This window comes from Callospermophilus lateralis, chromosome 15, assembly GCF_048772815.1.
Source record: "Callospermophilus lateralis isolate mCalLat2 chromosome 15, mCalLat2.hap1, whole genome shotgun sequence".
NCBI classification, from domain to species: domain Eukaryota; kingdom Metazoa; phylum Chordata; class Mammalia; order Rodentia; family Sciuridae; genus Callospermophilus; species Callospermophilus lateralis.
Window position 1 is genome coordinate 33,019,101 of NC_135319.1, and position 144,179 is coordinate 33,163,279.

The 144,179-nt window shown below is 39.0% G+C and overlaps 2 protein-coding genes across 3 annotated transcripts; both read right to left on the reverse strand.

Moving 5' to 3' along the window:
* Positions 1–17,805: 17,805 nt before the first annotated feature.
* Positions 17,806–77,399, reverse strand: Slc16a9 (solute carrier family 16 member 9). Of its 2 annotated transcripts, XM_076834422.1 has the most exons (6): positions 77,287–77,399; positions 55,801–56,027; positions 40,263–40,406; positions 24,795–24,890; positions 20,795–21,712; positions 17,806–20,463 (listed from the first exon to the last, which is right to left on the reverse strand). In XM_076834422.1, exons 2-6 carry the CDS (start codon positions 55,994–55,996, stop codon positions 20,285–20,287), a joined length of 1,533 nt encoding a protein of 510 aa, XP_076690537.1. In that variant the 5' UTR covers positions 55,997–56,027; positions 77,287–77,399; the 3' UTR covers positions 17,806–20,284. The 2 variants fall into 2 exon arrangements, with proteins under 2 accessions (XP_076690537.1, XP_076690538.1); XM_076834423.1 differs by lacking the exon at positions 55,801–56,027.
* A 21,679-nt stretch (positions 77,400–99,078) lies between these two features.
* Positions 99,079–109,127, reverse strand: LOC143381479 (myoregulin). Its single transcript, XM_076835151.1, has 3 exons — positions 109,017–109,127; positions 99,973–100,091; positions 99,079–99,299 (listed from the first exon to the last, which is right to left on the reverse strand). Exon 3 carries the CDS (start codon positions 99,278–99,280, stop codon positions 99,140–99,142), a length of 141 nt encoding a protein of 46 aa, XP_076691266.1. The 5' UTR covers positions 99,281–99,299; positions 99,973–100,091; positions 109,017–109,127; the 3' UTR covers positions 99,079–99,139.
* Between the last annotated feature and the right edge of the window lie 35,052 nt (positions 109,128–144,179).

The following is a 144,179-nucleotide window of genomic DNA, read 5'->3' on the forward strand; positions in this document are numbered from 1 at the left end:
CACTGCTGTGCGACCAGCACGCTAGCTTCATACTAGAGGTTCCAAACATAGAAGTTAACTAGTGAGATCAAAATAAAGACACAGAAAACTCAATTCACCTTTTTCTTGCCCAGCTAAGAGATGGCCCTTCTCGGCTCCTGCCTCGAGCCACCTAATGTGGTAGCGAGGTTTACACAAGAGACCAGCAGGAGAGAAGGGAGCGCGCCAGAGAGTGGGCTTTTATTGGGGAACAAAAAAATTCCGGGGAAAATTCCATCCAATGAAGGTCAAGGGGGACAGCATTCCAAGGTCAGGGTCAGTGATTGGTTTCAGGGTCAATGGTCGTCACACCCCCACAAGGAAAGGCCCTCGCACCTGGACAGGGTGGGGATAAAGCTCTGACACAGCTGGCCTAAGCGCCTCACACCCAGTCAGGGAGGTAGACCAATCACGTGCGAGAACGGCTTCCCACACATCGCAAATGTCCCCAATCCCATAGTGAATTTCCAGGGCATCATGTTAATGGTCCCTTTAATATTCTGTCTAATAAGAGCACATATGAACATATGGGCTTCCACATTTGCCTTGCTCAGCATGGAGGTAGTTAACTGTGATCACATCTTCAGAAACTATCACCCCATGCCTGTCTGTTCTAAAATGGCACTCCCCTCTCATGACCCAACAACATACAAGCGTTGGGGCAACAGACTCCTGAAATGCTTGCCCCGTGGATGCTGGAAATGAAAGAATATAGTTTTATTGAGTCTATCTTGTATATTGGACATTCTGTTAGGAACATAATTCTGGAACATGCATTTATGAATATAGAAACTGTAGAAAGAGATATCGAGGCTCTTGCCCTGTGTTTCATACTCTGAGCTATCTTTCTGGCCATGTTACCTCACTACTTCCCGCTGGCAGAGGGCACCTTCATTCCAGAAGCTGAAAACATCACATGAGCATGTGCACCATCCAGACCAGTGGTATTCATGGAGCAGTCTTCAGACTTCTGAGATAGGCTTCCTTCTCTCCTAGAAAGGAATGCCTGAGAATTGACCCTTTCTCATTTTCTTTGTCTTTGCTGTGATTATGTGAGAATGTGAGACCTGGAGCTATGGCAGTCATCTTATACCATGAGACAATTTTTTTGAGGATAAAAGACAGAATTCTGATGAATGATGACAGAGCAGAAAGACAAGACTTTATAACATCAAGTGAGATAGGACTGGTGGCTCTGATGGCATAAGTGACTATCCTTGGAACTGCCCTGAGGTCCAACCTGCTCTTACATGATAGAATAAAGTTCATCCACACATCCTAACTGAAAAACTAGGTGTCAGTTCCTCGCTTAGCATCTGGATGGCCATCTTAGGTGACAGCCACCATTTTAAGAAAAATTTTGCTTTCCCACCCCAGGGTGTTTCTGAGAAAGGCTCACCACTCCCTCATACCAGCCCCACCCTTAACCACCCGCAGTAGGACCTGCCAGGCTCTAATCCCTGACCGTGCCCAAACCCCAAGCCTGCTTTGCCTCTCTCCATCTATGGTGAGATGGCCTTTATTTGTCAGCTCTGACAAACGTGTGTGTGTATCTCTGCCTGGTCTCCGTCTCACATTTCTCGCTCACCCGTCTCCCGGTTCCTCGCTTTCTTTTCACTAGGAAAGCCAAGGGTAAAGGTTTAAACTCTATTCTGTCTCCTTGAAAACAGAAGTTTCAATTGTCTGCTTCTCTTGGACTATAAAATACTCAAAGGAAGCTCAGAGAATCTACTCCCCCCTGCCAGGTTCTACCTTGCTGTCTTCATACCTGTGCTTCATATTCGGCTCCTCACCTATGTTGGCTTCCCTCCTGAACTAGGCCCACTGTCCAATAGTTTGGTTTATGACTTATCAACTGATGTTGGCCCTAAATCTGCCTCTCCTTCAAAGCTGTAACATGCCAGTAGGTTCCAGTTCCAGCAGGACCGCCCAAGCATAAACTCCTCCTACTACAAGGACCAACTGACGTGTCCAGGTGCTATCCAGAAGCCCAAGGCAAATGAGAAATAAATGCTAGGTAAATACTCTGGTCTCATGTAGCATAACTTTCTGCTCATAGACTCCAGACATTTCTCCATCAGGTATATATACATATATATATATATATATATATATATATATATATATATATAGAGAGAGAGAGAGAGAGAGAGAGAGAGAGAGAGAACGTGCAGAGAAAGCCGATGAGCAGCAATGTTCCTAATGGTCCTACCTCTTGCAGTATTGCATGCTGACATTTTCTTTCAGGGAAATTCCCAAATTTCATGCCACTAACTTCCATTAACACTCATCCTCCACAGAACCCATATAAAATGTCCTTTTATGCTAAGGTTAAAGTGTCACATAAAAGCTTAAATTGCTCCCTTAGCAAAATTGTACTTTTAAGGCCTCCCAATGCTTTAAAGGAAAGGAGAAACTCAGTCAGGAACTATGGGTGCTGAGGCCACCTGGTGGGAAGGAATTTTTATTTCTGAGGTTCTTTTCCCCTGGTCACTTACATCCCTCACATATTGTAACCAGGTGTGACTAGTACAGCAGCTCATGAGCCTCGGCAAAAATTTGAAGAATGAGACCAAGAGCAGACAGGTCTTGATCTTGTGTGGCCTTTGATCTGGGAGCCTGAAAAGTCAGGGGCTGGGTCTGATTTTATTTGGAATCTGAAAGTACAGATGCCTTCAGACTCTAAGGAAAAGGGGAGCTACAACACCCAGGGAGCCATTAATCTCGGGGATTCAGGGAGAGGTATTAGTAGATTGGCCCAGTCGAGTACCATCATTGTTTCCAGCCATCGTTGAAGTACTTAGTTCAAATCCTGCAGGTTACATGTGCATTTCTTTGTGTCTGAGCTCATGGCTCTGGACCAGGGCTACCAGCTCACTTGATAGCAAGGAAGGGTCAGAGAGACTGGGTTCCGCCTTATGAGGTCATTTCCAGGCCATTTTTTTTTTTTCTTTTTGAAAATGCATTCACCTGAGATAATGGACCAGGAGTTAATTCCTAATTTGGAGCAACTGACAGCATTAACTCACCATTTTACAGTAACAGCAGATAGAGATGCCAAGTTCTCCAGCTAAGCGGAGTCATCTGTGAAATGTGGACACGGTTGAATTTAAATAATAGAGCAGAGGCAGCCAGGATTTATGTTCCTGCATGATGTCTGCTTAGGTCAAATGGGAGCCTCTACATTGCCTGATTTCTCAAAACGCAGCTCAGTCTGTGGGAGACATTCCATAATCAGTAACAAATGTCTTTTCCTCTCAGAGTTAAGGAAACAACAAAAGCCAGATGGCCCTTCAAGGCTGTTTGTTTATTATGCGCAATCATTCCAAAATGGATGTTACCCATCTCTGTGTTTTTTTTTCCTCCTGCCACAAGATGGTGGTAAAGCACAGGAAATGTTTCGTAAACTTGCCACTGTCACCTGCCTAGAGGAGGGAAAACTGGAAACAGATCCATCATCTTAGGCCTCAGTGCACAACAGAGTCCCCCTTAAACTCACCAGAGCCTGATTTCAGGAGCTCAAGGTTGCAGGCACATTAGGTCTGAAAATTCAAAGGCACCTAAGAGAGCAATTAAGTCTTTAATTTAGTAATGAAGGCAGTGCTAAGCAATAGGCTGGACAATTAATATAATTGAGCTCAGAGCTGAGAAAGCCACCATGAGGCTACCACTCTCTGTTATAAATTCTGCAACTGTTAAGGGCTGTGCATTTTTAGACATGGGCTAGCAGTGAAGGAAACCACAGGCAGATCCTCCGGAAGTCCCAGACACCATCTCCAAAATCCAGAGAGCGAGGAAAAAGAAACAGCCTTGCCCACACCCCTTCCTTAGAGCCTTGTGCCAGTCACTACCGAAACCACACGTGACTTTTGAGCTCTCTGAGTTCAGATGGGCGCTAAATTCACACTGAATTTCCAAAACAAACACAAAAAAAACCCACATAAACTAGCTCATGTTGCATATTAATTGCATGCCAAAATAACATTTCTCATCTATTCAGTGAATAAAATTAAAAAAATTAATTTTCTCTGTTTCTTTTTACTGTTTTAATTTGGATGCTTAAAAATTGTTTAATCACATATGTGGCTCACATTACCCTTCTGCTGAATAATGATGCTCTAGCAGCATGGCATTCGTACAGCCATATCATTCGAAAAATTCTGAAATACTTCTGTACCACCAGGATAACAGCAGCACCTCAGTCTGTCCCCTCTCTCCCCCCACCCCTCACGTTCCTAATGCCTTGGCCACTCAGTCCCTCAGAACCCTGCGGTACCTGTCACCCAGTCAGTCTAAGTTAAGCCCTTCAGCCCTTGTGTTCATTCTATCACCTCCAGAATGGACCCAAAGGAGGGTTGGCATTGGGGGTGGTAGTGCTGGCCTCCTCCAGAAAACTACCCTGTGCCTTAGTCACCCTACCATGGCTGTTGCAGTGACTCTATTGGTTGTCAGAGATTTTGAAGAGGAGAGAGATATTTTGAAGAGTAGAGATGAGTTTATGCTTATGTTTACTATCATGACATTTATCAACTTGCAACCAGTTAGGATCCCTTACCGAGGCTTCTGGCTGGGTATATTTTATTTTTTAGTGTGTAACCAAGGCCATGAATCAGCTGTACTATGTGAATAGCCAAGGTGATAAACACTCTGATTCAGCATATTGTGCTCAAGGTCGTAAACATTTACTTGTGAGCATGTGCCCTCTGATGTGACCTGTGGGCAGTATGCCTTCATTGTTTGACCTGCGTACAAAAAGGGCGTATGGAAAAGATGGTTGCTAAATGATACTGATGGGGGCTAAAGGAACTGACTGTGGACTAGTTCCACTGAAATGGACCTAGCCTCCACTGATGGAGGCTAAAGCTACAGCTGGAGGCTGGAAGCTCGAGGCTGTTGCCACTTCTGAATAAAGCACATCTCCTACCATAACTGCCTCTTGCATCTGCCAGAATTCTGAGTCTGTTTCCTAGGTCTGAGCCCCGCATGACCCAACCTAATTGTACTTGGTTTCTTAATAGGTGACAGGAAAAATCTTAACCAGCCTGCCCCCAGAACTGTGAGCACATGCTCATGTTTTTTGTGCATACATTCTTGGTGTAGATGTTGAAGGTGAGTAAGGGAAAGACCCCAAGCCAGTATCAGGAGGCTACCTGGTGCCCCTGGACTCCTGAGGCCCTGTTGACCAAGCTGCCTTTCATATCCAGAAAGGAGGCTGTTTTCCCCACAGAGGTACTGACTCAGCGTCCCCCTTCATGTTAGTCTAGGGAAAAACACAAAGCACGAAACCTTTGAAGAGTTTACATGGGGGAGAAAGCTGGAATGTAGAACTGAACTGTTCTATTGGGAATCTCATAGCCTGAAATGACCAAGTCACGTTCATTGTGGGCTTCGGTTCCATCTGAGCTAGTTCTTTAAACCCCCTTTCATTCCAATTTCCCGCTTACTGAGGTCTGTTTCTCTCCAAGCTCTTACTTGAGTCAAAAAACTCCAGGACACAGAATTAGTTTTCTCCTCTCTGATGGCAGGTCTAACATAATCCTTGCCACAACAGGCCTTGGAAATGAAGTCATTGCCACCGAGATCAATTGAAGAAGAGCTGCCACCTGAGGTCCCTAGGGAGGAATCCCTTGTCGGATAGAAAGGACAGACAGTGGATTGATTCATTCACGCCCTGAGGGAGACTTAAACTTGTCAGCAGACCTACGGAGTTCATGGCCCCCATTCCTGAACAATCCCAGGAAGGACTGCATTGATATGGAGAATAGAAATTCTGCTCCAGGGTGTGTTCCCCCCCCCCCCTTAGCTCTCTAATCCTAAGTGTGGAGGGAAAGGGCTTGCTATCTCTATGTAGAGATGATTGGTGAGATTTTTCAGACTCCCTGGGTGGGGAGGCAGCAGCAGCAGATATCGGCACATAATGATAAATGCAGGTGGCTTCCATTAAGAAGGAACAGCTCCTTCCCCAGAGCAGAGTCCCCAGTGGTGGCCAGCCTCCCTGCTACACTGTAATGAGGATTCCTGAGGTCCCAAGCTCTGTTCCAAGGGGGTTCCAAACCTTACCCAACGACCTAAACAGAAAGATAAGTGCTATTCTCGATCCTCATTTTTTACGCTTGGGGAAACTGACAGGTTAAGTGACTTATCACAGAGCAAATCGATTTTAAGAATTTCTCTGCTCTGTCTGAAGTCAAAGTCCAGCGCTTACTCACGACAAAACGCTGCTTCTCATACATGAGGGCTGTTAATTATTCAAGAAGAGACTGTGCAAAACATTGGCCTGACAGAAGATAAGTCTCATCAACCCCTGTCTCTACATGCGGGGAGTGGGGCTTGGCCTGGAGGGAGGACATTCAGGTAACACGGTCACAGCTGACACCTTGTAGCTGTTCTCCAACTCAAGTGGCTGATCCAGGAGATGATTGATAAGCATACCTGTCAATCAATTGTATGTGAGGATTCACTGCTACTTAATTAGAGGTACAAAAGAGAGTGTGTGGAAGTACATGTGCATACCACTTACCCTCGCATCCTTTAGAGGAGGGGACGGAGGCTCAAGAGAGGTTAAGTGATTTGACAGTTGTCACATGACTAGTGAGGACTTATCAGCTTCTATGATCACAGGCTGCTTCTTCCCAGCATGGATGAGATACCCTTTCAAGGTCATTCTGAACCTTATGATTGTGTGACCACAGGAGAAATTCAGGTGCCAAGAAAAGAATTTGAAATTACAGTGCCTGCCAAAGGTAATCCTTATTAATTAAATGCCATCTTTTCTCTGTATTGTCATAGCCCGTTGAATACAGTACTTATATTTGTACTAATTAAAAATATTGATGGAAATATAATCATCTGAGGGATTTAGAAGGGATTTTTTTTTCTCCTTAGAGTCACAGAAAGTAGGAGTTAGGAAATGAATGTTGATTTGTAGCCTACTGTGATTAAACATTGAACTGAATACAGTTTAGTGACACACAGCCGACTTCTTCCCTACCAGTCCTGGTAATGTTCTGGCAGGACACAGACACTCAAACATTTCATTCTCTCTTAACCTCTCACGAACAGCTCATCAAGAAGTCTCACTGAGCTGGGTGCAGTGGCACATGCCTATAATCCCAGTGACGTGGGAGGCTGAGGCAGGAGGATCAGAGCCACCTGGACAACTTAGCAAGTTGTCTCAAAAAATAAAAAGGGCTGAGATGCAGCTCAATGTTAAAGCGCCCCTGGGTTCAATCCCAAGTACCATTAAAATAAAAATTAAAGAAATAAAAGTCACTGAGTCAGCCTCCTACATATCGCTCCATCACAAATACCCATTGCTTTCATCTAGACCCTAAAAGGGCCATTCCAGCCTCCCTGCCTCCACTCTTTCCCAGGTAATCTGCCATCCCCTCAAGACTGCTGCTAGAGGGAGAGTTCTGAAATGCAAACTTGACCCTGTTACTTCCTTGCTCAAAATTCTTCTATGGAGGGAAGAAAACAAACAACAACAAAATGTATATCTACTTCTCCCAGGAGAGATAAAAACATATTCACAAAACTATTTGGACAATAATATCCACTGCAGCTTTATTTATAACAACCAAGCCCCCACAAACCTAAATATCCATTAATAGGAGAATAAGTTATTAGATTTTGGTCTATTCGTACTATAGAGTACCACTCAGCATTAAAAAAGAATAAAACAACTATTTAACACAACGATACAGATTAGGGTGATCAGCTTTAGCAAATAAAGACAGAGAAGTACATGGAACATTTTTATTAAAAATGAATTTTTGTTGATTTGAAATTCAAACTTTAACTGGGCATCCTAAATTATATCTGGCAAACAACATGGAAAAAAAATCTCAAAACCATGATACTGAACAAACTCAGATACAAAAGAGTATCTCCTGAGAGATTCTGTTGTGTGAAGTTCATGAGCAGGCAAGATACATATAGACACTTAAATACACACCCAATAAAACTCCTCAGTTGGCATACTTACCTCGAAAAACAAACACTATCCCCCACGAATTTTCAATATTGAATATGTTGAATACAGCACATCGGGTCCTTCCTTATCCTTAGGCCTCCTCCTCTTGTTACCCTCTGTGAGTCCAATTGTGGTAGAACTCTGACTCAACATGTCAGCGTCTGCCCTGACTCCATCTCCTGTGAGCTGAGGACTTGTTAGACTCACTTTCATCTCTGGTTCCCAGCTGCCGCAGTCTGGCTGGGCACAAAATCATGAGCCACTCAAGCAGGAACAAACTTTATTTCCAAAACTCCCTGGAACGCCATGCATGCGGCCTTCTGGACACGCCACACCAACCGGAAATCCCTCCTCCGGAAATGGAAATCCTTCCTGCCGCACTTCCCCAACCAATGGGAACTCTCTGGAATCCCCTGGAGAGCTCCAAAGTAGCAGGACAAGGTGGACAGCAGGGGTCTAATATCCAATTGAATGCACATCTTAACATAATCATTATCATCTCAATGGCTCGCTGGCGTCACCTTTCAACCAAAAATACCATGCGTCATTCCTACTCGGCTATGGCTCTCAACACCCAGCGTCTTGCAGTCCACTTCTGTTATAAGCACTGACCTACTGCACTATTTTTGTCACTCTTTGCTCTCCCCGAAATTGTAAATTCTTCATTAAAGTAGTGACCTTTCCTCTTTGTAGTCACATCATACAATGCAAGACACCTAGCATCCATCCATAAATGAAAGGGCCAATCATTCACTGCAACTGCTCTCCTCCGTTTCCTACTGAGAAGCTCAATACTTTCATTTAAAATATTCTCCAGTATAATATTAAATACAAATACTCTATATAAAAATATTCAAGTGGCCAGGCACAAGCTTGTAATCTCAGTGACTCTGGAGGCTGAGACAGGAGCATTGCAAATTCACAGCCAGCCTCAGCAACTTAGCAAGGCACTGTCTCAAAAAAAAAAAAAAAGCTGATGGGGCTCAGTAGTTAATCCCTGGGTTCAATCCCTGGGACCAAAAAATAAAAACGAAAGAGATTTTTTTTTTTTTAATTTAAATGATCAGAAGAGAATGAAGGATGAATTTTCTACCTACTCTAGTTGTAAAATTGCCCTTGCCCAAAGCAATCCCTATTTCTATTTTCTTCTGTATCAATTCAGAAATTTTTTCCTAACCATGCGTATTTTGTGCATTTGTGTACGTGTCTATGCCTCTTGTTTGTGTAAATGGGAGATACTGTGCTATTTATTCTTCATCGGCTACTCTCCATTCTCCACCAAGTTTATGTCTTATTCTTTACCTCCAGAAATGGCCCCTGTATACTTCACGACCTGGGATCCTGTGCTGTCGTGTTTCCAGTTGGGATTTTCCAATGAGAGCTCATGGAAGAGGATTGTAAAGCAAAAGATGAGAAAATGCAGGATACCCACTCCTTCTCTGCTTTGGCAACTCCATCCCTGCACAATTCCAGTCCCTGCATGGAGTCCCCACTCCAGGCTCCAACACCTTCAGCCCCTTTAGCTCCGGCACCTTGAACTCTAGATTAGATTTCCTAAAAACAAATTGAGACGGAGTCGTACATGTAAGTGGCTTATGGAGCAGCGCTCTGGGAGACACACCTATAAGAGAAGGAAGAAAAAAGGATTGGTCAAAGGAAACCTAACCTGAAATACAATTCAATGAGGCCTTGGCTGATGCTGAAATGGTTGGGGTTTCTCTACAGAATTATACAAATTTGCCACAGATGATTCAGATGTTGAGATTTTAATGAATGAACTGTGAGCACAAATGTGGGCAGGGCACATTAAAATGCTCAGACATGAGCACCACTGGGACACTGTTACCACTCTGTAATGGAAACGGTGGTGCTCCACTCAGGTCTCCTTTTCAAGGGTGGTGCAGCCGTCTGCAGGGCTGGGAATACCAGTGGTTATTGGATTACACTGGGAATTGCCCTTAGCCACCACATGGACAGCCCATTAAGATGACACCTCCTCCTGGGGGTGGCTATGGCCAATGACTGCCTGATTCAGGGATACAATAGCCCAATATCCTTAAAGCCCAACACTCTTACTTCAGTTGTATGATATGTGTGTCAGTCAAATTCTGTTTCATGATAGGATCCTGACTGACACACATACCACACAAACACAGCACACACACACACACACACACACACACACACCTTCACTTAATATATCTTGAAGCACATTCCATATCAGCTCATCTCAGTCTGATTTTCTTTATTGGCTACATGACAGTTCCCTGTAATCAATATAATGTATTTATCAAACCCCTTATTTTAGACATCAAAGTTGTTTCCAGATTTGCCCTTACAAACAATGCTGCTCTGAGAATTTGTGCAAAGATTTGCGTATATTCTCATTAGTGAAACTACTGAATCAAAGGATATGTATATTTAAATTTTGATAAATATTGTCAGATTGTCCATTGCAAGTTTACTCTGATATCTGGCATCATGGTATATGTGAGTAGCTGTGTCACCACATAGTCACCAAAACTGTGTCTACCCTTAAGGGGGACTTCTCTTCTGCCCCCTGCATGTGCCTCCTGTGGATCAGACTTCTTACTGAATTAGAGAAAGATAACTCTTGGCCTACATATACCTTCACTTCTGTTTTGCCCACACTCTTATTACCTTCCCATCTTGTAGACTATCTTGTGTTTCTCAGGGCTACCATGTTAGTTGTGATTAGTGGAGGAGTTTCCATTTTCTGTTCTTCCCCTCTGAGTTCGAGATGTCTTTAGTGATTCTATTGAAGTGTCTAGGGATAGAAAACTGGAAGTTAACCTGGATTCATGAGACTGTCATAGGTAAAACCACCTTCCTGTTTGGCCAGGAATTGGAACAGTGCCCACATTTCTCACTCTTACTCACTGTGTGTTTGCTTCCTGGGAGTAGCAGCACCTCTCCTATGTGTCTTTCTGAACCCGTTATCACATATCAATGGAGGAATGATCTTTTTCAAAAAGAAATTCAGATTCATTAATTCTGCCTCCTGAGTTTCAAATGTCCCCTTAATGCCCTCCCATTTACACATAACATATAAACGTTTTGTTTTCTTTGTCTAGGAATATTAAAATGAGAACTATAGCCTCTCAAAGTAGTTCTGGAACATTCTTGGAAATGGGAGCGTAGTTATATAATCTCAGCAACACAAAATGAAATGCTCCCTGTTGTGCTTGTGTGCAATTTCATTTAGTGCTTTAATCTCTTGAGCTTAAAAGGAGCTATGCTTGATTTTAATGGAGGTAGATGGGACCCAGAGCAATCTGATAGGCTTCTCGCCTCTTGTCCAAATTTCAGACACAATCTGTGACAAACAGACAACCTGGAGAGGTCAGAGAGAAGAAAGAACTCAGCTGGCGTCCACCTCCAGAAACCGAGGCAGGGCGAGGCTGCCCCAGGCTGTGAATGTACCAGGCTGTGAGAGCTAAGAGCCATCCTTCTCTCCCTTCCTGTTACCAGGAAGACATGGCACAGGAGAACAGATTCAGGCTGCTGCTCACTGTAGCTCCGTGCAGCAGGGCTGAGCCAGCTTCTAGAATCTGACCAAAGGAGAACCACAGCAGACAGGTCATCAGCAGTCCTGGGTACTCACCCTAGCCCTGTGCCTTGAGGAAATTCCCAAGCCACTGGAATCTTCCGTTTCCTTCTAAGTTCCCCCCCTCAGTGAAATAATCAGCAGCATCACCCTGGCCTACATCTGTGATTGGTATGCGGATCAGATGGGAAAATGAAGAACAGAGTACTTTGCAAGCCAGGCTGTACTGCAGAATCAAAGGAGGCTGTTTTTGTTTTTACACCCCCATCCATGCGACTGCCACCCAAAAGGTCCAACCAGAATGCCTTGTTCCAGTTTATTCCATTCAATGGAGATACCTTTCAGGGAAAGGGATCAACAGTTGGCCAGACATTTCAAGTTGTTTATCCAGGACTGTGAATTGAGTTTGCAAAGATTTGTCCACACTCTCCCAGGTCATCCCGGCAGTGAGTATCATGAATGATCAAAGTCAGGAATTCATTTTCAACCATGAGTCAAAGCAAAACAAACTGGCCCTGAATTTAAATCTCACTTAGGGATATAAGCAGAAATTTGGGGCTAATTGATACCATGCCCAAGTCAGGCAGCAGAGTTAATAATACTTTCATCATAAAGCTCCCTGAGAGTTGATATTGAAGGTTCCTAAACACTTTTCCCCATTCTCCCTTGAACCCACTCTCATCAGACACTTGTGTGCTGACTGCTCCTCCAAACTACTTTTCAAGGTCACCAAAGGGTCTCCATTCACACTGATGAAGTCAACCATGTGTGTACAGTCCTCACCTTACTTGACCCATCTGCGTCACTTAGCACAAATGGTCACTTCCTTCTAGAGTCACTTTCTTCACTTGGCTTCACAGACACTCTTCTCTCTTTTTCTTCCTATTTTACTAACTGGGTCATTTTCAGCCTCATTTGTTTGTTCCATCTTATCTTCCAATATTCTAAACAATGAAATGCCAAGGCCCAGTCCTTTCCCTGGTCTCTTGTCTCTCTCTTCCAGACTCGTGTCTTTACATATTAATATAGGACTGATAACTTGCACATCCACAGACAACATCCCTGAACTCCATGACTGACATCCATCTACCTACTCATCTGCACTTGAATGTATTCTTAACACATCCACAGCAGAATTCTTATTTGTATAACCTGCAGAACTTTTTCCATCTCAGCAAATGGCACCTCCAGGCTTTCAAGTGCTGAAGCCCCAAACCTGAAAGTATGCTTTCCTCTCTCCTTTACTCCCCACATTGAACCCATCAACAAATCTTATTGGTTTTACCTTCAACGGCCAGAGTCTGATTACCTCTCACCACCTATAATCTGTTCCCATTTATCCTGGTCTCCCAACTGAATAACTTTAATTTCTTCCTACCTTGTCTTTCTGCTTCTCCCCTTGTCTCCATACAATTGTCCTCAACAAAACAACCAGGACACTAAACAGATCGGCCAGTTTTCTCTTGTTCTTTCCTCCCTCATTTCCTGTCCATTCTCTCCCTCCCTCTCTCTTTCCCTGGTCTCACCCTCATTCAGTGTAAAAGCCAACATCCTTGCAGTGGATTCTGAGACCCTGTATGAAACCCATATGTATTTCTTTCTCTAATATCAACTCATCTTCATGTACTCTGCCTCCAGAGTTAATGCTCCTGCCTATACCCTTGGTACTTCATTCCTCTACATAGGTTGATATCTGCCTAGATGGTCTAAACTTGCTCTCTCCTTATCATGTCCTTATTCAAATACTTCCTCTCAGTGAAGTATTTCCTGCCAGTCATATTAAAAAACACAACATCAGAGCTGGGGTTGTGGCTCATCAGTAGAGTGCTCTTCTAGCACATGTGAGGCACTGGGTTCGATCCTCAGCACCAGCTAAAAATAAATAAATAAATGTCCAGCTACAACTAAAAACAAAACAAAAACACCATCATACCCCTGTCTGCCCACACTCACCCAATATCTATTTGGTTTTTTCCCTCTCTTTTTCACATGAAATCTAAGCTTTCTAGGGCCAGTATGTGAATCCTACATGGTAGGCAACCAGGGTTTGTGTGTGTGTGTATTTATGTGTGTACACATATATTTATATATACATATATATATATATATATATATATATATATATATATATATATATATTTATATTTATATATATACATATACACACACATACATATACATATAAGCAAGTACACTGAAGGCCCCAGTTTTCAGAATAAAAATAGCTGTCACGTAAAAATATGTGATTTCTCAGCATAGGGTACATGGATTTTAAGTTACATCCTATACTATTTGTTTGTAGAGGCTTTAGATGCACAGAAGGTATGACTTTGTGAGTTCGTACACTGTGGGTTGTGATCTAAGCATGTGAGTTGAAGGAGCTGTCTGTCTCACTGTGGCTTTATATGATTGCGAAAGAGAATTGGCCAGAAGTTCCTGCAGTATCAGCAGGTTTTCCTAAATTTCTTAGGAAAACTATAACAAAGCTGATTTAAAAGAAAAAATATTTAATAAATAGGATATTTAGCAACTTTGGGGGGGAAATAAATTTGATCCCTAACTCATTGTTTACCCCAACATCAATTTATGGTGGAGCAAAGGTTTATGTGTAAGAAATGAATCTGCGAAACTGCCCATTGCTGATTTCTTTCTTCTTCCTTGCTCTCAATACCTAGATTATGTTCAGATATTCTTCAGGGCCCTCCCAAATCCCAGTGTTAAATCTCCATGGGTCTTTTTGAGTTTTCTCTCTAATGCCATTGACTGCATTGGAAATGGGCCCGGGACATGATTCAGATCTGAGACTTGCGGTGGCCTTCTGAGATGATTTTCTACTTTGTCGGAACCTGCAGTCTGAGGAGGAACCTCCATTTTCTACCTCTGTAGCTGTCTACATGTGATATTTCAAAGGTGGACATATAGCCTTCTCAGGCAAGGAAGAGAGTTAACTCTGAAGCTTGTGACTGCAAAACAGAAAGACATAAGGAGCCTTGGTCCCGGATGACATCACTGAGCCACAAAATGAACTAGCTCCAGATTTTTTTGCTATGCAAAATAATAAATGCTCTCAATATACTTTAAGTTTTTAATTTGATATCCTGTAATTTATGGTGAAACAATCCTGACATGCATTTGTAAAAATAATCTTGGGGAGTGAGATTGGCTAAGATGTATTGTTATACTGTGTGCATATACACATATGTAACAACAAACCCCATCATTATGAATCCCTGTAATACACCAATAAAAAGTATGGGACAAAACCTGACATAATAAACTAAAAATATTATTTGAATGAAAAAAATAACAAGAAAAATTAATCTTGGGGTGGAGAAGTCCTTTCTAATTAAGACAAAAAACTCATAATGCAACAATAAGGGTTGGCAAGGATGGGGAGAAAGAGGCACACTCATACATTGCTGGTGCGACTACAAATTGGAGTAGCCAACATGGAAAGCAGTATGGAGATTCCTTGGAAAACTGGGAATGGAACCACCATTTGACCCAGCTATCCCACTCCTCGGTTTATACCCAAATGACTTAAAAACAGCATGCTACAGGGACACAGCCATATCAGTGTTTATTGCAGAACAATTCACAATAGCTAAACTGTGGAACCAACCTAGATGCCCTTCAAAAGATGAACAGATAACGAAAATGTGGTATATGTACATAATGGAATATTACTCAGCAATAAAAGAGAATAAAATCATGGCATTTGCAGGTAAATGGATGGAGTTGGAGAATATAATGCTAAGTGAAGTTAGCCAATCCCAAGAAACCAAATGCCAAATGTTTTCTCTGATATAAGGAGGTTGATTCATAGTGTAGTTGGGGGGGCATGGGAGGATTAGATGAGCTCTAGATGGGGCAGAGGGGTGGGAGGGGAAGGGAGGGGGCATAAGGGTAAAAAAGATGGTGGAATGAGATGGATATCATTACCCTAAGTACATGTATGAAGACACAAATGCTGTGAATATACTTTGTATACAACCAGAGATATGAAAATTTGTGCTCTGTGTAATATGAATTGTAATGCATTCTGCTGTCATATATAACAAATTAGAATGATAAAAAATACCACTTAGAAAAAATATATTTTCTCCTTTTTGCCAGGAGAAAGCATTAAAAGTAAATGACTCTATAGGACAAAAATACATGCAGTAAAAAGCAAGTAATGTCACTGTAATCTGCTGAGAATAGAATCCCAGAAGACTTGGCAAGACATTACATTCCCCCAAGAGTAAGTCTCAGAGGTGTCCTGGAAAGGCAGTGGGGTAAGGTGGCCCCTGAGCTCAAGCCCAATTAGCACTCAGTAAACAAATCAGATTAATTTCCTTTCTACCTAATTTCAAGCCCACTTTCTGAGCTGCTCACCTTAAACTTTTAAGGCAAAAAAATAAAAGTTCAAATTTCCATAGCAATTCAACTTGAAAGGTGGACTCTGTTTGACTAGTGGAGGAACAGCTTGTGTTTTGTTTTGTTTGCTGGGTGTCAGAGCTTCTGAATGGCAATTCCAGAAAAATCTGCTGAGTCATGAATCCCTGAGGATAAAAGATTTTGACAGAAACATTCTCCCGGGAGAGCAAGAGCTGTGACAGTTGGACAAGTTAAGGATAACAAAAGGCTCATTATTCTCCTAAATGAAGCCTGTTACTGCAATCATTCACCCCTCACCTGTGCCAGGAACACTGGCCGCCTCCTGCAGGTACTGAGAAGCCATAATCTTAGAATGGCCAAGAAGAACAAAGGCTAATGTTTCCTGGCTGTCTATCACATGCCAAGGATCTCTGTACTATTTAATTCTCAAAATAGCTCAATGGTGTGTTTTATAAATAAAGAAATGAGGCTTTGAGAGCTAACCATTTTCTCACTGTCACCCAGCTACAGGCACTGGACTAGGTAGGATTCGAACCCAGGCAATCTGCTTGTGGAATCACAACCTTCCCCAGTGTGTTTACTGCATCCCCAAATAGCACCCATGTGTTTGTTCATAGGTCTCTGATCATTTCACCTGGCTGGGCTAACTCCAAACTCAAAGAGGGATCTTACTAACTGCACTTCTGACAAAATTAATCAGACAGCAAAAGGTCCCAAGATTTTGATCAGAGAGAAAAAATGGTGTAGCACAGCTAATGTAAATTGTGTTTTTTTGTGTGTTTAATGTACTACTCCTTTTCAGTAAAAGTAAGAATTATTTCCTTCAAAATAGAGCTCTCGTTCATTTCCTGGAACATCCTGATGGTGTTGAGGTTACCTGAGGTCATGGAACTTCTAGATCAGCACTTGCCATCCAGTCATGAACTCCCCATGCTGAATGGCAGTACTTGGGAATTGTTCCTCATGGGGCCTTACAAGTTAGTGGCTGAAACTGTCTCCTGAAAACAAGATTGCCCTAGAGACAATGAGATCAGCACCTGGATCCTTAAGGCTCATCCTGAGAGGGAGGAGGCAGAAAGGAGTGAGGAACTGCTAAAAAAAAGTCAGGGTGGAGGGCGACTGACAAACTCTACACCACACTCCCTGAACTCAGCTGCAGGCACTTCCAGGGTCCAAAAGTATCTTTCAAGTCAAAAAAGAAATATTTTATTCCAATCAATATGATTTTGTTAAGTATTTTTTTTGAATGCTGAATCTTAGGAAAAAGGGCAAGTCCTGAATAATTATTTATATAACTAGCAGAAGGGTCGCAAGTTTGAGGACTGCCTGGGAAATTTAGTGGGAGACCCTGTCTCTAAAGAAAATGGAAAGGGAATGTAGCTCAGTGGTGGAGAGCTTGTGTAATGTATGTGTAGGTCCTGGGCTCAATTCCCAGTAGTGTAAAAAAGAAAAAGAATTCCAAAAATGATTAGGCTTTCATGGTGGCATGCACTTGTTTTCCCACTGTAGTACTAGCTACTTGGGAGACTGAGGCAGGAGTTTGGGGCCAGCCTAGACAACATACCAAGACCTCATCTTAAAAAAAAAAAAAAAGCCTTAAATGATTGGTGGGATCATTATTAAGAATCTAAAAATAATGTGTCTTTTCCTCAAGAGGATTCTGCAGGTCTGATATATTAACTTTGGGGCAGGCAATGATCAAATTAGTTAAGCAATTTGACTTTTGAATATACTGTTACCTGGTCATCAAATTCTGGAAGTCTGAATTACATTATGAAATGTATATTTGCATTCAAGTGAAGTGGCGCTATAATTGGGAAGAAAACTAATAAGACAGAAAGCAACCAAACTGATACAAAACAAACTGATGTAAAAATATTTATTGTGACTTAAAATTCATTCCCTAGACAATGGATAATGCCCACATTGAATGGTATTAGTAGACACGGTGGATACATTTGGATAATTATTAACATTGATGAATGCAGAGACATCACAAAAGTCAAACTTTTTCAGATTACTTTCTAGAACATAACATTGGCAAAAAAGGAACTTTCAATACAAAAACATGTAGCTGTTTTTTTTTCTTTTAAATGTCACTCGTTCATTTATTTTGCTAACCTTGAAACTGACTAAAGAATGAGGTACAGAAAACTTTCCAGAAGTCTGAGTATGGAGCAGAAGTCCAAGAGGACTTGGAGCCCCTTTATTGCATACTGAGTAGGATTAACTCAATTATGAATTCTCCATACTCCAGGTTTACTACACAGGAAAGTACTATTTACCTACCTCACAGAGGTGTTGCGAGGGCTCAGATTAATAAAGTGCCTCAGATGCCTTTGAAGAAAGGCAAAACAGAAGTACAAAAATAATCATGTATTTCAAAAGAAATGAAAAGACAATTTTGGCACAATGGGAAGGATTCTGTTTAAAGAATACTTGGCTATTTATAAAAACCTCAGACCTTGTGGTTTTGTTTTTGTTTTTTTAAGAGAATAAATGTGTACTTATTGTCTATCTTTTTAACAGTCATTTGCAACCCAGGCCTTATTATTAGAATCATTTGTAGAGTTTGTTAGAAATAGAGATGCTTGGCCACAGCCAAATAGACTTACAGAATTAAAACATTCAGAATTAAAATTTCTAAGCATATCCATGTCCCTATAATTTTTGAAGGATCTATAGGAGATTCAGATACATGCCAAAGTTTAAAACCCCATTTCTTTAGAGGGAAAAACTATCAATTTATTAAACATTATTTTCTTTCTAGAACATTGTTCTTAAGATTAAGTGAGATTGGAAAGGGTATCAACCTATCAGGATGTTTTTACCTTCCCATGTTCCACACAGACTCAAAGCGCGCACGCGCACACACACACACACACACACACACACACACACATGCACGCATGCACACATGCTCATACACACACCACACACTTTTCAGTTCTGCCCTTGAATTAAAAAATGATAGTGGTAAGATCTGATAATAGCAAATAAATGCTTTATCAGGAAGTTATGCAAAGGTTTGCAACCCATCACCACTGTGCCCAAAGCAAATGGATATTTGCTACTTGCTAGGAGGAATGGTTAAAAAATACATTTCCAATTTGGAAATGGGTAAAATCAGCACTTCTTGTGAAATTTCAGCTGAATGGATGATGACAAACACAAGTGAGTGAGGTTCTAGCGGACAGCCATGAAGAAGGGCTCTGGTGGCTGCTGCTGGAGTTTGCCTGCATCTCAGCAAACACCTTAGGAATCAAAACAGTTGATGCACCATGGGCCCCAAACACCTTGTGAGTAGTTCAAGGTAAATAAAATAGAATAATGGAAACTGATGACTATAATTTAAAATATCTTTTTTTAAGTGATCAGTTTGTTCTACTGTTTAATGCTATTTTCTGCCCGTTTGTTTGTTTGACAGTACTGGAGATTAAACCCAGGGGTGTTCAAACCCAGAGCTATATCCTCAGTCTTTTATATTTTATTTTGAGACTGGCTTTCATTAAATTGCTGTGGCTGGCCTAGAATTTGCAATTCTCCTGCCTCAGCTTCTTGAGTCACAAGGATCACATGCATGCACCACCATGCCTGGTCTAATGTAGTTTTTATAACCACTTTTATTTCTGGAAATGAAATGGCTTTGATGTCTTCTACTGACTAGCAGCAGGTGTAACAGAGAAGGAAGTAATTTACTCCCTAGTGACCTTCACACATATCCCATCATGAGGCTTGTATCAGTTTTATTTTTTTTTTATTTTTAATTTTGGGGGATACTGGAGATTGAACCTAGGGATACTTTAACAATGGGCTACATTCCAGGCCTTTTTATCTTTTATTCTAAGAGGAGGTCTCACTAAGTTGTCCAGGTAGGCCTGAAACACAAGATGCTCTTGCCTCAGCTTCCTGGGTTCCAGAAAGTATAACTGGTGTGTGCCACCACACCCAGCAGGCATCAATTTTAAAATTGAAGAGAGCCCTCTGGGTGTTTTGTAGTGGAACTAAGGGGGGTTGGCAAAGAATTTATACTTCTTTACGCAGAGAAAATCTTCAGAGGCTGGTCAAATGTTTTACAATATGAAAAACTAATGAATAATAGTAGAACAGAATAGTCTACTTTGGGGGAGGGAGGGAGGGGAAACATATAGGAGACAGAGGCTACACATACAGTACATAAAGAATAAAATCTGTTTTTAAAAAATCCACATTCAGAGTCAGCCACAGTGAAATTTTGTTGTGAGAAAACAGTCTTTAGCTGAAGAGAATTTGCTTGAGAATTTTTTAAAAATATGTTTTGCTCTATGGTATCAAATGGCAAAAGAATGGCTTCCAATGTTCCTCTAAACATTAGAAGCAACTTTGTACAAAAACGTAGTTGGAGTTGGCTTAGGGAGTTTGTTGTTGCAGGTATCCCAGGACGGCAAGGCTGCCAGCAGCAGAATAAAACCTCCCAGCAGAACACAGAAGCCACTAAAATAAAATGCAATGTCATAGGTCTGGGTCCAGTCATAAAACCAACCTGAAATGACAGTAAGAAAAAAGTGAGTTTCATAAAAATAGTACGAATACCAACCCCATATCCAAGTTTCATCAATTTTATATGCAGTTAGGATTAGGAAAGTTTTCTATATGTTATCCAATCTACTTCTAACATGGGTGGGCAGACATTTCTCCCAAATAAAGAATGGGAGCCACTCTGGAGAAAGTATGTTTGGTTCCTCAACTATATCAAAGTGATCTTGAATAATGTTGTGCAAATCTGCACTATTATTACAATCTGTATTTCTTTATCTGGAGATGTCACAATGAAGAATAGTAAAAGTGAATTGACTTGAACAGAAATATCTTACCAACAATTGGTGGTCCAAGGCTATTTCCAAGTCCAGCAAAAAACATCAATATTCCATAGGCATGAGCTAGTTTTTCAATTCCCACAGTATTCGTGGTCACATATGGAAAGATGGACCAGTTACCAGTAAGGAACCCCAGGATCGCAGAAAGTATTGCTAATGTGACATAACTTTTGGCAAATGGAATTGCACACAAGGTCAGGCCCATGATTATTAAGGTAGCTACATAAAGATATAAGGTGTTAATCCACTTGAAGTCAGCCAGTATTCCTAAAAGGAGCTTGCCAACTGCCGTCATAATGCCTATAATGGAAATAAGAGGCATAAAAAACTCCTCTTCTTTCACATTCGAACTTCTTGCTACATCTTCCATAAGTAATGAAGGTGGAAACCCTCCAATGTCAAAAAGGAAGATGGCGATGAAAAGGGCTGAAAATACTTTGTTTTTAAAGAGAGACACCGTCTCGCCACAGTAGTTTTTATATAATTGCCACTTCCTCTTGGCAAGCTGTTTGCAAAAATATGTCTGTTCAGCAACTTTCTTTTTGTACGTTTCAGGCTCTTTTGTGTGAGTCATTGATGTGGAGTTTTTATGAAGTAGATTGTCCTGTTTCCAGTCACCATTGGCCAAAGTGCCCTTGCGCTTTTCCTCGCTACTATAGCTCTTTTCAAGAATGTGAATGTTTTCTTCCAGGTTCTTTTCTTTTTCACTGTAAATGGAGTATGTCTCTGCCACATTTTCCAGAGCCGTTTTTTCAGGTAAAGGGCAATCAGAAGCCTGGAGGGGTCTCATCAGACTGCCACAGGCTAATATATTTAAAGCTAGAGCACCCACAATTAGCAAGCACCCATCTAGTCCATAGAACTCAATCAACATCCTCTGCAGGGCTGCATAAATGAAAAGGCCAACACTTGAACCTGAAAGGGAAATGGGGGCTGTTTAGTCTTAGGTTCCTATAATTTGGGGCTCTCAGCACAAACATTAGTATTTATCACAATTCAATTTATATTTACTCTGATATTCATAGGTACCTCCATGTTAAAATCACAAGAATAATAAAGATAACAATTGCAACAACAGTAATACTTATATACAATGTTTATATAATTCTGCTAATAGTTTTTTCTATTTAATCCTTTAAATAATCCTGTTGAGTAGTTCCTGTTATTATCTCTAAATTACAGATGAAGTAACTGAGGACTAGAAAGCTTGAGAAATTTGCCAGAGATCACAAAGCTATAAATAATGAGTAGGATTCATCCTCAATTGGTCTGATTCCAGGAGCCCATATTCTTAATAAATATCATTATGTAACTACTTTTTGCATTTATTATGTGCCAAACCCCATGAAACATGTATTTATTGCCACTGAAAAAGCAAACTTTCATATTTTATTTTTGAGACGAATAATACAGCTTAGTTTTAGCTTAGTTTTAGGATATTTATAGTGGTTTGTTAGTTAAAATCCATTACTAAATCACTAGAATGACTGATTCATATTTTAACACATACAAAATTTGGAGAAGAGTAAAGTAGAATTTGATACAGTATTTTAATTACAAAGTGTGCAGTTTTGTATATCATGTAATAGGACATATATGCCTCCTTTTCAGCATTAATCATACTCAACACACCAGAATGCCAAGTTATATTGACTCAATTAATTTGCACTGTTCTCATCTGGTTCTAATTTTGTTTTTAATTAAATATCAAGTATTTTAAAATTTAAGTATCATTGGAAAATGTCATATGAAAAAGCAAGAGAAATATAAACTGATCAGTTTTTTAAAAGTCTACACAGTTTGACCATATATTTAAAATGGATCTCTATCAAATTATATCATAAGCCCAACAGGACACCAGTGGAAACATGCTCTGACACATGAATGATGACATGGACATGCTTGTTGTAAAAACCCATGTTATTAAAAAATGGATTTTATAAATAACTGAATAGCTCAGTGTCATGGAGTTGTAAGAAAATTGTTTTCTTAGAGACCTCAGTTGTCCCTTTCTACTTCACTCCTTAATTCCCAAGGGAGGAAAAAATTCTTTTCATGCAGACATTAATTGATGACTCAGGTTAATGTAAAGGCAGCTAAAATAGTACCGTTGGTGGGAGAGTAAGTACCCTTGCATTTTTCCTCTTACTGTAGAACTTTACTGACTGTTGAGAGTAATAGAAGAAAAATTTAACTCTATCTTTGTAAAAGTGGCACATGACAAACTAAAATGATTGAATGTAGCAGAGCAACTACATAGACCATTGTTCTACATTAGCATCCATTAACTGTCAATTTGTGATTTTTTTTTCCTACCACTAATTTTGTATAGATGCTAACAAAATGTGATACCCATTATATATGTATTGACCTAAACCCAAGAAAATAAATAACTTTCTCATTGTTTGTCAACCAGTTAATCTACAAACATCTTAAAATATAAGAAAACATATCAAATAGATATTGTTAGACACCTGTGATATGCTAATTGTACGACAGGTAAGGGAAAATCAAACTATACACCGCAGGCTGCATCCCACAAGAACATGGTTATGGCTTTAAAAGATGCAGGAATTCTTTCAGTGTAAGGGACAGAAATCTAAGAATTTCCTTGTGCAATTTTATAAACTATAAGACTCTAATTTTAAATCTTCAAAAAGAACACCCTAATTGGAAAAATGGTCATGTAAAGAACAAAGTAAAATAAAACACTGATTTTGCTTTCATTCTTGTCTAGGTTATACATTATTTAAAAGAGGGAAAATATTAATTGGTGCTCAGGGAAACTGAAATAGCATGACTGAAAAACATGAGTTAATCAAACTCATGTGTTGATTAATTCATTGACAACCTTTCTGTAAAGGGCCAGAGAGTAAATATTTGAGGCATTATGGTTTCTATAAAACCTGTCCAAATACTCAGCTCTGCCGGTAAAGCATGAAAATAGCCAGACACGATCCATTAAGGAAGGAGCATAATTGAATTTCAATAAAACTTTATTTATGGACACTGAATTTCATATAATTGTCATATGCCATGAAATATTCTTCTTTTGATTTTTAAAAATGTCAAAACCATTCTTAGCTCCGGAGGTATATAAAAAACAGTGCACCAGAATTGATCTTTGGGCATCCATTTACCAACCCCTGTCCCACCCACCACAAAGAAAGATGGTGTACCTAAAATTTTGTTTTCTGCCTACATTTTTCTTCGTTTCAACTAAATCAAAATATTTTTTATATTTAAAATATTTTGATTTGAGGTTTCTTTTTAATTAAAAAAAATTCTACAGTGACTTTTCTTTTGCTTGCCTGAAGGTAGATTACTTTCACTGAAGGTAGATTCGTGCCTCTTCCTAATCTCACCTCACCTAGCTCTCATGAGCTGAAATTAAAAATGCCTCCAAATCTGAATGTTCATAATTGTTCCATTTTGATAAGCATTCTATACAGCATTCTCTGCTTCTCTTAGCAAAGCCCTCCCAGCATGGGGCTCTGAATATACTGGACCCATAAGCTTCCTTTTTATATATTATGTTGTACATACAATGCCCCAGAATTTTCATATATGCATCTTAGTCGGGTTTTTGTTTGCTTGCTTGGTTTTAGTACTATGGATTTAACCCAGGGGTGCTTTACCATTAAGCTATATCCTAAGCCCCTTTACCTAAATTTTGAAACAGAGTCTCACTAAGTTGCTGAGGGCCTAGCTAAATTGTTGAGGCTGGCCTCAAACTTGCCATTCTCCTTTTCTCAGATTCTCGAGTTTCCCGGATTACAGGTGTGTGCCACAATACCCAGAGATTTTAGTGCTTCTTTGAAAGCTACTCCTCTATTTACAGTGGAAAATTAAATCTCCTTCTAGGAGTAGAGTAAAAAAAAAAAAATTTGCTACATGATTGTTAGCTGGATAGTGATTGGTTCAACATATCTGTTCTTGGTAACTTTTGTCTAGAGGGATGACTAGTGGTAATACTGTACTTATTTTGAAAGTGTACCTGTTGAAATCAAGCCAAGTGCAAGGCCTCGTCGGCTGTCAAAATACTGGCACGTAATGGTCACTGTTGCAGTGTATAATAAGCCACATCCGAGACCTAAGCATAAGAACATATTACACATATTAAGACAGATTGAAATACTTCAATTAAAAAAAAGGAAAGGAGAGGATCAGATAAAAGAAAGAGGGAAGAAAGAAGAAAGGAATAACCAAGTATTTCCAATGGGACATTACTACTGCTGGATAAAACCTCAGAGTTCAGGTTCTTGGATCCCTCCATCTGTGTTACTTTTGATGCCCCCGTGGAAAAATTGGGCAGTTTTCACCCTACACCTACCTTGAGGTCAGGGTCAAATTTTTAAAAATCTAATTTCTAAAGCATAAATCAATCATGCAAATGTCATTTAAGACATCATGAGGAGACAGAGAAAACGGTTCAAATATACACCAACTAGTAAAATTTAACCAAACTTCCCACTGAGTATCTGTTTCTCTTTCAAGTCAATACCCCTAACTCAGTGTTCCTCCTCTAGGTACCCTAAACAGTTTCTAGATAACTCCTTTCCAAAAGCTACTTTGTTGGAGCTTGGCTTATCACCCAGTCTGCAAAGCAAAGGTCTCAGGCAGTTCTTCTGGGGTGCTCAATCATCCCATAACAGAACAATTAATATTTGTAAGTCTTCATCTTTTAGGGATGCACACTTTATAATTTAGAAGAAGCATGTGGTGATGATGCATTTAATTTAGTCTAAAGCAACTTTGGGGTAAAAAAGCAAATATGATAAAATACTAAAAATTGTTAAATTTAAGTAGTGGTTATTTAAGTATGATTATTTGCTACACTATTCTGTAATGTCCTGTAAATTTAAAATTTTTCATCATTAAAAAATTTTACAACTAAATTTCCCTTCTTGAGTCTTAAAGGTAATATTTGTCTCCAAATTATATCCAAGTCTCTTGTTTGTTAGCACAATCCTTTTCTATCTATGAAGTATCTGATAACCCCAATGTATTTTTCACAAAATTCTCCTTTTTCTCTAATGCATTTACGTTTTGCCTGTCTTTTTCAACATTATGACTTTGAGGCTCACTCTAAGCCAAGAGGAAAACTGAATTTTAACCATGACCCATTAAGTGAATTAAGATCTTTTCCAGGTTGGGCAGTGGTGCATGGCTATAATCCCAGTGATGCAGGAATCTGAAGCAGGTGGGTTAAAGCATGACCCTGCTCAAAGTAATTAATAACAACAACAACAACAACAATTTTACAAAATAACTCGGGATATAGCTCAGTAGTAGAGTGCTCCTGGGTTCAATCCTCAGTACCATAATACTTTATTTTGTATGTTTGAGGGGGAAAAAAATCTCACTAATTTAAACATTAATTGGATTAATTTATACAGCTGTCATTACAACATATAGAACACTTCATGATGTAAAGTAATACTAGTTCTAAAAAGTCAATTTTGTGAAACCAGAAAGTGTCAACCTTAACTGAGACTCTTTTTGAATGCTTTTGGAGGAGAAATGGATTTAATTTTCTGTGATTTGATTGTCAGGGTTCTATTAAATATGTGGCATTGGAGACATGAAAAAAGACATTTCAGATTTCTAAATGCCAATGCCAACAATGTTGAGACAACAACTTTTAAATTTTTAACCTTAGATTACACAGAATTTTTGAAAAATAATTTCAAGTTCATGGATGTCAAATAAGATTATTTCACTTTTTTCATTTGTTTTTTTAACTTATTCTTGAATTTTACCGATTTCTAGAAGTTGCAATGCACTCAAGGAGAAATCATCTCAACTGCATTATTAATGGAAACTATTGTCAGTATTTAACAGTGCATGAAAATCTCAAAATATGACTAATTTAGAATTGTTAGCATTTTGTAATACTATGTACTCTGCATTTCCAGTTATTTTCTTTGTGCTTTTAATAGCATTTTCCTAATGCTTATGCTATTTATTTTTTTTAACCTAGCAGAAATTTAAAATGTATTTTATTCAAAGTTTTCAGAAATGCAGAAAGTAGCACATTACTCTCACACCTCTATTAGGAAGATCTTAAGTCAACAGTTATTAAAGAGAGGTTGTGAAGAACTACAGTCTCTGAGATGCACTCATGGAGTCTATGAAGCCAAAAATATTGTTACAAGAATGCCAAGATGTTGTTTACTTTTTTCACTGTGTTCATATTTATGCTGATGGTACAGAAAAAAAGATGGCAAAAAATTGCAAGACTTAGCAGAAATCAAGGTATTTGTACCAAACTTCATATCTCATAGGCTTTACCACCACACACTCACAGTGAAATCAAACAAAATTGCTTTAAATGCTTCGTCTGTTTTATAAAAATTGCTCTAAAGACAAGCATTTAAGCAATTATTTCAGTAGCCAGCTAAAATAGCCACTGTTTTTTTTTTATATAACCCTGTGTTTTTTATTTGTACAATGTCTAATAAATAAACTGTGATTATTCACTCTGAGTATTTGGTAGATATTTCCTTAAAAATGGATTAACAAGGGAAGCAAGTGACAGTAATTGCCACCAGTGATAAAAGCCAAATTTTCCAGTTAAAAAAAATAGAATTTTAGAAAACTTAGTATCTTGCACCATGAATTTTATAGCTTTCCAACACATAAAGATTTTCTAATGAGCTTGTTGGTAATATTAATGAAAGTGATTTTTGAAATATCTTAATATTTTTAAAGTTCTTGAATTACTGAGAAAACTAATGTTTTTCAAATAAATAATAATAATTGTTATAAAGTCAAGTTTGAAAAAAATAATCAAGTTACAAAATAAATGAGTTTAATATAACAAAGTACAAAAATGTATACTGATGTGGTATCAGGTGCACATTGCAATTAATCTTTTAGGAAACTATCTCCTACAGAATTTTCATATAGTATCAAAGAATATGTCTACTTGACTGAAAAAGCTATTAAAAACACTTCCCTTTTCTACCTTGGTCTTTCTGTAAGACCAAATTTTCTTCATAAAACTCAAAGCATAAAACATGAGTTAAAAAAAAAAACATATTGCAACAGAGTCAGTACAGGTATACATATGAGAACCTATGTCTTCTTTGAAACTAAGTACTAAGAGATTTTCAAAAGTTTGAAAACAATATCACTCTTCTCAGGCTGGGGGTGTAGCCCAGTGAAAGAGCACCTGCCTAGCAAACCCAGGATCTGGATTTGACCCCTAGCACTACAAAACAAAATAAAACAAAACAAACAAACAAAAAAAGCAACAATAACAAAAACATTCTTCTTACTAGATTCTCACTGAATTTTGTTTTGTTTTAGAAAACAGAGTTATTTCATATAATAAATGTGTTATTTATGTTAACATGTACTGGGTTTGCTTTCTTTAAATGAATTACTAAGCAAATATTTTTAAAATTTCTTATCTTGTATGCAGTAAGTTTTTATAGAATAAAGAAAAATATAATCCACATAATCAAAAGATCCTTGGGGTCCTAAAGAAGAAAGTAAGATGAAAACATCTGGTAACTACTGCTTTAAAGCATTCCCTGGTCCTAATCAATTTTGATCAGACTCAAAAAATTGATGAGCATTGATCTCCAGTAGAAGCATAATTTTAAAATAAAATATCCACACTGCTGACAATTCAAAGCATAAAACATGAGTTAAATACAATTGTTTCCCTTTGCTTAAATAATTAAAACTAAATATAGTTAGATGTTCTAACATTTATTTTCCACATTCTTTGTTTGATTTCACACATCTTTGGGTAAGACCACAATTCCAGAGGCCTCTTTTCCCCATCTCCTCATATCTACAAAAGTTGTCAGATCAAAGCAGAGTCACTTTTGTCCATCCATAACCAGAAACTAAATAAAGGTGGGAAGTTATAAAAGAGAGGATCTCATGTATGAATGCAAGAACTATTCACAAAAGATACTGCCAGATCTACAACTCTGCAAAAAGGCCATGAGAACCAGAAAGAAAGAAAGAGAGAGAGAGGGAGGGAGGGAGAAGAGAAGTAGAGAGGGAGGGAAGGACAGAGAGCAGGGGAGGGAAGAAGGGAGAGAAGGAAAGGAAGGAAGGAGGAAAATCTTCTGCAAGGACATCCACCCAACAACTGGGCAGATGCCACCCTTGTTATTGATTCTTGTAGCCAAGGATCTTTGTTCCAAAAAATCCTATATAATCCTCCTCATTTCACCTTTAAAAACTTCCTCTTCCTTCAACCTCCTTAAATTATGCTCATCATTTTCTATGGCATGAATATTCCCATTTCAATGATAGTATACTCTCAAATAAGCTTGATTGATCTTTAGAGAATCTCTCTCTGATTGTTATTTAGGTTAGCACATCCAGCTGTTTATCACACCCACTCTCTGCATTATCAACCACCATCATCTCTCTCTGCACTGCTACTGCCTCATTTGACTTCCTCCAGCTTTTCTGATCTGACTATGGCCTCCTAATTAGTAGTTGTCTCAACCTACAGTGCTTTCCCCACCAATCTAAGCTGCTTCCCAACGGTACTCATTACATCATGCTCCTGCAATAAAGACTACATAAAACTTTTTCTCCTCAGGCCTCTATTGCGCACCATGCTTTGCTATATTTACAGCTCCCCATGTGACTCGTGGAGAGAGAGAGAGAGAGAGAGAGAGAGAGAGAGAGAGAGAGAGACAGAGAGAGAGAGACAGAGAGAGAGAGACAGAGAGAGAGACTGCTGTTATCCATTCTATCTCATGCTTCTAAGCATCTGGGCTCTGAAATGTCTTCCTCAAACTACCCTTCCAATGGATATGCAGCTGTCTTTTAAGACTCCTTTAAATTTCCACACCCGCTTCCTGCACATACATAGTACACCAGTGCTGAATGCTGGTTTCACTTCACTATTGTACTTACTGTGTTACATTTATAATTCTATCGTTTTATGGTATTGCATAGATTTAACCTCAGATTGTATTAGAAAATCTTAGTTCTTTATTACAACTGCATATCCATGATGATCAAAAGACTATCTTTAATGATATAACCATTTAAAAGGAGTGGAGGAGAGGCTTGTAAAATTCTACTTTTGCCACAATTAGAGTAAGAAAGTTAGATGAAAATGAATTTTTCTCCTTCTATATGAGTGGATTATACAGATATCAAGAAAATTAAGGAAGATCAAACTCAACAATTTGACAAAGTCCTTAGCAACTTAGTGAGACTCTGTCTTAAAATAAAAAATATAAAGCACTGGGAATGTGGCTTAGTGGTTAAGTGTTGAGAGCCATCCATGGCCTATGTGTGAACTACACCAGCACTGCAGCCTTTGAATAGGAACATCTGGTATTTGGTAACTTCCCGTGGCAATCGCACAAGGTAAGATAGCCCAAGTACATGTGAATTTCTATTCAGCTCTGCCTGGTCCCACTCAGCACTGGAGATGGGGTAACCTGGTACAGCCACACAGCCTCTCAGAGATAGGTGTGACCGGCCAAGATGCCAATCAACCTGCTGACTGCAGGGCTTAGAGAAGCAAGACTCCACCCCTGAAACCTTATCCCTGCCTTTGATGTACTCCCTTAAATAAATCACAGGAGCCAAATTTTAATTGTCTAGCTCCAGCTCCTGTGTAGACTGGATCTATCAGGCACTCTGCTTCAAAACTATAATTCTGACTCTGTTTCTTATTTTTTCACTAATTATTTCTGACTTATTTTCTCTAGTGGCTTATATCCTCCTGAGCAAGAAAAAGGACCCCCTGGTGAGGAAATGGTGACCTCCCCATAGTTAAGTGCTTCTGGGTTTAATCCCTGGTACCAAAAAGAAAGGAAGGAAAGAAGGGAGGGAGGAAGAGAGTGAGGAAGGGAGAAGGAAAGATAGAAAATGAAGGAAGATGAAGGAAAAGAAATTGGATTTTTCCAAAAATCAAGAAGGGGGTATTAAGAAAATCATAAACAAGCAGCCAAGAGACAATATATTCCATAGAAAAGAGAATTCTGCAGAAACAAATTAGTTTGGAATTATGCTTTTCAGAAAAAAAAATTATTAGAAAGAGAATTCAGCAATTCACTAATGGTACATTTTCTACATTACCATCCCCTGTCCCATCTAATCTCCAATCTCACACCACACTGTCTTCTTCTAATTTAGTAAAGTTATTGAGAAAATAGGAGTCTAAATTACCAGGATTGACTGTAAGGCTTACAGTTATTTGAAAACTAGACACAATTTTATTTGAGCTGAAAAAGAAAAAACCTAAATAGGATAACATACTTTTAAGACGATATTTTTTAAAAGATCTACTATTAAAGAGAATTATGCCAGTTAACATACTTTAATAATTATTTTGGCCTTTTAGGTTGAAATTAGATATCCAATATAGGTTTGATTCCTTTTTTAATATTCTTTAATCGATTACACAAGTACTTTTGATTCAGTACAGCTTCTTGGACAGCCAAAACTGCTGCCATAGTCTTGAAGTCAGAAAGGAATTTAAGAATAAAGGAACAACTGGGTGCAGTGGCACCTGCCTGCAATCCCAGTGAACCTGGAGGTTTAGACAGGAGCATTGCAAGTTCAAGGTCAGTCTCAGCACCTTAGGGAGACCCTATCTTGCAATAAAAAATAAAAAGAGCTGGGGATATATCTCATTGGTAAAGTATCCAGGTTCAATCCACAGTACCCCAAAACAAATAAGAAAATAGAAGAAATAGAAGTCATGAAACATGTTTACAGACTGACAGTTGGGAATTGGCTATGGCAGCCCATGGTCTGACCCCAGAGCCTGCCTGTTAGCATTAGCTCTTTGCCTAGGCCATACCCTCTACCTTATGAGCCATTTAGTTCTTTCCAGACACATGAGAGTTCTTAGAGTATGATTCTTCGCAACACTTGGGTTCAGTAAATGCTACGTTTAGACTGAACTTTCCTTGTTTTTTTGTTTTTTTGTTTTTCCTAAGGAGCTCATGATACAGAAAGGAGATGAGTTTTGACTGTATAGTAATTTCCTAACATTTCTTTTTCAACTGGATACTTTACTTCAAATGGTAACAGAATGGAAGTGGTGTTGTACATCATTATTCCATTTCTCTGTCCCACAAATATTCTATGAGCCCTGTATCATGAACATATAAAAAAGTAAAATCACAAAGAAGCCAATTATGGGAGTAAGTATTAATAATATACTAGCAAGGAATAGCTCGCAGGACCCCAACAATTACCAGAGTGAATGATTTCTTTTTTTTTCATTATTTTTTTTATTATTAGTTGTTCAAAACATTACAAAGTTCTTGACATATCATATTTCATACATTTGATTCAAGCGGATTATGAACTCCCATTTTTACCCTATATACATATTGCAGATTCACTTCAGTTACACATCCACTTTTTTACCTACTGCCATACTAGTGTATGCTGTATTATGCTGCCTTTCCTATCCTCTACTATCTCCCCTCCCCTCCCCTCCCTTCTCCTCCCATCTTCTCTCTCTACCCCATCTACTGTAATTCATTTCTCTCTCTTGTTTTCTTCCCCTTTACCCTTACTTCCTCTTATATGTAATTTTGTATAACAATGAGGGTCTCCTTTCTTTACCATGAAATTTCCCTTCTCTCTCTCTTTACCTCCCGCCTCTCATCCCTATTTAGTGGTGATCTTCTTCTCATGCTCTTCCTCTCTATTCTGTTTTTAGTTGCTCTCCTTATATCAAAGATGACATTTGGCATTTGTTTTTTAGGGATTGGCTAGCTTCGCTTAGCATAATCTGCTCTAGTGCCATCCATTTCCCTGCAAATTCCATGATTTTGTCATTTTTTAGTGCATAGTAATACTCCATTGTGTATAAATGCTACATTTTTTTTTTATCCATTCATCTATTGAAGAGCATATAGGTTGGTTCCACAGTCTAGCTATTGTGAATTGTGCTGCTATAAACATTGTTGTAGCAGTGTCCCTATAGTATGCTCTTTTAAAGTCTTTAGGGAATAGTCCAAGAAGGGGAAAAGCTGGGTCAAATGGTGGTTCCATTCCCAGCTTTCCAAGGAATCTCCATACTGCTTTCCAAATTGGCTGCACCAATTTGCAGTCCCACCAGCAATGTACAAGTGTACCCTTTTCCCCACATCCTCGCCAGCACTTGTTGTTGTTTGGCTGCCAATCTTACTGGAGTGAGATGGAATCTTAGGGTGGTTTTGATTTGCATTTCTCTGACTGCTAGAGATGGTGAGCATTTTTTCATGTACTTGTTGATTGATTGTATGTCCTCCTCTGAGAAGTGTCTGTTCAGGTCCTTGGCCCATTTGTTGAGTGGGTTATTTGTTTTCTTATTGTTTAATTTTTTGAATTCTTTGTATACTCTCGATATTAGGGCTCTATCTGAAGTGTGAGGAGTAAATATTTGTTCCCAGGATGTAGGTTCCCTATTTACCTCTCTTATTGTTTCTCTTGCTGAGAAAAAACTTTTTAGTTTAAGTAAGTCCCATTTTTTGATTCTTGTTATTAACTCTTGTGCTATGGGTGTCCTATTAAGAAATTTGGAGCCTGACCCCACAATATGTAGATTGGAGCCAACTTTTTCTTCTATCAGACGTAGAGTCTCTGATTTGATATCAAGCTCTTTGATCCATTTTGAGTTAACTTTTGTGCATGGCGAGAGAAGGGGATTCAGTTTCATTTTGTTGCATATGGATTTCCAGTTTTCCCAGCACCATTTGTTGAAGATGCTATCCTTCCTCCATTGCATGCTTTTAGCCCCTTTATCAAATATAAGATAGTTGTAACTTTGTGGATTAGTCACTGTGTCTGTACCATTGGTCCACCCGCCTGTTTTGGTACTAGTACCATGCTATTTTTGTTACTATTGCTCTGTAGTATAGTTTGAAATCGGGTTGGCCTCATAGAATGAATTTGGAAGGGTTCCCTCTTTTTCTATTTCCTGAAATAACTTGAAAAGTATTGGTTTTAATTCTTCTTTAAAGGTTTTTTAAAACTCGGCTGTATACCCATCTGGTCCTGGGCTTTTCTTGGTTGGTAGTCCTTTGATTGCTTCTTCTATTTCATCCATTGATATTGGTCTGTTCAAATTGTGTGTATCCTCCTGATTCAGTCTGGGCAAATCATACGACTTAAGAAATTTATTGATGTCTTCACTATCTTCTATTTTATTGGAATATAGGGTTTCAAAATAATTTCTAATTGTCTTCTGTATTTCTGTAGCGTCTGTTGTGATCTTGCCTTTTTCATCCCGTATGCTAGTAATTTGAGTTCTCTCTCTTCTTCTCTTTGTTAGCATGGCTAAGGGTCTGTCGATCTTATTTATTTTTTCAAAGAACCAACTTTTAGTTTTGTCAATTTTTTCAATAGTTTCTTTTGTTTCAATTTCGTTGATTTCCGCTCTGATTTTAATTATTTCTTGCCTTCTGCTATATTTGCTGTTGTTTTGTTCTTCCTTTTCTAGGGCTTTGAGATGAAGTGTGAGCTCATTTATTTGTTGGTTTTTTCTTTTTTTGAGAAATGACCTCCAGGCAATGAATTTCCCTCTTAAAACTGCTTTCATTGTTTCCCATAGATTCTGATATGTTGTGTCTGTATTTTCATTTGTCTCTAAGAATTTTTTGATTTCCTCCTTTATGTCTTCTGTAACCCCTTGATCATTCAGTAACATATTGTTCATTTTCCATGAGATGTATGATTTTTCCTTTCTTCTTTTATCATTGATTTCCAGTTTCATTCCATTATGATCAGATAAATTGCATGGTATTATCTCCACCCCTTTATATTTACTGAGGGTTGCCCTACGGTATAATATATGGTCTATTTTTGAGAAGGGTCTGTGTGCTACTGAGAAAAAAGTATATCCACCACTTGATAATGGTTAATATATTCTATATATGTCTGTTAAGTCTAGGTTATTGATTGTGATATTGAGTTCTATAGTTTCTTTATTCAACTTTTGTTTGGAGGATCTGTCCAATGGTGAGAGAGGAGTGTTGAAGTCACCCATAATTATTGTGTTGTGGTCTATTTGATTATTGAACTTGAGGAGAGTTTGTTTTATGAATGTCACAGCACCATTATTTGGTGCATAAATATTGACAATTGTTATGTCTTGTTGGTGAATGGTTCCTTTTAACAGTATATAATGTCCTTCCTTATCCCTTTTGATTAACTTAATCTTGAAGTCGATTTTATTCGATATGAGGATGGCCACCCCTGCTTGCTTACGAGGACCATGTGCGTGGTATGTTTTTTCCCAACCTTTCACCTTCAGCCTCTGTATGTCTTTTCCAACCAAATGTGTCTCTTGGAGGCAGCATATTGTTGGATTTGTTTTTTTAATCCATGTTACCAGCCTATTTTGCTTTATTGGTTATTTTAAGCCATTTACATTTAGAGTTACTATTGATATATGATTTGTACTTCCAGCCATGTTTGATTATTTATCTTTTTTAAAAAAATTTGGTTTGTTTCTCCATGACTAGCTTTCCCCCCGCTCTCTGGCTTACTGAGGTACTTCCCACTGTTGGTTTTGGTTATTGTTTTTCATTTCTTCCTCGTGTAGTGTTTTGCTCAAGATGCTTTGCAATGCTGGTTTTCTGGCTGCAAATTCTTTTAATTTTGTTTATCATGAAATATTTTTATTTCATTGTCATACCTGAAGTTTAATTTTGCTGGGTACAAAGTTCTTGGTTGGCATCCATTGTCTTTCAGAGTTTGAAATATGTTGTTCCAGGATCTTCTCGCTTTCAGCGTCTGTGATGAAAAATCCATTGTTAACCTAATTGGTTTACCCCTGAATGTAATTTGCTTCCTTTCTCTTGTAGCTTTTAATATTTTCTCTTTGTTCTGTATATTGGATATCTTCATAACAATGTGTCTTGGCATTGGTCTACTGTGATTTTGTCCTGTATGCATCTACAATTTGTACATCCATTTCCTTTTTTTATGTCTGGAAAGTTTCCTATAATTATTTCATTCAACAGGTTGTTCATTCCCTTGGTTTGAACCTCTATGCCTTCCTCTATCCCGATGACTCTTAAGTTTGGTTTTTTTATGTTATCCCATATCTCTTGGATGTTTTTCTCGTGATTTTTTACCAGCCTTTCTGAGTTGGCTAGACTCTTTTCAAGATGATATATTTTGTCTTCATTATCTGACGTTCTGGCTTCTACTTGCTCCACTCTGTTGGTGATACTCTCATTTGAGTTTTTAATTTGGGTTATAGTTTCCTTCATTTCTAAAATTATTGTTTGATTTTTTATAATCTCTATCTCCTGATAAAGATGCTTATTTGCTTCTTTTATTATTTGTGTGTTTCATTTTCAATGAGTTCTTTCTTGTTTGAATTTGCTGTCTCATATCCTCTTTAAGATTCCATTCCATCTGTCCAAGGTATTCTTTGAGTTCTTTATTTGGCCATTTTTCTGATGCCTCTAGGTCCTCCTGTATATTTAGGCTGTCCTGCATTGTTTGTACTCCTTTTCTTCCTTGCTTTTTCATGCTGCTTATGTTACTTTTTGCTCTGTTTGACTGCTGAGTTACTGTTTACTCCTATGAAATTATTTGGTTTTGTGTGTCTCTGGGGTCTCTCTTTTGTGATGGGAGACTATGACTAGAGATGATGAGTTTTGTTGCACTTTAGTGTAGATTCATTCATTTCCTAAACTGTGTATGGATTCTGATGGCATATAGTGGTCTGTGGTTTGGTCTTGGGACTTATATTTAGGTCGAATGATGTGATGGTCTTGAGGTTTGTATCACTTGGCAACTTTGGAAGGTTGCTCTACTGACGAGGGATATTAACAGAAGAATGGTCTGGAGTATTTGGGGGAAGCTAGGGTCTTGGTAGCACTATATAACGTCTCAGAACACTGACCTATACATATTGAGTAAATTTCACATAAACAGCATCGTGTTGCTTGGGAGGAAAGGTATTAGAAGGGAAGGGAAGAAGTCACTAAAGAGAATGGGGTAAACAGAAAGAATTCAAGGAAAGGGGAATAAGGAAATTGAAAAGAAATGAAAAGACAAAAGAAAAAAATAGAAAATAAAAGAAGAAAAACTAAAAAATAATAAAAAAAATAAAAATAAAAAATACAAAAATACAAAAAATATTTTAAAAAATTAAAAAAGAAAAAATAAATAAAAATTTTTAAAAAATTTACAAATGCAGTCTTAGAGTTCGATTAACTTCTCTTCCAGTAGGTGGAGCTGTGCCCACCAGGCCAAGCTTCTCCTCTCAATGCGCGGAAACCAATCACTGTGCAGCAGCTCCTCCTCCCCGACTGGGCGGGTCTCCACTCCTGAGTGCCTTGGGCCGTTTCTTGTGTCTAGTCACCTTGCCACTGGCCCTGTTCACAGGTGACGCTCACCACAATACTGGTTATGCGCCAGGTCTGCTGCTCCCAGGAGCCCTATTTTCTTGAACAACTGGGCACACTCTCCCTGCTTGCCAGTCCCTCAGCCCCTAAGGTTGTGGAGCTTGGGGCTGAGAACCCTCAGCGTATTTTGCTTGCCCTCCGGTAGCCACGCCTCCAGGAGCTGGTGCAAGAGACCTCAGTTGTCTGTGCTGGGGGGAGCGGTAGCCGGGGGTCCCGCGCCACTCCTGAATCCCTCGGTCTGACTATCGCACTCACAGGAGAGCTGGGAGGGGCCCTTGAGGTTTCCCCGCTGTGTGGAGAGGGAAATCTAGGGGGTTACACACCTGCCACCGCTGGTTTCAATGAAGTTATCTCCTCCGCCGCATTCTGGTGACGTCAGTTCTCTGCCATGGTGGTATCCCTTGCGAATGGCAGAAGTTCGTTCCTTTTGCAGGGTGACTGAAGCAACGGGTGGGTCCTGACCGGCCCTCCCCAGCCCCGTGTCAATCCTGTGGCCACTGCTTATGAAGGCTCGGTTGGTATTAACTTCCCCAGGATCCGGCAGGACCGGGACCGACAAGCTGTTTCCACGGGATCCTTTAGCACTGAGCCAGAGCGGTTTGTCTGTGAGATGCAGGCAAACGGGAGCCTGAATTCGGCCGCTCTGGGCTCGGTGTGTGTTCTGAGAGGAGCAGGCTATTCGCCCCAGATCCACGTTAGCTCAGCAATGCCTAGTGATCCTGAGCAAACAGCATTTAGACGGTTTAAGACTCCCTATGCCCGCGCAGCTGAAGAGGTCAGAGACTTGATCTCTCCGCGGCCGCCGCCATGTTGGATCTCTGATTTCTTTTTTCATTCATTGAAATCCAACTCAATTCTTTTACTTTTGTATTGTTATTAACATTGCTTGACTTCCTTTAGACCTCACAAGACCCATATGAGGTAGGATTCATAGCCTGTCTTCACAGATGAAGGGAAGGTCGTTCATGTAAAAAGGCTTTCTCAAGGTCATAGGACCTACATCTCTTGTCCTGAAGTCCACTGTTTGCTTCATAAACTGATAGCTTCCTCCTAATCTCTGGGATTCACCACCTATCAGACATAGGCCTGTTTTCTGACTCAGAACCCTTAACTTAAAAAGAGACCAGGATTTGGAAGGAAGGAGATTGCAATAAGCACTATGACAGGTTTGTAAGTAATGACAATCTGAATTCTCCCCTGAAGATAGCTATGGCATCTTATTCATTTACATACTGGGGAGAGTGAAAATTCTTTTGTGCATTGATGGATACATAATGAATGGGTTGACATTGCTAACTAAGGACCTGAGGAGTTTACAAGGCCTCCCCTTGGAGTGGGCTCCTCTGAGTGCCAGATAAAACATGGGATCTGACTCAGGTCTTATTAATAATAGGTCCACTGGGCCAAGGGGCCCATCCAACTTTCATTTCTCTAGACCCTGATATTTAGTTTAAACACCATAACATGATAGTTGGTATAATTCCTGTATTGTTCCTTGGTTCTTTGGCCAAATAAAAGAGGTGGTGGTGGTGCTGGGCTGTAGCTCAGTGGTAGAGGGCTTGCCTAGCTTGCATGAGGTCTTGGGTTTGATGCCCCAGCACCACACCCACAAAGTGTAAATGATATTAGCTGCTATAATTTCCAGTACTCATTTCCAAGTTAAAAAGAATATTGGTAGTAAACAAAATTAGGTTCTTTCAGATACTTAGATGAAACTTTTGGAAGTTATAGGTCATCTTTTTCAAAATTCAGGAGCACCACACCCACAAAGTGTAAATGATATTAGCTGTTATAATTTCCAGTACTCATTTCCAAGTTAAAAAGAATATTGGTAGTAAACAAAATTAGGTTCTTTCAGATACTTAGATGAAACTTTTGGAAGTTATAGGTCATCTTTTTCAAAATTCAAGAGCTGTTAGGAATAGAGTCCAGTGATTTTGGTTTTTATTTTTTTCATTTTTAGTTCTGAGGATTAAAACCAGGACCTTGCACATGCTAGGCAAGTACTCTACCACTACACCATGCCCTAGCTCTTCTTATTTTATTTTGATGCAAGGTCTTGCAACGTTGCCCAAGATCTCCTGCCTTAGCTGGGATTACCGGCATGTACCACCTCACAGAGTCTGGTGATTCTTAACATTGAATACAATTAATGCAACACATGGCAAGTGTAGCCCCCCACCTCCATTGTCAGTGTCCTTAGGTCATGAGCTCTCTACTCTTGGCTCTTCTGTAACCAAGATCATTCATCAATGAATTATCCCTACCACACAGTTTTCTTCACTCTCATGCTTTATTTATGTTTTTTTGTTGTTTGTTTTTTATTGGAAGGAGGGTATACTAGGGATTGAATTCAGGGCAACTCAACCACTAAGCTACACCCTACTTCTTTTTATTTTTTGTTTCAAGATAGGGTCTAAGTTGCCCAGGCTGGCCTGGAACTTCTGATCCCCCTGCCTCAGCCTTCAGAGTCACTGGAATTACAATCACCCTCCACTGCACCTGGTTCATGCCTTATCTTTAAAAATAATGTGTTATAAAATCTACCTTATACTTCCACTGTAACTTTTGATTTAGGCCCTGGCAATAGGTATTGTGGGACACAAACAGTTCAACAGAGCCCTGCTTGACTGCCTAATATGAAAGGGACCACTTCTAGGTCTGAGAAGCACCAGATGCCATGACATCTAAGTTGTATGTTTCTCCTCTCTTGCTTTTCCTTTTTTGTGCTTATAGCAAGATAAGTGCTAGCATGAAAACGTTCTTGTGCCTTACAAGCAGACATAAAGTGGATTGTTCAAATGCTCATCCTCTCACACATTTGTGTGTGTGTGTGTGTGGTCAAGGATCAAACCCAGGACCTCGGGTGTGCTAGGCAACAGCTCTACCACTGAGTTACAACCCCAGCCAGCCTTCCCTTTCACACACTTTGATTCACTGAGAAGACACGTTGTTAAAGCAACAAATTTTTGGAGAATTTTCACTGAGTGTAAATTATTACTGAACATTTTCACTCCTTATTTTAATTGAATATTAATCTTGACTCTGGTGAAATGATGTGTGATTTGTGAAGTTAGAAAAGTCATAGTGACCAAGCTCCTTACCTACAACAATGCCATAGGAAAAAAGCAGAAAGTAGATATTGGGAGCAAAACTGCTCAACATCAGGCCTCCAGCCACCATGAAGCCACTGAAGATTGTGACAGATCTTGCTCCAAAAGATGAGACACAGAGACTGCAGACAGGACCTTAAAAAAAAAAAAAAAGAAAAAGAAAAGAAATCATCACTTACTTAATAGTAATCCCTTTCCCACAATTATATGATCCAACTATCATAAGTTCAAGATGACCTTTTTTCTATCATAAAACACACAACAACAAAAATAACCCCCATGACAGGTGTGGTGGTGCATGCCTGTGATCTCATCTACTCGTGAAGCCGAGGCAAGAAGATCCCAAGTTTGAGGTCAGGCTCTGCAACTTAGTAAGGCCCTGTCCCTAAACTTAAAAAAAAAGAAAGAAAAGAAAGGAAGGAAGGAAGGAAGGAAGGAAGGAAGGAAGGAAGGAAGGAAGGAAAATTAAAAGCAGGGTGGGGATGTTGAGCAGGGATAGAATACTCCTGGAAAGAAAGGAAAGGAAAGCAAGAGAGGAAGGTAGAATGGGTTGCTTTGGAGTCACTTAATTCAAATTCTAACATAACTACCTGCTAGTCATTTGATCTTGGACAACTTATTTTATCTCATTTGATTTAGTTTCCTCTTCTGAGAACTAAAATAATGAAAGTGCCCTCCTTATAGTGTTACTCTGCACTGTTAGCAAAACCGATCACTACCTGGATTTATTGTTCTATGTATGAGAAGGTAAGTGCTCATGTAATGGGATTTAAATAATAGTGAAATTCCACTAACACTGTAACAGAATTACAGAGCTATGAAAGGATATTAGGGTCTCATTTTATGTGGAGGGAAAATGAAGTTCTGGTAAGTTATCCAAGTCCATAGTAGAAAAAAGATCCAAGATTTGAAGCAAAGAGAAGTATACCTTAACTGAGTTAACAACACTGCAAGGTACAGATTATAATCTTCAATTTTCAAAAAACACAACTACCCACATGGCTAAAGGCAGTCAATACTGTTAATAAATATATAGAGCAAGCAGGATCCTCATAGTCTACCAGAGATGAACATGACACACTGTGAAACCCAGAAGTTCTAATTCTGTGGATATCCCCAAAAGAAATACTATTATACTCAAAGTCATCTACTAAAATGTTCATAGCAAAGCTATTAATAAAATCAGGAAACTGACTTTAAAATCAGCTCAAATCAGGTAACTCAGGCATTCGTCAGCAATAGAGTATATGAGTTAATTCTAATTTATATTTATAATGGACTACTTATGGTAATAAGAATGATCTACAACTACACTAATGATAAGAATGTAATTTCTCAAACATCTTGAAAGACACACAATGCAAAGGCATGAACCATGTAATTATAACCATAAAAGTACAAAAACAGGCAAAATGATCATTAGATCAGACATGGTGGTGCACACTTATAACCCCACCAACTCTGGAGGCTGAGGCTGAGGCAGGAGGATCACAAGTTTGAGGCCAACCTCAGCAACATTTGAGAGCCTAAAGCAACTTAGTGAGACCCTGTCTCAACCCTATGTTCATATATGAATATACTACCCGTGTAACTCCACATCATATACAACCACAAGAATGGGAAGATATTCTCCGTGTATGTATAATATGTCAAAATACACTCTACTATCATGTATATCTAAAAAGAATTTTTTAAAAGATCACTGAGATATGGCTCAGTTCCACCTCCTGGGTTCCACCCCCAACACTAGAATAACAAACAAACAGAAAAAAATAAAATAAAAAGTACTGGGATGAAACTCAGTGGTAGAGTGCCCTTGGGTTCAATCCTCAGTACTGGAAAAAAAATCTTTGGTAAAAGTCAAGGATAGTGTTTTCCTTGTAGTGGGGAAGAGTACTAACCAGAAGAGTACACAGTTGAACTGTGTTCCAAGTACAGCTCATGTTCTGGGTTTGCATGAGAATGATTACATGGCTATGTCATTTATGAAAATTGATTAAGCTTTACTCATATGTTATGTGCAAACTTCTGTATGTACTGTTGGCTTTTTTTTTCTCAGTATTGAAGACTGAACCCAGGGGTACTTTACCACTGAGCTATATCTCCAGCCCTTTTCATTTCTTTCTTTCTTTTTTTTTTTTTTTTTTTTTTTTTTTTTACTTTTTGAGACAGGGTCTCACTAAGTTGCTGAGGGCCTCACTAAATTTCTTAGGTCCTCCATAAGTTGCTAAGGCTGACTTTGAATTTGCCATCCTCCTGCCTCAGGCTTCCAAGCCACTGGGATCATAGATGTGTGCCACTGCACCCAGCCTTTTCCTTCTTTTTTAAGTAACCCTAAACTGAGAAATAATGGAAGCCTTCCCAATTCACACTATTAGTTAGTGGCAGAGCCAGGATCCCATGTCCCAAAGCCCAACATTCTTCCCAATATCATGATTTACACACATTTAAAACTGAATTATGATCATTGAGATTAAAACCACATAACTTTCAATACCTAAGGATCACCCACATTCCTCTCTGGCCATGAAGTGGCTTCTGCCATTTTCAGGCCCTCTTCTGTGAGCAAATGCAGAATAGCAGACATATTTATATGACAAACGGAGAGGAATATTCTGAGGCTTGGGTGGTACCAGGGATTGAACTCAGGGGCACTCAACCACGAGCCACATCCCTAGCCCTATTTTGTATTTTATTAGAGTCAGAGTCTCACTGAGTTGCTTAGCACCTCACTAAATTGCTGAGGCTGGCTTTGAACTCACGATCCTCCTGCCTCTACCTCTCCAGCTGTTAGGATTACAGGCATGCACCACCGCATCTGGCTGAGGAATATTCCACACCTGTGTTGAAAACTGAAAATCCACTTGAAAGATGAAACTTAACATCCAAGAGTTGAGCTGTTTGTATACCCAATGAGAAATACTTAGATGTTTCAAAAATAGACATGGTTTTAAGAATCAAATTTCATAAATGGATGTCTGACAACATAAAGGCATGACCCTTCTCTGTTGTTTACCAAACTGCATTGACACTGAGAGTCACTGTTTACAAATTTAACAGCCACAATGGAAATGAAGCACAGAGAGATTATTACTGACACGCTCGAAAGATTTCAAGGTGAATCTTCAAAATAAGACTTTAAATGTATACTCCTTAATGTTTATTAATGCCACAAAAAACACAGTTGGGGTGTCTGGAGTTAGTGATAAAAGTTAATCATTTTATAAAATATATGACATCTTGGGACATGATGGCATATGTGGTGACTTAGAAGACTGAGGCAGAAGGATCACAAATTAGAGGTTTTTAGCAATACCCTGTTCCAAAATAAAAAAATAATAATAATAAAAATGGCTGAGAACAGAGCTCAGTAGTAGAGTACCCCTAGGTTCAATCTCTGGTACCAAAAAAGTAAAATAAAAATATAATATCATAATTAATTATGTGATAAAATATTAAATCATGATTCTTTCCAAAAAACTTTGAGCTCTAGGAAGAAATGAACAAAACTTCTTTGACAGAGGAAAACAACAAATTGAAAGCTTTTTTTAAAAAAAATTATTTTCACACTGCCATCTGCTGCTTACTTAGAGAAAAATATTATTGATGTCAGAGATTAAAGACAAAAAATTGTAAGGCTGGAGGTGTAGCTCGGTGGTAGAGTACTTGTCTAGTACACATAAGGTCCTGGATTCAATCCCCAGTACTACCGAAAGTTAGGGGAAAAAGGAAAAGAAGACAAAAGAGGCATTGAAATAGCTCAAACACTTCATTTTTAAATGATGAGACTAGAGCTCAGAAAGATAAGTAATTTGCATAAGACCAATACATAGCCAGTTAAGGCCCTAGCTAGGGCCAGAGTCAGACCAGCATTCTTCTCACTGAGACGTAATTCAAATCAGGATCTTAATTTTTTCCCTAAAAATCAAAATATGTGTAAAAAAAATCACGTTTGTTAATATCTGACAGAGTAAGTACTTTTTATAAATTTATATCCAATTAATACAAAATATTTATGATCACTTGGTATTTAAAAATTTAGAGCAAATTGTTAGAATCCTCATCCTAAGAACGAAGGTATTTATAGATTCTCTCTGCAAAGATTCAAATCATAATAGCTTCATATGTCAACAAAAACAATTAGAAAAAAGTACCACTAGTAACTATCAAGTCACATCTGTAAAACTGTGTTTAGTTGTTTTAGTTGTTGTCATAACACACAAGTTCTCCAAGATAATAACCATGCATTGCTCCTCAACACTGGATAAGTTTCAAGAGACAAGTAAAATCAAAGGGCTTTTCTGAAGGGAGATTTCTTATGAGGTTTCAAGTCTTTCACATTGCACAAGAGACCTTTTGAATACAAGTTAATTAACCCATAATATGAATCAGTAACCTGAAAATTTTAGGGGAAAAAAAAAAGGCAGTTTCCTTATTTTGTCATTGACATTTTAAAATGCAACAAACAACCACGAGGTACAGTGGTACACACTTGTAATCCCACCCAGCTGAAGCAGGAGGATCACAAGTTTGAGGAGAGCCTCAGCAATTTAGTGAGACCCTAAGCAACTTACTGAGACCCCCCTCAAAATTTAAAAAAAAAAAAAAGGATGGGGGGGAAGGGGACACTGGGGATGTTGCTCAGTGGTTAAGTGCCTTGGGTTAAATTCCTGGTATCAAAAATTAATTAACTAATTAACTAATTCGATGACCATCCATTATCACCACCACTTTCCTAGAAAAGGAGAAATCTTTTAATAAGGAAACATAAGAAGAATGTCATATCAGAATGAAATGCAAGACAATAGAAAAATAAAATCTTACACATATACACACACAGCCTATGACTACATTCTTTTGCCTTTTCTCTTTTTTTCCAGAAAATTTTTCTGGAATTTAAGGTGCGTGTCAGTGTAAGAGCCATTATTAGTCGTGTTGGAATTGGTCTTTGGAAGCCACTACTATTATTATTACCTGGGTTTTGGAGATCCCTCTTGTCTGGTTGGCTGAACTGTTAGCTGACAGAGCTGGCAGCACAGAGGAATGATCTAAGGAAGGCAGATGGAAGCACGGGGCAGTGGGGGGTGAATGGCTCCATCCTTTCTAGTCCATATGAGACAGTATCTTGTAAAATATATTCTACCTTCCTTCATGGTACCTGGGCACCACTTTTTTGGCACAATGCTGATACATGCCCTCAAAAAGGTAAAAATGTGTGCATTGGGGAGAACAAATAACCCAATCGAAGTGAGGAGCAAAGAAATAAAAGAGAGATGAGATTTTGAGCATTGTGACTTCTTAAATATAGAACAAAATAAAATATAGAAAATGCTTCTTTACTAATCATCTGCAAGTCAGATGCATTGATATAATTGTCAGCCAATGAAGGAAAGGAAAAAGAAAAGTCTAACTGAAGCGGTACTTTGTTATGATCATAGGTGAACCAGGAAAATGAAAAGAATAAATTGTTTCTAAACAAGTAAGAAAGTAAGAGAGAGCTTTTCTTCCTTTAGCCCTTCAGAGAACTTGGGAAGATGCAACAGAGTTTGACTTTTGCTGTCAGAGTTTATGTGGAGGTGGAATACTTGCCTAGCAAGTTCAAAGGTCTCTGGGTTCAATACCCAGCGCAGCAAAAAAAGAAAGAAAAAGAAAGTTAGTGGGAAGGAAGAATTACTTAACTTTTTAAAACAGGTAATAGCATTATATTTAGGTCTATGAGTTAATCAAAGAGAAAACGAATAACAGACCATTGTCATTCCTTCATTATTTACCAAGCATCCACTAGAGCAGTGCTGTATAACAGAAATACAAAGAGTCACACACGTGAGCCACATTTGGGATTTTAAACTTTCTAACAGCAATTTTTAAAAATGAAAAGAGTTAAATTTATTTTGAATAATACATTTTATCTAACCTAATATACCCAAAATATCATTTGAATATCATTAATTAGGCAGGTAGAAGGATCTCAAGTTCAAAGACAACCTGGGCAACTTAGTGAGACCCTATCTCAAAATAAAAATAAAAAAAGAATCATTAATGAGATATGTAACCCCCTTCCCCCAGTACTGGGGATTGAACCCAGTACTGCTCTACCACTGAGCTACATCAAAGTCACTTTTATTTTTTGCTTTGAGACAGGATATCTCCAAGATGCCAAGGCTGGCTTTGATTTTTCAATCTCCTGCCTCAGCCTCCAGAGTAGCTATGGTATTATAGGCATGTGCCACCACACCCAGTTTATACTAAGTGTTTGAAAGTCATTGTGTATTTTTATGCCTACAGCCATCAAATAAACCAAATTTCAAATGCCCAGCAGCCCAACCACAAGTGTCCACTGCATTGGACAGAACACTAGAATCTCATACAATGTTAGAAGACAACACAGAAAAACCACACACAATCCAGGATCCAGACTAGAAAGCAAAGCACACACACATCAAGAGTTAAATCAAAGCCCAAGGCCACAGGCAGAAAGCACCAAAACAAAGCTTCAAACCATACATTTTGAGATTTCATAAGAGAGAGATAATCCTGGACTTAGTAATTGTAATGTAAACCGGGCCATGAAATATGGTTATATCATAAAAAGGATGAAAACGCATTCTATATGAAAGAAACAGAAACAGTTTGTAATTATTATAAGGTAGCTTTGAGAAAGAAATTATTTCCTTTGGGAAATAAACTCAACCTCCTTACACTTTGCCCCTACTCTCAAAAGTTTCAGAGAGACTTCAGAATAGAAGGATGGCCAGGTCTGCTATTTTGAAGCTGTTAACTAGCCTCTGGTACAGTAAGAAATACAATACAAACTGGTAGTCAACCTGCCTCACAGCAAGGATTTCCTGTCAGAGGGGATCAGTTAGGCTCATCAGATCCCTCCCCTCCACCTAAATTGCAGGGAGCTCACAGCACTGGCTGCCCTGAACTGACAGTTCCTCACTCCTGGCTCAGCTGAGATTGTAAATCTCAAATGCATCTCCCGAGAAAGGAAAAAAAAAAAAAAAAAAAAAAAAGCACAAAAGAGCTGAATCCCTCTGAAACCCTTGATCTCATTTGTACTGACTACCTCGTGGGTTGGCTGGTTTGATGATGTTCATATAGAATGGTGGAAAGGGTACCAAAACCCAGTCACTCCAATTCTGGAACTGCAGATTACACTGGAAATTGGCCAAGGCAACAGAATCCTGTGGGTGGCAGGAATTCAGTCCTCCTTGAAGGAATTATCAGTGTAGGGGGCTAATGCTAAAACCTGGCTCTGCTGGCAGTCAGAACTCTTTCAGCAAATGGGATTTTCTGTGTTGGTTCACTCTATGTACCTGGGGATAAATTTACTGACTCATATTAGGAGCTGGAAAGCTGGAAGGACAAAAAAATAGGGGAGGAAACTGTGAAATCTGCTTTGAGTACAAAACTACAGAACAGAAGATTTCCCTGCTGTTTCAGCAACTAGGTTGACTAAGAAGTGGCTCCACCCTTCTGGGATTTGAAGATGACAAGTAGCCAAAAGATGCTTTAATGCATCATTAAAAAAAAAAAACAAAAAACTGCAAGGTCATGACAGTCCTCCAGTTTGGCTACTTCTATTCCTTCCGTATTTCAGGTTTCACCCAGAGGAGCAAAATCAGTAGGGAATAAATATGAAGAGATTTATGACAAGTAATTGGTTTAGGTGAATGGTCAGGTGGCCCTTGCCAGGACAGGAAAGTACAGAATCCACAGGGCAGGTCACAGGAAGGGCAAGTTGGAACTCTCAGGCAAAGTCTGAAGCGGCAGCCCTCAGGTAGAATTTCTGGGAAAGTTCATTCCTGCTCCTAATGCCTTCGATGGACTGAATCAAGTCCACCAGGATTAGCTAGGAAAATCTCCCTTTTTAAACTGCACCATTTATAGACATTATTCATATCTGCAAAATTCCTTCACAATGATACTTAGATTAATACTTAAATAACCAGAGAATGTGGCCTAACCAAGGTGACACAGAAGACTGATCATCATTTCTCCTCCCCACATCCCCACACAATCCTTCTTCTACAGCCAAATTTCCTCTACCAAGAGCTGTCACCTGTGTGTAAACTCCAGACCTTTGCATACAAAAACCTGCACAGAGAGCCCTCTCCATACCTGTCCACCTGTAAAACAGTGCATCCTCCTCTCTGGCTCACTTCAAAGACTGAGATGGTTAAATTGGACAGGTTAAACTGTGACTAATGTGGGAATGAGTGTGGCTTCAAAAAGGATGTAGAAAAACTGTAGCAGAGTGGCTCTTTTGGAAACTTGTTCTTAATAGTCACTTTCATTTCCCCCTCTCTTCACCTGACTTCTCTCTATTCCTTTTGGGGTCCCTCCTTTCTCTTTGGTAGTCTAAATTTTAAAGAGAAGCTCCACCTAAATAGTTAGGATACTACCTGCTAAATCTTTCTTTAGATTTACAGAACCCAAAACATCTGATGACTTTTGCAATGCCCCTCCTTAGTCTTTACTTCTGACTAAAAAGAATTACATGAGCTAGCCCTAGCTGGCTGACGTCCATAGGGTTCTATTCCAGGAGAAGAGAAAGGAGAAATGCCCAGATGATTCTGCTCAGCACACAACCTTCCTGCCTGTCTCCTTCCCTCCTTCCCTATAAAACACTTTGTTACCCTGAAACTCCCAACATGCACCTTTATACCCCTCCACCTTTCAGTCCTTGAATAGACCTCATTCCTTCCTACCAACTCATCTTTGGAACATTGGCCTTCTAGTGGTGGGCAGCCCAGACTTATCCCAGTAACAAAATCAAAAAGGAGTTTCAGGGATTTAGAGCACTTTAGAGTTAGGAGGCCATAGTTCAGCAGACCTCAGACACATCCAGAGCTGAACCTTTGAACTGGGCTGCAGACACACCCACTCCTGGATGCAAGTTGACCAAGTTTGTCGCATGTGTACAAGGAACCCCTTTCCCCACACTACCTAGATACTGAGACCATGCCCAATCCCTTTCTCATGAAACAGTTTAACTTCCAACAGCACCAATCCTAATTCCAGATTAATAAATGATGTCATTCCCAAACCTCTTGTAGTTTAAAGCTATCATTTTGTTGTCAGAACACATTTTCAAGATGCTTGAATCTGTTTTCCTGAGTTGTGATCCTAATTAGCCCCAAATAAATGTAATTTTTTTGGTCTTGACTAGGTTGATTTCATTCTCAGTCAACAAATCCTAGAGATTTTCTCAACCTTGCTATTTCCTTAGTATTCGTGAAGTTTCAAATTATTCGTTATTTTTTTTATGTCTCTTCCCTGAGATTACTCCTTATAAGCATGATTGGTGTCTGATATCTTGGCACCACTAGCACAGATGAGACCTTATGAATGTGTGCCATGATGAAGAGCTCATTTGCAATGTACAAGCCAGGAAATGAAGACCCTCTATGCCCATATTTACTCACCCTAGGGTAGGACAGAAGAAATTTTTAAAAGATAGGTAAAAAGAAGACAAAAGTTCTGAAAGTCTTGTGCTAAAGTTCCTCCTATCTTTCCTTCCTGAGCCAGTTATCTCCCAGATCTGTCTCTCTCAAGTTTCAGGAAAATCTACAAATCTTTACCCACAACCTTAAAGTTACTAGAAATCCATTGATTTATAAAAATTGACCTGTAAACTGTTAATTAGTGCACTAACATATGTGTTTGTTGGATAGCTTTTTGTTTGTTTGTTTGTTTGTTTTAACCAGAGTCCTTGGCTAGAGATTTGACTCTGGAGATCCAATAAGTCAGGTCTGGGTATTCACCCCCCAAAAATACAAACAGAAAAGGTATCAGTGACAAGCATGAAAGAAACATTAGTCAGAACATCTACTCTGGGAAGACAAGGATAATCATGCTCTCAATTCTGTCTTCAAGGAGTTGAAAATGACTTTGAGGTTCTATAGAAAGAGGAATGAGGGCAAGGGTTGTGGGGGCTCTTCTGTAGAAGCAGCTGGTCTTGATCTGGTGTTGTCTGTCCCCAACTGTCTCAGGATTGGTGAGGCCGGGCCTTGTGCCAGATAAAATCATAAAAGTTGCTAGTGCCTGGGAGTCAGCTTCGACTCGTCGCCAGATTTTTATTGGATCAGCACTATTCCTGGAAGCCAAGGTAACTAGAAGTAATGCAGTGGAGGCAGAGATGCCAAGTCTTTGATTCTGTTTTTAGCCACCCATCAAACATTTGCAGGTAAAAGTGAAGCATCTAAGTCCTTGTTACAGTTCCTTTCTTAACATTCTCCATTGATGAGATAATGGAAAATACATCAATACAAGGATCCTGAGAATTGCCAGACCACCATAAAACATCTTGTGATCACCAGACTGATGTCAGCCCCACATACCTCCCCATGCCCCACCCTTTACTCTAGAGATGGCCCATATTCTCCCTTGACTGTATACTGCTTGTTTTCCTAAATAAATCCCTGTGCCTCAACATCTGACAAGTGCTGAAATTCTTTTCTGTCTTGTATGTCAAGGACCCCATTGTCCTGAATTGAAGTTCCCTTCTCCAGGACCTACTCATACCACCTCCAGTGACAATCCCAAGGATCATCTGGATAAACAAATAATTCAGGTCACATGCTGGGTACAGTGGTTCAAACCTGTAATCCCAGGTACTTGAGACCCTGAAGCAGGAGGATCACAAGATCAAGATCAGCCCGTCTCAAAATAATTAGAGAAACCCTGTCTGAAAAAGGGCAGGGGACAGGTAGCTCAACAGTAGAGCACCTCTGGGTTAGATCCCCAGTACCAGAATTAATAATAGTAATTCAGGCAAAAAAGTATTTTCTCCTCAATTCAAGTTTCAAAGAAGAGCTATTAGGAATTAAGGTTATGGATCCTCAGCACCACATAAAAATAAAATAAAGGTATTGTGTCCATCTATAACTAAAAAAAAAAATTTTTAAATTAAGGTTATGGAGAGAGGAAAGTTTAGAATTGCATGCCTGTCTCTTCCTAGTTCTAATATGAAGAGTGAGCGACTGTCCAAATCTGGCTTTGTCAGCTTTGTCAGAGATAAGGGATGGGTTTTTAAATTCCAGATGTTTAACTGCAACCCCAGGAAAGTTCTGGCACTCTTTGCTAACCCTTTCTTCCAAGAAGTGTCTTTGTCTTTCATTCTGAAGGATCCCTTTCTTTTTCAGGTTCTACAGTTTTGTTGGAACTACTTGGGTGAGTAATTTTACTTGTGAGCGATTTCTTCTCTAACACCTAACATTATCAAGCACTTACCATAGGTCAAGCATTATCTCAGTTATTCTACACAATAATCCTATATGGTTGGTAGTTTTATTATCTTCAATTTAAATGTGAACAGTTCTGCCAGGTTAGAAAAGCCTGATCTCAGGTACTACTCTTCCCATTAGAGAATGTACATCTTGAGCATTGTCCCTAAAGCCTTGAGGACAACACCACCCACTTCACTGCACTGTGATGAAGATCGACAGAGATAAAACAAGTAAAAGTGAATGGTAGAAACCAAGCACTCAATGAATAGTTGGAGAATTTAATGGAAAATTAAGTACACGAAAAGCAGAATTTGTATGTTTCTTGGCAAATGCCCTTTTTCTGCTATCATAAAGTTCTAGAGGTCAGATCACAGAATTGATCAAGCATCACGTCTTCTAGGCCTTCTCTGGACAAAACTGAATAAAGAAAATAACCAATGTGTCTCAGAGATTGCATAGCCTACCTGCATCAGAATCAATGGAGGGGTTAGTTAAAATGAAGATTCCCAGGACCATACCCTATTCCCATCCCCACTTCCCCTCCATCCACTGATGGGTAGGAACTATGCTTTTTAGACAAACTCAATACATAACGCTGAATTTATGTATTTTTTTCATACATATCCCTGAATCTATGCATTTTTTTCACTATAATACTACCAGAACCAGGGTCACTGGAAATATAATTTATTTTTCATAACTTACATGGCATGAACAATGTCACACCCACAAAGAAACTTGAGAGTTATCAAAAAAGTACAAAACCAAAATATAAATAGAAAAGATTTCAGCCAGTATAGTTCCCAAATAAAAACCACTTTTGAAACTTCAGGGAAAAAAATCATGGGACTGGGCTTGTAGTTTAGCGGTGGAAGGTCTGCTTAGCTCATGTGAGGTTCTGATCTGATCCCCTGCGTGCCTGCACATGCACATGCTCACACACATAAGCGCACGTGAGCAGACACACACACACACACACACACACACACACACACACAGGAACGCACATTAATATACCTGGGCCCATCACAGCTGAATTAGAATGACTAAAGGGCAAAATATAAGCAATCATATGCTGAAATTTTTCTATAAATGATTCTAATTATCTCTCTGGTTAATAACCACTAGTAACCATTTGGATTGCCAAGATAAAACATGCCTATCCCACCTCCAAAGTAATATTGATCTTATTTATCTAGAACAAAGTTGTCAAAAAAGCAGGTTTTCAGTGTGGCTTACATACTGCTAGACACTGCTGGCTTATACAGTACAACCTCAGCTTTCAAGATTTGTCTCTTAATTTATGCTACAAAGAAGCACGGGAAAAACATCACATATTTTCAGTGGCTTGAACTATGCTCATAGCTGGACACAATGTCGGAAGGACACACACGCAGTCCCATAAGTGTTAGCTTTTTAGCTGTCTTGTTTTTCATTGCTTCCTCATCTTGAACTCTCTGCTCTCCTTTTTCTATGCTCATCTTCAAAAGCTTTGATTGGCAGATCCAAGTGCCTCTTCATCAAACTGATGACATCAGGTCTAGAGAAATAAAGGGCTTTGCACAAGATTCCTCAGCTATATAGTAGCAGAGCCAGGACTTGAGTTAGCCTCTGACTAAGCTTCTCCAAGTACTTGTTCTCTCCCTAAATCTTGGTTAGGTTCTTCATCACTCCAGCCCCTACAAGCCAGGTTGGCCTCTTGGACTTGTAATCTAATTAGCTGCACAAGGCTCAGCTCTTAGAAGGTCCCCACATTTTATTTAATGCTCTGCAGTAATTGTCTTTAAATTATTAATAAGTTTTTAAACAAGGATCCTCTATTTTCATTTTGTATCAGGGTCTACAAATTATGTACTCTCTTGCTTAAAAGTAAAGATGGCTGCCCCTGGCCCTGGAGAAAACTGAAGATCCACTAGGAATGTGGAGTAAGTATATAGCTTCACTTCAATTTTCAAGGGAAAATTGGCCTCACCTCAAAGAGACCTCAGCCTTCTCTTACCTGGACAGACTTCATGAAAAGAAGTCTCATTCTCCAAATAGGTACTAAGGAAGATGCCATTTTAAAATTATCCTTGGACCCTTGCTGGAAGGTGGATAGTTACATTTCTGTTTAACTTAAATATTTCTTAATGGAAATGGTGACTGTGCTTTTGTCACTGTGACTAAAATACTTGACAGGAACAACTAGAGGAAGAAGTTTATTTTGGTTCAAGGTTTTAGAAGTCTCACTCCATGGTTGGCCATCTCCACCCCTGTGTGCCAGAGGTAAGGCAGAACATCATGGCAGAAGGGTATGGTGATTTCACACATGGTAGCCAGGAAGGCGGTGGGGTAAGGCGGGGAGAGAGAGAGAGAGACAGAGACAGAGAGAGACAGACATATGCAAGGAGCCAGAGACAAAATATAATCCCTAAAGGCACACCCCTAGTGACCCACCACCTTCAGCCATGCCCCACCTGCCTACAATGACTACCAGTACAGTAGACCTTTCAAGTTATTAATCCACCAAATGGCTTAATTTGCTAATTAGGTCACAGCTCTCATAATCTAATTATTTCACCTTTGAACATTTCTGTTTGTCTTAAGTGAGCGTTTGGGAGACACCTCATGTACAAATCATAACAGTGACAAATTAGAAGACTTTTAAAAATTTCTTCCTTTCCACTCTAGGTTGTTTTCTAGAAATCAGTACTGTCAAATCCCTTTATTAGCATATCAATTACCATCCACTTGTACTTTGACAACTTTATAAGCAGTCCCTATTTTGAAAATCTCTTTCAGATAAAACTTGGGTAAACTTTTCCTGTTTCTTTTGTGCTCAAAATGCCAATATTATTTTCATTTGTTTAATTATGCTTAGTTATCTTACCTGTCACAGCCAGATCATTAACATTATTTTTCAAGTCTTGTTTTTAATTTGTAAAGGTAACACAACAATTGGAAGCACTTGCTTCCTGGCTGCACCTCCACCTCCCGCCCGGGAGTCCCTTTAACATCCAAGAGACACACATATTTAAAAGAAGGAACAGCTAATGCACTTTGTTATAAGCATTTTAGAACTCAAAAACATCTAATAAATAACCAACTCAATGTTCTTATTTTCCTCACAAGAAGAAAGAATGTGATTTGCTCAGCAAATCATGTCAAATTCATGACACACAGGAAGAGATTCCAGGGCTATTGACCCTATCTAAGTCACTGTCTTAGCAAATTTATGCTTAAGTAGTTCTAAGTAAATTACAGCGAAGATCACTGAATATTACTGCAGAGTTCAAAGAATGATGTCAGAAATTGAAGTAAGATTATGATGGCAAAACAAAATTAAAAATCCTCTGGTGCATAAAGATGACAGAAATCAGTATTATATAATATGCAACCATTTATTCAAAATCTTCCTTTCAAAGACACACAAACTACCACACATTTACCTTTTACAGAACCCGGATTAAAATCCTTAATAACATCATCATTGTAAGACAAGACTACAATTTGCTGTGTCACATTTTTCTTATGAAGCTGTCATGAATATAGGACATTTGATCTGATCAGGATGGCACACCAGAAGAGCAATCAAGAGTCATGCGGAAATGACTTAGACATCTCCTGCGCATCTTTTGGTCCTTTGGTCACCAACACATCTTGAATATACTTAGCACACTCCCTTCATCACTGATTCATTTGTACTCAAGAAAGTATATAAGTCCCCTCATGGAAAAGTGAGCTTCATTTTTTTCCCTGCTTGGTGCTAGGGATCCAACCCTGGGCCTCAGACAAGCAGAAAACATGCCCCCACTGAGCCACATTTACTGAGTTACCTCCTCAGCCTCAGACTATGAGCTTCTTAATGACAGGAACCCTGGGTTTGCAGTTCATTTTTTCATTTCTAGATCTAGTGTACTGCCTGGCACACTAAGATTTCTGTCCTCTTTAGGGAGAACAGTAGAGGAATTCATTCATTCATTCATGAATAATCGATTATTTTATGGAATTCCTGTGTTTTCATATTGATGTATTAGAAGAAGGGGCAAAAGAGGACACATCAGGAAAATATGTTAGACATTTTATTTTCAGTGCTTGGAATCAAACCCATAGCCTTGTGCATGCTAAGCAATACTCTACCACTGAGCTACACCCCAGTCCATATTATATTTAAAAAAAAAAAAAAGAGAGAGAGAGAGAGAGAGAAAAAAAAAAAGAAAGCCCTTTCTATGCCTTGCACAAAGTTAACAATGCACAATGCAGCAAATGTAATTAAGGATGAAACAGTAAGGAGGGGCATACATTTCTCCACTTACTTGCAAGCAAGCCAACTCCACTGGCCAGGGATCCCACCCAGGCTGTTTTTCCTTTTCCTTCACCAAAGACATCCAACCATTCTATATATAAGACTCCAACAGCTAACGGGGATCCGTAACACAAAAACTGAGTGAAGAAGGAGACCAGCACGATTACCCAGCCCCATCCACCATCAGGTGATTTTTTAAATTCCATTGTAAGATGATATTGGTGCTTTCTGAAGGTCCTAAAAGGAAAAAAGCAGAAAAGGAAGGCAAATTAAACTTAGATTGTGGTAGCACAGTATTTTTAGATTAAAATATCTCTTTCTAAATTAAGAAATAAAAAGATTCCCTAAATATACATGAACAGGCACAAAATACTACTGACATATCAAGTTAGTTTTTAAATTTTCACTTATGAAATCTTGGATCCACTAGTACAAAAAAAAATTATGAAAAGGCAAAGAGTGGCAGGGCACAGTGTGGCACACACCTGCAATGCCAGTCACTCAGGAGGCTGGGGCAGGAGCATCACAATTTCGAGGCCAGCCTGGGCAATTTAGCAAGATTCTTTTTCAAAATAAAATTAAAAATTAAAAAGGACTGGAGATATAACTAGTGATAGAGCATCCCTGGGTTCGAAAAAAAAAAAAAGGGCACAGAGTGAAATGAAATGTTGCTTTTCCAACCTTGTCCCTTTTCACCAAGTTTTCATCCGCTCCCAATGGCAGGGAACCCATGATTTGAGTTTCGTGGACTGCCCTGGAAGCAGACTCTTAGCAAGAAAATAATTTATCAGGAGTGTCACTGTGTCTGCACTTACAGAAGGGAACACAGCAGAGAGAGCAGACAAACCACAAAACAGTTAAAAGGAGGGGGTTCTAAAGTTGGGATGACACTTCAGGGTCGCCCTCAGGACCTCATACCCAGTGCTGATCATTCACTGGATACAGGTCAACCCAGGAAGAAGTGATAATGTTTTGACCCCAGGGGGACAATCAGCTGATGGCCATCTGCCAAGAGCAGTCCCAGCAGCTGGGGCAAGGAATCTTTCATTCCTGCCAGGGGCTGGCGGGTGCTGGCAGCACATCACAACATTTGGCAACTTGAGTATCCTTTCACATATACAAGCAAAACCAAGCAGGTGCGCTTAGATTTCCCTCTTTTTTGAAACAAAACAAACATAAAAAAATAATCATATTGTACATCATATTCTGCACCTTTTTTCATGTACTTAATATCCTTGGAGATTTTTTTCCTCAAACACCCAGAAAGCATCCTTACTCCTTTGTTGTTGCTTAAATCAGCACATGGTATCTCACTATACGGCCATATGTTTATTTGTTCCTTTACTTACATAGTAAACAGGCAAAACACTTGTGTGGTTCAAAACTGAAAAAAAAGGGACAAAAGGTATATAGCACCCATCAACCTATTTGCCATCTAATCCCCATCTCCACAGGTAACAAGAGCTTGTCTTTTATAGCTACAGTTTCTTTATGCACACACAAGCAGACTCAAATTTAGATTTTCTCTATGTTTTACAAGGCGTCTTGTACACACTGGCATCATATCTTGAAGACCTTTCATATTAATGCTCACTATCTTCCTCATTCTTGCTGTTACACTGTATTCCAGTACAGGGCTTTCTCTTAATTTGTTTAATGAGTCCCCTGTGGCTGATCTTGTAAAGCAATGCTGCAGCGACTAGTCTTACATATGCACACATCTCTTTTTGCATGTGCATATCTGTCAGACAGAACTCAAGAGGAATTGCTGTGTCAAAGGGAGGGTTCCTTTGAAGTTGTAAAAAATGTTTTTAAAATGTATTTCAGTCTTTAGTAGGTGAAGTTCCTTCCCTCTCCATCATTGTAATTCTTTTCAATATTTTCTAGTTGTTCTTGTTTACTTTCTTTTTAATTAATTAATCAAATCAATCAACCTAATTAATAAATTTATTGCAATAATTGGAGATTGAACCCAGGGGTGCTCCACCACTGAGCTATATACCCAGACCTTTAGACAGGGTATCTCTAAATTGCTTTGGCAGGCCTTGAACTTCCAATCCTCCACCCTCAGGTTCCCTAGTTGGTGGCATGAGTTTTTTTAACTTGCTGGCTTACTTTTCTATATGATCTTCAGAATCAGCCTGTTTCCAGCACCACAAACACACACAGAGACACATACACATATAGACTAGGAGAATCGATTCTTTTATGATGTTGAATCTTTCTAACAACATGATGTGTTTTGCATTTATTCAAGTCTCCTTTTGTGTTCTTAGTGTTTAAAATTTCCTTCAACACTTCTACTTACTGTATCCTTACATATCTTATTCTTTTTGCTAATATTGTAATTGGGTCCGGTTGTTTAATTTGCCTTTTTTTAATATGGATGAAAGCTACCAGTATCTATATGCTAATTCTGTATTTCATTATCTTACTAGATTCTCCTCTTAGCAGTAGATTTTCAGATGATTTTCTTCATTATATATATAATTTATAATGCAATATAGTTTTACAATCACCTACACAGTGGTAGTTTTAACTGCTTATTTTGAACATTTCTACTTATTTCCTTCTTTTTCCTTTGCTTTCACTAGTCATCCAGCATAATGTTAAATAATTATTTTAGTCTAATTCCTAACCTTAATGAGAATGCCTTCAAATGCCATGGTACTGCCTCTGTAGCTGAGATTTTTTTTTTTAATTTTGGTACCAGGGATTGAACCCAGGGGCACTTAACCACTGAGCCACATCCCTAGCCCTTTTTACTTTTTATTTTGAGACAGGGTCTCACTTGCTTACAGTCTTGGTAAGTTGCTGAGGCTGATTATGAACTTATAATCCTCCTCCCTCAGCCTCCAGAGTTGCTGGAATTACAGGCATGTGTCACCTCATGATTTATTTCATTAAGTTAAGAAAGTATATTTTTCTATTTTTAAGTGTTATTATAAAGAATGGTTATTACATTTAATTAAATGCATTTGCAGTGAACAGGATGATGACAATATGAATTTTCCTCTTTAGATTTTAACATGATAAAATTTATATATTCTACTATTGAAATATTCATGAATCATTAAATTAAATCTTCCTTAGTTAATGCACAATTCTTACCATGTTGCTCTATTTGAGGGAGGGATTTTTAAATTCACAGGTGATATCTATCTATGTTTGGCTTAATTTTCACTAGGTTTTGTTTTCAAATGATAGTTTTTTAAAAAATAAAATTTTTCCTTCTCTGGCTTTAAAAAGCTTACATGACCATGGGTTTAGAGACTGAAGGCCTAACCTCCATGTCTCCAAAAGGCCTTCCTACTTTAACCTATTCTTTCAGTGACTCTTCACCATGCCAGTTTTATAGTCAGGTTCAACAAGAATCTTGTTTGCCTACAGGTTTTGCCAAGCCATTCCCTTGGCTGTGGTTTCATCAGATAATAGGTAAGGACAGTAGAATATCATTCATCCATTCATGCACTTCCTTAATTAGATGACGATGCATTTGGCTACCTCAAGAGTCATGGATACACCCATCATTTACCTGGGCTGTAGTGAATTTCTTCACTTCAAATTCAGAGCACTAGGCAAAACTCATGTCATAACCTGCAAAAGGCCTTTGTACGAAATAACTTTCCATATTTAGTAATTGAAAATTGAAAGATGTTAGAATTTGTACAGAAATCTGTAGAGTCTAAAATGTAGACAAACACACAATTGTGTTAAAAGGGAAAATAATTCAAACTTCCAGACATGGAGATCATTTGAAATAATCAGTAATATCCCTCCATCAGAAGTTTACTGTCTCTAGTACTTACTCCATTGTAAAAGTAAACAGTATAATTTCGGTCCTTCTATTTAGTACTTTAAAATTCCTGATCAGAATCCCCTTTATATAGACTCAGTATAATCTTATTACCCTAACTAACTAGATAATATGTGATAGAAATAACCAAACATCCAACTTAGTGAGAACCTGTTTCAAAATTAAAAAAAAAAAAAAAGGATGAGGATATAGCATGTAGCTCAGCAGTAGAGCACCCCTGTGTTCAATCCCCTGTATGACAAAAAAAAAAAAAGGAAAAATCAAGCCAAAGAAACTGATGAGACTAAGAATTTGTATAAAGACAAATGCATACGGGATCATCTTTCATTGAAATTCTCAAATTTTTGCACTTCAGAAAATGTACACTGACACAGGCAGAGCAGCAGAATTATGAAGAAAGCTGGTATTTTCCAGAAGATGACAGTGAAGAGGATTATCTCTCTTATTGGCTTTCAAATCGAAGTAGACAGAAATTCCTCTTATTGCCCAGCCTGGTGGCACATGCCTCCCCAGCGACTTGGGAGGCTAAGGCAGGAAGATCTCAAGTTCAAAACTAATCTCAACAATTTAGTGAGGTCCTAAGCAACTTGGCAGGAAGCTGTCTCAAAGAGAGAGGAAAAAAAGGTGGGGGGGGGCAGTGGGACTAGGGGATATGGCTCAGTGGTAAAGTGTTCCTGGGTTCAATTCCTAATACTACAAAAGAAATAATAATAATAATAATAATAATAATAATAACCCCAAACCTTTGCTCTCTTTTGTCTTTTCTCTGGTGACATTTCAACATATAGGTCAAGAGCCAAAGAAATTCTTCTTTGTGTTAAATATTTAGAAATACATACCTGTGAAATACAAAGTGCCCATGCATATCAACTTAAACTAGGAGACATGTGTTTATGGAGATGACTAAAAGCTTCGGATCTGTTGTCATCTCATAATTTAAGACATATATGGTCTAAAAATACCATTTAGTGATTTCTCATTTTCACCTTACTCCTGTAGTTTCCTCTATTGCTTAGATACCCCTCACCTGCTATTCCTCTGATGGAATAAGGTGATTCCAGTAATAGTCCTAATCTTCACCTCTCCCTTTTTGTATGCACTTCCTTCATTAGGAATTTGCTAATTGCCTTTTGGGGAACATACTGGATTTGCACCTGGCTATAATTTGTTTTTTATTAATTTTACTTATCTATTTATTTTGCAGTACTGAGGACTGGACCCAGAGCCTCAGGCATGGTAGGCAAGTGCTAAACCACTGAGCTCCATCCTTACCCCTGCTGCTATAATTTGGGTCTTAAGTGTCCCCAAAGGACCATGTATTAAAGACTTAAACACCAGTTTAGGGAGGCGGTGGGGGCTAGGCAGAAGTGGGGAGTGGGGCTTGGGGGAATTCTTTTGAAGGGGATAGTGCCGCTCTCTCTCTCTTTTGTACCTTGGCTACAAGGAGAGAAGCTTTGCTTTGCCTCCCACTCCCACCATGATGTGCAGGCCAGCCAATCATTAGCTGAAACCTCTCAAACTGTGAGTCAAAATAAACCTTTTCTCTTTATAAGCTGATTATCTCAGGTGTTTGTTACAGTAATGAAAAGAACTTTCAGTCTGCAATTACCAAGGGATAAAAAGTACAACATCTGCTGTCACCAATGGTGTCCACATACTTATTATCTACTTTTTACAACAATTGTAAATAGCAGCAAGTTTTAAAATAATACAAGTTCCATCTATGTCAAAGACATATTGCCAATGAATTCAACCTATTTGTTAATCTACATATGAGTGAGCGTTGTCTCACCAACATTTGTCCTTTGCAAGTTATAGGCACTGGATCAATTTTTGTCGCAATCCACTAGCATTCAATAATATTTGTCTATGATTCTTCTTCTAAAGTCAAATAAACTTAATAATAAATCAATATCAGTTTGGTAAAGAAAAGGTGTCTACATTGTTGTATTTCAAAATTTTAAAACTCTGTAAAATCGTATCTCTGTTCTCATGATATAGATATACTGAGTTTATATCTACAATTCTATAAAAATTTCTATAATAGGAAATAGCTGTATAAGCTATTATTACAAAAAAAATATTGCAATAGTGATACACTCCTGTAATCCCTGTGACTCAGGAGGCTGAGGAAGGAGGATTCCAAGTTCAAAACCAGCCTCGCAACTTAGCAAAGCCCTAAGCAACTTAGCGAGGCCCTGTAAAAAAGGAGGGTTCTGGGGATGTAGCTTAGTGGTAAAGCACCCCCGAGTTCAATCCCCAGTAGAGCCATACACACATACAAAAAAATCAGTGTTATCAGAGCTAGGAATATGACTCAGTAGTAGGGCACTTGCCTGGCATTCATGATGCCCTGGGTCTGATACCCAGCACTGCCACAGATGGTGGCACATCTGTAATTCTAGCTACTCAGAAGGCTGGAGCAGGGAAATTACAAATTGAAGGCCAGCCTGCACAACTTAATGAGACCCCACATAAAAAAAAAAAAAAAAAAACCTTAGCCAGGCACAGTGGTGCATGCCTGTAGTCCCAGTGGCTCAGGAGGCTGAGGTAGGAAGATCACAAGTTCAAAGCCAGCCTCAACAAAAGCAAGGTACTAAGCAATTCACTGAGACCCTGTCTCTAAATAAAATACAAAATAGGGCTGGGGATGTGGCTTAATAGTCAAGTGCCCCTGAGTTCAATCCCTGGTACCACTCCCCTCTCAAAAAAAAAAAAATACCTTAAACCAAGGGAATGAAGCCAAGTAAGAAAAGCTTTTATGCATAATTCCGTTTGTACAAAATGTAGAGAATAGGCAAATCCGTAGAGACAGAAAATAGATTAGTGGCTGCCTAAGAAGTTTGGGAGCAGAAAGAGGAGAGACTACTAATGATTATGAGAGTACTTTTGGGTGTGATGACAATGCTCTATAATTGATTATGGTGATAGCTGCACTACCATGTATATAGTAAACTCCACCGAATTGTATACTTTAGGTGAATTGTGTGGTATATGAATTATAATTTAATAAAGCTATTATTTACAAAATGAATGTAGACCCCAACTGTCAAAATTCATTACATTTATGATTGTTTGATGCTATTGTATGTAAATTATGTTTCAATAATTTATATGATTTTAAAAAGAATAAAAATGATGCTATAAATACCCACGGTTACAATGACTATATATTTGGCCTGGTTTGGAGATCAAATCAATTATATCTATGAGGCACTCCCAGACGGTGGCCTTTCTCTCACTCATTCTACACCCCCACCAATACACACACCCAGGTTTTTAACCTAGAAACATGTTTATACAAGGGCAATAAAACAGGAGATCATATGTTGCTTATTTCACATTGTAGCTCCTCAAACGACAAGGGAACACAGCTTCTCAGGCACAGTCATGACTAAATATCATAAAAGAATCAGAGCAATTAAAACAGCATAAATCCCAGGTTTCTAAAGCAAACAACAGAAACCTTTGGCTGCTTTATATACATATGGAAAAAAGAAGTAAAAGAAAATCATCTAAAGCAAGTTAGCAATATCTTCCCTTGACAAACTCCCTTATTCCTCTGAGTGCTAGTAGGTAAGGTAAGAGTGGAAGAGGGGAAGTGTGGCTAATATCTGGTTCCAGAGTGACAGGAAGTGAGTAATGCTTAAGAGCATGGGCTTTATTTTTAAATGAAAATCTGCATTCTGATTCAGTCTATGCTACTTACCAGGTGATTATGGGCTAATTACTTAATGGCTCTGAGCCACAGTTTTCTCATACGTTAAATGGTATAAGAGTGGATTCAAAATGGAAAGCTCTATGACTGTCATACAGTAAAGTGCTTAATGAAGATTAGCTATTAAATTAATAACCTGAAGGAATTTCTCATAATTTCATACCCACTTTCTCAGTTACTGCATACTCAAGTTACTGGATAGTTACTGGATACTCACTCATTGTTCTAAAACAACTGGTTACCAGAATATTAGAAATCTAGGGCTTTTAGCTGGGCATGGTAGCACATGCCTATAATCTCAGCTACTTAGAAGATGGAGGCAGGAAGATCACAAATTCAAGGCCTGCCTGGGCAATTTAGTGAGACCTGTCTTAAAATCAAACAGAAATAAAAAGGGCTAGAGATGTAGCTCAGTAGTTGAATGCTTGCCCAGAATGGTCAAGGCCTTGGGTTTGAGCCCCAGCCCCAAAGGAAGGAAATAAATTCAAAAGTGGTGTTTACAGGACAAATATCCTTAAATTCAAAAATCCCATAACTGGAATGTTCCAAAATCTGAAACTTTTGATGGCAACATGATGCCACAAGTGGAAAATTTCACTCCTGAACTGTTGTAGTCAAAACACAGGTGCATTAAAAACATTTTCTAGCATTATCTTCAGACTATGTAGATACAAAACAGAAATAAATTTCATGTGTAGACTTGAGTCCTATTGCCAAGATATCTCATTATGTATAAGCAAATATTCCAAAATTTGCAAAAATCTGAAACACTTCCCAAGCATTTTGCATTAAGAGATTTGTTAGAATTTTGTTTCCCTTTAGTTTGGGGGTTCGAGGAGTATTTTATTTTATTTTATTTATTTTTTAATTAGTTACACATGACAGTACAATGATCTTGACATTTCATACATTTGAATCAAAGGGGGATAATTTCTCATTTTTCTGATTGTATAGGTTGCAGAATCACATTGGTTATACAGACACGTATATACATACAGCAATAATAATGTCTATTTTATTCTGCTGCCCTTCCTATCCCCCTCCCCTCCCCTTCAAGGAGTATTTTAGTGTGATAAAAATTTTAGAATCCGAATAGTGCGTGTGTGTGTGTGTGTGTGTGTGTGTGTGTGTGTGTGTGTTACATCCTGGTCCTTTTTATTTTTATTATTATTTTTTTTAATTTTGAGATAGGTTTTCTCACTCTGGTGCCCAAGGCTAACCTTGTTCCTCCTACCTCAGCCTCCCAAGTAGCTGGGATTACAGAACTGTGCCACCTCCCCTGCAGATCTGTGCATTATTAAAAAGGCACCCTGTGGTTCTGACCCAGGTCATCCACACTGACACTCTGAGAAACTTCACCAAACCACAGTGATTCTCAACCTGCCTGAAATTCTCTGCAGAACTACCCAAACCTAATGCCAAAACCCAGCACCAGACTGCTCCAGAAGGGTGCCCTCCCCCTGCTTCCTTCAGAAGCTTCCCAGGAGAGTCTGATGTACAGGCAGGGGTCAGGATGACTGCCCTGTGAAACCCTCTCCTAACTCAGGGGGTAAGGAACAACTGACGCTGGCTGCTGCAGGGGGTGGCACAGGGTCCTCTATGTTCAGAGTATGAATGCTCCTCCTCACAGATTCCTATGTTGAAATCCTAGTCCCAAAGGTGATGGATCCTCAGGCAAGAGAGGGAAAAGGAGAAGCAGCAGCTGTGGGCAAGAGGGGGACTGGAGGAAGTGTGAACTCTCACGCTGTCTTAGTTCATTCCGGCTACTCTAACAAAACCCACCAGCCAGGGGGTTAGAACCAGAGAATTGCTCAGAGTTCTCAGGAATTGGAAATCCAAGATCAAGGTAGATGCACTGTCTAGTGATGGATGGTTCACTTCCTGGTTCATAAATGGTGCCTTCTCACTGTGTCCTCACCTGGTTCCAGGAGGGATGGGTATTTTTTTTTTTTCTATAAGGACACAAATCCTATTTATGAAGCCTCCACCCTCTGAACCTAATCATCTCCCAAAGGCCCTACCTCCTGACGCCATCACCTTCAGAACTAGGATTTCAACATAGGAATCTGTCAGGAGGAACATTCATACTCAGAACATAGAGCACCCCGTGCCATCCCCGCAGCAACCAGAGTCAGTTGTTCTTTTAACTCCACTGTTCCTCACCGTCAAGGGCGTAGCTTATGTAGCTCACCACTCACTGATCTTACTTAATCTTCCTATCTGGGTTTCAAATAGAAATGAAAACAAATGCTTGTAGGAAATGTTACAGGGCAAAGGCCTGCCAGGAAGCTGAAGCAGCTACAGCAATCCTTTCTCACCCCGATTCTTGTGAACATGACAATAAATTTTCAGACATGTCACTCAGAGTAAGCAGCCCTGAGTTTGCTGAAGAGAGAGGAAAATGGAAAAGGGACCTTCTCAAGGGAAAGTGGACCTTCTCAGAGAGAAGGACAGGGTATCCCTCCTGCCATCCAGTTTTATTGGAGGTCTCAAGGAAGTTTCCAGAGAATCCCACCCAGGTCTGCCTCTTGACTTTTGACTGACAGCACAGGAATTGCACAGACCACCTCAAGAGAGGAGGGTGTAGTACTCATAGAACTGCAGCTAAGGAAACTGAGTCTCCCCAATTCTTGCCTCAGTTCCCTGCCTCCCATTTAATTGGTTTGTAACCCTTTGAATAGCCCTCAGAAAACATTCTTTTTGAGTGTGTTTAGACCAACTTGGAAGGGTGTGACCTGATCTTAAAACAATGGTTTTCCTTAAAGGGATGCAATTATGGGTGGGGGAGATTTTCACAGACCAGGCATCCCTACTTGTCTGTTAGATAAAGTTTCCTGTGGTTTTCAGTTTTCCCTCTTTGTTCTTTCTCTGCTCACCGGTTCATGGCTCACTAACTGCCTAACAGAGAGGATGGCTATAGAAAAAGATGTTTTCTTGATTTTCTACAAAGTTTAGGGGGAAATACAGGAGAACACTGCTAATGATGAAAAATTTAAAAGATGAATACATTCATTTATCAGCAGATTTGCAAAGGTTTTTTTGTTGTTTTTGTTGTTGTTTTTTCATAAACTGGAGAAAGTGTTATAAGAGAGTGTATCAAATGGCTCTTTAAAAAGATCTCTAACATGCCATTGAGCCTGGGTGAATTGTGTCATTGTAGAAAAGCAAGCACCTCTCTCCAAAGAATCAAAATTTGGCAAAACAGGAGAGAACAATTGGACCTTCACAGGAGAACATGGCCTTTTTTTCTAAGCACACTGGGGCAGAGAGAGAACAGAGACATGAACAGTCACCTGCTCCCTCCTCACTTGGGGTATTTGGCTCTGTCCACACGGGTGGTAACAAGGCTATTAACCCCACACTTGCATGTGGCAAATGTCCAGAATCTATTGGCTGCTCTCTGGTTAGTGAATGAGCCTAGTTTTACCCTTGCGGCTTCAGAGAAAGCCAGCACACACCATCGCCAGCCAGAAGAAAGTCCTTTCCTATCTTTCCTGTTGTCCACAAAGGCCAAACATGGGCTCAACCACCCCACAGTGTCATCCTTATGCTGTTTGGCAGCCAAGGTAACACCAAGAGTCTCCAGACAGCCAGTGTCAAGATACTCACCCCTACTTTCCTGGTCCACACCACACTCCACAGCCAGCCTCTGCCGTCCCCAGCATAGCAGTTATGGGGTTGTCAGGAAAAACCCTGAGAAGATTCTAACTATGATGATGGTGTTGCTGAGGAGGAGGATAATTATAATAAGGCAGTCAACATGGTCGTCACCTATTAATTTGTTCACATTAGCAAAACCACCTCTCAGTTTAGGAAAGGTTGGGAAGCTATGATCTTCTGATAACAGTGTCATGTGGTCCACAAGAAAGGCTGGCAGGATTTTCACCTTTCTCGTACCTCAATAACTACAGTTTTGCGAGAGTACACACCCAGACATTATTATGTAGAGATATAATTCTAGAAAATGCAGTATAAGGAATGAGAGCACAGGCTCGGGACCCAGATAAACCGAGTGCACTTCCCAGCTGTGGTATTAGGTAGCAGTATCACTTTCAGCAGGTCACTCATATCTCTCACTTGCTTCATGTATCTAGTAGGGGAATGATAGGATTTACCTCATCAGACTGTTGCAGTGATTATGTGAGTTAATTTATATAAAGTACTTAGCATGGTGCCTGGCATTCAGTAATCTTAACATAAATCATTATTTCTTACACCTTTAAACCTAATCTATTTACAAAATGATTTTTTTTTTAAATACTGGCACAGCTCCTCCTAAAATTTGAAAATACTGAGCCTATACAAAAAGTCTGGCCAGAATGTCTTTGACTGCCCTCCTGCCCTGACACAACAGAACATCTTCTATTAGACACTTGGTTCTAGAATTTCATTATCTCACATTCGCTAGCACTGAAAACACCCCACACGTACATTCTACACCCCCTAAAATATTGAAATGATATTTTCAACATCTTTTGGCGTAATTTCTTACCAGAAAGAAGAAAAGTCAACAAATGGGAAGAAGGTAGTCTAGGTGAGGAAGGACCACAATGACGGTGACCAATTGTCTGTTTACAGATCACCAAGAGCCCTCAGGTCACAACAGCCATGAAAAGTTAAAAATAAATAAATAAATGAAACAAAACAAGAGGCACTGAAGTCCAAACAAGGTTTGCTTTCATATTCTTTCTTTCATTTCCTTCCTTTCCTTCCTCCCTACTCTCTCCCACTCTCCTTCTTTCCTTCCCTCTCCCTTCCTTCTTCCTTCTTTCCCTCCTTCCCATCAACCTTCTACCCCTCCCTCCCTCCCTCCCTCCCTCTCCTTCTTCCTTTCTTCTTTTTCTCCTCAGTTCAGGAAGCCCCAAGGCTCATGAGCATCCTTCCTCCAGACACTGCTGAACAGTCACCAGGATGCTTGTGATAGGAAGCAGACAGACATGGGGGTGGTCATAAAGTTCAGGGGAAGATTCACAGAGTGGACCTACCACAGCCACCCACCACATGCTTTCTCTTAAAAAGCTCTTTACCTAAGGCCATTCTGGCTCTGCTCTGACCTAAGTCAACAGGATAGGTTACATTCCTGGCAAACAACCTGTTATCCATAGAGCTATATCTCTCAAGGCTCTTGATTGTAAGATTCCTCCCTGCTGATAAGAACACAAGCTACCCTAAAGGTGAGACTTTTATAACTCTGATCAAAGCCACCTACCATAAAAATCTGTAAAAACAAATTCCAATTAGAACAAGTCAGTGCACACCAAGGTGACTGAGAGTTGCCTTTACATCTTTAGCATATGATTTTAATCCCACCTCCTCCATGAGTTTTGCTTGGGCATGTGTGGGTAAGAACAAGCACAGCAAGAACTTAAAAATCTGATGTAATCTTACTGTAAGTCAAAAGTTGACAGGTGGTACCTGGGTGGGACTTTCTACAAATTCCCCTAAGACTTCCAATAATAGGACACATGCAGGGCATGGTGGCTCAGTGTGTAATCCCCAGTGACTCTGAAGGCTGAGCCAGCAGATCACAAGTTCAAGGCCAACCTGGGCAACTCAAAAGGCCCTGTCTCAAAATAAAATTTTAAAAATGGTCTTGGGATGTAACTCAGTGGCTAAGTGCCGGGTTAAATCCTTAGTAAAACACATACACCCCCCCACACACCCCTAGGAAACAAAGAGGCCACAACATTTCTCTCTTCTCTTAAAGCGGGCCCACTCTCTCCCTGCTCTTGAGAGTGCTTTCATGCTATGTTTTTACTACATTTGCCTGACAATTTCTCCTGTAAAAACACAGGAGGCAAAAAACACAACACAATCTCCAGACTACCAATGGTAATTCTTTTTGGTAAAATGAAGATGAAAATTAATCTTCAAAACTGACAAAAGCTACCTGTGACTTTAAAACCAACTGCTTTGTCTCTTAAGTATGTCAACTTTGCCATTACATCATTCATGCCCCAGTTTTCCTCTCTTTATCCAACTCAAAGAGACCACTTTCTTCTTCCAAAGATGTTCAGGATCTTCCTTTCCAAACCAGTTCTCAGAAAACAGGTAGCAACTCAAGGTGTATCAAAAAGGAAATGAAGGACTCTATTCCAAGGTCACCGCTCCACATGAGCATGTTTGTATTGACAATCAAGATCTATGCTGGTGCTGGGCATGGTGGCTCACACCTGTAACCCCAGTGCTTTGGGAGCCTGAGAAGGCAGGGGGATCACAAGTTTGAGGCCAGCCTTAGCAAATTAGCAAGACCCTGTCTAAAAATAAAGAAAAATAAAATGTTCCTAGGTTCAATTGCCCATACCACCTTTAAAAAAGAAAAAAGAAAAGCCTGCACTAGCCTGTATGGAATTTCAAACATGGCTGCAAAACACTAGGCTCACTGCTTAGAATAAAGATTTAGTAAATGTTATATATTGTATTATAGTTGCATTTTGTGTGTGTGTGTGTGTGTGCGCGCGCGTGTGCATGCACCAGGAATTGAACCCAGGAATGCTTAATGATTGAGCCACATCCTCAGCTCTCTTTATTTTTTATTTTGAGTCAAGGTCTCACTAAGTTGCTAAGGGCCTCACTAAGTTGCTGAGGCTGACTCTGAACTTGTGATCTTCCTGCCTCAGCCTCTCAAGCCACTGAACCTCTGGTTGAATCTTTTAAATGTTTTCTTAGAAAAAAATTGAAAGAATACTCTATTTGCCTCCATTTCCTCAACTCAGTATCTTGTGGTTTCTAATGCATCCAAACAAGAAAAAGTCCTTGTTATGGTGTCGCCCTTCTTAATGCAGTCTACTCAAGTCTAACACTATTTATTTACACCTCTTCTTTGCACAAAACCAAACAAGCGCCCCAAAATCAAAATTTCCCCAGTAGCTTTTGTTATCTCACTCTCACATATGACCCTCCCAAGCTCTAACTCCAGTAAGATCACAGACAAACAAGCAAAGCAAGAAATCTGAGATCTTCATCTCTGACCTCTCTTCAGAACTCCAGATCCATATTTCCAGCCAACTTCTCACCATTGTCCATGTCGAGATCTCACCTGGATGTTCTCAGGCCCCTCATACTCAACATGTCCCTTATCTCTCTTCCTGAATTCCATCTGGAAACCAATATCCCATAATTCCATCAGCCTAAGCACAAAGCCTCCTCTTCATGGCATCCCGACTCCTCCTAACCCAGTGTCCCAGGGTCCTTCAGACAATGAGCTCTGTACCATACTCTTCCTGTCCATCTCCTCCACCAATCCTCGGCCTGTCACAGTCACCTACTTACTGATGGGTCCTCTGCTTCCACTCTCTCCCTGATGCAGTTCATCTGCCCGGCTGCTACCAGACCCATGCTTCCAAACCGAAGTTCTTGGATCATCTTAATTGTGCTTCCAACTTTTCAAATCCTCCCATTGTTCATCATCATCCACTATTTTCCCATGAGCAGAGCAGAGGGTTTTGTTTTTGTTTTAATTCTTTTTTTAATCTCATTTATTGTTTAAAAGCACACTAGGAAATCGTTAATGATCATTTTGACCTTCAGGAAGCATATCGTTTCCTTCACTGAAACTGTGATGTTATTCAAAAACTATAAATAAAAATAAAAAATATTTATTTTATAAATCCATATTTTATCCATGTTACATTAGATATTTTTACCTTTAAACACCCAGCTACCCTGGGGGCACTGGTGAATGTCTGCAATCCCAGCAACTCTGGAGGTTGATGAGATGAATGCAAATTTGAGGCCTGTCTCAGCAACTTAGCAAGACCTGTCTCAAAATAAAAACCCAGGGCTAATACATGCTAGGCTAAGTGAGGGCTCTACCACTGAGCTGCAACTCCAGCCATGACGAAGATTTGAGCACTATGAGCCAAGTATACAAATACACTTGGTCCGAGTGGAAACCAGAATCAATTTTTTAGCAGTTTATTATTTCACTCTGGGGCAGGAAGGAAAATATTTAGAGAACCAGTTCTGGGTCTCTGGGTCCTGGAATTAAACCATACTATTGCTCCTGAAAGGGATAATTAACATGAGTTAACTGCTGTAATCTCTAAATTCTATCAATAGTATGGCCATGGGAAAAGGATATCCTTTGACCTTGAAGGTTTTGTAGATTGTCACATGTTTGCCAAAGAGCTCCTCCAAAGATATTACCCTCTGGATACAGGGAGCAAGACCGACGAGTTTCAGCAAAAAGGCAAGATAGGTTGGAGATAAAGTGGATTTGGTCTAGGGTCATAGAAGCTGAAGCCAGAAGGGACCCTGGACATCATCTAATCAAAAACTAGCAACACTAAGGCCAATTTCATTTCTAGGGGTGTCTGTGTGTGTGTGTGTGTGTGTGTGTGTGTATGTAATGTGTGTCTGTGTGTTTTCACCTGCTCAGTGCTAATGCTTTTGTTTTTGTTTTTAGCAAATTTGAATAAATTGCCAATGTTTTAAAACTGAAAGATTTCAGTCAAGGGTGGTGGTGCTTGCCTATAGTCCCAGCACTTGGGAGGCTGCGATAAGAGGATTGTTTGAACCCAGAAGTTTGGAGCCAACCTTGGCCTCATCCCATATCCTCTCTCTTCCCAAAGAGTTTAAGAGTTTCTTTTGAATGGGTCACTGAAGTACAGGGTCATATAAGAGTTTTAGGGTTTATTAAGAGTGAAAAAATGTCCCAGGATTAAATGTGTAGAGGGAAAATAATCAGAATTATAGGAATGAAGGTGCAAAGAAAAAAAATTAGAAGAATCTTCCTATGGTACCAGGTCCAAATTCTAACTACTCTTAATAAAGATTATTATGTGTAATACACTTGTTATGTGACAGCACAATACTTCAAAGAACCGGCTCTGGAAGCAAATTGCTAAAAAACATGAAAAAAATAAAAGAAGATTTCTCATAAAAATCTGAATTTTAGAATTCACTCAAAAAATCAGTATAGTAACACTGGGCTATCATTTTTATATAATAATTAATTGGACCTGAGTAACCTTGGCCCTCAATGGATGAGGCTTATTCTCTCCAATTCTTCCTACTTCCTAAAGTCTCCCTGATAAAGGGCCAAGACTGAATTGCATTTGGAGTTTGCATTTGTGCTACCTCCCACCTTCCTCATGCCTCCACCCTCAGGCTCCTTTGCTCATTTACAAAACGGTGTCTCACTTGGGTGAACCTCATGAACTTGCCACCATGGATCATATTCATTTGATTTACACAAGGAGACAGATTTAACCATGTCATGTGGGGGCAGAAACCAGTGTCAACATCTCTTACCAATCCAGTGAACTGTCGTCTATTTCTAAGTCCTGCTGTCAAGCTCAGATGAGAAGGCAGCAGGCTTTGTAAATCATTCAGAGTCTGAGAACAGTTGGAAAGGTCCAGAAATTTAACAGAGTTAAACACAGGCAAAATGAGGTCATCCACACAGATACAGATTGGCATCATCATCTACCTGCTTCCCACATTCTTGTCATGCTCTCTGTGCTGGCAGACCCTTGCTATAGCTTATCTGTCTTCCATACAACCCTCCCCAAAGCCTGGCCAAGGAGTGGTGTTCTGGTACAGAAATCCATGGAGATGCTATGGACCTTAAAGTCCTCTTCCGCTTCATATAAATTTATACATGATCATGTGGAGTCCAGACCGTTATCTGAACACACTTTAGTATTCTATGTACAACTAGTATGTCTGCTGTATCACCTTCAAAATAAAAATTTAAGACATAACACTGATGTGTATGGGATGCTGAAATAGAAAAGTATCTGGTGTATTGGGGAAATAATGAGAGTACTGAAATCTTCCAGAGAATCTGTCTGGTTTGGACCTCATATTTGAGGCTATCACATTTGCGAATGTTTTTCTCATCCCATATCCTGTCTCTATTCGAAGAGTTCATTTCTTTTGAGGGGTTTATTAAAGTATAAGATCATATAAGAATTTTTCAGTACTGGGAATTGAACTCAGGGGCACTCTACAACTGAGCTACATCGCCAGCCATTCACATTATTATTATTATTATTATTTTACTTTTAGACACAGTCTTGCTAAATTTCCAAGGCTGTCTTTGAACTTTTGATCCTCCTGCCTCAATATCCCAAGTCATATCATAAAATAGTTTTAAGGAGTATTAAGATGTTGAAAAATGCCCCATTATTGAATGTGTAGAGGGAAAATTGATCTGAATGATGGGAATGAGGATGCCAAGAAACAAATGGAGGAATACTCCTGCAGGTACCAGGCCCAATTTCTAACTGCTATTAATAAAAGTTACCATGTATGACACTCTTATTAGTGATACCACAATAGTTCAAAGCATCAGCTCTGGAAGCAGATGCCTTGGGTTCAAATTCCTGTGCTACCATTCACTTAATTGATTTGCCTTATCAAAATTCTCAGCCTAAAATAAAAATAATGTCTCCCTAGTAACATAAGTGGCTCCCCTTACATAAGTATGTTTAATAAACACTATGACTATTAACGATTGAAACAGATAATAGAGATGTTTCCCTATCATAATTTGAATCAGCTAAGTTATTATACCATAAGATTGCCAACGTGGGGGGAAGCACTGTTGGATATGACTAAAGTTTTGAAGGCTATTTGGAACACATTCCTTTTTTATAGTGATAGGAAGCAAACATCATTGAGATTTAAACTGTTTGCTCATTTTAGGGGGAAACTTACAAAACTGAATATAAAGTCAAAAGGAAGTAAAGGATACTAAGATTGTTGGTATGACTATAATAATTTTTGTCACATTTTACCTTATTAACATGACTTTTCTTGTTCTCCATACTTTGCCCCTATTTTACCTCCCAGTATTATCTAGCTTAAATTTCAGTTTCCACCCACTTCAAATTGTTCCGTTTTCTTGGATCACAACAGACTTCCATACCTCTGTGCCACTCTCATTCCAGTGGCCACTTTATAACAGGGAACTCCCTTCTCAAGTCCCAGCTGAAATGCTGCACCCACCCAAACATTTCTCAGCTCTTAATGAATGAACTTTTCTTTTTCTTTGTCATCCAACAGCACCCCATTGATGTTCTGTCCTATAACTCCATTCATACTATCTTGTATTGTTAATAATTAATAAACATGCCTATCTTTCCCATTAGCTTAAGTCGTCAAAGGAAAGGATCATTCTTTCTCTTAAACTCAATTTTAAGTTAGAGTTCAATTCCTTTATCCATAGAGAATTCATTGGTGTATGTGTGTGGGTGGGGGGAATTCCCAAATAAAACATCAGCTAGCTCTCAAAAACTATGTGTTTTTGCAACAATCCTTCTTTTTTTTTGGGGGGGGGGTAGTACTAGAGACTGAACTCAGGGGCACTTGGCCACTGAACCACATCCCCAGTCCTATTTTGTATTTTATTTACAGACAGGGTATCACTGAGTTACTTAATGCCTCACTTTTGCTGAGGCTGGCTTTGAACTCACAATCCTCCTGCCTCAGGCTCCAGAGCTGCTGGGTTTATAGGCATGCACCACCATGCCCAGCTGCAATCCTTAATTAAAATTAAACCCTTAACAAGGGATGGTAGGAAGGGGAAGTATAGAAGTTCATTGGATTAGATGAAGGGGATTGAAGAGAAGGAAGGGGAAATTGGAATACGAAAGACAGTAGAAAGAAGCAGATGTAACTTTCCTATGCTCATATGTGAGTACGTGACCAGTGTAACTCCAAATCATGCACAACCACAAGAATGGGATCCTAATTGGAATGGGTTGTACTCCATGTATGTATAACATGTCAAAATGTCAAAAACCCTACTTTCGTGTATATCTAAAAATAACAAAAAAGATTGAAGTCATGGGACTGAGGATGTGGCTCAGTGGTAGAGAACTTACCTAGCATGCCTAAGGCCCTAAGTTCTATCCCCAGTAATGGGGGTGAGGGTGGGGGGAGGTGGATCTAAGTCACTAGGTGATACATTCCTGGAAAGTTGTAGTTTCTCAAGCAAGACCTGGTCTCATTTCATCTTCCCACAGGCCTTCTACACTCTCCTGCATTCTATGAATAAAGCTCACTGTAGAAAAGAAAAAAATATATTTGAGGGTTCTAAATATTGGGGTGAGAAGGTAAAATTTGAAAATCTGACCACATCTAGTTGTTATCTTCTAGTTCTACAATCTGTCCAGATAGATTCAGACACCAACCAATGCACAACACCATCACTACCAGTTTCTCAGAGTCCAATCCAAAACCAGTAAAGATTTCCTAATGTCCTGAACTACCCTCACCATACCTTTTGCCCTTCCAGAAACTCATCCTATAGATCTGAAGGGCCCCTGTCATCCCAAGAACCTATACACAAATGGAACAATCCAAGGATGCTCTTAAGCTGCTTAGTGGAACCAATAATATTAGTTGGTGCAAAATTTCAGGTTAAAGAATTTTATTATCTAATTTCTACTTTCAAGAAACTGTAGGGAGAGAAAATCTTAGTTTGGGTAAACTAATCCTATTATCTGCATACTACCTGAACGCGACTGTAATCATGTAATGTATAATCTGTCCTTCCATTTCATAATCTTCTCTAGCTTCTTCAGTGGTCTGTCTATATCTACCTTAAGGATTTGTTTTCCTTTTTTCTTTTTCAGTACTGGAGCTTGAACCCAGGGTGTGGGTGGGAGCAGGGAACTACACTCCCATCCTTTTTATTTTTTATTCTGAGACCAGAGACTGCGGCAGACAAAATCTTGATAAATTGCCCAAGATTGTAGCTCAGTGGTAGAGTGCTTACCCAGCAAGAGGAAGGCCAGGTTCAATGCTCAGTACTGCCAATATACATTTTCAATCTTTTTTTCTTTTCTTTTCTTTTTTTTTTTTTTTTTGTACCAGGGATTGAACTCAATCCTGAGCCACATCCCCAGCCCTTTTTTGTGTTTTAATTAGAGACAGGTCTCACTGAGTTACTTAGTACCTCACTAACTGCTGAGGCTGGCTTTGAACTTGCTATCCTCCTGCCTTCCCCAGCCGCTGAGATTTCAGGCTTGCGCCTGGCTTCAATATACATTTTCTATGTGTCTCCAAACTGTGGTAGCCCAGGAGATTTGTTCAATGAAAGTTATATCAAGTAACTTACTGTATAAGTTATATAGTTAATATGAATGCTGTCTATATTTCCTGGATGGTTTGTGCCAGGTAGATTTGGCATCCCTAGAAGGCAAAGCACTGATTTGTTTTTAAAAATAGTTATCATCTCTCTGGAAAGCCTCTGGGCGGTTCTGAAGCCAGGGTTTGTTACCTTGGTCGAACTACAGATAGGCATAAGCAGCAAGTTGCGCTGGGTGGTCAGGTAGCAGAGGTGCCAGTGCCTCTCGAGACCGTGGAGAAGGCAGGGCTCCTCGGCTGGCACAAGGGCTTTCCCCGGTGGTGCTGAACCTGGCGAAGCCAAGGCGTAATCTGCCAGCCCTGAGCTCTGCGTGCTGCTTTCCTAGCAGCCCAAGCGCACCCGGGGCGCCCCAACACCGACTCTCTCAGGGGACCTTGCTTGAACCCAATCCTGACCAGAGGCCTATCCTCTCTCTCAAGGAAATGGGGGCCCATCTGGATCCCACGCCTTTGCTCTGCCCCCAACTCCAGAAACTATCTCCGGAGTTCTAAGACATAACGCCGCCAGCCCCATCCCGGGGCACCGTCCTCCCTCTAGGACCCCCTTTCTTTTTCTCTGCCTGTTCCACGCACAATGCAGCCCTCAGATTCCCCGGGAAATGTGCTCACCGCGGAGAAGCACTCCATCCAAGAGCCGGGTGTTTGCGATGGTCGTGAGAGCACCGCGCACACTCAACTCCCAGCACATACCCCAAACAAGAAACCGGTTACAAGTTGACCGTCCGCGGGTGACAGCGTCGTGGCCATCTCCTTCTACTGCTCAGAGTGCATAGGAGAAGTTGCTTCTCGCCTCCAGGAGGCTAGGCAGCAGAAACGGCCGCACACCCTTGGGACCCTCCCCGGGAGCTCTAGCCCTTTACCTGAGTACCGGCCTCGGAGGGGGCTCCGGGGCGCAGCACCCGGCGCAGGCCGGGCAGATGGTGCGGTAGGGACCGCGGCTGCCGCTCTCCCCGGCAGCTCGCGGCTGGGCGGCTATTTATCCCGGGACCCGGCCCCTGCAGCCGTATTGGGCAATCCGTCCCACTACGCCTTGTCCCGGGGGCCGCCGCCCTCTGCCCCAGCCGAAACCTGCGGCGGCGGCGGCCACATGGAGCTGGGGAGCCTGCCCTCTCCTTTGGGCTCCACCTTTTTTCTTCTCGTCCTCCTCCCTGCGAAGTTTTCCCCCCAGTTTTTCCCCCTTGTTTCTCTTCTTTGCCCGGCACCCTGGCCAGTCTGAACCGGTTGTGACTGCGCTGGTGGCTGGGGGAAGGAGGAGGAGGAGATGGAGGCAGAAGAGCGGGCGGTAGGGGCGCTGCGCCTGCTCTCGTGGCTCCAGGCCGGCCTGGCCAGGAGGAGGGAAGACACTGCCTGACCGCGGCCGGGCCCAGCACTGAGCCACCAAGGCCGCAGGAGACGTGGGCACCGCTGGCTAGGCGCCCTCTCCATGCGGACACACGCGCGTTCCTTGGCACCACTGCGCCCCGCCGCCGCCCACTGTGCTGTAGTCCTGCAGGCCAAGGACCCTGTGCATTTGTGGGGATCCGGGGTCTGGCTATGAATGCAAGTCCCCACTCTCCTCTCTGACTTCCAAGGCCACCTGGCGCCCTGCTGGCCAAAGCTGTATACCCAACTGGCATTGATCCAGAGAAACCAGTACCAGAACTTTGTGAAGTCGATCCTCCTGGGCAGTGGGAAGTAAAAATGCCAAGTGCTGTCTTTTGTGACAGCTCTGCTAGAAAGGATGGTGTCCTGCAGTGCACAGGAGAGGGAGGGAGGGAGGCAGCCAGAGAGAAGGAAGAGAGAAGGAGTGGAGAGAGAGAGACAGAGACAGAGACAGAGACAGAGACTGATACTGCATATGAGGATGGTCAGTCTGCCCAGTAGTTGACTGAACTGCACTAACAATACCATCTTTGGCCGTTAACGGGAGCTAACATGGGTGTGTGCCGTATTCCCAACAGAAAATCACTGTAAGAAACTGAACACAGTTTCTAGATACCCGTGGTTCACCAGGTGTGGGACCCCAACTCCAGTGATAGGCACTTTCTGTATTAGTGTGTGTGTGTGTGTGTGTGTGTGTGTGTGCACAGCGCGCTTTTTTCTGGGAAGCAGCCCTGCTTTTCTACTCAAAGTAGAAAGGCAACTAGAGCCATGCACCAACTCAGTGAGTATCCTCTTTACACAATGAAGGATTTGATTTCAGACCTGGACAGAGACTACATCTTGTAAAAAAAATTGCTGTCAGAAAGCCAGATTAAGCTTTGTAACTCTGTTGAGCCTTATATGTTATAAGTTTCCTTACTTATGACATTAGAATGAGATTCCCAGACTCTTGCTTGCATCATGGAGTCTATGTGAGATGAGAATTAAAAAAAAAAAAAAAAAAAAAAACACGGCCTGTGGAATCTGGCTGCACCTGTCATGGTCTTTCTACAATACAGAAATGGTGGAGGTCATCCTTTCCCCCATGTAATTCCTTTCTATTCAATTTACTGACTTCCAGGTAATGGGAAAGGAAATGAGCAGGTTTTTGTTTTTGTTTTGTCCCCCTTCCCTAAAAGGAAGAAAGAGTAAGGAATATATTACTACAGTAAAAATTGGAGAGAGGTGGTCTCAAATAGTTTCTGGATGGAAAACAAATGAAAAGGTGATGCTGTTGTTACCAATCTTTGTCCCCAGATTGGTTCCTTTATCTCTCTTGGAATTGCAGAAGTAGAAATAAGACTGAGCTCAATTGGGCAGTTGAGGAAGGTTTATTCTTTACCAATAATAGGAGAAGCAGGGAGAAAGGCTCAAAGATAAGCCTCTCTGTTGGGGATAGAAGGTTATAGACATAAAGGCAATGAGGGAGAAAAGAAGGAATATAATGCCTTTTCTGAAAATGGGTGCAAATTTTCTGCAAATTTACATGCTGTCTCTTTCCCCTCCTTTCTTGATTCTTTCTGGTCATTTTCAGGACGATTAAGAACCTCATATGGAATGAAAGGGTGTGTCATTTAGCATGCAGAAGGATTTATAATGAAGTTTGCGTTTGTCTGATGATTCCTCTAGCAGTCATCTTCAATCCCACTGGTTTCAGTTAGCCCACCAGAAGAGAAACTTCTGGCTCTTAGTAATACTGTCCTCAAAAATAAGCATGAGTAGGATGGGATACAAGTTCAATGGTGTCCCACTATTGTAATCCCAGTGAATCAAGAGGTTGAGGCAGAAGGATTGCAAGTTCAAGGACAGCCTAGGCAATTTAGCTCATCTCAAAATAAATAGTTTTTTTTTTTTTTTAAGAGACAGAGAGAGAGAGAGAGAATTTTTTTAATATTTATTTATTTATTTTTTTAGTTTTCGGTGGACACAACATCTTTGTATATGGTGCTGAGGATCGAACCCGGGCTGCACGCATGCCAGGCGAGCACGCTACCACTTGAGCCACATCCCCAGCCCCCAAAATAAATAGTTTTAAAAGGATGGGACTGAGTGCAGTATCCTAGTCTTCAGCACCTTGGGAGGCTGAAGCAATTGGATTGCAAGTTCAAGATGAGCCTCAGCAACTTTGTGATTTTTTCAGGAGCTTAGCAGATCCCTGTTTCAAAATAAAATTAAAAAAGGCTGGGGGCGTGGCTCAGTGTAGAAGTGTTCCTTGGTTCAATTCCCAGTACAAATATATATGTACAAAGGGGGATGGGGATGTAGCTCAAAGGTAGAGTGTTTGTCTAGCAAGGGAGTAGCCCCTGGGAGGAAAAAGAAGTTCAGCTAGGCTACCTAGACAGTACAGAATAGGGTGGGGTAACACTGTCAACACCATCAAAAACATATTTCTGAAGAGGAGGTGGACCTAGTGGGGACTGCTTATCACATTCTGTTTTTGACCCAGCTTGTAGTTACTCAGGTATGTTAAATTTGAGATAATGTGTTGCCATGTACACTGGTAATTGATGAACTTTTTGTATATGCTTTAATAAAAGATAGTGTAGAAAGTTGTTTCTTTGATTTAAATAGATTCTAACATCAGAACACATGTCTTCTTGATCATGGTCAAACCACTCAATGTATGTGAAATTCTATGATAGGAACACAAAACCCTACTTGAAAAATATTTCTTCACACCAAATAGCTTCTGAAATCTATGTACTTATGTAATTGAAAGCTCAATCCCCATCCTCAACACCAATCCAATAACAAAGACAAAGTATTGAGAAAAATGAAAAGAAGGTTTATTTCTTTGCTAGCAAAGAAGAAACATAGGGGACTCCTGTCCCAAAGATGTGATTCTGCCTATCCACAGGTACAGGGGGGGCTTTTATAGAGGTGATTCAGAGAAAATGAGAATAGGGAGGAGAGATCAGGTAGGAGAAGATCAGGGAGGAGAAGTTTAGGAAAAAGAAGATTGGGGAAAAAGGAAAAAAAAATGTATAAGTTTCAAAGCCAAAAGGGATATAGTCTAAGCATCAAGTGAACCCTTGTTACACTTACCCACACCAAATTTTTTTCCAGATCTCTTTAGATGCAGTAAATAGCCATCACTCTCATTTTTACCTAGAACTGAAAATGAGTTTTTCCTCACACACAGGCAAGTTCAAATGGCTTCAGGGCCAGGCTTGTTTCATGAATGAAGTAGATAGAAGGCAGCCTGGGGAACTTAGCATGGGACCTGTCAGTGGGGTGATGGCTGCTTGGCACAGGGGATACTTGCCAGGCTGAAGTGTAAAAATTGTGTCCTGGAACAGGTCATCATTCAGTCACAATGCAGCAAATCACTGAGACATTCAAGAGAATTCAGAGATCTAGTCCAATCCCCACACTGTACCTACAGATGGAATTTGACCCAGGGAAGCTTGAGAAGTGCCTCCGTCACTGGGGAGGGGAAGGGCAGTTAGGTTGGCAGAGAGAAAAACTAAATCACCTCCCTACTGGTCAGTATTTATACACGCACACTCATGTACGGATATGTAACAATGAAAATAAAGCCATTTTATGTATTAAAAGAGAAAATAAAGGGGGGGAAATCCCATGATATTTTACTTAAAATATTTACTTAAAATATTTTTTGGTGAGCAAAAATTTTTTTTAAAACACCTCCTTATGCTCCCAAATATTCATTCCCAACAGCATGAAAAATGCAAGATTTGCTGGCAAGGTGAGTCACGTAAGTTGAATATTGCTAGTTTTCTTACTCTGAGGAGCATCTGTCCAGTCCCTCTCACCAGGTCCCAAAGTTCATGTAGCTTTTGCATTGCTGTGACCAAAATGCTTGACAAGAACAATTTAGAGGAGAGAGAGTTTATTTTGGCTCACGGCTTCAGAGTTCAGTCCATGGTTGGCCAACTCCATAACTCTGGGCCTGAGATGAGGTAGAATGGGATGGCAGAAAAAGGTAGCTCAGAACACGGCAGTCAGGAAGCAGAGAGAAAGAGCTCTGCTCACCAACGTATCAACCCCAGTGAACTATTTCGTCCAGTCATAACCTACCTGCCTACAGTTATCACCCAGTTAATCCCTCTCTGTGGATCAATCCACTGAGGTTACAGCTCTCATAATCTAATCATTTCACCTCTGAACATTTTTGCCTTGTCTATTTCAAAAGCTTTTGGGGGACACTCATATCCAAACCATAACCATGTACTTTCAACCAGATGGAGTGAGAGGAAATGGTAGGTCATTAAATAAGCTGGACCTATATGAGCCTGCCTTGGCAAGAAGAGAAGGCTGAGGCAAAGCTTTTGAAGGAATCAGTACAGAGATGATGCCCTAAAAGCAGGAGTTAATGCTTTCCTTGGCATTATTCTTATTATGGAGCACTTGTTAAGAACTTTGTTTGCCAAGTGTAGTAGTGCATGTCCATTATCCCAGTTACTCTGCTCACTGAGGCAGGAGGATTATAAATTCAAGGCCAACCTGGACAATTTAGACCCTGTCTCAAAATAAAAATTAAAAAAAAAAAAAAAAAAAAAAAAAAGGCTGGGGAGTAGCTCAGTGGTAGAGTGCCCATGAATTCAATCCCCAGTACCGGGCGGGGCTAGAGGCGGGGAGAACTTTGTAATTTGTGAAATATTCTAAGGTTTCCCTTTCCTGAACTATTTGCTATGTCAGTCAGTACTTTAGAGAAAGAAATTAACCCCAAATTGCTCCTTGGTCCTCACCCCAGTGTGGAAGGAGAAGCAGAGAGAGCAGAGAAAGGTGTCAGTAGGGCAGGGTCCCACACTTGCCCAGCTGGCCAAGATTTCCTCCCTAAGTTATTTTATTCTTTTGACACGTTGTTCTTCCCCTATTTATGAGTAACAGCGTATCCACAAAAAACATTGTACTTTGAAATTAAAAATAACTAAAGAAGATAAACTTTAGGCTTTGTAGAAACTGTAAAAACTATAGAAACTTTAGCTAGACATCTATAAGTCATTCAATAGTAAATTCCATTTTATACTCTCACACTCTAATAAGATAAAAGGCCACAAGTAATAAAAGTAGGTCAGTCATTTTATTTTATATTTACAGAGTTTTATTTAAAAGGATAATTTTTCAAAATGTTAAAAGTAACCTTGAAGGGCTGGGGTTGAGGCTCAGTGTTAGAATGCTCGCCTAGCATGTGTGAGGCACTGGGTTCAATCCTCAGCACCACATAAAAATAAATAAAAGAAAGGTATTGAGTTCCATATACAACTAAAAAAATTTTTTTAAATTAACCTTGAAGCTACACTGTGTGTGTGTGTGTGTGTGTGTGTGTGTGTGTGTTAAATGGGGACTGAAAACCCAGGGGCGATCTACTGCTGAATTATATCCCCAGCTCTTCATATTTTATCTAATCACAGGATCTCCCCAAATTGTTGAGGCTGGTCTCAAACTTAAAATCCTCCTGCCTCAGCCTCCCAAATCACTGGGATTAGAGATATGTGCCACCTTGCCCAGTACTACTTTTTTTTTTTTTTTTTGGTAATTCTAGGGAGAGTCATTTAATTTTTCTAACCTTTACCTTTCATCATACTGTACTAGTTCAAATGACTTTTAATCTTAGGGAAAGGGGGAAGAGAAATAAATGCCATTCTTCAATGTCTGCTATCTCTTTTACCACTTAAAGTGATCTCCTGTGATTAAGGATTGCTATCTCTGTTTTACAGATGAGGGATCTGAAATTGGAAGAGGTTAAAATTACTTGCTGAATCACTCAATGGGTAAATAAAGGAGTGAGCCCATGCTTTTTCCATTTTGCCTTGGAAAAATTATTCAAGAGACTAGAGTAGTGGCACAGGCCTATAATTCCAGCCCCTCAGGAGGCTGAGGCAGGAGAATCAGCTTGGGCAATATAGCAAGACCCTGTCTCTAAACAAAAAGGCTGGGGATGTAGCTTAATGGTAGAACCTAGCATGCAGGGCTCTGGCTTCAATACCTAGAAACAACACATGCACACACACACACACACACACACACACACACACACACACAGACATACACACACACACACAGATTCAAGGCAGGTAAGAGCTAACATTAACTCATCTGAAGTTTCACAAGGAATCGAAGATGTAAATACTATTATTATCATCTGTGTTTTGCTGGTAATGAAAGTGAACTAGAGAGAAGTTGAATCACTTACTCCAAGTTAGACACTGAAAGGTGAGACTGAGGTTTGAATCCAGGCAGCCTGGCTTCAGAGAATCATGCTCTGAACCTTCACACTATATTCTCTTGAAAGTTGAAATCAGAAACATTATTACATGGAACAGGCATGATGTCCACTTGTGTTTATGTGTATATATGTGAGTACATGTATACAGAAATACATGTTTTCCATATCACCTCCTTCTGACTTGCATTGAATGGTTTTAAAGCCTTGACCAAAACCACACACACCCTGGCGTACATGCTGACTCCAGAGCACACATTCTCTCTCCATGTGCTCAGTGTGTGTGCACTCAAGGTGCTCACATTTACTCACCATGTCGATGGTGCTTGTTTTCTATTTGCAGGCAAAACTATATCCTCCTGAGAGCAGGTGAGGTCTAGCCTGTTCTTCATACTTCCTTATAACAAAAGGGCTTGAACAGAGTAGAAATTTGCTCAGAAATCATTTGTTGAATGAATGAATGACCATATGAGAAAACGTATGGGTGCATGTTCATACTCTCAGTAACTGTTTTGCTGCAACAGGTCTTAGGAATTCCTTAGTTGCTTTACTCCACCAAGCTCTGTTTATTCTAATTACAAGCATTCCCTTATTTAGTCCCACACTTTTTACTCATCTTATGGAAGGGAAACCAAGGTTTTTTGAGGTGAAATGAGCTGCCCAGAGCCAGAGGGCACCAAAGTGGCAGAGACAAAAGGTGAACCCAGGCAGTTTGAGTCCAGAGTCCACACTTGAGGCATACGGCCTCTGCTATGCTTGTTCACAGATGTACCCCAGGATCCAATGGAGTGCTGGTCACATAGTAGGTTCTCATACTGAACTGAAGGAGAGGAGGAGAAAATTCTTTCTTGTAACAAGGAAAGTTCAAGGACATTTCTCACATTATTTTAATTATTTTGGGTACTGGGAATTGAACTCAGGGGTGCATAACCACTGAGCCACATCCCAAACCCTTCTTTATTTTTTATTTTGAGACAGAGTTTCGATAATTTGCTTAGAGCCTTGCTAAGTTGCTGAGGCTGGCTTTGAACTTGCAATCCTCCTACCTCAGCCTCTGGAGCTGCTGGGATTATAGGCATGGGCCATGGTACCTGACTCACATTTTTAATTTTTGTATGGAATCATGCATTACATATTCAGCTTACATGTTCTGTGGTGTAATCATGTTAGATAATAGATTAGGAGAGAAGGGTTTACTCCCAGTGGCAAGCTATTGAGCTCAAATGTACAAATGGATCCAGTTTCTTTTTGTGAAAACACAAATGGAGTAGGTGACTGTTATTTAAAAATAAGCATAAGACCACTGAATTGAATATTTTTTTATGAAACAGTGCCGTTTTTTAAAAAATATGCCTCCACCTCAGTATCTGCTTTAGATGTATTGCATAAAGAGATATAGACAATTCCAAACAATTCTTCAGTTCAAAATGTTAAGTTTTAGCTTTCTTCTCTTCTTCAATACATAACGTAAGGAAAAGAGCATGACTTCTACTTTATGTACAAGACCCACACCAGCCCAAATTTATAGTTAGTTCAAAGTCTTCACTCCATGGTTTCAGCAAGAAAACATTATTTCTTTGGAAAATGTGGTCAATTCAACATTCGTCTATTCAACATGCTATAATTTTGATTTCCTGAGTGTGATTTGGAAGATGGTAGCTAACTCATAGAGCTAAAAATTAAAAAGAAAAAACTATACCCCTAAGGGAAGAAATGTAAGTCCATACAGTTTCCATAACAGTTCCATAACAATTTGAACATAGACTGAAATTAATACAAATAGAAATAATCTTAGCTGGGTGCAGAGGCAACTGTAATCCCTGTAACTCTGGAGGCTGAGAAAGAAGGACAGTAAGTTTTAGACCAGTCTCAGTAATTTCATGAGAACCAGTATCAAAATAAACAATTTAAAAGGACAGGAGATGTAGTTCAGTGGAGTAAGGGTACACATAGAGTGCCCCTGAGTTAAATCCCCAGGACTACTACTACTCCTCCTCCTCCTCCTCCTCCTCATCATCATCATCATCATCATCATCTAAAATTATGAATGAATTAACTTCTATCTGCCTCTACCTCAGGGAGATTAATATAGAAAGATTTGCTTTATCTCTGTCCCTATAAACCACATCATAGAGCTGCTTAAATGTTTCCATCACAGTACTTGGGAGTTATTAAAAAATATTGGGGAAAAAGCCAGCTATAGACATGATATTTACTTGAGGTCCCCTGTTTTATTTTAATAATATCTATTTGCTTTAACATTTAATTATTTAAATGTTTAATATTAACATTTACTATTAATAATTTAATATATAATGATAATAATTTATATTTTAAGCAATTGCTAGGCACAGTATCAAGGTTCAGACAGGAAATAGAGTTTATCCCAGACAGTTAAATAAGGGAAACCTATCAGAAAAAACTATCTGTGGAGATGTGGGCAGGGTTAAAGAAATAAACAAGAGCCATCCAAACACTAGGTACAGTAGGAAGCTACAACTGCTTCTGGGGCTTATGTGACAAAGGGAAGACCTAGTGTACCTCGCACCTAGGAAAAGAGCATCGACAAAGGAGGGACCACCTGAAGAGAGCTGGAATTGGGGAAAGATAAGAGGTTTAGCTGGGTGCCGTGGCACCGCCTATGATCCCAGTGGCTGGGGAGGCTGAGGCAGGAGGATTCTGAGTTCAAAGCCAGTCTCAGCAAAAGCGAAGTGCTGAGCAACTCAGTGAGACACTGTCTCTGATAAAATACAAAATAGGACTGGGGATGTGGCTCAGTGGCCTAGTGCCCCAGTACAAAAAACAAAAACAAAAAAACAGAAAAGAGCTTTATGGTCAGAGACAAGGGACAAACATTGGTTTGGAGAGAATAGTCTCACCTCTCGCTCTGCTCTCAGTTTTCTTGATGGTGCCCACCATTGGCCAAAGCCAAGAAGAAGCCAGGCAGTGAGGGAGTCCAGGGATTGCTGCCCACAAAGGGTCAGAAGAGGGCAGATATTGGATTGGGGTGGCAGGAAGTTAAAGAGGAATGAACTGAACCACCTAGCACTGAGCTCAGCACTTTACCTGTACTATATCCCTGTATTTTCATATCAGCAGCCTTAGGAGGTAGACACTATTGCCCCATTTTACAGGTGAAAAAACAGATGTGTGGAATTTTAACCCAGGCTGTCCTTCTGACTGGATTCTGAGCTGTTTACCACCATACAAATTAAATCAAGTTCTAATAAAAATAAAATTTTATTGTTTTTTGTTTGTTGTTTATTGTCTTGCTTTTTGTTTGTTTGTTTCTATTTATTTCAAGATTCAAGGGACCAAAAGAAAGACTGACTTGGCTGGGGTCTTGTAACCATCTCTGAGGTGAGGGAAGACAGGATGTTCAAGAGGTAATTCTCCAAAAGCAAATCAGGATGCTGATTAACCAAACATAATAAATGTCCTCTATGATGATGGTTTAGATCATGAACATTCTTATCTCCATATTAGAGCTAACTAGGAGGCAAAACAAAACTGTGGATACATGCTAAACAGAGGAATGATATGGTCGAATTTGTATTTCAAAAATTATTACTCCTCGAAGCCATGGTGGAGAATGGACTGAGAGAGAAACTCTTTAGAAGGCTGAGGTAAAAAAAAATCATAAACATTTAAATTCAGCATCATCATGAACATTTAAATTCAATAAAATCATAGACAGGTAAGAGAACTAACTGCAGCTGATGAATATAGGGATTAGCAAAGAGAAAGGCCCAGGGTGACATGGAGGTTTCCTATGAGTTCACAATGAATTTCTGGAAATTAAGGAAGTGTGCCTCACAACAGCAGAATCCTCTAGAACAGTTCTGATTCCAAATATTATGTCTTGTTGTTCCTATAATATCGTAAAAAAAAAAAAAATCTGAGAAACTCCAGCATTGTTAAATCTAAAATAACTCCAAACCTTCTTTTGCATCTGAAAATGGTACAAAAGTCAGGTTCAGTTTCCTGATTTGTGGTTTGGAATAAGTGATCATAGATCACAGAATAGATGCAACACAAACAAAAAGAAGGAAACCCATTGGATGCCAGTAGAGTGAGCTGTGGTGGCTGGCAAAGCCAATGCTTCTATTCATTTAGAAATAGGGTAATTTAGTCAAGAAGAATCAAGAGTGGATGACTAGGATTAAAAAGCTTCAGGAAGAAAGAGCAATATCTTTTGGCAGTAATAAGCAAATACCTATCAGATGCAGGTGTACAGCCAAGTCAGATAGAAGTTAGCCAAAAGCCCTTTTACCTTCCACCAAACCCTTCAGCGTGTACTCCGAGAAAACATCAAGTTTCTACGTCCACAGCATAGTATGACCCACAATCTCAATGCTGGGATCAAGCATACAGACTCTGGTGCTCTCCAGGCTAAGGCTGAATTAACCAATCATACATACAATGATAATGAGAGGCATTTTCTTTCATTGAACATGGTCCACCAGACATGCTTGGAAACACAAAGAGGACGTTTCTGAATATTTTAATTCCTAGGATATTTTGTATGTTGATTATTTCCCTTAATCACAGTCATGCAAGTGTTTTTGTTTTGCTGTGTGTGTATGTCTGTGTGTGTAACTGAAAATTGAACCCAGGGGAATCCACATGCTAGGCAAGCACTCTGCCACAAAACTATATCCCAACCCCTTTTATTCTGAAAAAAAAAAAAAAAGGGTCTCACTAAGTTGCTGAGGTGTCCTCAAATTTGCAATACTCCTTCTTAAGCCTCCTGAGTAACTGAGATAACAACAGATTTTGCTGCTGTTTTGTTTTCTCAGTCCTAGGAATTATTGAACTCAAGGCTTTGTGCATGCTAGGCAAGCACTTAGCCATTGAGCTACAACTCCAGCGCTATGAGTGGCTTTCTTTTGAGACTGCTAAATTTGAGTCAGAAACTTAGAACTGAAAGGGACCCTGAATATTAGCAAGTAAAACTTCTTACTCAATGTAGAATTTAATCTGCTAATATTTTGATGAAGAAACAGAAATCTCAAGAAGTTGAACGAAGAGGCAGAGGGCATCAAGAACAAGGACCCAATCCCTGAAGTCAAGGCTACCGATTTGCATTGTAACTTTGATGAGGTTTCCAATCTTCTCTTTGTCTATTTCTTCATTTGTAAAATGGGGAGAATAACACCTAACTTGCATGGTAGTTGCAAAGATGTGTTAATTAAGCCAGAAAAAACATGCTTATTGTAGGCTGATACATAGTACATGCAATATGAGTACTTGCTTTCCTGAGTGTACCAAAGAACTAAGGTTCTGGACCCACCTCTCCTGTTTAGAGCTAAAAGAGAACAGTACTATCCATTGATAAATTTACTGTGCCTAGGATTAATGCCATATATGCTATGCATTAAGGTGTTATCATAAAAACTAGTTATTGAAATTTACTCAGGAAGTTTCTGTAGTGACAGGCAGGTATGGTGGCCAGTTTAGAGATGAACAAAATCCAAAAATTAACTTTTTAATCAAGTAGACTTTTGTTGTTCCTCGGCCATCAACCTCATTCCACATCACACCAATTTTTCTACAACTCTGTACATCTCCTGTCTGCTATGGTCTTAATGAACTCCAGGATTGTATTCTGACTTAGATATAATTCTTGGAAGGCTACTAGTTCAACTTTTCTTTGGCTGGTCAAGATTGTTTTTCACTAGATTCTTTAGCCAATGGTGTTACAATTTATCATCAAATAAATCAAGAAATGAACATTGCTATGGGGTGGGAAAAGAAATACCTAATGGAATTCCTGTGGTGCTGAGAATTATGATCTGTATTAAATTTGACTTACTAGGTGCGGCTCCAATGGTGTATTTTAAAAGAAGTCTGTAGTTAATGAATGCCAAAAGCCACAAACTCAATATGCCAAGGGTCGGCTTATAGAAAATGAACCATAGGAATTGTCTACAGTTCACAGTGTTCCTCTAACCACACAACTAACAAAGTGAACTTCTTAAAATAGAGAAGAGCACGTAAAGTACCCAGCATCTCACACATGCCAGATGAAGACTAAGTACTCAATGATTATAAGGAAAATGCATCTAATCATCATCAGTGAAAATCATCTCCTGTCAATTTTGATCATCGCCTGACCTAAGGTACTAAGAGAAAATGTGAGGAATTTCTTAGATAATTGAATTCTTAACTTAAAACTGATAATATGGAACCAAAATTAAAAAACTATGATTGTAGATATCCTAAAATTGAGGTTTCAAGAAAATAGGTGAATGTTTTAAAAATTCAAACCAAATGAAGATGAGGCAAATGCTTTAATCTTTAGCTTTTATCTTGTAATCTATTTAACATTTGAACTCTAATAATTATCAGAGTGTCTAAAAGCTTCTTTTCCCCATAGAAATCAGTAGACAACATTTCAAAAGCTGTAGAATATGGGCAGCCACTTTAAAAAACAGTCCAGAAGTTCCTTAAAAGATTGAATGTAGTGTCATCATATGATGCAGTAACTCTATTCCTAAGTATAGAATCATGATAAATAAACATGTCGCCACAAAGAGTTGCGTATGAATGTCCATAGCAGCATTATTCATAATAGCAAAAAAATAGGACAACCCAGATGTCCACTACTGTTGAATGAACAAAGAAAAGATGGTATGTCCGTACAATGAATATTTTCTAACATAAAAGTTCTGATACATACAAAATGGATAGATTTAAAAATATTATGCTAAGTGAAAGAAGCCAGACCAAAAAAAAAAGGCTTCTTATTTTATAATTCCGTTGAAATGACCAGAATTAGACAAATCTGTAAACAGAACATAGATTATTGGTTGTTTAGGGTTGGAGAGCAGGACAGGCTGAAGAAATAGGGAGTAACTCCTAATTGATATTAGTGTGTACAGAGTTCCTATTTAGGACAATGAAAATGTTTTCCAATTAATTATGGTGATGGCTTTACAACTCTACCAAAAATCATTAAATTGTACATTTTAAATTGTATGTAGTTGTATGACAATTGAAATTGAATGGTATATTAATTAATCTCAGTAAAGCTATTATTTTTTAAACATACAGCACATACAATTTTAACTTTGCTGTGTTTTTTTAAGCTATCCTAAAATTCCTTTTTAACTTCATCTATCAGAACAATTGAGCCACTTAGTCTTTTGCCAAGTTAGGGGCTGAACATGATCAACCTACAGTAACCATGGAAAAACTGTAACGCTTAGAGAAAGAGTTCACTGTTCAGTGTGAGTTGTGATGTGCCAGCACAAAGGGAAGACAAGACCACAGAGAACCTCATGTTTTCTCCAACTTCTGCCATGGAAAAGTATCCTAACTCAGTGTTGGGACAAATGTCAAAGAACGTACCCAGAAACTGATTTTTATCTATCCTGAAAAATCTAACTTCTCATTGCTCCTAGAGCCCTCTACCAAAAAAATACTTCTTCTATATAAACCTTCCCTTTCTTCCTTTATTTTCTCATAGTACACGAAATTCTCATGTGTTTATCAATTTATTTTCCTGTCTCCTTCACCAGAAAGCAAGTTCCCCTAGGACAGAGACCCCTTCTTCTCTTGTTCTCCAATACAGACCTGAACCTACAACACTTCTGGACAGACAGTGGGTGCTTGACAAATATTCTTTGAGTAAATGATCTCCATGGTACAAGTCATAACCAACTTCCATAAACAACAGCTGAAAGGTCAATCTCTGTGCCTTGACATCACACCTTTTCTAGGAGTCCAAGGGCACTGACACACTGCAGATCAGTTTATAGCCACCTCCTGGTTGAAAGGGCAGAGGCTCATACTGGAAACACAGTTGGCCCCTAAGGACTTCCCGTGCTTTCAGACTAATCTTGCCTCACCCTGGTCCCAGGTCAAATGGCGGGGCATGTTCAGGAGCCTCTCCTGTGGGTTTATAAATAAGTCTGCCCTCATTGCTGGTTTTATACTGGCCCACATGGCACCTTGCCCTCAGTGTGCTCAGTTAATAGGACTGGTCCCAGAAAGATCAGCAGAGAACAACCCAGGACAACTGGGGTGTAAGAGGCCACACAAATAACATGCGTTTAAGAGCTTCTCTCAAATGGTGCCCTCAGTCTTCACAGATGCACTTTATGCCAAGATTGCCCCAATGTTAGGAAACATCCATTCTCACTAGAATGGTTATGCACTTGTTTTTCTTATGTCTGTAATTTCATTCAAGTGGACACTTAAAACATTAGACTATTTACAATCCTTTTCACTAAGTGCTTCACCAAGTGTTGAGTACTGATCACACAATAAGTTGACTTTATTAGTAAGCCCAAGAAATTGGCACTATTACCAGGTATGTCACTTGTGAGTTCTTTGAAACAAGTTGCTCCACTATTTGGGAATTTTTTGGTTATCTGAATCAAGCATTCACATTAAAATGATTTTATGGATGCAGATTTTTGTCATGTTTACAGTATTGGGGATTGAATCCAGGGCCTCATACATGCTAAGTAAGCCCTCTTCCACTGAGCTGTATCCCCAGTTCTTTTATAAATTTTATTTTCAGACAGGGTCTTGCTTAGTTTGCCCAGGCTGACCTGGAACTTGCAATCCTGTCTTGGCCTCCTTGTTACAAGGGTGGGATTACAATGGTGCGCCACCATGCCTGGCTTGGATACAACTTAATTTTTTTCTGTATGTCAAATGTAGAACAATGATCTGAGATTCCTATTTATAAGCCACACACAATACAATGGAGCTCAATGACCATAGAATACATAGGCCATTTGATTATAGACTAAAGCCTTAAAAAAGAGGAAGGAGTTATCAATCATATAGTCAGGTTGCAAGTTTGCATTTCAAGGTTTCACAACACATTTAGGATGGATTGAGTTTTACACATTGAAAATTTGAGTTTAGGATTTAGACATCTTGTTACAGTCCCAACCTCTCACCTTCCAAATGAGAAAACAGCAAAGTCACTAACCACTTTGGCTTAAACTGAGGCCAGATAACTGGTTAACAACAATGTTCTAGAGGCAGATTTTTTTAAAAAAAACAATTATAGTTGCAGATGGATGGCATGCCTTTATTTGTTTCATTTTTTTTCTGAGATGCTAAGGATGGAACCCAGTGCCTCACACATGCTAGGCAAGTGCTCTGCCACTGAGCCCCAGCCCCAGCCAGAGGCAGATGTTTTGGGTTGAAGGTCTTGGTTCATTCATCTTCCAGCTGCATCACTACAGTTAGAATGTCCTATGTGAATGCAAGCATTTGACTTAATTCCTCTAAACCTCTATTTCCTCATCTGCAAGATGAAAATTCCTTATTGACTTCTTAGTTCAGATTGAATTTCATAAAGTTTGCACACAGTGTGTTTCTCAGTATTGGCATTTATAATTAACAGGGTTCTGGCAGCCACTTTTTGACCTCTCTTTTCAAATTCAGGATACTTTCTTCCCAAGGCCATGGAATGGGGAAAGGATACAAAGGCCCTTGAATTGATACCCAGAGGTCACGAAATTAAGAGCACATAGGTATCTGTGTTTAGGTATGGCTAGTAATTCATAATTATTGGTAGAAAGTTTAAAAACTACTTTAGTTAGGAGCTGGATAATAATAATAATAATAATAATAATAGCAACCGGGTGTAGGGGGCATTAAGTTCTATGAAATACTACAGCAAGTACTCCCAGAAAAAATGTGATTTAATCCAGTTTGCATGTGAACACACACACACACACACACACACACACACACACATCATGAATATTGTTGAAATTCATTAAAACCTTCATTTTCCAATTCTATGGAAAGGAGTCACCTTAAGTAGTATTGGGTCCTTTATATCACAGGGCTACGCCTGTCTTCTTGATGTTTATAACATCTTAGAATCATATAGTTCTTTTCTCTCATGTGTTTTCATATATGTCTTAGTGCATTTTATTTAACATTTACGGTACTTCTATATGCACAGTACTTCTATATACATCACTGTACAAAGCAGATAGCATTAATTCCATTGCTCTTTTTTTCTGTCAGTGTAGGAGGAGTCTGAGACCCAGAGACCCAAAGGTTAAGCAAATTGTCCAAGATTCACATAGCTGTTCAGTAGTCAGAGCAACAAAATGATAGGAACACTTTGTCCTGGGAGCTTCCCAGAGCTTCTTAAACCATAGCATGCATGTGACTCACTGGGGATCTTGTTACAATTTTGAATTTATTAGGTTTCAGGGATTGTAGGATTCTGGATATCTAGCAAGCTCTCTGAAGTTGCTGCTATGGGTATTCCTTGGATTGTCATTCTAATACCATCATTATTCTCTGGGCATGTCCTTCCTACTATTGCCCAATTGCAGTTGTACCACTGGGATACTCAGGTATTCATTCATTCATTTTCCCTACGAGGCTCTGAACTCCATAAGAGTGAGATTTTTTAAAATTTCATCACTGTTTATAATTTTCATTCCTGACTTCAAGCGGCAGAGTTTTCATAATCAATGGCATATGCTTCCTTTGTACCAGGGAGCAATTATTCTATCACAACAGACTGGAATCCTTCAGCAGATGACATCATGTCTTGGAGCTTCCATGGCTTGCAATTGCTAGAACCAGCTTGATGTGAATGACAGCCACGGAAGGGAAGGTAGATCCCTTGCTGGTACACCTGTTGTGTTGTTGAAGAATAAGGGGAAATTCAACCAGTGTCCTTTACACTGTTTTCAGGCAGTGAACAAACATGAAATTACTACAATGAATGCTAACATAAACTCCATGGAATTAGTAACCACCCTGATTCTTAAATCTTAATACTAACTTCTGACATTTGCATATATGTCATATATATCATTTTGGTCTTGCCTCACCACAATCTTGTGATATGATTGTGTTATGAGAATGCTTCTCCGTGAGCTAAGGTTTGCAAGGGAGTACAAATAAAATGAGGATACTAGAGGAAGTGTGTGGTAGGGAGATATACATGGATTGACTAAGAAAAACACTGAGGGTAAAACAAATGGAATATAATCATTCACATCAAAGACAGCCTGGCAAATTTCATATTAAATTTTATTTTTAACACTATATCCAATTTCATGATATTTTTACTCTTTATGCTTAGTATAATGCTTACGCACTTACTTTTGCTCTGCAGGAATTTCTCCGACCCTGGCTTCAAAGAAGAGGAAGATTTGCTATAAGAAGTAATACATGTGTTGTAGATGTAACCCTGGGTCTTGTGGATGCTAAGTAAGTGCTCTACCACTGACCTAAACTCAACCCCCAACGTGTAATTCTATGTGCTACCAAAGTTCAAAAGAAGAATGTAAACTTCATTTGCATAATGTGCCACTTCTAATAACAGATATGTTACTGCATTTAAATGGCACACATTTGTGGATCACAGATGTTAGGAAATCTTTCAACTTCTTGCCCTGTGATGTGGCTACAATGATTGACCAATGTCACAGGTCTGCCATTCTCTTCAGACATGGCTAAGAAGGCTGATGTTTCACCTGAGGAATGAATCAGTCCCTGGATGAAAGCTAGGACCTCATCACAGTACAAGGCAAGTGACACCAGAAACTACCACCCCTTGGTAAACATTGGTGTCACATTTTACTCAATGATCACGGGATAAGAAACTTGCTAACTTTATAAATTTGGCATAAGACCTTACCTTACCAAGCAATGGCCAAAGCTAATAGAAGTCATTTTGGCCTCTTTTCTAAAATAAAATATTTGTTCTTTATGGTTAGACCCTGTTAACTCTGTAGAGATTGCATTTGTGTAGCATTTGTTTTCCTTGCAAAATATCTATCATCTTTACTGGGATTTATTTTTAGTAATTTTTTTTTCAGTAAAAAAGCTTAAAATCAACACAGCAATTTGAAAAGTACACTCAGCATGTTTCACTAATGATAATGAAACCATAGTGATAAGAAAGAAAAGGAACTGATCTAAAGTAGGGTGGATGCCAACTAGGTTCTAGCTACTTTACATGCATTTTATCATAGTAAAATCCAATAAAATAGGCATTAATGTTACCATTTTGTTTATGAGAAAACTACCATTGAGAAGTTAAGTCATTTGCTAAAGTTAACAGAATTAGATCACTTCTATTGCTCTCATAAACTTGTTTTTTATTTTATTTTATTTTTTATTTATATATAACTGTGGAATGCATAACAATTCTTATTACACATATAGAGCACAATTTTTTATATCTCTGGTTGTATACACAGTATGTTCACACTAATTCGTGTCTTCGTAGCTGTACTTTTGATAGTAATGATCATTACATTCCACCTTCATTAATAAACCCATGTCCCCTCCCTTCCCCTCCAACCCCTCTGACCTATCTAGAGTTTGTCTATTCATCCCATGCTCCCACTCCCTATCCCACTATGAGTCAGCCTCCTCATATCAAAGAAGACATTTGGCATTTGTTCTTTGGGGATTGGCTAACTTCACTTAGCATTATCTTCTCTAACTCCACTCAGTTACCTGCAGATGCCATGATTTATTTCTCTTTTATTGCTGAGTAATATTCCATTGTGTATAGATGCCACATTTTTTTTACCCATTCATCTATTGAAGGGCATCTAGGTTGGTTCCACAGTTTAGCTATTATGAATTGTGCTGCTATAACAGGAGCCGTATTTTGTTCATAACTTTGACCTGGCTGCCCGCACCATTTCTGGTAAAAAAGAAAGTGAATGAGTAGTTTTTGAAACATGAAGGGAAAACAAACTACCTCAAACTACAAAACCATAGTGTTTGCATATTATTATTCTGCTTCTTGAAAAAGGATGTTTATCATGTATCTTTTCTTCTCTCAAGTCGCATATGACACCTAGCCCTAATTCCTAGGTCCTGAACAACAATTGATTATAAATTGAGGACTTGCCATATGCTAGGTATTGTGATAAGCATTCTGCACCAGTCATCTCAATTCATCCTCTTTACAAATCTAGGATATAGGGACTCATCCTTAGGTAAAAAGTTGATATAGGGTTATCAAATGAGAAGAGGTGAAGCCAGACATTGTACCCACACAGTCTAGCTTCAGATTTCATGTTTCTAACAAGGTTGCCTACTGTGTGCAAGTTTCCAGGAAAAAAATATGATTGCCAAAAGATGAAAGTGATTTTACTCATCTGTTGGTGACCCAATAATAGACTCCAACAAGTTCCAGCTAGAGGAAGTTGAGGAGAAACACATCACATCACCAGGAGGTGGCCCTTATACACAAAAAGAAGAGTCTGAAAATGTGGTGCTGAAAAGAGTAAGATTTTCTGCTACAATTTTCAATTAATGCTCGATTTGTCTCTGTTTGGCTTATGGTTCAATATCCAACACCACTGAAAGGTTGTGCAAGAATCAGTGAAGGAACAGGTCTCAAAGTCTAGTTCCTTCCACACTTCATTAGGTCCCTTACAAAACCTTGCATGAATGATTGGGCCAAATCTGAGAGGACAGTCAAGGTATGGAAGAAGCCAGAATTTTTTTAAAGTGTGTGTATCCAATGTAAAAACTCAAAAAGTCAGCTGAGAACAGTGGCACATACCTATCATCCCAGCAACTAGGGAGAGTGAGGCAGAAAGATTGCAACTTTGAGGCCAGTCTCAGCAATTTAACAAGACTTGTCTCAAAATAAAAAAATAAAAAGAATAGGAAATGTAGCTCAGTGGTAGCACATCCCTGGGTTCAATCCCCAGTACCAAGGAGGAAAACAAAAGTCTAAAGGACACAGAGATCTTGTTTTTCAAAAGTTTACAAAGGAGTTCAGCAGTTATATTTTAACACTGGTAGTTAGAAAATGAAGGAATTAAGAAAACAAGGCAAAAGAATTCAGTTTAGACATTAGAAGAAGGTAAATTTTTTCTTTTCTGTTCTTTCCAGGGCTGGCTTTGGAACCAAGGGCACATGCTAGGTAGGTGCTCTACTATAGAGCTATACCCCTGGGGCCTAATCGTCTTAATAAAAGATTTTTAAAAGTGGAATAAAAAATAAACATAGGCAATACTATATATACGAATAGGGACACAAATGGAGCATTATTTTTCATTTAAAAAAAAAGTTGAGCTGGGCTTGGTGGGTGCATGCCTATAATCTCAGTGGCTCAGGAAGCTGAGACAGGAGGATCAAGAGTTCAAAGTCAGCCTCAGCAACATCGAGGTGCTAAGAAACTCAGTGAGACCCTGTCTCTCATAAAATACAAAATAGGGCTGGGGATGTGGCTCAGTGGTTGAGTGCCCCTGAGTTCAATCCCTGGTACCAAAAAAAAAAAAAAAAAGTTGAGTTCTACAGATTTTAACTGTATTATATTATTAACATGGTACTGGTTTCTTCTGGAAGGAATCTGATACCATGGATTGGGAAGGCTCAAGACCTACTTCTTCTACTTCCTGATTATGGACTCAATCTGGCATAATCCCTCTGAGATTTGGTTTTTTCACTGGTAAAATGGGGACAACCCACACCTGTCTCCTAGGTTATTGTATTCTCATTAAAAGGCATACAATGAGTATTTAGTCCCATATATGAAACTAACACAGGCCATCCACTGTTTCCCCTCTTTTCTTATAAATACTGTTTTCCTAAAAGAATATTTAAATATTTTCAATCCTAACTCTTAGGTCTTTGTTGGTAGAAATATACTTCTTATCTAATTGCTCAAGGTTAAAAAAAGCAATCTACCTATAAACTAATAAAATAGGTCTATAAGAAAATGGGTATAAACTAATGCTATTTTGTATGTAAAGATTGTGCTTCTGGGATGTTAGGTATGATGTGTTAAAAAGAATAACATAAAATTTCACATAGGCCTAGATCCTTAAAAAATAACTTCACTTATAATTTCACCTACAAATTTTAGTCAATACAACAAATAACAACAATGTTTAAGAATTGAGCAGTTTTGAAATTCAGTAGTGTTGATTTTTTTTGGGGGGGTGGGCCCTACCATTTCAATTTTTGTGAGCTTTATGTATAAACTATGAAGTACTGAAGAATGCACAATGTTGTTTTTATTGTAATGTTCTGTTGGCTTCTAGAATGAATTGGTGATGTCATCAAATTAAAATCACTCAACATATTTAAATACAAATTTTTACTCACTGGAATTTAATTTGAAATTCACATGCGAAGTCAGTTTTCTAAGAAGTTATAACAACATACATAATAGACATTAGGTCAACAAATAAAACAAACAGAATTTTTAGAAGTCTTCCCATAATTTCATCTTCTAGACTTTGGGGGGCAGTAGTAGAAATTAATATCCAGCTTTTTCCAGTCATATTCAGAATTTTCCTGCTCCTTAGGGAAAAAAAGAGAAAAGTATTCACAAGTGAACACATTCATAATCCAGATTCTTTCCACTCAACCTAATATTTGCATTATTAAAATTCAGTGATGAAGATACATCTTCTAGGGAATACTTCGTACCTATTTGTAACCAAACATAAGCTAAAATGTTTTTTCCCAATTCCCATTCACCATTCTATGTCATAGCTATCACTATGGGTTGTTCTATATGACAAATGCTAAGCTTCCTTTCATTCTCAGGAAGAGAAATAGCTCTTTTCACATCATCAGCAGTTTGCTTATGAAAGATCTTCAGTCATTGATCGCTTGGTCATTTTATTGGCATTCATGAAGTTGCCATTCTTCTAACCTGTACAGTTGGTATTACTAGGAAATGAGGATTTGAAGGCATGGGGAAAGGTAGGTAATGACTACATATGTGTGTGTGTGTGTGTGTGTGTGTGTGTGTGTGTATTACCCCCCCCTCCAAATGTTTGGGATCAAACCCAGTGCCTCACACATGCTAGGCAAGTGCTCTACCACTGAGCCACACTGCCAGCCCAGAATTAAAAACAATAGCAAAAAGCCTTTCCTTCCTTGACTTTTCCTCAAACCCCTCCCTCATGTTTTGGTCACTGGATGGGACATCAAATGTTATTTCCTCCACATCTCTGAATTGAACTCACCTGAATCAATCCCAGGTAGTAGTAGGTAACGAGCTCCTTATTTTTTTTTTATTTCCTCAGTCTGCTCTCTCTAGGCCCAGTACATTCAGCACAGGTGGTCTCCTAGCAACCTTGGCTCCTGTGTCAAAGCACATTAAAAGGTTTAATTGGACCTTGAGGTAGTGGAGGTAGTGGAGGCGTGGGGAGCCTGCCTGTAGAAACTCTGAAATTACTTTCAAAAGTAGACAGGAAGGAGATGTTGAAGAGTGGACTTCAGAAAACGTGAAATCTTCTTTTTATTTGATCAGAGAACTGTATAGCTAAACCCTGAACATTGAACAGAAGGATTCAGCTGAATTCCAAAGTTTTCCTGACAGGGCAAACATTCACAATTTTTAAAGGAAAAATCCCCTGATAAATATTTTAAAACAAATGCTTCAATATCTTCATGGCAAAACAACACCAAGAGCAAAACAAAACAAAAATTTCTCTTTGTAGGAGAGTGGCTCATCATACATATGTTTGATTTTTAAGTATTATGAGATTTTGTGGCTGTGCACACCTGTAATCCCAGCAGCTCAGGAGGGTGAGGCAGGAGGACCTTGAGTTCAAAGCCAGTCTCAGAAATTTAGTGAGGCCCTAAGCAACTCACTGAGACCTTGTCTCTAAATAAAACACATAAAAGGTCTGGGGATGTGGCTTAGTGGTTGAGTGTCCCTGACTTCAATCCCTGGTACCAGAAAGAAAAGAAAAAAGAAAAAAAAAGAAAGAGATAAATAGATAAGTAAAAGATTTTGTATAACATTCATGAATACCAGCTCAGGGCATGGCACCAAAGCGAAGGCGAGAGAAGCGTTCTGGTTTGGGTGGGAGGTGTCCCCCAAAAGCTCATGTGTGAGACAATGCAAGAAGGCTCAGAGGTAAAATGTTTGGGTTAGGAGAGTCTTAACCCAATCAGTGAATTAATCCTCTGGCAGGATTCACTGACTGGCAACTGAAAGGGGGTAGGGCATGGCTGGAGGAAGTGGGGCACTGGGGAACTTGGCTTTGGGGTATTGCTTGAGTCAGCTCTTTTGCTGCTGTGACTAAAGAACCTGACCAGAACGAATTTAAAAGAGAAAGAGTTTATTTGAGGGCTCACAATTTCAGAGGTCTTATTCCATAAAAGGTGAATCCATTCCTTAGGGCTGGAGGTAAGATTAAACATCATGGTGCAAGAGTATGGTGGAGGGAAGCAGCTTAGAGAGCGAGGCCTCCACTGTCAAATATAAATATGGACCCCAAAGCCATGCTCCCAACTCCCACCGCCTCCAGCCACGCCCTACCACTTCAGTTACAGCTCAGTTGATCCCTATTAGGGAGTTAATTCACTGATTGGGTTAAGACTCTCACAACCCAATCATTTCTCCTCTGAACCTTCTTGCATTTTCTGACACGTGAACACCATGTCAGAAACCATCCAAATCATAACAGGTATCTGGTGAGTAGAGTCAGTCTCTCTCTCTCTCTCTCTCTCTCTCTCTTTCTCTCCCCCTCTCTCTGCTTCTTAATCATCATGTGAGCTGCTTCTATCCCCCACACTCTTCCGCCTGATGTTCTACCTCACCTCAATCCCTGAGGAATGGATCCTCATTCCTCAGGGAATGGAGTCCCTGTGTAGGGTCTGAGACTCTGAAATTATGAGCCCCTAGATAAATTTTTCCTCTGCTAAAATTTTTCTTGCCAGGTCTTTTAGTCACAGCAGCAAAAAAAAAAAAAAAAAAAAAAACAGAAATGGACAGGCAGGAGCTTCTAGCAATGTTTCATTTCTTGTCCTGGGTAGTGTTTACACTGGCAAACGGTTTTTAAACTATTTGTTAAACTGTATATAGAAGTTTTCTGTGCTCTTCTGTATGTATTTCACACCTGATTATATAAATATTTTAAAAAGATGAGAGACATATATACAAATGTCAGTAGTAGTCATAGTAGTTAAGCTTGGAAGGAGGAGTATGGGTGACCCTGTTTCTATTTTTCATACCATTTCACTTAGGAAGTAGTTGTCTCTATAATACCAGAAACTACAGAAAGTAGTCTTTTTTCCTGTCCATCTATTTAAAAGTAATTTATTCTGATTGTACTCCTGTCAAGCCAAATACAACAAATGTGAATCCAAGGAAAATTACATTTATCAATGGAACATTTTAATGAAAATGTGTAATTTGTGTGCTCAACAACACAAATCTCTTTCACTAAAGGACACATTCCTATCTTGCTCAAAATGTTCAGGACAAACAGGAACCTGGCTAGTTCCTGTTTCGTTTTTCCCCTTGTTTCTAGATTGAAATCACTGGAAGACACAAGTTTATATCATTACAAGGTCTTTTTAACACACACTGGTTTTACTGAGGATTAAAATTATGATCATCACAATACTTTGATTTGTATTAATTCTTACAACTTTTAAAATCTAGGGGTTTAATGACTGGCTAAAGCATGAGTTATAATCATATTTAATTACTTAATATTTTCTTTTTTGGGGGGATATCAGGGATTGAACTCAGAGGCACTTGACCACTGAGCCACATCCCAACCCTATTCTGTGTTTTATTTAGAGGGAGACAGGTCTCATTAGGTTGCTTAGCACCTTGCTTTTTTGAGGCTGGCCTTGAACTCGAGATCCTCCTGCCTCAGTCTCCTGAGCTGCTGGTATTCCAGTCATGTGCCATCATGCCCAGCCACTTATCATTTTCTAAGTAGTATCTCCATGATTTTATTTGATAATAATCATCACTAGGAGGGACAATGATACTGTAAAACCTATGCTGGAACTTATTAAGTGTGAATCTCTCCAGGCTTTGGTTTTATCTTGAATGTAGAATTTTAACATTATATCTGTGTGGCCCACACTTGTAATCCCAGCTACTCAAGAGGCTGATGCAGGAGGATAACAAATTCTAGGCCATCCTGGGAAACTGAGGGAAACATTGTCTCAAAATAAACTAAAAAGACATCTGGGTGTAGCTCAGTCTTAGAGCACTTATATTGAAGGACCTGGGTTCAATCGTCAGTACCAAAAAATGAAAATAAATAGATCGATAGAATAAATAGATAAATAAATACAGCTAAATGACATGACTTTCAATTTCAGTCATGACACCCTAAGTTATTAGGGTCAAGCATATTTTTATGCAAATTTATATTGAAACTTTGCATGATCACAATTTCCCCTCCCATTTGAATGTCTCCCTTTCTTTTTCTCGTTTCCTAAGGCCACATGGGAGTCACTTTATTATTTTATTTATTTATTTATTTAGACGATGAGGGTTGAACCCAGGGACATTTCACCACTGAACTACAACCCCAGTTCTTTTTATTTTTTATTTTGAGACAGGTTCTCCCTAAATTCCCAAGGATGGCCTTGGACTTGCAATCTTCCTGCTTTAGTTTCCAGAATAGCAGAGATTACAGGGAATGCCACCAACCTTGGCCCTCTTCATTATTTTATAAAATGTCATATTGAAAGTAAAATGGGTAATCTCTCGTCTAGTTTTTAAATTTTTTCTTTACTTTTTTCTTGACTCTATCAAGATTTAGGTTCAAATAATCTAATTCAAATTGACCTGTTCATTATTGATTGGACAGCTGAGTAGTGACATCTCACACAGTACATTAGACAAGTGGAGAATAGCAATAACCCTTGGTTTCTAGGAGCTGGATTTTATGGTATTCCCTGTTCTTCACTCACCACCAGCTTACTGGCCCTTGCCCTTTATAAGCTTTATTATCTAATTATTTTCATATTTAAAAGTTTCCCAAATCAACCCCAACTCTTGGGGATTACATTACGAGTGAATTTCCTAAATAGCTTGATCTTCTGGGGGCAAAAAAAAAAACAAACAAACAATAATGTAAACCATCTACCATAAAAATGTATTACTAGTTCCCTTTTCTCAATTTCCTTCGACCCTTACTACTTCCCTTTATTAGATGTGAACTTTTGGTCAAGACAAAGAACAGAACATACTTTGCAAAGTCTGTATTACAATCAAAAGAAAAATACTTTTCATTGGATTCAAGTTTATAGTCTTAACAGTATGAGTTACATTTCAAAAATATTTTCTTTTTTGACAAGAATTTTCTAAAACTACTCCTGTTTCCATCAATATCTAACAGTTAAGATAATATTCATGGAAGTTCCCTGGAGACACATGTGGAAAAGTGAAACCATGGATATCTGTCCATTTTTTCTTAATAGGTCACTTAATTATGATAACTTCTGTTTTTTCAGGGTCTACTATGTGCTGGTCCCTGATTATTTTGGTTTAGATAAGAGGTGCATCCAAAAGCTCACGTGTGAGACAATTCAAGTTCAGAGGGGAAATGATCGGGTTGTGGGAGCCTTAACCTAATCATTGCTCTAAGCCACTTGAATGGATTAGCTGGGTAGTAACTAAGCAGGTGGGGTGTGGCTGGAGGAGGAGTTTATATTTTGTCCTTGCTGAGCAGAGTAGTCTCTCTGCTTCCTGGTGACTTGAGCTGCTTTCCTCTGCCACACCCTTCCTCCATGATGCTCTGCCTAACCTTGAGCCCAAAATAATGGAGTTGGTCCTCTATATATTCAGACAGACCTGTGAAATCATTAGCTCCAAATAAACATTCTCTCTTCTAAGTTGTTCTGTTCAGATCTTTTGATCACAGTAGAAAAAAAAAACCTGACTAAAGCACTGACTATGTACTCCTGGGAGATGAAAGACACTGAGTAGCCCACCCAGAGCTGCCGGCATTCTGTGCTGGAGTCCAGATGCTACCTAGGACTCAGCCTGAAGACGTCAATCTCTTTTAACTCTGCTGATTAATTAATGTTTTCAAATGAGGTTACTTTGGAAAGAAACTGTAATTCAATGGTAATTGATCATACTGGAAAGGAACTATCCATATAATCACTAATAGCCATGCTCCTTCTTTGATCCTGGCTACTTTTTATAAATATGAAATACTTGTTGAACAATTGATGCATCCTCGGTGACCGCTCTGGGCTCAGAGGTTTTTCAATTAGCAGTGAGCTGTTAATTTATTCATATGAAAAACAATCTGCCTTTTGTCCATGGGACATTCCCCAGACCACAACTACAAGATCACTGTCTAGCAACAAGTTTAGCTAAAAGAACAGTTTCTTATTATCTATTTTTATTATCTAATTCATTCTTGTTTATTACTGATATGATGTATATTCACTGGTAACATTATACCTGAAAAACTTCTCCCCTTAACCTCTTAAAATTAACTAGACACAAGAAGAATGCTCCCAGGACCTCGTGGTTGAATAAAGCTCTGGAATCAGACTAAGGTTTGGGTCTCAGGTCTGCCACTTATCATGAGACCTTGAGCAAGTTATATTAATTGTACTCAAAACTTCTATTAATTGAAGATGACAAAATGTTCTATTTCATAGGATAGTGGGAGAATTAAATGCAATAATATTTGTGCCTAGAAAGTAAATAAACAATGATGATGATTATTATTAATTATACTTGAGCATGCTGCCTGCTAAACTGTACCCCTTAAATGAATTATTCTCAGGCTTTTTTAGCAGCTAAACACACAGATCTGACAAACTTCTCATCTTTTCAGACTCAATGTTACCTCCTCCAGGATCCATTCTGACCACCTCAGTATTTATTTTTCTATAACAAATGACCAGTCACTACACTGTGTTCTATCCATTGCCACTCACAATGCCATGAACAGTTGCTGTCTTTCTAGAAGTTGGGGACAGCCTTGTCTCTCCTGAATCCTAATACATAGTCTCTGGCAGTAATTATTTTTTCAAATAGTATCAACTTAAGAGCTGCACTTCAGGTAGAAGATTTAATGGAAAACTGAAAGTTCATTTCTTTCAAATGACAGTCACAGTAAGAAAAACATTATATACAGATATAGATATAGATATTTAAAATAATTATCCGGAAAATAATTTAAAAAAATAAAACCCCAATGTTGAGTGCGTTCATCTTATTTCCATTTGGAAAATGTCTCCTTTCCCATAAAGATTATGCTTAATAAAATTGTCTTCTTGAAACATGAGAAATCAAATGAAAATTATGTCAATGCTGTTGCTTTTCTTGTTTTTTGCTTGGAATTAGGAAACTAAGTCAAGTTTTTGGAAGGTAACAACAATGTGGCAGAGGACCTGCAGGGTTCCAGGACAGGAGTGTCCTTCTGAGATGGCCACTGCTCCTATAGCATAAGGAAGATGTTCCCTCATTAAGCTCCTCAAATTCATGTGAGTAAGGAGTTCATTGAAAAATGTGCATATTTAATGGTAAATGGATTTTGAGTGTCTTATTAGTTTCTGACATTGAGTTCAAGTTTTATTTTCTGAACTAATCAAGGTGCCATTACATCTGCCCAAAGTTGAATTATATCTGAAAGGAAATTCGACCACAAATCTGAAAATTGACTTATCACTGACATAAGCCTTATATGAGAAAGCTTGTATAAGAATAAACAAAAAGATTATGGATTTTAAATGATTGCAGCCCTGATAGTTGTACTTTTTTTTCCTAATTACAACATGATTTCTAGGTGATTTTCCTCTCTTCAACTAAGAGAAACAATAGTTGTAAAAGGTTTGAATTAATAAAGAATTGTTGGTACCAGAAACGACATTTGATCTTGCATAAACTTCTCATTTGCCAAATGAGGCCCAGAGATGTAGGCTTGTTCGAGGTCACAGAGAGCAACATTGGCCATTTTTTTTTGATATTCATGATAAATTAGATTCTGTGTTTCATCAGACTTGGCTATTTGTAAAGACTGCCTTCTCCATCTTCCAACATCATTGATTCAGGCTAATATGAGACCAGAAAGGCCAGAATAAGGTAAATCTCAAGTGAAACAGGTCAACATCTAAAGGTAAAGCACTTGACAAAGTAAATTTTGGCTGAAAACAAAAAGCTATTGTTATGGTTTAGATATTTGGTATCCCCCCAAAGCTCATGTGTACTACAATGAAAGAAGGTTAATTAGTAAATTATAAATTTATGGGATGTAAACCCTAATCAGTGCATTAATCCACTGATATAGATTAACTGGGTGGTAACTCTAGGCAGGTGAGTCTGTAGCTAGAGGAAGTTGGACACTGAGGTCTTGACAATTTGGGGTTTATATTTGGGCTTTGGAAAGCAGAGCTCTTTCTGCTTCTTGGTTGTCAAGTCTTGAGCTGCGTTTCTTTGTCACAGCCTTCCACCAAGATGTTCTGCCTCATCCAGGCCAAGAATTATAGATTAAGCTGACTGTGGACTGAAACTCTGAAACCGTGGACCAAAATGAACTTTGCCTCCTCTCTGCTGTTGTTATCAGGTCTTTTGGTCACAGTGATGAAAAAGAGGACTAAAACACACGTGCTTTGTCACAGATGGTCAGTCATCAAGGTGGGATTACAAGGATAACGTAGATTTTGGAGCCATATAGAATGGTTTTAGGTCCTGGCTCTGGTGCTGTTAGCTTTGCAGCCTTGGACAAGGCACTTCATCTGGAGAATAAGCGATAATAACATCTGTCTTACATGATCTGAAAGGACTTAATTCAAAACTAAAGTTAAGTCCACACACACTTTGACTTCCATCTCATAAAACTTTATGAGGTGGAATATTAATACCACTGCTCTCTTAGTCAAAAGACCCAAGCCCAGAGAACTAGACAACTTTCCTTTCTGTTGTAGACAGACACAGAATGGAATCAAATGTGGCAAGGAGGTAATATTTAGAACTGTAGAAGAATAGTAGCCAAAAGAAAAATTTGGAATGATGATTATAACAGTCAGGTAAGTTTATAAAAAGCAATAGCTTATGTTCTGAACAGTTTCTGGAACTTCCCATCAACATTGATTGTAACTGTAGACTTATTGTCCTGAGCTGCTAATACCCTAGTTCTATCCATCTCTGCATTCACAGGCTTATACCATCCTAAAAATGAAGATATTAAAAGCAGTGAAAGTTTAATATTGTCTCTATACTCTAGATTAATGTTTCCCATTAGAGACTATATTTGGAGGCTCTGGGTCTGAATTTGAAACAAATGAGAGATGATTAGGAAGATTTAAGAAAATTTTGAAGGAGAATTCTATAAATAACTAAGATAGCTGTCACTATACTTGGCCACTATGTACATCATGAATAAACTGGAAAGCCCAGTAAAACAAGTTATGGTTCCCATTTCACAAGGGAGGAAACTGAAGCTCAGGGTGGTTGAATTCCTGCTTGCCATCACACAACTTGTAAGTGGTCCAAACCAGGATTTCACACCGGGTACATATCTGCCCCTTTCCAAGTCATTATAATGCCTCCCTTACACATTCTGTCTGGAAGCCTGAGGCACATGTTTAGGGACTGAACATATATAAGCAAAGTAGAAAGCTATGCTAGTCTGTGGTCCTGCAGTGTCAGATTTCAGCTCTGCTCACAAGGAGCAAGCAAGGTGTCTGTCTTTCTGGACTTCAGGACCCTCCTTTTCCAGAAAGTAGTGCACAGTGACCTGCTTTGCAAGACTCTCAAAAATAGCGGTTATATATTTAAAAAAAAAAAAAAAAAAAAGTCTGCAGACACAAAGCCTTTGGCTAAAAAGCAAGGAAGCAACAAGACAGCACCCTCTCTCACCCAAACATGGAATGTGGAACACACAAGGGCCCATGTCTCCCATCCAACTCCCTCATGTTACTTTCAAATGTGAAACTAATCTTTGACATCACTGTCAAAGATTACCAAGCCTGCCACAGGGTTTAGTCAAATAATTTATATACAGCATCATTAATCCCTTGCTTCTCTTCCTGCTTTTATTTAGCCAGAAAGGAAATGAAAGGCATGGGATTCTAATTAATTAATATTTCTCATAGTCCACCCTATAAAACTTGCAGAGATGTTGAAATGCAGGAAATGGAAAGGGGCTTTGTGAATCTTAACCTACTATATTCTCCTTCTACCAGAAGCAAACAAGAGCCCCCCACCCTTAAATTTCCTCCTACACCAATATCTTAAAATGCTATAGTTAAAAAAAAACAACAAAACGAAAGTCCAGCACTTACAGTTCAGGGGTTCAATAAGCAAAGTCCAAAGTCAAAGGAATGATCTCTCTTTCTGGTGAAAAACACCATATGCTGTTGGTGGATCAGGAGCTCACTGGGCTGTTATTAATAACTGGCTTTGAGCTTTATGAAGAAACATGAGCCAGAATGTCATGGAGGAGGCAAGTAGAAAGGAATTGACAGACACAGGTGGAATAAATTATGGCAAAAATATCCTATACAGCAGCTCAAATAAGCCACTAGGAGGGAATCAGCTTCTCCATGATCAATAGGCCCTGATGTTAAGTGCTCTGAGTTCCATAGCCAACCTACAAAAATACCCTTCATATTGAAAACACAATGGTTATACTACCCTCAGCTCTGCTGATCACTCCTTTTCTGTAGATAACTGAATATATTTTTAAATGTATACATTTTGTTTTATTTATTTTGACTCTCCTGTTTACAAAATATATCCACAAATGGATTTTCAAATGTACATTATCACTTTTTTAAAGTTTGTTTACCTCTTAGCTCGTTAGTCTCCTTTCCTCCAGAATCCTTAAATTATTCCTGGAAAAATATAGTTATGTGAGGGATGAGGGAAGTGGGCCTGGGGTTGGTGCATTCATAACAGGAAACCTGCCAAACTGACATGATAGAAACAGGAGTAAGAGTCATGACCTGGCATCTGATCTGCACTGACTCTCTTCTTTTGAAAACCTATATTCCAAAACTGTGCCCTCCCCACCAACTTCCTCTCAGTTGACATCAAATTGTTCAGATTACAGTAATGTGTCTTTGGGAATAAATGACAGTAAACACTGGATCTGTTATGAGTATTAAAAAATTGACACTTAGACCAAAGTTATTGAAGGTTATTAAGGTGCATTATATGTTTTGAATGGAGCCATGCTTGTTAAAATTGCTTCATTTTTTTTTTAAGGAGAGAGAGAGAGAATCTTTTTTTTTTTTTTTGGTAAATGGACACAACACCATGCCTTTATTTTTATGTGGTGCTGAGAATCGAACCCGGGTCCCACCAGTGCTAGGGGAGCGCTCTACCACTGAGCCACAATCCCAGCCCAATTGCTTCATTTTTAAGCTCCACTTGCCTGTTACTCTAGCACAGGACTGAAAACTCTCCGTTTTTTCAACTGTGGGGAGCCACTCCAAATGCACACACCTTTCAGTCCTGATGCCCCCCTGGGATCTGAAAGATCACTGTAGTCTGGCAGGGTAGTGCCATGACTTGTGAAGGCTTTTCCCTCACTTAGATAACAAAGCATGGTCCTAGGAGTAGGCAGCACCCAGAGGGGTTGAGCTACACGCACCTGTTCCTTTGTAATCCTACCCTTTTGCCCTTTTTGGGGATAGAATGTTCCATGGAATCTCCCCTTGTGTGTTCCCCATATAAGAATAAAGAACTCTGGTGGCTCGCTCTCTTTCCAAGGACCCTTAAGGTCCCAGAGCCGTCTCCGGATTATTGAAAAGGTAATTCTGTGGGGTTGTGTGCTTTCTTTTTTGTTTTCTTTAGTTATTGGAATAGTCATGATTACAAACTCCCATGGGATATCACAAATGATTAAAAACCACTGTATGGAATTATGGATTAAAACCGTTTTAAAATATGTTTCCCATTTCAAGAAGTTGGTTTGGGGTTTTGTTATTAAGCAGAACTAAGCTTGATAACTGTGTGTCAAAGGAAGGAATCGGTGAACCTGGTAAGAACATTAAGGAAATCCTCAAACAATAAAATGCAAGAGCCAACACACTCCCATGACAGGAGCCCATCTCCCTCCAGCTGCCCTCAAGGAGCCGAAGGAAGCACACGTAAAACTCCAGGCTTTACGCAGTGCCTGACAATGTGGTTGAAGCTGGAGGAGGTTTGTTCACATGCTTCCTTATCAGAATACACAGTATTCCGTGTGGTCGAGCTTTCTTCCAGGAAGGGAGACAGACTTTTTGCAGGAAGACTTTTCCAAATTAAGTCAACTGGCAACTTGTGATGAAAGGATGGCCCTTCAGCCATAATATTTATCAGGAAACTAACTTCCTGTCTTTAATCAACTCAAGATTTTTGTTTTTAAGAGATGAGAATGTGTTTGTGGTGGCTGGGGTAGTGGGGAGGAACTGACAAAGAACAGCCATCTAAAACCATTGCCCCGTGCCTCAGCCCTGCCTGGCTCAATTCAGGCCCAATTATGATTTTGGAGCAAGTTCAGGGGAATTTGTGTGGCTGATTCAAGAACTCAAGGCAGATACTTCTGCTCAGTTTTTGGAACTGACAGATACGTTATCACATTTCCAAAGTGGGAACTTGATAAGAATAAGATAGATCAGCAATTCTTAACAAATCAAAGCACTGCAAAGGAGATATATAAAACTCAGAAAAAAAAATTGGAAAAGTGATATTATATCATTAAAAAAATTGGAAAAGTGATATTATATCATTTCACTATAGCCTTTGTACACCACTGCTGCCAGGAAAATTAAGTCCGTTTTGAAGAATGCAAACTTTTTTTTTTTTTTGCATTTTCAGAAATAAGTGTTTAATAAGAGAAATGAAGATATGACAAGCTATGTTGACTTTTACCATCAGAACAATGTTGTGGCAATCTTAATGTTGGAAAACTATTGTGCTATTACTTGGATATGAGGCGTCCTCCTAAAACCTCTGTTTGAATGCAGGAGTGTTCAGAGGTAAAATGATTGGATTGTGAGAGCTGTAACCTAATCAGTCCATCCTAGTTTGAATGGACTGACTGGGTGGTAAATGTAGGCTGTGGGGCATGGATAGAGGAGGTGAGTCACTGGGGTGTGTCCTGGAAAGGTGCATCTTCTGATCTGTAATAAATTGATCTTTCCTCCACTGTGCCCTTCTACATGATGTTCTGCCTCACCTTGTCCCAGAACAATGAAGTTGGCTGACCATGAACTACATCTCAGAAACCATGATCCAATATAAACTTTCCCTCCTCTAAATTGTTCTTGGCAGATATTTTGGTTTCAGTGATGCAAAGCTGACTAACACACATTGAATATAGGATTATCTAATACAAGTTCTCATATATTGAGAACTTAACTCCTCCTAAAAGCTTCACATTCAGTAACACATTTATCCTCATATGACTTGATGAAGAAGAAAAAAAGAGAACTTGAGAGTGATTATACAACTTATCCAAGGAAACAGATGTCAGAGCCAGTATCTGAAATGAGGCATTCTGGTCTCAATACCCTACTGTCAACCCCATGCTCTCAAAAATATACAGGAGTAGCTGTAGCAAAAGCAATAATATATTTTGATGCCCAAATAGGAAGGGAAGTAGGCAGGGAGGGAGGGAGATAAAGAAGCCACACCCAGCATCAACTGAACTATGTACTGTGGTCTCCCGTGTAGCCAGATTTGACAAGAGGGAAAATTCTGGAGAAGGGAAATTCTCAGAAATTGATGAAACTGGAAAGTTCAGTGCAGGCTGGGTGCAGGCTGACATCCTTTTCACAGGTCAAACATTCCTCCAGAGGTATTGATGGGTGGATCCACTTATTGAGAATTCCATTTATCATGCAAAAATAAACAAAAATATAAGTCAGGGTTTGGGCTCCTGAATACTTCAGGGCAAACTGGCTGGGTTTGATATATGAGTATCCATTCCCCCACCAGCCCAGCTTTTCAAGGAACTCTACAACATAAAGAAGGTCAATACTGTGAATCACCTTTGTTTTGTCTGAATGACAATAAAAGTTATTTAATACCATGCTGCTTTTAGTATAGTTTAAGATCTGGTATACTGATGCCATCTACTTTACTCTTCTTGCTATGGATTGCTTTAGCTATTATGGCTCTCTTGTTCTTCCAGATAAATTTCAAAACTTCTTTTTTCTATTTCTATGAGGAAAGTCATTGGGATTGGAATTGCATTAAATCTGTATAGTGTTTTTGGTAGTATGGTCTTTTTGACAGTATTAATTCTGCCTATCCAAGAACAAGGTAGATCTTTCCATCTTCTGAGTTCTTTTCTGTAATTTCTTTCTTTAGTGTTCTGTAGTTTTCATCATAGAGGTCTTTTACCTCTTTCACAGACCAATGGTATAGAATAGAGGATTCAGAGACAAACCCAAATAACTATAGTTATCTTATATTAGACAAAGGCGCCAAGAACATACATTGGAGAAAAGATAGCCTCTTCAACAAATGGTGCTGCGAAAACTGGAAATCCATATGCAACATAATGAAATTAAGCCCTTATCTCTTCCCATGCACAAAACTCAACTCAAAGTGGATCAAGGAACTAGGAATTAAATCAGAGACACTGCACTAATAGAAGAAAAAGTAGGCCCTAATCTTCATCATGTCGGATTAGGCACCGACTTCCCTAATAAGACTCCTATAACACAAGAATTAAAATCAAGAATCAATAAATGAGATGGATTCAACCTAAAGAAAAGCTTCTTCACAGCAAAAGAAACAATCAGTGAGGTGAACAGAGAGCCTACATCTTGGGAGCAAGTTTTTACCACATGTATATCAGATAGAGCACAAATCTCTAGGATATATAAAGAACTCAAAAATCTTAACACCAAAAAAAATGATCCAATTAATAAATGGACCAAGAAATTGAACAGACACTTCTCAGAAGATGATATACAATCGATAAACAAATATATGAAAAAATGTTCAACATCTCTAGCAGTTAGAGAAATTCAAATCAAAACTACTCTAAGATTTCATCTCACTCCTGTCAGATGGCAGCTATTAAGAACACAAACAACAATAAGGGTTGGCAAGGATGTGGGGGAAAAGGTACACTCATACATTGCTGGTGGGACTGTAAATTGGTGCAGTCAATATGGAAAGCAGTATGGAGATTCCTTGGAAAACTGAGAATGGAACTACCATTTGACCCAGCTATCCCTCTCCTCAATCTATACCCAAAGTACTTAAAAACAGCATATTACAGGGACATAGCCACATCAATGCTTATAGCAGCACAATAACTAAACTATGGAACCAACCTAGATGCACTTCAGTAGAGGAATGGATAACAAAAATGTAATACATATATCACATACATGAATGGATAACAATGGATATCACCACATTTTTGTTATCCATTCATTTATATAATAGAATACTACTTAGCAATAAAAGAGAATAAAATCATGGTATTTGCACGTAAATGGATGGAGATGGAGAATATAATGCTAAGTTAGCCAATCCCAAAAAAACAATGCTGAATGTTTTCTCTAAAGATGTTGATTCATAATGGGGTTGGGGGAACATGGGGAGATTAGAAGAATTCTAGATACAGCAAAGGGGAGGAAGGGTAAAGGAGTGGGCATGGGGGTAGGAAAGATGGTGGAATGAGATGGACATCATTACCCTAAGTATGTGTATGAAGACACAAATGGTGTGAATATACTTTATGTACAACCAGAGATGAAAAATTGTGCTCCATATGTGTAATATGAGTTACAATGCATTCTGCTATCATACATAACAAATTAAAATAAAAAAAATTTTGAAGTTCCTTAATAATTGAGGGTCTTAATGCCAATTAAGGCAACTGCTTTCCTAAAGTACACAGAGAGTAAGTCACATAAAAAAAAAAAAAAAGCACTTGGTTGTTAATTGCTTCACAAGTAAAAATCACACTTTTCCCCCTCCCAAGTATATTCTACACTTCCTGTCTCAGTAAGTCAACTCTGGATAGCTGAGCTAAATGAATTCCTGTGGTCTTTTCTTTAGGATCAGGAAAACACAAGACTTCTTTTCAAATGATGCAATAAAATATGAAGATTTCTCAGACTTAAGAAGGAGGCTGAAAATCTGGGTTCCTGTAGAGCCTGATGAAACCACTGCTCTCATTTACATTCTAACCCAATAGGATTAACAGATTCTGCCCTTGTGGAGAATGCAAGAAGTACTAAAGTTCTTAAAGAACTTAGAGAAGACTGACAGTTTCCTGCATCCTACAGTGCTCTACTTTTAGTTCTATTAAACCATTTGGTTTAACAGTCAAGACCAAAGGTGCGAAATCCCCTTAGAGAAGGAGCTTAGAGTATCCAAAAAGTGCATCCACACCAATGTGACCAATTACAACAATTTTTTATATTAGTTCACTAGTACTGACTTAGGGCCAGTGAGACAAGAAGTTAGAAGCTGCTACCAAAGTCTGAAGTTAGTCAAGAGGACCCTGAGCTCATTTTGGAACCACACCATCAGGTTGACCTCATTCTATATATTCCCTTGATTTATATGCCCAGCCATGCTGCCCAGCTTGGGGCCCTCCATTGTACACAATGAAAGATTTCACAGTGAGTCACAAATACCTCGTAGAAAGAAAAGCCATCAAAAATCACCCAAAGTTTAAATCTTATATTTCCACAAAGAAATTGAAAATCCATACAGGAAAAAAAAAAAAAAGTCCTAATGTCCCTAATCTAGTTCTTCAGTTCATGGGTGTCTTACTATGATACTTGGTTAAATGTAGATTATTTTTCTCTAGCTGCATGATTCAATCCTTACCGCCCCCTCCCTTACCAGCTCTAGAAATTGAATCCGTGGCCTTGAATATGCTAAGCGAAGCACTCTGCCAGGGAGTTTCATCTCCAGCCCTACCTCAATAGTCTTATGGTCCCCCAAGTACCATAAGGTAATCGGAAGCAATAATGACAGCAACATCACACACCCACTAAAAATTAGTAGCCTTTCCTAAGCAAATGGAGGCCCCCACCATGTCAACCCTATTATCCATAGATATGTGTAGATGAGATCAAAAGAGAACATTTTCTTAGCTTCAACTCTAACATGATGTCAATTATTTAAAACCAGTTGCCTAGAACTCACTCACAACTCCTAAACCCATAAACTTTTCCATGTTTGGAGCCACTTTTTGCTGTTTCTCATTTTGGACATTGGTATATAAAATACTCCTGCTTTCTTGCAAAAATTAGAATTTTCTATGTTGACATCTGTAGTATTCTTTCCCAAGACTTATTTCTTTTTTCCATCCTTAAAATCTCCTGATACCCATCCCTTCCATTTTTGAAAGCTTTACTATGAAAATCTTAAACAGCCCTGGTGTGGTGGTGCACACTTGTAATCGCAGCAACTTGGGAGGTTGAAGCAGGAGATTGACAAGTTCAAAGTCAGCCTTGGCAACTTAGGAGAAACTGTTTTAAGTCAAAGTAACAGGGGGCTAAGAATATAGCTCAGTGGTGGAGAAATCCTGGGTTCAATCCCTGGTACCACCACCAAAAAACACAACACAACAAAACAACAACCACAACGAAAAAAACTAATAAAAAGAAAGAAACTCTTAAGCATATACAAAAGTACAGAATAGTATAATCAGGTTTAGGCAATTGATATATTGCCCACCTTGTCTCCTCTATCTCCACCACCACTACTCCATTCTCCTCATGAGTTATTTTAAAGCAAACAGAAAATATTATATCATTGCCTCCTTAATTACTGATGAAACTTTAAAAGGTACAGGTCTTTAATATTACTACTTTTACTAAAAAAGATAAGAAACTGACAAATGTATCTTAAGTATCAATAAAAAGTAGAAAAAAATAACATGAAATAAACAGAGACATTTGGGAACTCTCATAAATCAGGCAACATCTGATTCATCCCAAACCTGCATCTTTTGTTGCTTGAGGTTCTGCCCTTCTCCAGAATACTCTGGTACTTCCCAGGCAACCTTGTTAACTCCCTGATAGCTCTACTGAGTAAGGAGAAATTTTCCCCAGGGACACCATTTGTCTAAAACCCTGGAGAAAAGAGTCATGAGAAGCCTGGAATCTTCCCCATATGTAGGATTGAGCTTCCCCAGCAGCTTTGTTCTAGGTTCCTGTTGCTTCTCATGGATCTGCAGACCAGGATCTCAGAAAAATTCCCATTGCCTAAGATAAAAACCCTTTCAAAAAGTAAATAATCACAATACCATCATTATAGCTAGAAATCAAATTAATAATATTCTTTAATGTTCAATATTTGGGGAGTGTTCATTCTCTCTCTGGTCCAGATGTCCTGGGCCTTGCAAGTGCTGAATTGAACATAGACAGGCTTCTTTGCTCCGAGAGCAGACTTCCCCTGCACAAATACACATGCAAATAAGTCAGACACCTCTTCAAAAGTTCACAGGCTTCTCTTCACTCCAATCTGAATCAAATTACTCCCCCTTACTCTTTCTTCCTATATTCCCAACAGCTTCTGAGGGATTTCATGGTAGCTGCCAAGGGTCATTGCCTGAAATTACTTAAGTCTGTCAGGCTGTCTCACAATGGACACACCCACCTTGTTCCCACGTTTCTTTTCCCCATTAAGTGGCCAAGAACACGTGTTCTGGAACCAGACTGTTTGGCCTTGTCACTTACCACATGGTTCCAACAAGTTAGTTAAACTTCATAAAATGCAGTTTATAGACAAAGATAAATGGGATGAAGGGCAGCCAACTTAATCTAGACTGCCGAAGAATAAGGACAGCTGAGAGAAAAAGCTCACCCAGCGGGGCTCCTCGGGTCCCCTGTGATGCCCCTGCTTCTGGGCAATGAACCCCTGGCCTCTCATCCTAGACTATTTAGGATGATGGAAAGAGAAGCTAAAGGCAGGGTAGGATGGAAAACAGTGCAAAAACCCATGCTGCCTTAGACATGCACATATTCAAACTCCCAAGGGGAATGTGTCCATTTCTAGTCCACAGCATTGCACTTGGCACAAGACCCTTCCCACAAGAGCAACTGCCTCAGCTATCTTGAGAGTCCCAAAGGAGACTCACACCATCTCTTGTCCTCCACCATGTGCTGATCCAAGCTCTGAGTCTGCAGCTATGCACAGGGTTTGGGTTTCTCAAAATAAATCTCTTCCCCCACTGCTACTGACACATTTGAAATGGGACCTGCAAGCATCACAGACCTTGATAAAGGAGCCTCCCTGGACTTCTTAGGCCCAGAGATGTGCTAGAAACTGTCTCAGAAAGGCCCAGGACAGACAATTGCTAAATTTCCAGGACCTTTGTGAGCTGATAGTTAAACATAGACACTTAAATTATATAGAATTTTAAATAAAAAGATTAAAAACCAAGGTGATAAATATTCAAAGCATCTCGCTTTCTAACTATCTTGCTTTTATTGTGCTCTTAAGGTAATTTATATTTAATATATGTGGAAGAAAAACTATATAATGGTGTGCTACTGCACAACTCAGTTATGGTGGGAAGAATTTACATCACAAAAATTGACAAGCAATACCAATCAGGGCCATTCTCCCAGAAAGTAGGACTCTTAAACACCTGTCATCACCCGCGTCTGATTCATCTCTATACACAGGAGCATATCCTCAACTCAGCCTGCTGGGTATCCAGTTTGCTATGTTAGGGACAAATTGGATGGTAGTACAGAGAAGAGACTCCAGGAACATTTCAATCCTTTCTCATCTCTGGCTGGGGTTGTGGCTCAGCGGTGGAGCACTTGCCTCACATGTATGAGGCAATGGATTCGATCCTCAGCACCACATAAAAATAAATAAATAAAATGAAGGTATTTTGTCTGTCTACAACTAAAAATATTTATTTAAAAATTGTTTGATTTTCCAAGTTCTTTATGTACCTATATTTTGCTTTCCTTTTATTAGCTGGACTTGTGCTAGGAACTTCCAGCACAGGACTCTCTCCTAACTGGCCTTCCAATTTCCATGTCTCTTTCCCAAACATACATACTAGATCTGGCAGGTCCTAGAGCAAATGCAGCCATGACAGGCCATAATTCAAATCACTGCTCTTTACAATCGTAAGTGAAGTATAAGTATTCCAGGAGATAGACTCGGAGTGGAGGGAGTTTAAGTGAACAGAGTTGGTTGGTTAACAACGTCGGCAACGTGAGCTTAACTCCAGTGGTCAGCCCCAAGGAATCACGTAGAGCACACTTCAGAATTGCTCCGCTAGAGGATCAGGCTTCTGGGACTTGGATCCATCTACTCCTTGAACACCCTGTTTGAAGGTGATCTGCAGGGAGAATGAGCCTCCACATTCGTTCTTCCAGATTGTGCTTAAGTGTCTTCTGCATAAGCCTGAGGCACCAAAGCCATGACAAGTGCCCACCTCATGCTTGATGAGGAGGGCCAACAAGGTTCAAGGGTATCCATGGTGCAATCAGGTGGGCCTCAGGGATGTAACATATTCCTCAAGATCTGCTACAGATGCCTGGGGACCAAATATCTCATCATCATTTTGTTTAGCCTAAAGTATTCAAGATAATTTTAAGTATTTTTAATTTAAAATGAGAAAGATTTTCTTTCTTCCTTTTTTTTATTTTGAAAAAAATCAAATTTATAATATCTCCTAAAAAAATAAGATGGCAGCAGGGCCACATTACCCTCTCCACTGGGGCGGAGTAGTAATTACACCTAGAAAAGCAGAGAAACGCCTGTCCATCTTCAGAACTATTCTGCCTAACAATTATTATAGGATGAGTTATGAGCACTTTTGAGTTTGTGATTCCCTTGCATAGGATATTTGGGGAATGAGGAATTAACATCCACATATTAGAGAAAACATTTGGCCTTTGGTTTTGTGGGATTGGCTTATTTGGCTTAGCATGACATTCTCCAGCTCCAACCATTTACTGGCAAATGTCATAATTTCACTCTTCTTTAAAGCTGAGTAATATTCCATTAAGTATATTTATTCCTATCTTACAGATGGGGAAACTGAAGTTCTGAAGACTGGACTTAGACAAGACTTGAACTTGCAGATGCTTTCCACTATACAGCTCCTGACACCTTCAGACTTTATACCCAAGGTTATAGTGAACGATTGGGGTAGGATATACTTGAGGTTAGTGTTCTTCCCAGAACGGACAAAGCTTTCTGGGTGTGCAGAAGAGTAGGGCAACAAACAAACAAAAAACTAAAATAAAAAATAAAAAATTAGGTCAATTATGCTTAATTTGAATTTAAGAAGTTGCCTTGTAATATGGCTTGGGAATATTTCCAGAATAGAAACCAAAATCCGCAAAGAACTTAAAACAATTTTTTATTTAATTTCAGGTATTGTATTTCTTATTGCTGAAATTCAATTTAGGGCTCTAATATTCTCTATTTTTTCCCTCATTTTAATAACCAATATAACATCATTATCTACTTATTCTATCTCTGTTTCACTTCTGAGTCTGTTTTTTCCCTTTTTTAAAGATTAATCACTAAAATATCCTGCTGGGTAATTGGTAATCTTAAAATTGCATTAAATTATTATAGGTTGAGCATCCCCATTATGCAAATTTGAAATCTGAGATGCTTCAAATTTCACAACATTTAGAGTGACAACATCATGGCACAAGTAGAAAGTCCCATTTTGCTTCATATACAAAATTATTAAAAACATTGTATAAAATTACCATAAGGCTATATGTATAAGGTTTATAAGAATTATAAATGAATTCTGTATTAGACTTGGATCCTGTGTCAAGATGTTTCATCATATATACACAAATATTCTAAAATCTGAATAAATAAAAAACCTGAAATACCTTTGGTTGCATGCATTTTAGATAAGGAATACTCAAGCTGTAGTTGTGTTGCAGAAAATAAGATTTCTGGGAAAATACTAAATATATTTATTTCAACAGCATATCAATGCAATATAAAAAGAAGATTAAATCTTTTAAGCCTGCATTAGACATTAGTGATGGAAAAACTGCATTTTCGTATTTTTTTTAAATTAAAAATTTACAGGTTAGGGCTGTAGCTCAGTGGTACAGCACTTGCCTAACATGTGTCAGGCACTGGGTTCAATGCTCAGCACCACATAAAAATAAATAAATAACAACTAAAAATATTTTTAAAATTTTTTTAAATTAGGGGCTGGGGTTGTGGCTCAGTGGTGAAGCCCTTGCCTCGCATGTGTGGGGCACTGAGTTTGATCTCAGCACCACATAAAAATAAATAAATAAAATAGAGGTATTGTGTCCATCTACATCTAAAAAAATGTTTAAAGATTTTTTAAATTAAAAACCTATGCATTAAAACAAGTTCCCAGATTTGCTTAGAGTTTTACACAAAAATAAAAGATGTTCTAAACCAACTATTTTAATTATGAAAGTCATGTGAACACATACACTTTTAAAAGTTATCAAAAGAGCAACTCAAGAGTCTGAGGCAGGAGGATAGCGAGTTTGAGGCCAGCCTCAGCTAATTCAGCAAAACCCTTTCTCAAAAACTAAAAAGTGATGGAGATATAGCTCTATGGTAGAGTGTCCCTGAGTTCAATCTCCAATATCAAAAAAAAAAAAAAAATAGAAGAAGAAAGAGAAAAACACACATGAGCCTTAAATTTTAGTTATTTATTTTCTGCTAAAGTCCTTTAGAATTTTTTTTTTTTACTAATGCCTCCCACATGGTAGGCAAGTACTTTACTACTAAGCTCTACCCTCAACCCTATTAAAGTACTTTTAATCCTGTTTTCTTCAAACTATACTTGTGGGAATAGTTATCCCCCTCACACAGAAAACTGAAGCTGGTGAATGAGGTCAAGACTTGGGTTATTTCCTGGTCAATATTTTCACCAAATTACAATTAAAACATAGCTGCCAAGGGCAAACAGCTGTCTTGTCATTTGGTCATTTCAGTTGACCCCATGCCTGACCAAATTAAAAACTCATTGCATTAATAGTAAAAAAGGAATCTTGCTTAAGCCACACTGAGCCAAGACTTACACAAGTTGAATTTACTTTTATACAGAAAAGGGTCTAGATTTTTTTTTATTGGTTATTCAAAACATTACAAAGATTGCAGAATCACATCGGTTACACATCCACATTTTTACATAATACCATAATAGTAACTGTTGTATTCTGCTACCTTTCCTATCCTCTACTATCCCCCCTCCCCTCCCCTCCCATCTTCTCTCTCTAAATGGTTTCCACTCACAAGATAGTATCACAAATAAGTTGTTGAAACTAATTCCTAAGAGAGAAGCCTGCTAAGTATTATGCATTTTCTTCCCATTACGTGAACTGTAATTCATATGGGCATACAAAAGGCAACTGACAAACCATACTCCCACCACAAAATGCATGAAGATATTATTCTAAATATTAATTCTATGTTTGTTCCTGAATGAATGGATGTGGGAGTAGTCCATGTTTTATTGTTTGAAGGATTGAACCATATTTTCAAACTGATTTTCTCATTTTGCCAAGGCATATATACCATGTTATTTTACAGCCTGAGAGAGTATAAGTAACTGGCCCAGGGAAAGAACTGGTATTCAAACCCAGAATTGATTTTCCCCCACATTTTTTATTGGTGCATTATAACTGTACATAATGGTGGGATTTGTTAAATATCTGTGTATTCACACAATATAACAATATAATTTGGCCAATATCACTCCACTGCACTTTACCTGTCCCCACCTCCCTGCATCCTCTGGTCCCTTTCCTCCATTCTACTCATCTTCCTTGGGAATTCCATGAGATTTCCCCCACTTCTTCCTTTTTCCTTTCCAGCTTCCATACAAGAGAGAAAAATATGACCTGTAACAGAAGAGTTTGGCTCATTTTGCTTAATAATTTCCTCAAATTCCATCCATTTTTCTGTGAATTACAAAATTTCATTTTTTTTTAGAGAGAGAGAATTTTTAATATTTATTTTTTAGATTTCGGCGGACACACATCTTTGTTTGTATGTGGCGCTGAGGATCGAACCCGGGCCACATGCATGCCAGGCGAGCACGCTACCGCTTGAGCCACATCCCCAGCCCAATTTCATTTTTCTTTATGGCTGAATAAACTCTATTGTATTTATTTATTCATTTATTTATTTATTTTTAATTTATATATGACAGCGGAATGCGTATATAGAGCACAATTTTTCATATCTTGGTTGTATGCATAGTATATTCACACCAATTCGTGTCTTCATACATGTACTTTATATAATAATGATCATCATATTCCACCATCATTAATAACCCCATGCCCCCTCCCTTCCCCTCCAACCCGTCTGCCCTGTCTAAAGTTCTCTATTGTTTTTATGTACACATTTTGTTTATCCATTCATCCATTGATGGGCACTGGTTGGTTCCATAATTTGGCTATAGTGAATTATGCTGCCATAAACATAGGTATACATGTATCACTGTAGTATAATGACTTTAATTCTTTAGGATAAAAACTAAGGAGTGGTGTATGTATACGTGGGTCATATGGTGGTAGCATGTCTTCCTTTGAAGGGGCCTCCAGATTAATATCCATGGTGATTGTACAAATAATCCCACCAACCATGTAAATGTGTCCCTTTGTCTTCACATATTCTCTAGCATTTATTATTTTTTATACTCTCGATGATTGCCATTCTGTTTATTATAAGATGAAATCTCAGTACAGTTTTGATTTGCATTTCCCTAGTGGCTAATAATGTTGAACATTTTTTCATATATTTGCTGAACATTTGTATTTTTTTCTTTTCATGAGTGTCCGTAAAATTCATTTGCTAATTGGGTTATTTGGGTTTTTGGTTTTACATTTTTCGAGTGTTAATATGTTCTAGATATTAATCCTCTGTCAAAAGAGTAGCTAGCAAAGATTTCTCCCATTCTCTAGCTTCTCTCTTCACATTCTTGTTTCATTTGCTGTGCAGATGAAATTTAATTTGATGAAATTTAATTGAAATTTAATTTAATTTGATGCAATCCCATTTGTTAACTCTTGGCATTATTTTCTGAGGTTTAGGGGTCATAGTAAGAAAGTTATTGCCTGTGCCTATATGTTAGAGTATTGAACTTACATTTTCTTCTAGGAGTCTTTGATCCATTTTAAGTTGATTTTTGTGTGGGGTAAAAGATAAGGGTTTAGCATCATTCCTCTATATATGGATAACTAGTTTCCTCAACAGCATTTATTTAAAAAGACTCTTTTCTCCAATGTATGTTTTTGGCAACTTGGTCAAATATCAGATGAACAAGATGGGTGTGTTTGTCTTTGTATCTTCTATTCCACACCATTGGTCTATGTGTCTGTTTTATGCCAGTTTCATGTGGTTTTTGTTACTATAGCTCTATAGCATAGTTAGAAGTCAGGTATTGTGATCCCTCCAGTATTGCTTTTTTTGGCTTAGAATTGCTTTGGTTGTTCTGGGTCTTTTATTCTTCCAAATGAATTTTAGGACTATTTTACCTAGTTTTGTGAAGAATGTCATTGGTATTTTGATGGGGATTGTATTGAATATGTGCATTGCTTTGGGGACTATGACCATTTTGACAAAATTAATTATACCGATCCATGAACATAGGAGGTCTTTCCATCTTCCTGTGTCTTTTTCAATTTCTTTCTCCAAGGTTTTTATTGTATAGGTCTTTATAGTTTTTATTGTACAGGTCTTTCTCCTCCTAGGTTAGATTTATTCCTAAGTGTTTTATTTGTTTAAGGCTATTGTGAATAGGATATTTTTCCTGATTTCTTTCTCAACAGAATCATTGTTGGTAAATAGGAAAGGTATTGATCATTTTATGTTGATTTTGTATGTTTTCCCCATTTACTATGGGGTTGCCTTTGGATTTTTTGTACATTGCCTTATCATGTTGAAGTGGGTTCCTTCTATCCCCACTTTCTCCAGTGTCTTTATCATGAATGAGTGCTGAATTTGTTAAAAGTTTTCTCTTCTATTTAGACAAGTAAGTGATTTTTTTTTTCTTAATTACATTTGTGTGCTAAACTACAATTATTAATTTGTGTATGTTAAACCTTGCATCCCTTGGATAAAACCCACTTGGGCATGATGTGCCATCTTCTTAACATGTTGAATGTGATTTGCTAATACTTTATTAATGATTTTTGCATCTAAATTCATCAGGAATATTGGTCTATAGTTTTCTTTCTTTGATGTGTCCTTATCTGGTTTTAGTAGGAATGAGATAATAGTTTCATAGAATGAATTTGAAAGTGTTCCATCCCTTTTTATTTTATGAAATAATCTGAGAAATATTGGAATTAATTCTTCTTTAAAGGTATGGCAGAAATCAGCTGAGAATCCATCTGGTCCTGGGCTTTTCTTTATTGGAAAGGTGCTTCTATCTCATCGCCAGTTGTTTGTTTGTTTGTTTTCAGGTTTTCTATGTCCTCTTGATTCAATTTTGGCAGGTATTATGTATTTAGAAATGTATCCATTTCTTCTAGGCTTTCCAATTCTTATCACAGTATAAATTTTCAAAATAGTCCCTAATGACCCACTGCATTTCTGTAATATCTGTGATGACTTCTCCTTTTCATATCTAATTTTATGAATTTGTGGTTTCTCTCTTTTAATTTTTTTTAATTTTGGCTAAGGGCTTCTCAATCTTGCTTGTCTTTCTAAATAACCAATACTTTGTTTCATTATTCCTTTGTGGGTTTTCATTCTTAATTTTATTGATTTTTGACTCTGATCTTAAGTTTGCTCTTGCTTTTGAAGCACCTTGAGATGCATCATCAGGAGGTTTATTTGAGATCTTTCTGGGTTTTTTTGTTTGCTTTTTTGTTTTTGTAGCCTCTCATAGCTGTAAACTTTCCTCTTAGAACTGCCTTGTACTGTCACAGAGGTTCTGGTATGTTGTATTACTATTCCTGTTTTGATTTAAATTTCTCCTTTGATTTCTTCTATCACCCATTTGTCATTCAAAAGTATATTGTTCAATCTCCATGGGTTATAGAATGAAATTGTGTCTTGATTTCTAATTTCTTTCCATTATTATCTGATAAGATGCAAAGAAGTATATTAATTTCTTTTATTTCCTAAGAGTTTGTGGCCTAATATATGCTCTATTTTGGAGAAGGAAGTACTGAGAAGAAAGTGTATTCAACTTTTGTTGGATGAAATGTTCTATAGATGTCTGTTAAGTCCATTTTATGTATAACATTTTTCTAGTCCAAAAGGCTTTTATTTAGTTTATGACCTATCTATTGGTGAGAGAAGTGTGTTGAAGTCACCCAGTATTATTGTGCAGGGGTCTGTGGCTTCAATTTAAGTAATATCTCTTTTATGTGAATAGTTGTACCCACATTTCGGGCATAAATATTTATTGTTGTTGTATCTTCTTGTTGCCTTGTTCCTTTTACCAGTATGAAGTGACCTTTCTTTATTCTGGTTAATTTTGGTTTGAAATCTTCTTTGTTGAGTATGAAAGTAGATACTTCTGCTTGTTTTCATTTGCATGGTACACTTGTTTTCATTTCCATCCTTTCACTTTCAACCTTTGACTGTCTCTAGCAGTAAGGTGAGTCTCATGCAAACAATGTATAGTTGAATATTTGCTTTTAATCCATTTTGCTAGTCCAGTCATTTAATTGAAGCATCAAGACCATTTACATTCAATGTTATTATAGAAAAGTGTTCATTAATTCCTGCCATTCTGATTTATTTCTAATGTTTAATTTTTTTCTGTTTCTCATTTGCTTAGCTACTCCTTCAATGAGACTTGTTCATTTGTGAGCTCTGGGGTTTGTTTTTTATTTCTTCTTTGTGGAGTATTTCTTTAAGCAAGTTCTGTACTTACACCTTAGTAGTGAGAAATTATTTGAGTTTCTGCTTATCTTGGAAGGGTTTTACTTCTTCTTTGATTTTGAAGAATGACTTTACTGGATATAGCAATCTTGGTTGGCAGTTATTTTCTTTCAGGACTTGTAACACATCATTCCAAGGCTTCCTGATGTTGTGCTGAGTTTGTGCTGAAAAATGAGAAGTAATTCTGATTGGCTTGCCTCTACATATGAGCAGACATCTTTCTCTTGAGGCCTTTAAAATTCTATCATTTTTCTGTAGGTTAGGCAATTTAAATATAAGTGTGTCATGGACAGGTTCTTTTGTGATCTTGTCTGTTTGGGTTTCTGAATGCATCCTATATCTGGTTGTCCATTTCATTCTCAAGGTTTGGAAATTTTCTGTTGTTACTTTCCTGCAGAGGTTATTTATTCCATTAGCCTGCATTTTATAATCCTTCTAATTCCAATGATTCTTACATTTGGTTTCTTAATGTTGCTCAATTGAAATGAATTTCTCTTTCCTATTGTGGCACAGCCTTCTCTTGCCAAAAGTGTTCTAAAATGATCTGGAATGATACATCCTGGTAGGTGTGGTATTCACAAATTTTGTGTTAATTTTGTTTTTGCTGCAGCAGTGGGTATCCATCAATGGGATCTGAGGGCTCACCTGTAGACATTCCTACTTGGGGTCTGGTTGTTAATGTGGGTTTGTATGTCTTCTATTCCTTGTATTAAAGTGTAGCTGAAGTTTGAATGTTGTTGATTTTGTGTGGAATAAGGAGTAATGTCTTTTGGCTGAGTTTAGTTAAGCAGCAGCATCTCTATCCTGTGAATTCTAGTGTCCCTGTAGGTTCCCAGGACTTCACATAATAGGGGAAAATAAACAGCAAGTACTGATGCAAACAATATACAGCCTTAAAATAAACACCCAGTTCCTACTGTGATATCTACAATATTTGTTACCACAAAAATACAGGAACTGTGGGGTCAGCAATCGCCAATAGCAAAAACAATAAATAACCACGAACTAGCTCTGGCATTAAAGCAAACAGAAGGTGTTAACTGTGTCACTCACAGCACTAATATTTGCAACAGCATGAATTCTGGGTACAGGAATTATAGAAATCAATTTGTTTTAAAGGATGGCAAAAATGCAGTACATTAAGAGAAAAGAAATGATACAGGAAGGTAGAAGAAAATTTTCAATGTTCCAAAAGTGAACACAGAGAATGTAGAAGAGATGTGACAGGTGATAGGTTTAAGGAAGGATGAAAAATAGAGGAAAAAGTCAAGAAAGAGAGAAAGAACAAGAGAATTTGGCTGGGAGTGGGAGAAGAGAGGAGAGAAAGAGAAACAAATAAGAATAAAAGCATAACAAAAATAAAGAAACCAAAAACCCTAACTCTCAAAAGAAAAATAACTACATTAAAAGTGAGGAAAAAACCACAAATATGTATATAAGTCCATGAACTAATCAGCACAGCAAAAAAACCCCTAGCAGAAAAAAAAATGACAAAAAAAAATTAATGGAGAAAAGGTTCATAATGAAAAACGAAGGCATACTCTCCACTGAGTCAGTCATAGTCAACGAGAATGCCCAACTGTCCTTCTTAGTGTTTCTTCTTTAGCTACATAGAGAGAGAGAGAGAAATCAAGGATGCAGGGTTGTTAACCTCTTCCTCTTTTTTGTGTAGCTTGCTGAGCTGACTGTTGGAGTAGCCTAAAACTGGAGATGGTTGAAAGAACTCTCAGCTTTCCTTCTTACCAGTATAAGCTAGATGGGATGGGAAGCACTGTTGGTTGGAGTTTTGTTGGCACAGACTAGACCGACGAACTCCCAGGTTGGAGCTGCTACAGAATTCTATAAGAAGAGTTTCAGCTGTTGGGGCTTAGGTCTATAAGACCTTAGGAACTTTGTTTGGTAGTGTCTTCTTGAGAGAGAATAGGCACCCCTAGGCCCTGCAGATGCGAGTCTACTGGGAGTCTGCATCTCAGGAGCCTCCCAAGAATCCTTCTCATAGGGCTGTGTGGACAGCAGCTGTGCCCTGCTCTAAAATACTCTTTGATATATAGAACAGTTGTTACCAGGCATACCTAAACCTGAGCTACTTCATTTTGTGAAATAGTAATTTGCCATGAACTATTCCATTTTGAGCACAAGTACCAAGGTGAAATAACGCCACACATTGTTTGTGCAAGTAAACACCCATCATCTGCCTGGCACCACTATAAGGCAGGAATAGATTTAAAAAAAAAAACTTACATGTGCCAACTTATCAGACTAATTCAAGGAATGCCTGGATATGTGGACATCCCCAATCATATCAGAAACACCAGACATGAAAACTTATCAACCCCACCAAATAAGAACCCCTCACTTCGGCCCTCTAAGACTGAACACAGTAGTACCTTGACCCTGTTACCTGCCCACTCATCACAAGTCTTATCCAGAAAAAAAATGCCACTACAATGAACCACCAATCTTCTGTCTCTATTGGGCTTCAGCCAAGTACAGTTTCTCTGCCTGTGATGACCACACACTGCCCACTCCAAGCTGACACACCTCAAACTGACACTCTGAAACTGAAAATGCCATCTGTCCTTCTGTTCGTTTGGACCCTCTGCTTGGACAATTCTGTGAGTTATTTATATATCATTCTGTAAAGTACAAGGGACTTGAGTATTTATATATTAGAAATTAAGACTGGAATAAAAGATTTTGTGTTTTCCCAGTTTATGACTACCAAGCGACTCAGAAGTATTCAGTAAACTACCACTGATAAAGAGGTGTAACCTGTGAATTTATCATTATTCAATAAATTTTGACATCATGGAAAGACACAAATGTGTTTTTTCTATGTTAATGACATAGCAAGCTCACAACAGGCAGAGGACTCAACTCTCCACCCATTCTGCTGCCCTCAAACACAGCTTTCCTGGGCTTAGTCCCTGCGTGTATTCATACCTGCCTGTTGGATTCCTGAACCCCTTTTCAGCTGGTCACTTGAGCTGCCAGACTCAAAGGGAGAAGCAAATTGGGCTACCCTTCACTTTTTTTCCAACTTGAATCCCCCTGGGTAAAATATTTTCTGTGCCTGTTTCACTCATATTCTGCTAGGTACATCCTAGGTCATGTGGTAGGTGCTCATGAGGACAGTGTGGCAGTGTTTGCTATGACCTTCCAGCTCTCGTGGCAGCAGCCACAGTGAAACCACCTTCACATGGCTCCTGCCTCAGTTCTACATGACCAGTTGAGAAATAGTACTTTTCATACACCAGTGCACAGTGCAGCCTCTGGATCAGCTAAGTTCAGGCTGTTCTGATGTACAGGTTTTTCTGTATCAAACCTGTTCATCACATTTCTCTCTGTTTTCCCACCCCTCTGTAGTGATCCAGTACCACTGCTACTGTCACAACCAGCTTGGATCCAATGTACTCTTTCTTCTTTGTTCATTGCACCTGAATTTCTGAGACTACAAGATTCTCTGACTGTCCAACACTGAATTTTGTGAAATTCTTCTTTCACCTACTTCACTGAGAAGCAGTACTCCTGTGTTCCTTGAATCCTGAGCTCTGGAGCAACTAAAAATGCAGGCTACTTCTAATCCTCATCATGAATATCCCCAGAATAGATTCTTAACCAAACTTTCTGCAAAGTAGGAAGAGAAAACCATATGATGGGATTTCAACTTTTAGGAATAAGCTGACTAATAATAATCCACTTGTAACGTCCAAAGCCTGAGTGTATGCAGTCGTGTGTCACTTAATGACAGGGATGACATTCTGAGAAGTTCACTGAGAAGCAATGTTATTGTGGGAACATCAGAGAGTGTACTTACACACTATCACTGCGTGTGGCCTCCTAATGCAATACAGAGACACTAAACACAAGATGCATGAGGTTGCTACCCATGAAACATGGCATATTATTTATGGTATACTATTGTAAGTACTTAATTTTCTTAAAAAATGATAAATACATAAAGCAGTATCGGTCATTTATAATGTATTGTGCACTATTCATACTCATATGTGCTGCATCTGTGTATGACTAGTAGCACAGGTTTGTTTACACCAATATCACCACATATACATGAGTAATGCACAGCATGACAAATGACAGCTGCAACGTCACTAGGCAATGGGAATTGTTCAGCTCTACTGTAGTCTTGAGGGACCACTGCTGCATAGGCAATTCCTCATTGACTGAAACATTGCCTGGCATGTGACTATATATGTCTGTTTATATGTAACATTTTGAGAGTTGGCTGTCATTTCCATTTCATAATTTCCTACATTTACTGTTTTAAAGAAATACAGCACAGAACAGCACACAAATCATAAGTGCACAGCTCAATGAATTTTCAAAACTCAACAGGTGCAGGTAGCCAGCACTTTAACTAAACCATACCAGTCCCTTTCAGCCTATCTTCCCTAAGTTTACTTTCCAAGGCAGCATTTAGAATTTAGAATCTAAGTTGGATATCTGCCAGAAGCAATAGTAAAATGATGTTTATTTTCCAACCTAAAGAACAGGAAAAAAAGAGATAAGCCTTGAGGCTTGAGAGGTACATTTTAAAAGATTATCTTTATTTAGGTTTCTGATTCAGCATAAGTACCAAAGACTAATAAACATAAAGTAAATAAGACATTAACTGGAAGTCTTACATCTTTCTAAACTCTGTCCAAGAATGTCAAGATTGCCACTATTACCAGAATCCCAATGTAATCAAATTGTAGACAAGCCGCCTCAAGCATCATGGTATGTGCATGGATATGGAGAGGGAAAAGGCATGCCAGCTGGCTCTCCTCTTTCCCCTGTTGACCTCTTCCCTTTGGACAGTCCACTTTTGTTTTTTAAAGCCAAGTTCTAAATAAAGACCAAAGATAATTCAAGGTCAATCTGACCACATTCTTTTTCAGAGGAATGTATTATTCTTAACATGTTGTGTTTTCAACTTTGTTTTTGCCAGGATGAAGTTCAGACTGAGATGTACGGAACAATCTAGATGACAGTGCAGACAAAGACAAAGGGTAAACTTGAGCAGTAGCCTGAGTTAAGGCATGAATGCACACACACACTCCTGCACACACAGTACCGTGCACAGGTTCCTTCAAGTGCCTACCAAGAGGCAATCTAGGCATAGCAGTTAATCACAACTGCTGAGAATTCTGAAAAATGCACCCCAAAACTTTATGCTAACATGTTTTATCAAACACACACAGAGAAAAAAGAGAGAGGAGAAAAAGTGAAACTAAAAATCAAAAACCCTAAAACCCCTTAATCTCTCTCACAATGGCTCTTGAGCAAGGAATTCATGTAGCAGCGTCTTTAATAATTTGGAAATAAAATAATTTGTTTTATTATGCATTTCTTAGGTAGTCATGACTACATAGTTTTTCAGTGTAGGTTATCTATGAAACAAGAACTAAACAGAAGATCGAGTAACAAAGAAATATTTCTTTTGTACTGATAAATACTAAGCTCTCAAAGCACAAGTAACTATGTTTTTTCTTGCCTTGTGGAAAAGCAAGACTCTGTGCAAAGAGAGTTCATATCTAACTAACAAAGGGTGATGCACATTTTTTCCCTACAATTGAACAGTTAACAATTCACATTATAGGTTATTTCTGGTTGAATCAGTTAGAAGCCAATCACAAGGCACAGCAGTACTTGGTGTCAAAGCCACATTCTGGTCACATTCGTACCATAGTTGCTACTCAGAATCTCAGGAGCTCAGAACTGAAAACTCCTTCCAATCAATTGAGTAAGTAAAGCTCAATCTTAAACATTTCCACCATCTGCCAAATTCCAAGAATTCTGTTTCAGAGCCCAGAGTTGTCAGGTATTAGGTAGGTTAATTTGGTTTTGTAGAAAAAGCATGGTAATCTGGCAGCAGAGTACTTATCCTATTAGCAGCACAGTGGTAGACAAGGGTCTCTGTCAGCAAGAAGCTACTGTTGCTCCCTACACCGTCAGGATGGCTACTGATTTACAAATATCTTCTGGGACCAAAAGCAGATTAGCATGTCTGAGTGGACAACAAAATAGCCAGAAGCCCATTCAGCGCCCTGTGAAGTCCCCAGCCTAGGTAAGTCCATTTCCCACAGGTAAGGGGGCTTCTACCTCCCAGTTTGACATGGCCCAGTCTGGTCATATTAAAAACATAAAGCCTCAATAATAAATGCCAAACCTTCTCCCATATTTGAGAAATGCACTATAATAATGTATGTTACATAGTCATTATAAATTAAATTATTACAGATCAATTATTTCTTTCTAATAATTGGGGATGATGTTCTCAGTTTGGGGGTAGAAGAAGGAAGAGGAGAAAAAAATAATTTTGTTGCTTTTATTCTTCAAAACTTAAAGTGCTAGTCAAACACTATTGTCCAATAACACTTTTTTTCATTCTAACTCTTTTTTGGGAGGGGTGGGTAATCAGGGATTGAAACCAGGGGCATTTAATCACTGAGCCATATCTCTAGCCCCTTTTTATTTTCTATTTTGAGACAGGGTCTGGCTGTGTTGCTTAGAGCTTTGTTCAGTTGCTGAGTCTGGCTTTGAACTTGCTATCCTCCTGCCTTAGTTTCCTGAGTCACTTGAATTACAGATGTGCACCACCACTTCTGGCCTATTAACTCTTAAAAATACCTTCAAAGGGAAAATGGAAGTTTCTACTGTATAATATTAAATATCGACAACATAATGGTTCTTCTTTTTAGGAGTGTGTTCAATAATGAGTTAGGCATGATAGATGTCACAAAACATGAACTCTTTTTTTTCTTTCCACATATTTTTATTGGTATATTCTAGTCATACATAATGATGGGCTTTTTGTTACATGTTCATACATGCACAAAATATAACAATATAATTTGGCCAATATCACACCCCAACACTCCCACCCCACTCCCCACTCCTTGGTCCCTTTCCTCTGCAGATCTCACTTTTATTTTCATAATATCCCTGAACCCCTTACCTTTCTTTTCCTTTTTATTTATAGCTTCCACATATGAGAGAAAACATACAGTCCTTGACCACCCAAGCATAGCTTATTTCACTTAACATAATGGTCTCAAGTTCCATCCATTTTCCTGCAAATGACATAATTTCATGTTTCTTTGTGACTGAATAACACTCCATTGTGTATGTATACCACATTTTCTTTATCCACTCATCTGCTGATGGACACCTAGGTTGACTTCATAGTTCAGTTCTTTTGAATTGTGCTGCTTTAAACAAGGGTATGTATGTATCACAGTCATAAAATGACTTTAGTTTTTCAGTATAAATAATGAGGAGTCATATAACTTGGTCATATGGTGGTTCCATGCCTGTTTTTTTGAGGCACCTAGATATTGATTTCCATACTAGTTGTACTACAAAACATGAACTCTTAAAAATTCCTGATAAATTAATATTTAGTTCTCTGATTATATCTAACAGATACACATTCTCATGATACACATTCTCGAGTAAGCTATTTTCATCCACAGCATATATGGATGTACAATCATAATTGTTGAAAAAGAAAAAGAAAAGAAAGATGGAGCAAACATTAAGAGTGACTCCATGTTCCACATCAAAGTAAAACCAAATGGTTTATTTGTGCTAAATGAATGGAAATAATGTATTCAGAATATTCGTTTTTGTACACCATACTTGCTGATGCTGGGTAAAATAAGCAGTCCTCAGTGCTAACGTACCACTTTCCTCTACACATCTTTTTTTTTTTTCCTGCCAAGCAATATGGTATTTTGTGCCCATTATACCAAGATAGTCCTCTAATATCAGTATTTTTTAATAGTATTTTCTACGTTTAATGTAATTGTTCAAATTTTATCTCAGGAGAACATAAATAAAGAATGGGAGGGGAAGTCACACTGATTGGGTTACAATCACCTTGCCCTCTACAGTAGGAATCAAAGAGCACACTCTAATCAGCCACTGAAACCACCCACTGACACTCATGTTAGACTCATGTTAGAGGGGCCAGTTTAGGTAGATTAGCATTAAGGATAAAGGGAAGAATCACATCTTAAAATGAAAGACTTATCCATCCCACATTTGTGGAGAAGATATAGCCATGTTATTCCTTCCTTAGTCCATTTTAAAAGACATGGATGTCAAATTACATTAGAAATAACCTACAAAAGTGTACCTGTAGAAAGCTCTACTAAACAGTGTGTGTCTTGGGCACTGATTCTTCCAACTTCCCACTCTACACTGAAAGTCAGATTTTCAAAGGTGTGAACTGTAGTGCTGAATTCTTGGTAGGTTTGGTAAACACCATAATAATTGGACAACGGTTAATAACAGTTCAGTAATTTTCTGCAAATTCATGGAAAAAATATAAAATATATATCCTTTTTATTTTACAGAAGCCAGGGTCCCCCAAAGTTGCCAAAGCTGGCCTGTAAAATAAAATGGAAATGAAGCTCTGGGGCCAAGCAAAAATTGCACACTGCTGCTGTATTACCAAATACCAAATAGCCAATGTTCCAGCCAGGGAATGGACATACATGTAGATTCAAGTAAAACACGGATGGAAAGTCGTCTGGTTAGTGTTGTAGACCCACAACACTGGCTGCGTTTCCAACGAACGTTTACAACACAATGGATAGTGAAGCCTAGATAACCTCAGTGCAAATAAGTCAGATCCAAATATGCCAGGGAAGGAAGCCTTTGGCGTTGAGTAGGCGGCTCCAATGGACGAGTCCCAACTTGAAATTCAGACTAAGCACATGCATTAAGGCTGGGAGGAGGGGTGCACCGAATGTTGCGAAGGGGCAGGCTGCGAGGTGCCTGCTGAGGGGATCGCGGGCTGCATGGGTGGCGGAGGTGGAGGCGGAGGCGGCTGGACTGGGGTCTGCGTGTTGGGAGACGGAGGCGGTGTGGGCCGTTTGAACTTGTCAGGACTGTTGCTTCTCCGTGGTGAAGGCCTCTGTGGAGAGGACAGGAAGCAGGTCAGCCTGGGGCGCCAGCAAGTACCAACACAGCACCACCAGAAGCAGAGACTCCTGGAGCGCTGAGCTGCAGACACCAGGAACCAGTGGGCTCCTTCTGTATCCCCACTGGTTCCTGGGGAGGCAGGAAAGCTCCAGCAGTGCTTACACCTACAGCTGTGGGAAAGCTAGGCAAAATTACTGTAAAACTGGCATTGACCACACTACTGGATGTGGCCCCATCAATGACACAGCTGTGACATTTTAAAACAGCTGTCATCTTATATCTTTACTGCCAGTCGTATGTCCTCAATTTCTTCTATCACCCCTCTCAAACAACTTTTCCATATTCTAAAGGTCACAGCTCAACAAAACAGTCCCCTTTTGCACAAAGTCCATCAAACTGAATTTGAAAGAGCTTCACAAATGTCTTAAATGATTTAATAGAGTTTCTCTCTGAAATATTCTTTCATAAGAAATATCCCCAAGTCTTTCCACCTTTCTCAACCTATTAACTACCTTCCTTTCTCTCTCTCTCCGTCTCTTTCTCTATACCCCCACCTTCTTTCTTCCCCTCTTTCTACCTTTTTTCTGGGGATCAAACTAGGGCCTCATGCATGCTAGCTAGGCAAACACTTTACCACTAGTTACAACCGAAGGCCATCCCCTCCTCATCCTTTTTTTTTTCTTCTTTTTGATTAAACCTAGGAGCACTTAACCACTGAACCACATCCCCAAAACTATTTTATATTTTATTAGAGACAGGGTCTCACTGAGTTGATCGGGGCCTTGCTGAGTGCTGAGACTGGGTTTGAACTCACAATCCTCCTGCCTCAGCCTCCTGAGTTGCTCAGTTTACAGGCATGTATTAACATACACGGCTTCCCCATCCTTTTTGAGACAGGGTCCTACTAAGTTGCCAAAGCTGGCCTTGAACTTGCAACCTCCTGCTTCAGCCTCCCAAGGGTCTGGGATTATAGATGTTCACCACCATGCTGGTCCTATTAGCTACCTTTTTGACTGCTCTGTTAGAAAACTATGTAGCCAAGTGTACAGGAAAAAAAAAAAAAATTTCTTTAATGGAGTTAGATGCCGCAGTCTGGCTGGGCACAAATCACGAGCCACTGAAGCAGGAACAAACTTTATTTTTGAACTGCAAGAAAAAACCTCACACACGCTCCTGGGGAAATCTCCCAAATGCCACGCAGCTCGTCCAGGAACCCGGCAGAAGGAAATATCTCCTCCGGAAAACCCTCCTCCTGCACTTCCCCAACCAATGGGAACTCTAGGGGAATCCCTAGAAATCCCCAGAGAGCTCGAAAGTAGTGCGAGAACTCAAAAGTAGCGGCAGAGGCGGATAGTAATGCCTCACCTGTCAATCAATACTGTTGGCAAAATGCCAGGGGCCATACAGACTCCGCTGGCTCTCAACAGTTAGAATCAGATGCACTTAAGCTTCCTCTAATTCCAGGAGATAAATTTCTTGGTAAAATAGAAACAAGATTAACTTCAGGGAGACTATCAAGGGTTAGTAAACCATGAAGTTGTAGATAATAAGTATTTTCCAACATTATGGCAATCAACAGTAATTCTTTTTTTTTTTCTCGTGCGGTACCAGGGATTAAACCCAGGGATGCTTAACCACAAAGCCATATCCCCAAACATTTTCTTTTATATTTTATTAGAAAGAAGGTTTCACTGAGTTGCTAAGGCTGGTTTTGAACTAGCAATCCTCCTGCCTCAGCCTCCTGAATCACAGGTATTATAGGTGTGCGCCACCACGGCTGGCTAATTATTCAGTGTTTTCAACCATTTAGGTTTTTAAATGCAGACAGTTAACTGAAAATAAAAACAAATGAGAAGGGCAGTGGGCTTACTGAACAGCATGCTGGGTAATGAGGAATATAAAAAGGCAAGCCCTGGAATAGAACAGAAATCCCAGAAAGAAATGCACACATAAGCCATCAACTGATCTATGACAAGCATGCCAAGAACATACATGGGACAGTCTCTTCAAAAAAAGATGTTGGGAAAACTGGATAGCCACATGTGAAAGAATACAATTGGACCCTTATAATAAAAATCAACTCAAGTGGATTAAATACCTTAAGACCAGAAACTATAAAAGTTCTAGAAAAAAAAATAATCAACAGAAAGGGCAACCTACAGAATAGGAGATAATGTCCACAAACCAAATATCTGATAAGGGATTAATATGTGAAATATATAAAGAAATGCTATGACTTAGGGAAAAAACAAAACAAATAACTGAATTACAAAGGGAACTGGGGGTTGCATAATGTTATAGCACTTTTCTATCATATGAGAAACCTTGGGTTTGAGCCCTAGCAGCATCATCACCAAAATTTTAAAAACTAATAAGAAGAAACAGCAGGCTTAAATAGCATTTCTTCATAGATACAGATGGTTGATAAGTATGTGAAAAGATGTTCAATGTCACCAATCATCAGGGAAATATAGATTGAAACTACAATCAGGTATCATTTCATACCTGTCAGGATGGCTATTATTATAAATCTTGGCAAGAATATGGAGAAGTTGGAACCCTTATACTGTTGGTGGGAATTTAAGATGGAGCAGCCACTACAAAAAAAAAAAAAAAAAAAAAAGGTATGGAGATGCCCTGTTCCACCAAATGAAAATAAAACTACCCTAGATATAGATACCAGGAATTCCACCTGTGGGTGATAATCTGCAAGAAAGGAAATCAGGATCTCAGAGAGATATTTGTACCCCTGTGTTCCACATAGCATCATTCTCAGCAGCCTAGATGTGGAAACAACCTAACTGTCCATCCATGGATGAGTTCATAAGAAAAAATGTGGTAGACACATACAATATTATTCCTTTCAAAAGAAAGAGATCCTAGTATATGTGATAACATAAATGAACCTGGAACACACTATGCTAAGTGAAATAACAGTCACAGAAAGATAGATAGATAATAAATGGTTCTACATGTATGTGGAATCTAAAACAGACACAGAGACAGAAAGTTGGTTGCCAGCAACTGGAAAGGAAGAGGAGAAAAGGTAGAATTATTGTTCAACAGGCATAAATTTTCTGTTAAGCAAGATGAATAAGCTCTAGAGAGTTGCTATACAACATTGTGCCTACAGTTATAATACTGTATTGTATCCTTAAAAATTCAAGGGAACCGTTTTCATCTGAAGTGTTTCTATCACAATAAAAAATGTTGAATCAGACACAGTGGCACATGCCTGTAATTTCAGCAACTTGGGAGGATGAGGCAGGAAGATCTCCAGTTCAAGTTCAGCCTCAGGAACTTATTGAACTGTCTCAAAATAAAAAAAAAAACAAAGGGGGTTGGGGTTGTGGCTCAGTGGTTATATGCCCCTGTGTTCAATTACCCATACCAAAAAGAAAAGAAAAAAAATGTTGAGCCCTGTCAGGAGTTCAACTGAGGTGAAGGACAGGAATAGGAAGATATAAGAAGACACAAGAATTAAGTGTGTGTGTTGGAGGGGGGGGGGATAGAGCAAAGAGTTAAAAATCAAATGTGAGAAAAGGGGAAATGTCAAAAGATACCCCAAAAATAAGCAGACCAAATTTTACTTTGTGTCTGGTGTGTTATAGGCATAATAGCAAACAGAACCACTGAAAACTTTATAACCTGAAAATATTCAACGCAGGGAACAATAAAGCTCTTTATATCTCAATGTTTCCTGAAAGAAAGTGACATTTAAGGAAAAAACAGTCCACAGCAATGTTTTGCATACTCTTCATCTAGGACCTCAGGATCTTCTCCAAAGTGCTTTAAACGTACACAAGTCCAGACTCTCCTTACCATTGAACAGAGGTCCACATAACATACATGTGATAATGGGAATTGACTCCAGGGCCTCATGCCCGAGGCGACACTGAGTAACACCCCCTATCCCGACCACTGTATTTTGAAAAAGTTCCAAAAGAGATTTTCACCTATTTGCAGCCTAGGAATCCCTGATCTCTGGAGAGTTAGGACTGAAGGGTCCACTGGTTTGGGCCATCACTTACTATTATTCATTCAAATCCAACTGTCTTTACATCTTGGGAGTTCCCAGAATCTAGCAGGAAAACTACCACATTCCATATGAATGAATAAGTCAACCTGGAAACAAAGGAGCCATTGGGGGAGTGTGGATAGGAACTCCCTATGAATGGTTTTGTGCCTCTGATCCTCCATTAGATGCCAAGCCAAGGGAATTCTACTTTGCTTTTCTGAATGACACGAAAGGGAGAAACTGCTAAGGATACTTGTCCTACTCTTTTTGCTTCCACAATAGTATTCAGCCACCAAGGCTCTTCCCTCAGTTGTCCCACACAGGACTTTGCTGTGCCCTCAACACCTAATGCCAAGGGCTTGCTGTGTTTCTTGGTTTAATTATTAATTACTGATGCTTTCTGTTTGACTTATTTCCATTTCCAATGGTGAATTTTTTATTCCCAGCAAAGTGGAGGTGTGAGGTAAAGCTACTAGTCTTTTGGAGCTAAGCAGTCACTTAATATGAAAATGCCTACTGGTATCACAAGGGCATTGTTCAGCTGGGCGAGGGAAGAAGAGATTGTCTTAAATAGATTTAGTGAATAAAACTCTGATTCTACTTCTTATGAAAGTGTTAAATTTAAGAGAAACTCTTTAAAAGTGGATCCTTATCCCCATAGAGAGCTCAAGAGGTTCACTTAAAATTTAAAAAAAACAAAAATCTAAAAATCTAGCCCATTTTCTAGTATTATGAGGCTAATTTTTCTGAAGAGTTATTATAAGTATAATAACTCTTATTATAACTCTTATAATAAGCCAGTAAACAAGAATATTCAAAAACTATTACCTACCTACAAAAAAAAAAAAAAAATCCATTCTCTGGCTGCTATAAAGGACTTCTGCATTTGGCTCCAAACTACTTTCTGATGCTCTAGGTCAGTGTTCCCAATGTGGGTATAAAAATCTTGCTTGACTAACCCCAAACCAAACAAATAAGAATGTCAGCTGGGTGCAGTGACACACACTTATAATCACAATCACTCAGGAGGCTGAGGCAGGAGAATTACAAGTTCAACCCTAGCCTTGGCAATTTTATAAGACCCTGTCTCAAAATAAAAAATAAAAAGAACTCTGGATGTAGGTCAGTGGTAAGGTCCTCTTGGTTTAATCCTGAATACTGAAAATCTCCAATGTTAAGGGGAGCTGGTCCCCAGAGTAGCAGGATGAGAAGCAGAGAGATCTTATCACTCCTCCTTCAGACCTGTCTATACATCCTATACCATTGCCTGAGATTGTCTTTGCTTTTCCTGACTCTTCCTTCCCCCAGCGTTCTTTCCCAAGCACCTCCCTCATCCTATGAAGAGGCAAAAAGCCCAGACTTTAAAGCCAAACTGAAAGATTACCCTGGATCCCAACTGTGTCACTTGGCACTGAACAAAACTGGACAAGTCACTTAATCCCATTATGCTTTAAATTCATTAGCTGGCAAGTGGGACTATGCTACAAAAGTATCGTAAGGGTAAAATGAGTTTTCATCATATGTATTGTTTTACCTACTTCCCCAGGTCCTGCTGTGGCTTATAGGCCCTGTTGTCTCTTAGAGGCCATGTCTTACTAAATTTTTGTTTTCCCTTAAATGCTAATGATTAAACATCTCACCCTCTTGCCCAGGAATAGAATAAAATATAAAATCCAAAACAAAACCAAAAACCCTAGGTTGAAATTGCAAACTGCAAAAACTGGCTCACTAAATAGAATATAGTCAGGCATAGCTTAATGAGGAGGGTGCCTTCCAAGAAATGCATCCCTAGGTGACTTTATTATTTTATGAGCATCACAGAGGGTGCATACACAAACTAAGTCAGATATAATGTCACTTGGCAATACTCTATTATATGCAGTCCATCACTGACAGAAACATCATTATGCTGCACCCATCTCTTCCATTGCTCAAATTGTTCTAGTTCTGGTGTTTGAGAGCTCCTGTATTCACCAGAAAAAAAACTCTCATTTTTATTTTTTTTGAGCACTTCCTTACCCTATTGTACTATCAGGTGCCCCAGATGTAGAAACATTCATTACTCAACAGCCCATGTTCTTTTCATTGAAGAATGGAATTAGAAACCAAAATCTGGAACCTGGTTGTGCTCATTATTAGGGAAGCAGAGTTATTTTTAGACCTCATTACTATCTACCTCTGATTTAGATGCATCAGAATATGCTAATTAGGAATAATATCCTTTTCTTAGGCACCATAAAATATGGAAGAACTTGAAAAATAATTGTTGAAAAGTAATTCAGGGCTGGGGATGTGGCTCAAGCGGTAGCGCGCTCGCCTGGCATGCGTGTGGCCCGGGTTCGATCCTCAGCACCACATACAAACGAAGATGTTGTGTCTGCCAAAAACTAAAAAATAAATATTAAAAAAAATTCTCTCTCTCTCTGTCTCTCTCTTTAAAAATTCATGTCATACATGTAAACATATAAAGCTACATGAGGACCTTTCAGAAGTTATTAGATTGGTGTTTTTCAAACCAATTGTGAAAGAGGATGCAAACTACTTTAAAAACCTGGTGAAAATGCAAGCTTTCGAATGTCGGCCACAAACATGGAGGGAAGAAGAAAAACCACGATGTTTAAAGTGGAAATGAAAAGTATACAGACTTCTACTAAGAAAGTGTTGAGATATTCTTAAGAATATCACTGAGAACCCAAAATTCTTCCAGAAAACAAAACAAAATGAAAAATTATTGTAATATCCCTGTTTTGCTTATATGCTATTTATAACACCATGATATCACCAGATTAGGATGATTTAAATCTATAGCCAAATAGGAGATAAAAATCTACTTTTAGGATATAACTTAATATAAAAATATTCTCACTTAGGTTATCTGAAAGAAAAAAAAACAGTAGTTATTATTTATTCCATAGTTTTAGGGAAAATCAAATAGCTCATCTAGCCAAGCTAGGCTTACACTTTAATAGTTCCCACTACAAGGACAAAAGCAGAAGAAGTCAAAATTATCCAAATGGAATAAGATTTTCCTGCAGAAAATGTTATAATAGAAGTAATATCCTGAATCAAGTTTTGACTTTTTTTTTCTTTTTTCAACGACTGAAATATTCTTTTTAATCAATTGGAAATTAAATGTCTCTAAAGTTTAATTTAATATCCCACATGATATTAAATCATACTTAGTATGAATCAGCATTGCCATCAACTGCAAAGTAACCCTCCATCTTGCCTCTGCCTGATTCATGCCTTCTTTCTACGTCAATAAATCAGTAAGCAGAAAAAAGACCTTTACTGTGGTAATGAAGCCAAGAGCTATTTTGAGAAAACTGTGAGGCAAATAGGAAGAGAAGACTTAAGGCCACTGGAGAGAAGGAGAAACAGATTCAGGAACATCCTCTTGGCAAGAACAAGGGACAATGACCATGCCGTTATTCACCGGTTAAAGTCCTTTCGGTCTGTGATCAGTCCCTCTTTACCTTGCTTGAAGTCAGACAACATACTGGCCCCAAATAGACATAAGTTGCCACTCTATGTGCCACATATTTCATCTTTTGATTTTCTCCACTTAAAAAAAAAAGTCACAGCAGCCAGTGCTGGGCTGGATCCCCAAAATCACAAAACCAAGCCATTTCTTCCTCATGCTCTTATCGATGGCCAATGGAATTACAGCACATTTTCTATCCTATCAACCTTAAGAGGAGGGGTCCTTCACTTTAATTATCAGAACACATGAAACGCTGTTGCCCTACATGAAAGGTGTTTGACTGTACAAAACCTTTACACTGCTCCACTTGAAAGCAGTCACCTCACTGGATTCCACTGTGAAACTCCTCCTCCATCCCCCTCCCAGACTCCATACACTTTTCCTCTAGTTCTTTTAAAACATGTTTATCAACAACCACAAGAACAACGGTCTCATCATTTCAGCCACGAGCTGCAATTCCTTAGCTGCCACCTGTCTTTCCTCCCCCTCCTCCACCTGCCTCCTGCCCTCTCCTCTCCTTCCTCTTCCTCTCTTGCTGGATTCACTTGTCCTCCTGGCCCAAAAGCCCCACACAGTGCTGGTGCTGAGCCAGATACCCCGGGGAGGGTGCTTTCAGGTTCAGATGAAACAAGCCTGCCTTGGAGGAGACGCTTCCAAGAGCAAAGTCAGAAGCAGCCTGCCAGACCCAAGTCCACTGCTTCTTGCATGGCCAGCCTACTGGGGCCCAGTCCCACTCATGAGTCATGGGAAACATTAGGAGGCAGCTCCTGCTAAGCAGAACACAGGCTGTGGAAACAGCTGTGCCCTGCCTTCTCTCTTACTGGATCTGTGACCCGTAGGTGGGGAACCTCCTAATGGCTGCTTCCCCAAGTTTAATATGGGAAAAATGAGTCTATAATATAATAAATAAAAATGATGTTATAATAATAAAAATGATACTATAAAACTACAATGGTTATTATTCTGAAGATAAAAATTGGAACATGATAAAGGAACCCATAGAAGATTCGTTATAAGGCATCTTGGAAATCTACCTAGGAATTCTGTCCATCCACTGAGATTTAACATCTTAGCCAAAGACAGTCTTCTTAACAGTCTTCTTTTAAGAGGTATTTTGTATTCAAATTTCTTTAAGGAAGGTTAAAAATTTTGAAGAAAAATACCAGCTAGCACTACAACTTTTGTGCCTAGAAATTTCAAGTA

Coding starts and splice junctions, on each gene's coding strand:
- LOC143381479 (XM_076835151.1), bottom strand. CDS start 99,280: ATGACTGGAAAAAGCTGGATATTAATTTCTACTACTGCCCCCCAAAGT.
- Slc16a9 (XM_076834422.1), bottom strand. CDS start 55,996: ATGGAATTTAAAAAATCACCTGATGGTGGATGGGGCTGGGTAATCGTG. Junction 21,713..24,794: donor ACTTGGCTTGATTTCAACAG/GTACACTTTCAA, acceptor TTTCCCTTTCAG/GTTCAAGTGTTGGCCTTTTC. Junction 20,464..20,794: donor CCTTGGACCACCAATTGTTG/GTAAGATATTTC, acceptor CTGTCATTTCAG/GTTGGTTTTATGACTGGACC.